The sequence below is a fragment of the Rhineura floridana genome, chromosome 14 (genome assembly GCF_030035675.1).
Source record: "Rhineura floridana isolate rRhiFlo1 chromosome 14, rRhiFlo1.hap2, whole genome shotgun sequence".
NCBI classification, from domain to species: Eukaryota; Metazoa; Chordata; class Lepidosauria; order Squamata; family Rhineuridae; genus Rhineura; species Rhineura floridana.
In genome coordinates this window covers 38,915,722-39,028,715 of record NC_084493.1, presented here as the reverse complement: position 1 = coordinate 39,028,715, position 112,994 = coordinate 38,915,722, and the positions used below count along the sequence as shown (strand labels likewise).

The following is a 112,994-nucleotide window of genomic DNA, read 5'->3' as shown; positions in this document are numbered from 1 at the left end:
TTGTTAGTTTTGAATAAAAGGTCTGCTGAAATGTGTTGAACTGCTCTTTTTTGTGGTGTGGGAACCTATCCTTATACTTTCCATGTTATTCCTGCCTCTGGAACCAAAGTTTCTGTTAAAGAAGTAATGCCCAGGAACACATCTACTTCGTTAACGGAGGTATTACTGTATGTGTGTGTGTTACTGTGTGTGTGTAATTGTTGTGGTTGATTTTTAAATACAGTGTACAAGGAGACAAACCACGGAAATGAGGCCACACAAACTGAAATGGTTTCCAGGCAGCCCTCCCTCCAAGCGGACCCCTTTTTGCTGCTGTCATACAGTAGTGAGCCCCTTTTTCATGCAAGCTACTCGGATGGCATGGAAAAGGGGGGGATGCAGACCCCAGGAGAGTCACCCTTAATTCCTTTCCCTGACCACCCAAAGTCCCCCCCATGGATAATAATAATAATAATAAAATTTTATTTTTAGGCCGCCTATCTGGCTGAGTGAACAGCCACTCTAGGCGACGTACATAATTAATTTTAAAATACAGTTATAAAATACACAGCAGCTTCAGGATGGGAAGAGGAGGGAAGGCCTGATGGAAGGAGGCCGTCCAGAAACTGAAACCTCTTTGAGCAGAAAAGGACATGGTCTCTGGTTTAATTGGTTTAACATTTGGCAGGTTTGGGCTTTTATTAAGAGGTTGGTTCCTGGGAGGTGTCTTTGCTCCCTTCCTTCCTTCCTTTGAGCAGCTCTGTGTTTCTTCAAGCACTGAAGTGAACAGGCTCAGCCTCTTTTATATATAAACTGCTGATAGATTATAAGATGGGAAACATGGACTCTCTGTCGAGCATAGCAGGATGACCTTGGCATTCAAATAGATGAGGCTAAATGGAATAACATTGCCCCTCTGCTTTTTAATCCGGGAGGTAAGAAATGGGATCCTGTGCAAGTTTGCTGAGAATGGATTGATCATTTGCATGCTTATTGAGTTCAGTGGGATTTACTCCTGTGCAATCATGGTTAGGATAGGTAAAACACCATGGGAGGGGAGGGAGAGGAGAGGGTAGGAGGAAGTGAGGGGAGAGGGAGGCTGAAGGGGAGGGGGGATGGAGGAAGGACAGGGGAGGGAAGGGGCAAAAGGGAGGTGATGGGAGGGGGGGCAGGTTTGATAATTTGCATGCTAATTGAGTTCAGTAGGATTTACTCCTGTGCAATTATGCTTAAGATAGGTAAAACTGACCATGGGGGAGGAGGGGATTGGAAGGAGAAGGGGAAGGAGGAGCAAAGCAAGGGGGAGGGGAGGGGAGGGGTAATCTTCAGGTTTCCAACTATGTTTTGGTAGATGTAGATATTTGGGGATAATATCTAAAGATTTCGATTAGCCCTGCCATTGTAACTTCCATAAGGTGCATCAAGGAATACAGGAATGGAAGCACTAGTCCTTATTGTGGCTGGGCAGGAGAGCTGCCATTAAGATTATTGCTCTCCTCAAGTTTCTCGTTCTGTTCCAGGTACTTCCTGTTTCGCTCCCAGAGCAATGGTTTCATAACTGGCACATTTTTCTAAAGAAATTGGTTAGCAAGGGCAGACAGAGCAAAATTATCATCCATCCTTCCAGTATTTAGAAGAGGAGTAGAAATGGAAAGCTGATCCTCTGGTTGCTTCCTCCACTTTCTGTAGCAGAAAGTTATCACCAACACAAGTCAGAAATTTCTTGGCGAGGCCGTGTTTGGCAAAATTTGTCTCACAACAGATATCAGGATAATTGAAATCCCCCATTACTACTACATCATGCCTCCTTCAACTAAAGCACTAGCCTTTTTTACATCTTTCTTGGCCTAGCTTAAAGAAGATCAGCAAACCCTTCCTCCAGGCCACACTCATGGTGTGGAAACAGTGGGGAGAAATCTTGGCACCACAGCTCTCTCCTCTTACCACACTTTTGGACTTGCCTGATTTCAGAGATGAAGATAAATACTCCCAATTGTGGATTGGGAGGTTTGCACAGAATTAGAGATCTTCTAGATCAGTGATTCTCAAACGGTGTGCCCAGGCACACTGGTGCGCCCTAAGAGGTGGCTAGGTGTGCCTCAAATATTAAGAAAGTATAATTTAAAAATGAGAAGAAGCCCATTTGTATAGGGTAAGTAATAGTTTTCTATAGTTTATTTTTATTCATAGTTTAAAATATATTAATATATTTTTAATTTTGTACACAAAGTGCACCAGAAAAATTTTATATATTTTACAGTGCGCCGCAAACCAAAAAAGTTTGAGAACCACTGTTCTAGATAAAGAGCAATAAACTCTCATACTTATCTTTGAAGAAGAAGTCGAGTACTGCATGTTACAACTGGTTGCACATTGCTCAGGTTTGTTCTTTGGTCAGCGAATTCTGGGAGGGGAGAAGTCTTACACTCACAGACAGCATATGAACACTGATGTATATGTTCTGATCAGTGAAGGGTCTTGTGACAACTATAAAGAACTCATTGCTACTACTATGGATGAGACTAATGGTTTGAGAAGGGTGTGGGAAGACAAACTAGGATTAGAAATTAAGGAATAAATATGGATGCTACAAGCCTCTTTTAAAGACAGATTTGGCAAAATCTAGGAAGCAACTAAAAATGATTTTATGGTGGCCCTGTACACCTTTGAAACTTTTCCGAATTAACAACTCCATATTCCCACAGTGCCAGAGGGGTTGTAATGCAGCTATATCCTTCTTACATAGGTGGTGGGAGTGTGGATCTGTTCAGCATTTCTAGGAATTGATTTTTTGGTAAAATAGCTGACAAATTTTATTGCCTGACCCAGCCTTTGCTTTACTATCCAAAGCCTATTTGAATCAGCCAATAACTGAAGAAGAAGTTAAAGATGCCATTAAAAGGTTTAAATGTGGTAAATCATGGAGAGGATGATTATGGGTAAGGCATTTAAGGTGGAACTTCCCAGTCCTTGTGAGATGCAGCCCATTACTTGCCAGCAATTCATCTTCCAGGAAGCATAGCCTGTGGTCCCAGAATCCAAATCTCTCTCGTCAGCACCACCTTCGTAGCCATTCATTCACATGGAGGATTTTTCTTTCCCTTTGAGAGTTCAAAGTGTAAAAAGAGAGAGAAAAACCAGACCCCTTTTGGACTTTTTAATTTTTTTATTTCATATTAAAGGGTGCAAACCCACTACTTGTTTTGATATTAGAGTTCAAGTTTCTTGACCTCAGAGCATGGGTGAGCAGCTTGGAGCATTTATCCCTTGACTCAATACCTTCTTTTGAGATGAGCTGCAGCCACATGTATTTTATCATCCTCTAGACCCTCCGTGGCACAGAGTGGTAAGCGGCGGTAACGCAGCTGAAGTTCTGCTCATGGCCGGAGTTCGATTCCAACGGGAGGAAGTCGAATCTCCGGTAAAAGGGGTCGAGGTCCACTCAGCCTTCCATCCATCCGTGGTCGGTAAAATGAGTACCCAGCATATGCTGGGGCGTAAAGAAAGGCCGGGGAAGGAACTGGCAAAACCACCCCATATATATGGTCTGCCTAGTAAATGTCGCAAGATGTCACCCTAACAGTCGGAAATGACTCGCACTATAAGTGCGGGGACACCTTTACCTTTTTAGAGATTGCAATTCAGCACATTTATTACAGAGATTCTGCCAGATTGCACAGTCACCTGTTTCCTTAAACTTCCCGTCTAGCTTTTCTATATCTGCTATGGTCAAATAAGTGGTCTTTTGGCATACTTGTTTCCAAAAGCTAATTTCTTGGATGCAGTGGCCTCTTGCCACTACTTTCATCTTATCCCCTAGGGATGTGCAAGTTGACATCAGGGATGTCATTCACCGGAGGTATTGCATAATGGCCAGTTTCAAGTTATTAACAGAACTTTAAATGGAAAGCAAGTTTGAATTAAACCTCTGTGATAATACCCCCCTTGAGAGAGAGTGTGCAGCTCCAGCGAAGTCTGAGCGTAGTCAGAAACAGTTGCCACACCAGTGTTAGCCTCCACCAGCCTTTCCCAGAGCTCCTTAGACAAAAAGATAGGAGTCATTTCTATAATACATTTTGAACCTGTGAAACTAAGAGTGTAGTCTTAGTCAAGACGATGCAGTGACCTTCAGGAGCCAATAAACTAAATGAGGGGATGAGATCCAACATTTCCTCCCCTTGTATGGATTTTGTTCTTACGCTCCTTCTGTCCAAAGTGTCATTTAAACAGCTTTTTGTGTCTCCTACTTGGCATAGTGGTTCAAGTGTTGGAGTATGACCTGCAAGACCAGGGTTCAAATCCCCACTAAGCCAGGAAGCCCACTGGCTGATCTTGGTCCTGTCACTGACTCTCAGCCTCACCTACCTCACAGGGTGGTTGTGAGGAAAAAAAGTGGGAGGGGAAAACCATGTGCACCACCGTGGGCTCTTTGGAGGCAATGTAATAAATAAATAAATACATGAAATAACATGCACAAAGTCTGTGATCAGTCTCAAAGTAGCCTGAAAGAAGTTGCACTGTCACTATTGGGAGTATAGATGGATCCCAGCATTTAATTTTACCCATTGAAACTTCTATTTACCCCTGCATATTTGGCCCCTGGGGCTAAAAGGGACTCTTGAATACCAGGGGGCATTTTTAGTGATATATACAACTACACCCCTGCACAAATTTCCTCACCCAACCAGTTCCCTTTCAGTAGCTTGTGTTTTTATTTTTTGCCCTGGTGAGTTTCCTGTAAGAATATCAGTTTGGGATGTTCTAATTTGGGAGCAGCTTCTGAGAGAGATAATTTTAAGCCTATATAAAATCAATGCCATGGTGCTGCGCGTTAGTGTGTTAGCAAGAACATCAAGGCCACCCAACTCCCTTAGTAGAGCAGACGTTTCACTCCAATGAACATAAATGGGTTCCAAAAAACAGCAAGCCCAGCCACGCCATGCCGAATACAGTCTCAGCCCACTCAGGACAGACACCAGTGGTGCTTACCCCTTTTATTCCGATTGGCTCCAATCAGCAGGAAAGGACAAGGAGGCATTTAGAAAACTTTTCTCAGTGGCTAACACACTCCCCTTTCATGCTGAATGGCTCACAGGATGCTGGAGACATAGGGACCCTGCTCCCAGAAAAGTAAAGGGTCTAAGACCCCCTGAGACCCTGGACGACTACACCCCTGGTTGCTTAGGACTGCAGCCAGTGCTGGATTTACACACAACTTACCTAAGTAAGTTACATTTTAGAGCCTCAGATCAGATATGAGGGGCCCTCTAAATACAGTACATAAATAAAGTTTTACATAATAGGTTAAGAATTAAAGGAAACAGGGAAAACAGACTTTAAAAGCAGACATTATTATTCAGATAGGATAAAAACATACAAATGGCTTTGTCCTTTCTGTTAGAATAAATACATTTTGTTTGGTCATGCTTGGGACCTCAGCCTTAATCTGGACCTGACTGCAGCCTGAGCCTCATGGGTCAGTCAGAATAGACAGAGAAAGGCTGGGGGCTGCAAGCTGCTCTGGAGCGAGGGGGATGACCTCCCTGGAATCCAAAAGCCTGGCACCATGTTTCCTCGCAGTGGCATCTTGGCACAGCTCTGCCTCCCTGGAAAGGGGGGGGTCACATTTACCGCATATATTTTTAGCCCCAGCTAAAACTTCCAGGCTAATTTAAACAAAATAAATAATAATTAAAAACACAAAAAAAATGCACATACTGAACAGAAGAGAGACAGTGGGGATGGTAATAACTCCAGCTGCTAAAAACACTACAATGACAGCAGAATTAGGCATTTTAAAATTAAATATTTTTTCAAGTTTCAGTAAATAACAAGATATTTGTCCTCTTACATACCACAAAAGGAGCTAGGGGCCTGTTGGCCCTTTGGATGACAAGGAAGTCAAAGGCTGCAAAAGGAGATTGCAGAGAAAGGACCCCTTTGCCTCTGTCTTCACAGTGGGGGATGTAGGGCAGATCCCTGTGCCTGGACTGACTTTTGCAGGGAGGGGGTCTGAGGAAATGAGGCAAACGGTGATGACGAGGGATGAAGTTATTGATAAATTAAAAACTGACAAATAGCCAGGTCCAGTTGTGAAATTGCTGATCTTCTAACAACTTGTCCATAAGATCAGCCTCCATATCTGAGGACAGGAAAGTGGCCAATGTAACATCAATTTTTTTAAATGGATCCAGAGGGGATCTAAGAAATGTCAGGCGGTTAGCTTAAGATCTCTTCTGGCAAAACTGATGGAAATAATTATTAAAAATAGAATTACCAACCATGTATTTAAGTTTTTCTGGAGAAGAGCCAGCATAGTGTCTGCACAGGGCAGTCCTGCCTGACCTTTTAGAGTTCGCTGAGAGTGCAATAAGCGTATAAATAGAGATGATGTAGTTGAATGACATCATGTACTTTGACTTTCAAGAAGCTTTTGATAAAGACATTAATCAAAGACTTCTGAGGTCGGATCAGCGACTGGTTAAAGAACAGGAAGCCAAGAGTAGGAATAAATGGACAGTTCTCACAAATATACAAATTTAAAAACACATTTTTAAAAAAAGCAATTTAAAATAGTTAACTGCCCAACTTTGCATCAGCTCACTGAGTTATTTAGAAAGTTTTATTAATTATTAAAAAACGTTTATTTGATACAAGTATTAAAACATACAGTACTTAAAAACAAACAATAAATGCACATTTATTCTGTAACATAAGAGCTGCAATGGATCCGATCAAAGGCCTATCTAGTCTGGCATTCTGTTCTTGCACTTTTACTCTAGGCAACATATTAACCTTTATATATGGTTTAACTATTCAAACTGATCATCAACAAATTACCAAGAGTTCTTCATATACACATGTAGTTCATTTAATAAGACAGTGATTATTCCCATCCCGCAGGAGTGCCAATGAGAATCCAGTATACCCAAAAGCCAGACAACATAATAAAATTAAACACATAGCTCTTTTTTCCCCCCATGTGTGCTCAGCATCATGAAACCATTGGATGGATGAATAAGGATGCCATTGGGGAGTTTTGATTTAGCTCTTGGAGACAAATGGTCTAAGGGCCCTTCAACATTCTATCATTCTCTAATTCAGTTCAATGCAAAATATCTTAAATTAATTAAAAATCAGCCAGGCATTTTTTAACTTTTAAACTGCAGAAGATGAAGGTCAGAGTATAGGGCAAGGTCACTAATAGGATTACAGGTACTCTGTGAACATGGCTGATTTTTAATGAATTTCAACAAATTATGAGAACTCTGAGAGAAAAAGTCCAAAAGGTGTTGGGTGTTTTTTCTCTCTCTTTAGACTTTGAACTCTCTATTCTTTCTGACTGTTTTGTTTATTGCCATGAAAATTTAGAGGGTTGTTAAGCAAGCGTTTCTGAGTTCCAGACTATAAGTTTTGTAAGGTTTTGTTTTGAAATTAGCTTATGGGAAGCATCAGAATGGCATGGGGGTATTTTCAATTTAACATTGCGGAATGTGAAAAATCCATGCTGGTTATAGTATACAGCCACTCTCGTGGCTGTATAATATTAATTTGGTAATATTTTTATATAGCATGTATTAACCAAATTGAAATTACACTGTGGAAAAAGGCTTTCACACAAGTTAGAGTTGCTACACAAACATCTCCGTGATGTACAAATTAGAGACGTGGAACACTTAAAAACAGTTACTTTTGAACCAGTGCAGGCAGAACCAGGAATGTAGACCCTCAGTGCAAGGAAAGCACAAGCAAGCAGAGACACAAGGGCCCTGTACACCTAAGAAGCCCCCTGCATGGTGCTGGTTTCTAGATAGCCATCTCAGACTGATTAGATTGTCATGCACTGAGAGGGAATGGAGGAGTATGTAGGTCTAAAGAAGCAGGCCAGTTCTTATGCCCTTCTGCAAAATGATTAGCAACACTTTAAAAGTTGAGAGCTTTTCATACTTTCTTTTCAATTGCAGTACAGCAACGTTGTTTAGTTGTGCATCACCCACACTGCTCCGCAAGTAGGTCTTAATTTGCTGTAGACATGAACGTGTTTGTTCACATCCAGCACTTGATGGAGGTATTGTGATGGCTGTGCCACATGGTCTGTGGAGTTCACTGAAAGTTCTTCAAAGAAGAGTAAGCATTTGGTTTATTGTGTCAATTCTTAATTGCCCTTCTCGTTTATACTTCTCTAGAACTTTTGGAGAAAGTCTGAGTTCTGCTTCATATCCATCCATTGCACTGCTACAATGTCCTGCAAATGGTCTAAGTTTTTCTGGATCAAAAAAGTAACAGCACCTAGGACTGAAAGCACTAACACCATTCAAAACATTGTAATTGTCTATAAATCTTCTCTTAAGTTCACGAATAGTGCAATCAACAACAGAAAGGAACACCTTAATTCTAAAATCATAGCCAGTTTTTGGATAAATACTCTCTGCTGGGTTCAATTCAGTAACATAGTTTGGAATTGTTTTGGGGATACAGCATATTTTCTTTATTTTGCCTTTTGGTTGCATCTTCTCCTGCAAATATCTTTACATCTGCCATAATTTTACTGATATTTTCCTCCTGATCTTGCAATTTATCAATCAGAGAATTAACAAGGACACAAGGTTGAGACACGTCACAATCTGATTTTTGCCAATAATCCGATACCACTTTTAGTTCAAGAAGCACTTCACTAAAAAGATTCAGGCAAAACACAAAGCCTAAATCTATTTGGTTTAGAATGTCACAAACCTCTACACTTCTTTCAGAATTTGATTCTTTACTGATTATATTCAGAAGCAATAAAATTACAGGAAGTGTTACGCTTGATGCAATCTGTCACACCCAAGCAAGTGTCGGACCATATTTTTAATTCAATAATTCTGTTCCGTATGTGTCTTTGCAATTCTGTGAAAAGTGGATGCCCATAAGAACAGGATACAAATACGTGCAGTTGTTGAAGAAGACTAAAGAAGTTTGCAACAACATCTATATTCTTATATGCATCAACAATAATTAAATTCAGCCTGTGGTTGAAACAATGAACATTGTTGCTTGTGGCACCTCTTTCAGGACCAGTGGCTGCACCCCATTCAATTTGCATTGGCACCATCATAGGTTTGTGCTGTGCAGTGCTTCTTATCTATACCACACCCTGCTAAGATGTTCTTTATATAAGCAGTAGTATAGTGCCACATGCAGCAGTGCGGGTCCCTTCATGATAGTCACAATCTCACCTCCTTCTAAGACTATGGAATAATCTGGCCAGGCTGGAATGCTGCTTTCTGCTTCTCTCTCGCTGTCACCACTTGACTGTCCTTTCTCTCTGTCAGAGACATTGCTTGAACTACTGAAAGTGTCTCCACTTATCCAAGCTTTCCTGGACTCTGATGCTTACATTTTTAATTTTTGTTTTGTACACTGCTCAGTTTTATTTCTGATATACTTGCTTTTATCCAGTTTTTAAAGTAATTTCATCGGTTATTTGCATTTTTATTGTTGTTGTACTCTTATTGTAACTTGTTTCTTGAACTGAGTCTGCTGAAAGAGAAAACGATGCATACTAATTTCAGACTTGCTGGGATCACATGTCCCACAAGGTTAAGCATTCACTACTCCAGCTCTTAGTAGCCAGGATTGACAAGAGTCAAATGCACACAATGCAGTGGTTAGGCTCTGTCCTTGTGGAAGGAACAAGATTGCTTGCCCAAAATATTAAATGCCTAGAATTTCCAGAGAGGCTCGTAGTTATTGAGCAGAATGATGTTTCTCAATTAGATGGAAAATAAGGGCACAATATGGCCAAAGTTAAGCATGTCTGACTTTTATTAATTCCTATAGGAGAGTAAAATTCCCTTGGTGAATTCTGACTTTTATACTGTGTTTATGTATATGTTTATGGATATGGATATCGTTTATGTATTTTGCTTTGTAAATTAATTTGAAATTTTTATTGTACCTTGTGTATTCTGTTGTAAACCGCTTTGAGATCTTTTAGATAGTAAGCAGTCTATAAATGGAAATTTATTGACCAGCAATTGGGGGGGGGTGAGCTCCTTGTTTAGGGGGCACTTCCCCCCGTCTCTGCTCCTGGCCTTTGATCTGATCCAGCAGCTGGCCTCTCCTTGTGTTTCGATGTTCTTATGAGCCTGTCCAGGCGAACATTGCGCAAAGAGGCCCAGAGCTGAAAAGGTCTTTGCTGTCAGCAGCTGTAGTGCCATTACTTGGGGCTGCCCATGAAAGAAACAGTTCAGCGGCTGCAACTGGAACAGAATGCCATATGCTGCCTCCTGCCAGGCGTGAGGAGGCAGCAGCACGTTCAGCGGGTGCCAAAGCAAAAGCCATTTATCTGAAGGCATGCAATTAAGCAAGATCCTGCCTAGGGATGCTATCTGCCACCAGCGCCCTTCTGCATAAGAACAAATAGGTCCGTCTCTACACAAAAGATTCAATGGACTCAAATATGGCACCGGAAAGAACCATATTCTGAAACCAGTTGGAATGGAAAGCATTTCAGCCTGCCAGGATGCTCTGTTGCTGACCTTAAGGTGGCACTCTTGAACAAAGGAACTGCAAAAGGAGACTTCAGTGTGAAACTGCTCACTGCTGGACTATCAAGAACTTCAGCTGTACTGCATGTGGATTAAGATAATGGGTTTTTATTCCACTACTGGTATTAATTAAAGTGCCATGCCAGGATATTTGTGCTACCATCATTGCTGCTATATGGATGGTCACTGTAATTATTCTACATACATTTAAGCTTTACGTCAATTGTCCCTGTATCTTGCATTACTTTCTCCTCCTGAATGTACAGCTAATTCTCTGTCTTTCTCCCTCTCCCATGTGTGTGCATATACCTGCCAATTCTTTTGATGAAATGGACCCAAGTCCACAAAAGTGTCTGCCATTAAAGTACCACAACATGCTGTTTTTGCTTTTCTGTTGCGTATTTATAAGGATGCAAGTTGAGAGTGGAGGATAAGGCAATGTGCCCAACATCCCCATGGAACCCCCCAAGGCAGTTGCAAAATCCTGTGTTCTTCCTCCCCTGTTGGCTGCATGGCTTCTCCCCAAAATGATTTCTCTCTATCCCTCTTATGCTGCAGAACCTTCCCAGCAGATGCAGGATTGCCCTGCTTGTTCAAGAAAGTGGTTTTAGCTATTAGTGCTTGCTTAGGAAAGATTAGATTATTATCAACAAGTTCATTAAAGTATGCAAAATACAGTCACCAAATTTGTTTGCAACCAAGTAGGCAATGCCCGAGGCTGTGATGAGCTTATTTGGTTCATGCTGAGTTTGCAACATTATAAGCCATTGCTGGGAATAGCGTTAGCTTCTTTGTGGAACTATTGTGCTGTCTTGAATGAAAATACCGATGTGAATTAGCTTGGAAAGATCTAAAATTATCAGGAGAGGAATATTGATCTGCTAAAGACTTAGATAAATCACCAAGAAATTAATGCTTGTTTTGCTTGATAGATGGGACAGTAGTCTGAGCACCAAAGGGAACACTGATGTCAAAAGAAGCGTAGAAATAAATCAGATTTTTTTTTTTAAATGTAATTATTTTGGTGTGGTGGAGAAAATAGTCTCTGTGGCAATAAATAAATAAGCCCTCCTTTTTCTTCTTAGGCACAACTTATCTGGGTAAGCTTTGCAGAACTGAGTGGCAGCTGGTTAGAGTTCAGCTGTGCCCTGGCACACCACCCATTCCTTTAAGTGGGCACAATCTACCTGGAAGTTCTCCTGCACCAGCCCCATGAAAGTTAATTTGAGCGTGGCCTCTTTGTTTTTCTCTGTTCATGCCTGTTCACTATTGATTGTATTTAACTAAGTCCTACTCAGAATAGAACCATTTAAATTAATTAACCTAAGTTAATCATGCCCATTAACTTAAATGGGTCTACTCTGAGTAGGACTAATGTTGATTAATTGAAAACAAAAAAGGGCTCCTACAGGAAATGGAAGGAAGGCTAGGCTACAACGGAAGAGTACAGTTAGCACAGAATTGCAGGGATGGCGTCAGGAAGGCTAAAGGTGAGAATGAGGTTAGTGAGAGATGCTAAAAGCAACAAAAAAGCTTTCTTCAGGTATGTCCATAGTAAAAGACAGAGAAAAGAAATGGTGGCACAGCTACTCAATGAGGATGGCAAAATGATAACAGATGACAAAGAAAAGACAGAAGTGCTCAATTCCTACTTTGGCTCAGTCTTCTCCCAAAAGAGGGTCTATGAAAAATAGAGAAGCTGGGTGGGTTTGAGAAGGAGAGACACTAACCCTCAGCATTTTCTTAATCCCACACAAAGCCATTTTGACTGATATAAAAACAAGAATATTACGGGGGGTGCTCTCTTACTATTAAGGGGCTATTTTATTATATTTAAAGGTTATAAATAAAGCCTTGCGGGGGAGATTATGGTTGCAATTCTAAACAAATTTATTAGAAAGAGACAGTACAGTCCTATACATTTCTGCTCAGAACTAAATCTCATTGGACTCAGTGGGGCTTAACTCCCAGAAGTAAGTGGGTATACTGTTGCAGCCTAAATCCCAAAAGTACTGAGATGTCTTTTTTAATAATGATGTACAGAACTGGACTTTTTTTTTTAAATAAAAACAGTCCATCATCATCATCATCATTGTTGCTATTTAAATTTACCTGACCATAATCTGACTTGAAATGCACATTTCTGCTGATATCTCCTAAAAAACAGCAGCAACAAAGCAATCTTGGTAAAACACTGCAACACACAGAATCAGCCATGAGCTGAGCTAGACATTATGTTGGACATTGTTTGGGTAGACATACTGCTTTATATCCAGTCAGTGCCTGTCTTGTAACTTCCTGCTGAAATCCCATAACTTTTCATACCACAAATGCTTGGGGGGGGGGTTGTCCTGCTTTTGTTGTGCTATAATCTGCCTAGACAACAAAATGTGGTAGAGCAGGAGCATCATCACAGAACAACTAATAAAGCAGAATAAATCCACCACTCATGCAAGATAATTGTTTTGGGGACATAGTGCTTGCATCCAACAAACATCTCCCCTACTTTAGTTAGTGAGATGGCAGGTAATAATACTGAAGAGGGGGAGAACCTCACTCTTCAAAGAATGCATTTTCCTATTGTATAAAGTGTTTTTATATTTGGGGATTACAATGCATTCTTTTATTTTAATTGTGTTAAACAATCTTGCATGCCAACACAGCAAGGCTGGTTTACCACATCTTGAAGTAAGAGAAGCCATACATGTGACCATCTAAAGAGTGACTCCCCTAAGATAGTTATGCATCTAAAATTGTCTAATTGCACACCTCATCGTCCAGTTTGTAGGAACAGGATTACAAACACTATATCATAGGCTTTGTTGGTGGCCTTATTAAAGGGGTTCTGGGACAGTGGAAGTGGTTTGAACAGCTTGGCCTTGACATGAACTGTGAATGCCATGCAATCCTCTCTTAAGAGAAAACCAGCATGCCATCATGATCTGAGGATAAAACAGGAGTGAGCCAGAAGAGCCTCCATCTGCAAGGTGCTTTTCCTGGGCTTCACTTTCACAAGTCACTTAAACCAGCCTCTGCTTAAGACCAACTGAGAATACAGCACACTTCTTCACATCTGCTCAGCTCAAGGGTGACCATCTCTGAATAGTCTTTCCCCTGCCCATCCCAGCTGTTCTGAGCCCGGGTTTCTGAAGCCACTTTGTCAGACAGTCAACTCAATCTCTCTCTCTTTAATCAGGAACTATTTTATTAAACCAAATAAACAAATGGTATCCAGAATCTCCAAGAAAGCTGACAGCCTCTGGGGAGAGTGAACTGAGGATGGTGATGAGACGGCATGGATGGCAGGTCAGATTGTTGAGAAGGCAGGCTCAGTGGAGGAAACAGTCTCTTTGGAGGAAGCTGGCTTCTCAGAGACAGCGAGAGCGCAAGAGCGCTTTGGAGACTGCTTGGTGGGAGAGAGGCAGCTTCTGCCACAGAGACAGGTGGGAAGAGGAGTGTGGTCCTCTGAGCGACAAGCCTGCTGCCAGCTTCGCTGACGGCTGAAACAAATGGAGGCGAGTTTTGGAGGAAAAAAACTAACTGCAGGAAACTTGTTAGGACTGAGCCATAAAAAAGGTGATATAACCTGACAGGAATCTACTTTATCGCTAAAGACACCTACAAAAAGTATCTGAATTCATCAAATTCTCATTCTAGCTCTGCTCTCACCTTCCTGTCAGACACAGCCATGGAAGTAGCGACAGAGTTAACTGTAATGAGAGAAAGTAGCAGCCAGCAAAACAGAAGCCATTCTCAGTCTGAACACACCTGCCAGAGAGACACAGGAAGGATACCTGGATCCCGTCATCTGATTTATTGGTCACACTGAAGGATGCCAAACATGATGCCCATTTAAGCATTCTAATGATTTTTATTTAGATTTGGATTCTCATTGTGGAATTTTTGCCTGGAGTTGCACAATGGGGAAAAAAGAGGTGAAAGTCTCCTGGAAGGGAGACAATTTATGAATCTGAAGCTGGGAGATGTCTGATATTAATAGGGGGAAATCCTCTGAAAATTAAAACACTAAATGCAATTTTTTTTGCTTTCCCTTTTCCTGTGGCCATATCCCAACTTATTAGAATGTGTGGAGACCATAATTTTCCATGGCATGTGAATTACTGACTATATATAGCACAGCAGAGGACCAATACTTAACACTATGTATTTTAAATACACTTGTTCAAATTTTTTCTTGGACATTTGTTTTTCTTAATAATGTTATTTGTTATTTAGTTTAATTTTTGTAAATTGTATTGCTTTTATTGATGTATTTTTATACTTGTGTTTATTTTTCTTTGTAAGCCGCCTTGAGGGCCTTTGGCCAAAAGGCAGGGTATAAATAATAATAATAATAATAATAATAATAATAATAATAATAATAAAGGAGCACAGAGCGTGGCCCCTCAAGCACCATAACTCTGGCCTAATAAATACATTGTTTAACACAATGACGGGAGGGCATCTCAGTCTCCCTTTATGCAGTTCTAAACTCGGCGGAGGCAGCCCACCAACATGCACAGGGGGAAGCTGTGAACAAGCAGTCTAAGGGCTCCAACTAGGGCTAGTGGGATTGATCATATAAGCAAATATCCATTCAATATCAATCTTATCTCAAATGAACAGACAGCAATAAAATAAGACTGAAACCCTGGAACATTGAGGGGAAAGTCAGGGGCAAGCTGCCTGTTGCCTGCTTTGCTGCCGTTTACATTTGAGAGGTGCCATTCCTCTCCTTTAAGGGGCAAGAAGAGTTTCCGTGCTGTCACTTACTGGTTTACTGCTGCTTCCGTGTTATTCTTTATGCCTTGCTGTTTTGACTGTTAGTTGAGTTGTTGTGATTGATAGTTTTAATTATTGTTGTTGCATTATATTTTACCATGTTGAGCCCTACCCTGTGCTCTGTGAGGGCAATATGGAAATAAGAGCAAGAGTAATGGGGATAGGCTGTGCCAAACCTTGATAAGGCAGAAAGAGCCAACAAAGCCTCACTCTCAGGCCATGCTCACTTCACATCCAATGTGGATTTATTTATGCAGTGTATTTTGCCCCCCATCACAAAGTGCTCCGGGTGGCCTAGAATAAATGTACATAAATTAACCAATGCACATATATGTGCAACAGAAAGCTGATGCAAGTCTCTTCCCAGAGAGATTTATTGTTATTTCTAAAACTGACCTTCATCTGTTAGGACTCCAAGGCAATGCACAGGTTACACATAAACAAGCAATGATAAAAACCATTACTAAAATAGTGAAAAAGCACAACCATATGGAAACAATTACTCAACTAAATTCTAATATTTTGTGATTTTAAAATTGAATGGATGGAAATGGAAGTGGGGGTGAACACCCCGAGCAGAATGATTCCTTTTTGTAAAATACCTTGAAGAATGATGAGTACGTACTACCATGAACTCGCTTTTGGCAACCACTGTATGTATCTGGAAACGCTGGGAGAAGTATCATGGCCCTCCGGTGATTCCTTGGCTGCCATTCTTGGAGCATCCCCATTTATGGACCCCACTAAATATGCTCAATGTGAGTGTGAAGGAAATTGGACTTTGCTCTCCTGACCTGTTAATATGGACTATGGCTTTTTATGGGAATGCATGTTTGTACTTGTGAGGTTGTTTAGGAAGTTACAGGGTTAACCTGCCCAAATCACCTGGTCTGGCTGCTCATGTGACCTGGGCCACCTGTGTGCCTGCCATTGGCTATGTGTGGAAACTCACATCTCAGGCTGGACCATTCATGACTTCCTGTGACCTACTGGGGTGGGCATATGATTGACAAGGAGAGTCTTTATCAAGGGCTCCAATGGCCTGGAGGGGTTTTCTTAGAACAAGGTGGGATCTCATGGTGATCAGGTGCCTGGGAGATGGGCAGAGGTTTCTTGAGCCTGGAAGAAAGGCCTCAAGGAACAAGGGGCTGCTCATGTGCCCACGGAGAGCCTAGTGAGCCTGGGGATGGTTGAGACTAGGGCAAGTGGGCTGTGTTGAGCTAGTTTCAATTCATAATAATAATATTCTGGGGTCTTTGTAATTTGGGGACATTGCATTTATTCCTCTACAACTCCACATTTTTCTTTCTGCCATAGTAAACTCTTCATTTGTTCATAAGCCTGGTGAGATCTCTCCATTTTCATCACCGACGCTTGAAGCCAAGAGGCTTCAGGAAGACCCCAGGGAAATTTGAAGGCTGCGTAATGAGGGGTGGCCTTCTTAAACGATTAAACCCTTTATTTGGTGGCAGCAAGCTCTGCTGGGGAGTGGGAGGGTGCAAAGAGAAGGGTACACTCTCTTGTGGCCGGATCGCCCTTCCCCAGGCAACCAGGGAACCTGAGAGGCTGGGTGTGGCCATCACAAGGAGCAACGGAAATCCAAACGCCTTATACAGCTTAGATAAGGGTGTTTTGTTTTTTTTAAATGATGATATACCTTTGAACAGGGCTCAACTCACAGAGTAACTAGATGTTAAAACAAACTGGTTTCAGCTACTGCAAATACAAACTTTTGCTAAATTCATTCTCAGGAGTAGTGACTAAGGCCCTGACTTTTTAATAAAGTTTTTGCAGACTCTCTGAAAGGTGGTGTTTCTTTTATTTAGAGGCCTTTTATATTGTGTAATGGGTTCTAACATGATTTTAAAAGCATTGTGGGATGCTGATATTGATTTGACAGCAGAAGACAAAACTTGCCACACGCTGGGGAAAAGCCTTCAATTAGAGTTATGTTTCTAGAGTTAAACAATCCATGATGAAAGTAGTGTTAGTGTTACGCTGATATTCTATTCTTGTCCAACTTGTTATAATGAATGCTGATTTTTTCTTATATATGTAGGAGGGGTTATCACGGAGTAGGCAGTTATTTTCACATGTGGTGGCCTTGTCCAGCAGTATACTTTTTCTGGATAACTTTTTCCCCCCAGGAAATCTGTTCAACAGTATGCCAAATAATTCCACCAAATAATTCCAGTCCTACTCTCTAACTTCCCAGAGAACTTAAGCTGGATATCCTGTAAGAATTTGATTGTGTTCCTTCTGGCAGCAGCCAGGATACAAATAACTCAGCACTGGAATCATAGCACTGCTTTTACGTTGGATGGCTGTTGGAGTTAAGTTTGGGAGAAACTTTGCAAGAAAAATTAACCCAACAAAGCAGACTTAATAGACACTTAATCAAGTGTGATATATTTGAAGTCACTTGGTGGCCCTTCTTGACTTAACTTACTTGTCCTGACTGAACTAGTAGACCTCCAAATATCTACTTGTCTTTTTGGTCTCTCCAACACTGGAGACATTCAAAAGGCAGCTGTCAGGTACGCTTTAATTTGGATTCCTGCATTGAGCAGGGGGTTGGAGTCGATGGCTTTATAGGCCCCTTCCAACTCTACTGATCTATTATTCTGTTATCATTTGAATACTGATTTGAAAACATCATCTTACATTTAGTTTTATTAGGTTAGCTGTAGCTGGAAATAGGCACTTGTAGTCACTACCTGGGTAGCTACTTGGGCTTCTAGTGACAAAGATGGATCTGGGAGTTATCCCAAGTTACCCACGTGCGGCTTCAGGGAAACTACAACTGCCTCCAGATCATCTCATCTCCCCAAATCCCAGACACAAGAACTGCCCACCAACAGCATCTTGTTGGGATTCAGTCTCAGTTTGTGGTCTTAATCCAGTTCGTTACTGGATTTAGCATGTTTAAAGATTTGTAGATAAAGAAAATTTAGCACATTTTACTTGTTAAAAGCAAACAGTTGTGGCACAGTTTGCGAGTGATGTTGGACACACACCTTTTTCTTATGTGGACATCATCTCCATTTAGAAAAAGTGTCCCAGGCACAACTCAGAGCAAGGCATGGATCCCCTTGGACATGCAGACCTGGACCGGGCTGCTCATATTTAGCCACGTCGGTAAAGGACGATGACAGGAGAGTCTTTTGGCCCCATGGACAACTTTGCCCTGCCTGCTGGGAGGAAGCCTGAGGCCACAAAAGCCTCGGAGCAGACCAGGCTGGCTCACTACCTGCGGTCCTCTTTTTTCCCTTTGTACATGCCCCAACCTGGAGTATGTAGGCTTCTTCTGACGTTTCTGTTAAAACTCCCCTGCTTTGTGACTCACTTGCATCCCTGACTTAACAAGAGTCTGCCTTAACTCGTTGGAAGAGAGCAAAGCATCTTTCATTGCCTTGCTTACTGCAGCCCACAGAAAGAGGCGGCAGAGAACCCTCTTCTCATAATCCCTGCTCTTTATCATGCACTCTGCTAACAGCCCATTTATCAGAATGAAGGGGGCTCTCCAGAGAGAAGATGTGGGCAAGGCAGGGCAAGCAGGAATGACAGTCTGTCTGGAGAAGATTGACATTAATGAAACTTGGAATAAACAGGAAGATGAAGAGGGTGGAGGAGACAGCTGGGAGCTCAGCTCATTGCAGGGAAAAGGCAGCTCACTGCACTATTCTGGCCTGCTTCCAGTTTGCAAATGCCACCCAGCCCTTCATGGCCAAGAGCAACTGTCATGCCAGGCACCTCAGACAAGAAGGCCTGTGTGCGCCTTGCACCTGGCGCAGGTGTCCGCACATTGCCTGTATACATCACCGTATGTTTGCACATGTGAAAAGGGAACAAAAGAAAAGAAGCGACGTTTGCCCCCATGCCTCCTGTTACCCTCTGCTGCTTGATTACAGTTGCCACTAAACAGGGTGCAAAAGACTCACTATGATGACACCAAAAAGGAGTCAAAAGGGTAAAATCAGAATTCAGTTTAAATGCCTGCTGGAACAAAGAAATCTTCAGTAGGGGCTGGAAGTTCAACTAGTGCTTGTCTGTCTGTTTGTCTGACATCAGCTGGAAGGGAATTCCATAAGATGCCCAGCACCTCTCCCTTGGGCCCAGGGAGGGGCGACGCCATTATTATCATTTATTACATTTGTTAATCACTTTTTACAAAAAAAGTTTCAAAGAGAGTTTTACAAAAACATGCAAAATACAAATTGACTTTCAAAAATATTTAAAATACAATAAAACTGGAAATTAGATAAAACTGTAAAATACAAAAATGCTAAGAGTGTTCATTTACCATCACCACCACCAAGGAAAAATGTCCTACCTCATCTCACTAAAAGATGAACATCAAAATAGCCATAAATCACCCCACATTAAGATAAAAAAGCCTGGGCAAACAGGAACCTAAGAATTGACAATGTTGGTGCCAAGGATGCTTTCTTGGGAAGACCATCCCATAATAGGGGAGCCAGTACTGAAAAGGCCATGGTTGTTTTCTCGCTGGCACCCAAAGACTAAGAATAATAGTAAGAGTCTAGGTAGGATCATGGGGGGAGAGAGGGACCCTTGAGATGTAGGGGCTTCCTCGCAGCATGTGTGCCTTGTTATGTAAATGGGAGATGTGAGCAGGAATAGGGTTGAATCATGAATGGGAGTGGATTATACAGGCACGAGAGTGGCTGTATGCTATAGCCAGCCTGGATTTTTCGCATTCTGCAATGTTAAATTGAAAATACCCCCCATGCCATTCTGATGCTTCCCATAAGCTCGTTGGGTTCCTGCTGGGAGGAAGGGCGGGATATAAATCAAATAATAAATAAATAAATAAATAAATAAATAAATAAATAAAAACTCATCTCAAAACAAAACTTATAATCATGAACTCAGAAACACTTGCTTAACAACCCTCTAAATTTTCATGGCAATACACAAAACAGTCAGAGAGAATCGAGAGTTCAAAGTGTAAAAAGCACGAAAGAGAAACCAGACACCTTTTGGACTTCTTTCTGTCAAGAGTTCTCATAGTTTGTTGAAATTAATTAAAAATCTGCCAAGTTCACAGAGTACCTGTAATCCTATGACTGACTTTGCCCCATACTCAGACCTTCATCTCCTGCAGTTTAAAAGTTAATTAATTAATTTAAGAAATTTAACATTAAAGCCAATTATAAGCCTGGGCATGCTCAGTAAGAACCAACTGTCAGTGTTCTAAAAGCCAGATTCCCAGCTGCTTGGCTTGGCTAATTGGGGCCACACCCACCCCAGACCTTTATTTCACTTGAGTCAGTCATGGCTTCCTGCCAAGCATCCTGGGAAGTGTAGTTTGTGAAGGGTGCTCAGAGGAGACTCCTCTTCCGCTGAGAGCTCCAGTGGCCAGAGGGGTTGAACAGTCAGCCGCCCTGACTGAAGCTCTGTGAGGGGTCTCCTGGCAACTCTCAGCACCCTTCACTAACCACACTTCCCAGGATTCTTTGAGAGAAGCCATGACTGTCCAAAGTGAAATAAAGGCCTGGTGTGGATGTGGCCAGCGACAGCTTTGGTTTAAATCTGGGTGGGAGGCTACATGTGCCTGCTGTAGAATAAAAAGGTGGGAGAAACGCTGAAAAGCAATGATGCTGTTCACAGTGTTTTCCTATTGGAAAGGAAAGGGGCTTCCCCTCTGCCCAGTGCCCACCCACCAACCCAATCTCCTCCCCTCTCCCTCCCCCTTCTTCTCCCTCCCTCCCCTCCCTCTTCCCCCTCCCTCAGGTCAGTTTTACCTATCCTAAACATGACTGCATAGGAGTAAATCCCATTGAACTCAATAAGCATGCAAATGACCAGACCTGCCTTTCCCCTCCTTCTCCTCTCCTCTCCTCTCCCTCCCCTCCCCTCTTATTTATTTATTTTATTTATTATTTGATTTATATCCCGCCCTTCCTCCCAGCAGGAGCCCAGGGCGGCAAACAGAAACACTACAAACACTTTAAAACATCATAAAAACAGACCTTATAATACATTAAAACAAAACGACATTAAAAACATTTTTTTTAAAAAAGCTTTAAAAACATCTTTTAAAAAAAGGTTAAAACATATTTAAAAAACCACATACAAGCAATTCTAACACAGACACAGACTGGGATAGGTCTCAACCTAAAAGGCTTGTTGAAAGAGGAAAGTCTTCAAAAGGCACCGAAAATATAGCAGAGATAGTGCCTGTGTAATATTTAAAGGGAGGGAATTCCACAGGGTAGGTGCCACCACACTAAAGGTCCGCTTCGTTGTGCGGAACAGACCTCCTGATAAGATGGTATCTGCAGGAGGCCCTCACCTGCAGAGCGCAGTGATCGACTGGGTATATAAGGGATAAGACGGTCTTTCAGGTATCCTGGTCCCAAGCTGTATAGGGCTTTGTACACCAAAACCAGCACCTTGAACTTGGCCTGGTAGCTAATGGGCAGCCAGTGCAATTCTTTGAGCAGCAGGGTGACATGTTAGAGATACCCTGCTCCAGTGAGCAGTCTTGCTGCTGCATTTTGCACCAGCTGCAGCTTCTGGACCAACCTCAAGGGTAGCCCCACATAGAGCACATCCAGGATTCATACTTAGTTTTCTGACTCTCATCCAGGCCACCACTGCATCCAGGCACCAGGGCTTGCACAGCCTCTCCTAACTCAGATGCAATGGAGAAATAGAGTTGGGTATCACCAGTGTACTGATGACACCTTCTCCCAAACTCCTAATGACAGCTCCAAACAGCTTCCTATAGATGTTGAGTAGCAGAGGAACAAAATAGTGCCAAGGAACCCCATAGTGCGGATGGGTCCAGGAAGTGGTCAATGCCTCACTATGGGAAGAAGTTATCCCCACTGCCTTGTAAGAGGCATTTGTGTGACTCCCCTTGAAGAGGGCCTCCATGGATCCAGAGGTTTTAGAAACCTACTGCCCAGTCTCTAATATTCCCTTCTTGGGCAAGGTGATTGAGATGGCTGTAGCTGACCATCTATCTGTCTGGCTATCCAGATCCATTCCAGTCTGGCTCCCAGCCCGGTTTTGGCACAGAAACAGTCTTGGTGGTCCTGATTGATGTCTTTTATTGGGAGAGACAGGGTCAATGCAACCATGTTGGTTCTCTTTGCTGTCAGTGGCTTTTGACACCCTTGACCATGGTGTCCTGGAGTGTCTGAAGGCAGGTGGGAGTTGGAGGTACTGTATTATGTTGGCTCTGCTCCTACCTGCAGGGCTGCTACCAGAAAGTAGTACTAGGAGATTGTTACTCAACTCCATTGGTTCTGAGCTGTGGGGTCCCACAAGGGTCCATACTGTCTCCTATGTCTCATTCTGTCTTCATATTTATTTATTACATTTATATACTGCCCCATAGCCAAAGCTCTCCTGTCATATGGGGATTTGGAACACGGTCTTCTCAGTTATGCTGAAGACACACAGCTCTCTCTCCATTCCATCTGAATCAGGAGAAGCTGTGAAGGTGTTGGACAGGTGTCTGGAGGCAGTGATGGGCTGGATGGGAGCCAATTAACTGAGGCCAAATCCTGGTAAAATTGAAGTGCTATGGGTGGGTGGTTCCTGTGTCTGGGAATTCAGTGTACCACCTGTTCTGGGAGGGGTTGTACTCCTTCTGAAGGAAGAAGTTCATAGTCTGGGAGTATTCCTGGATTCCAGCTTGTCACTAGAGTCCCAAGTGGCTTCTGTGACTAGGAGCAGTAAACCCAGCTGAGGCTGATGTGCTAGGTATGGCCATTCCTGAACCAGGATAGACTGGCCTTAGTTGTTTATGCTCTGGTGACTTTCCATATGGAAGGTGTGTATTGTGCTGTATGTGGGGCTGCCCTTGAAGATGGCCCAGAGGCTGCAGCTAGTACAGAATGTGACTGCTAGGCTGGTAAGTCAGGCAGCTCAATGGGACCAAGTGGCACCACTCCTGAAAGCACTGCTGTGGCTGCCAGTGAGCTACCAGACTGAATTGAAGGTGCTAGTAGACTATAACCCCAGGCCAAACAAGAGATGGATTGATCCATAAAGGAAGCCACAGACCTGAACTTACAAGATCTGAACAGGGTGGTTCACGACAGATGCTCTTGGAGATCGCTGATTCATAGGGTCGCCATAAGTCGTAATCGACTTGAAGGCACATAACAACAACAAATGGCTCGGGACCCAAGTACCTCAGCGTGTGCCTTCCCCAGTATCAACCATCTTGGACCCTGTGATCAGCAGGCAAGGCCTTGTTGATGCTGCCGCCACGCGACAGGACTTTTCAGTGGAGGCTCTAATTTGTGGGTTGCCCTCCCCAATGAGGTGCATCTGTCTCCATCACCACAGACTTTCAGGAGGAATTTGAAAACATTCCTATTCACCCAGGCATTTGATGGCTGAAGGGGACTGTTCCTGGGAACCTGAAGACCACCGATGAAAGACTGTTTTTAACCTGTGTTTTAGAATATTTGAAACTGTGTTTTACTGTATTTCAACTGTGGTTTAGAATGTTTTTAATTGTAAATTGTGTTTTTGGAATGTTTTTAACTGTTGTATGTTTTTCCATGTTTTGGTTACATTATTTTGTTTGCTGCCCTGGACTCCTTCAGGGGGAAGGGCAGGACATAAATCCATCAAATAAATAAACAAATAAATAAACAAGTAGCAGGTACCACCTCTTCCCACAAGGAGACATTCACCACTCCCTGGACCACCTGATCAACCCCCCCGCTCAATTTTACCAGCCATGAAGGGCAGGGATTGCGAAGGTATTCGGGCACTATGCCTGGTCAAGCACCCAGTCTGCACCATCTGAAACTGACCACACAAAGTCAGAGATGCCGTAGCATTGGACACCTCAGCTGGAACTATATCATAACAGTAGTATCTAAATCGCTGCTGAGTCAAGCAGCTTGATCCCCAAAAATGATGGGCCAAAGTCATAGCAGGCCTCTGTTGCCTCCAGAGGACTGTCCCCACCAGCGGGTGAGGCCAGACTCCAAACAATTCAGAAAAGCTCAGCTGAACAATTACTTAAGGATGCAATAGAGGCCACGAAGTAGGACTGTGTGTCTCATTAACAACTGCATTGGCTTTCCACTTGTGTCTAAGCCCAGTGCCTGCAGGAAGAGAACATCGCCGCCCAGGGAAGGAGAGCCTGCTGCTGCTGCTGCTGTGGGATCACCACCTCCACCACCCTTCCCTGTGGGACTTCTGCCTGGCAGACCTGCATCTTGCAGGACCAGGCCCCAGGTACCCAGCCAGCTGTGACTGATTTCCACCACCTGTCCCTCTTTGGAGGAATACATAAGCCGGCTGGCTGAGGTGGCCTGGGTTTTTTTGTGTGTGCTGGTTGTGGGTCATCCTTTTTTTCTTTTTTTTCTTTTTTTTTCTTTTTTGGGGGGGTTGTTTTAAGGTTGGGTGCCTGCCTGAGTGGTGGAAGCCTACATCGGGGCATGTGTCAATCACAGGGGAGTGGTGGGGGAAGGGTGGGAGGCCAATATATACCGAGGCTGGGAGGCAGATGCTGGGGGAAAGCTAGGGGCAGGTCACGTCAGGTAAGAGGAACTAAGGAGAGATGCGTAATATCTGTTCCGGGCCTGTCCAGAGCCAACAGACAGCTGGGGGATGCTTGACTCCATACTCTGGCCTTCGACTGCTGCTGTGCAATGCCAGGTCTGTTGCCCAAAAAACATCCCTCATCCATGATATGATATTGGATGAGGGCGCGGACCTGGCATGTATTACAGAAACCTGGCTGGATGAGGCTGCTGCTCCTATCCTCGCGGCCGTGTGTCCAGCTGGGTTCTTGTATGCACAGCAGCCGAGGGTCGGTAGTCGGGGAGGGGGAGTGGCGGTTATTTACCGAAGGTCCCTGGTTCTCACCAGACCTCCTCTCTGTGAGACCAAGGTTGTTGACTGCATGTACTGGAGGTTGGGCCCAAAGGGCAGTCTAGGGATTCTGCTCGTGTACCGTCCACCCCGCTGCACGATGGACTCCCTGGTCGAGGTGCTGGAGGTGGTCTTGGCTGTGTGTGTACAGTCCCCAAACCTGCTGGTATTGGGGGACTTCAATGTACATTCAGAGGCCATCCTTACTGGGGCACCTCGGGACTTCATGGAAACCATGGCTTCCTGGGAGCTGCACCTTATTACAATGGGGCCCACCCTGTCGTGCTGTGCGGAATTCAGCCAGACCCACTGCTCAGCATAAAGTACCAGCCTGAGGCTTGGATGTCAGAAACAAGACAGGTTCAGACGCAAAAAGTATTAAGAGTCTTTATTGCACCTAGTCTGTGCATTACACGGTTTCCAGCTCCTTCCAGACTTCTCTCAATCCAACTCCCACCGAGTTCTACTTCACCCCCACAGTTTGCTTTCGGTTTTCCACAGCATTATATCACTAACAGTGCCCTTGGCAGCCTCATCTGCTGTCTGACCTTGGCACGTCTTCATCGCCAGCCTAACTGGCTTTAACTCCATAATTGCTGGTTTCTCTACTGTCTTTGTGGAAACACTCACTAAACTCCTGAGTGGCCAACAAACCCATGTAGCCAGTCATGTACTCGACCTTGTGTTTGTCTCAGGAGAGGAGGGGAGTGATCTGAAAATTGGGGATACATCAATCACCCCCTTGTCATGGTCAGACCACTACTTGGTGAGGATGGACTTTTCGGTGCCACAAACCCTCCGTGGGGGTGGAGGACCTATTAATATGGTCCGACCCAGGCGTCTGATGGATCCTGATGGATTCCTGAATGCGCTTGGGGACTCTCTGGAGCATGCACACAGCCACTCGGCTGAGACCCTGGTGGAGGGGTGGAATGCCGCAATCGCCGGGGCATTAGACCGGGTGGCTCCGAAATGCCATCTCCCCCTGAATAGAGCTCAGACGGCACCGTGGTTCACCCCACGGTTGCGAATTCTGAGGCGGGAGGTGAGACGGCTAGAGCACCGGTGGCGGAAATCTCGCTCTGACGACGATCGGACACATGTTAGAGCGGCTGAGGCAGCCTATCATGTGGCAATAAGGGCAGCAAAAAAAGATTTTTATGCTGCCTCTATTGTATCTGCAGAGTGCTGTCGCAGGAGACTGTTCCAAGTGGTCTGGAGCCTGGTCAGTCCAGTTGCTCTGGAACCAATGGAACATGCTAAGGCCTCCTGTGACGAGTTTGCTAAACACTTTGCGGAGAAAATCGATTGTATTAAGAGTGCTATTCCGTGCGCTGTGGACACAGTGAGCGAGCCAGAGGTGACCAGTGGTGCTCTGGTGGTGTGGGATCGGTTCCAGCTTCTTCCATCTGATGAAGTGGACAAGGTGCTTTCAACCTTAAAGCCAACCACTTGCTTACTCGATCCTTGCCCATCGTGGCTCATTATGAGCTGCAAAGACAGACTAGGTGAGGGGATCAAGATGGTGGTAAATACATCTCTCGAAGAGGGAGTAATGCCATCAGCTCTCAAGGAGGCAGTAATAAAACCAATCTTAAAGAAGCCCTCCTTGGATCCCCAAGATCTGAACAACTTTCGCCCAGTATCAAATTTGCCATTCTTAGGCAAGGCGGTTGAGCGGGTGGTGGCAAAACAGTTGCAAGCGCACTTGGAGGAAGCAGATTATCTGGATCCATTTCAGTCGGGCTTCAGGCCTGGACATGGGACTGAAACAGCCTTGGTCGCCTTGGTAGATGATATGAGGAGGGCGTGGGATAGGGGCGAATGCACCTTCCTTGTCCTCCTTGATCTCTCAGCGGCTTTCGATACCGTTGACCACGTTATCCTCCTGGACCGCCTGAAGAGGTTAGGCATGGGGGGCACTGTATTGCAGTGGTTCCATTCCTTCCTCTCTGGTAGGTACCAAAGAGTGGCATTGGAGGATGAGGTCTCGGATCCTTGGCCTCTCACTTGTGGGGTGCCACAGGGTTCCATCCTCTCCCCGATGCTGTTCAACATCGATATAAAGCCGCTGGGGGCAATCATCAGGAGATTTGGGCTGCAATGTCATCAGTATGCAGATGACACGCAGCTCTATCTCTCATTTAAATCTTCACCGAGGTTGGCTGTAGAAACCCTGTCCAAGTGCCTGGAGTCAGTGAGTGGCTGGATGGGAAGGAATAAGCTGAAGCTGAACCCTGACAAAACCAAGGTACTGTTTGTGGGAGACAAGGGAAGGCTGGGGGATGTGGACCTGGTGCTCAATGGGGTACGATTGTCCCTGAAAGACCAGGTCCACAGCCTGGGGGTTATTCTTGACTCCCAGCTGTCCATGGAGGCTCAAGTCTCGGCTGTGAGCCGGGCAGCGCTGTATCAACTCCATCTGATACGGAGGCTGCGCCCCTACCTTCCCAACCATCTGCTCCCACCGGTGGTACATGCCCTGGTCACCTCTCGCCTAGACTACTGTAATGCGCTCTACATGGGGTTACCCTTGAAAATGGTCCGGAAGCTGCAACTGGTACAGAATGCGGCGGCTCGTCTGATTAAAGGCAGCCGCCGGCAAGATCACATCACTCCAGTGCTGAAGGAGTTGCACTGGCTACCGGTTGTTTACTGGGCCCAATTCAAGGTGTTGGTTTTGACCTTTAAAACCCTACACGGTTTTAGCCCAGTCTATCTGAAGGAGCGCCTCCAGCATCGTCAGGGATGCCGCTCAACAAGATCAGCCTCAGAAGACCTTCTCTCGATCCCACCGGTTAAAACAGCTAGACTGGTGAGGACTAGAGAGAGGGCTTTTTCAATAGTGGCCCCCACCCTGTGGAACTCTCTCCCAAATGATCTCCGCCATGCCCCTTCTATGATGAGCTTCCGCCGGGCCTTGAAGACCTGGCTCTTCCGGCAGGCTTTTGGGGTGGGTTAGGTTTTTACTATTATGGTTTTAAATTTTAACGTTTTAATGTATTGTTTTTTATCTTGTACGTCGCCCAGAGTGGCTGGACAACCAGCCAGATGGGTGACTAATAAATTTAATAGATAAATAAATAAATAATTTAATAAATAAATAAAAGTGCTGTTGATTATTTCTAAAGTCCTTCACAGTTTGGTACCAGGATACCTGCAGAGCTGCCTTCTCCTGCCCACTCATGAAGGTTATCAACAGAAGCCTTCTTGATGTTTGTGACAAACCCCTGGATTCTAATCTAGACCAACAGCAACATCTAGAGTGTCTGGGACTCCAGTCTGCTGCTGCAAACACCTAAACAGACAAGTATTCTGGGTTTTTATTTCAAACCTATTTTTCCATTTTAATCCATTTTCTTTTAACAATAGCCCTGCTGGTGTGAACTGGTTACTTTTTTTTTTTTTAAGTTCAGCACCATCAAGAATGTGGAACCATCTTCTCAATAATATTCTGATTGGTTATCTGCACCAAAAATAGATCTTCTCTCACAATTGGCTCTATCTGGGGAAAGAGGCTAGCTTTTCCTGATCTCAGATTCCCATACTTTGCTGGACCCCGGCCCTTTTGGAACCATGGTAATTAGGCAACCACAGATGTGCTGCAAGAGACTAACATGCTCTCAAACCAGCCTTTCTGCAAGGAGTGTACACATGCTTCAAAACCCAAATATCTGCTCAAGCAAGTAACACATAGGCCCTTAGGTCAGTGGCAGAACACCAGCTTCACATGCAGAAGTTCAGTCTCTGGCAGCTTTTCCAGGTAGGGCTGGGAACTTCCCTATCTGACACCTTGGAGGGCTGCTGCCAGTTTGTGCAGACAATACTGAGGTAGATAGGCCAATGGTCTGACTTGATGTAAGGCAGCTTTCTGAGTTCGTAATTTAAATTGCTAAGTTAGATTGCAAAAAATGGAAATGGGTTGCCTTCATGTCAATCCCGACTTATGGCAACCCTATGGAGATTTAATGGTGAGTGGTATTCACAGGTCCGCCCCAGCTGGCCAGGGCCCGCTCAGCTTGCCACAGCTGCGCAAGCCAGTCCCTTCCTTGTCTGCAACTGCCAGCTGGGGGGCAACTGGATTCCTTGGGACTATGCTGCTTGCCCACGGCTGCATCCAACCCCTGAGCCACTCACTGTGGGGTGATCTTTAGCTGGCCCTCAACACCCAGGAGACACGAGCGGGGATTTAAACTCACAGACTCTGGACTCCCAGCCAGGCTCTCCTCCCCACTGTGCTAGACCAGCTGTCTTAGTTAGATTGACATATATTATTTGAAAGTATATGATTGATTACTTTTTCTTTCTTTCCCCCATAAATGTTTTTATGCACATTAGCAGTTGGTGTCACAGGTTTTAAGTGTGCTTCTTTGGAATGTTTCACTAAAATCTTCCCCATGTGCTGGGTTAATGAAGGCATTCATTGTGTTCAAGGGGCATTTCACAAGGTTCTGTTAAGTTCTGTGTCCCCTGTGTTTTGGAAAGTAAATATTTACTGTTTTAATATTTTTAAAAGTGGGCTTAAGGGGAGAGGCCCTGATCAGCAGGGCTTGGAAATACCCATAAAGTGAATAGGCTGGGATCAGCCTGCAATGGCAGCCTATGTAGATTATTTTCTGGGGAACCCACCAGTGGGAAAGTCTCCATCCACCAACAAAGCATCAGTGTCCTACCGGGCCTTGAAGGATTAGGGACCACAAAGAAGCTGAACCAAGAAGGGTTAGAAGGCTCTCCTGCCCTGACTGCCTTTCAGGTGGAGGACAACCCCTCCTTGCTTTAAGGGGACTGTTGGCCACATGCCAGATTTGCTTTTCCCATTTTAAGTGTTCTTCTCTTTATTGTTACCTGTTGTGTGCCTTCATGTCGATTACGACTTATGGAGACCCTATGAATCAGCGACCTCCAAGAGCATCTGTCATGAACCGCCCTGTTCAGATCTTGTAAGTTCAGGCCTGTGGCTTCCTTTATGGAATCAATCCATCTCTTGTTTGGCCTTCCTCTTTTTCTACTCCCTTCTGTTTTTCCCAGCATTATTGTCTTTTCTAGTGAATCACATCTCATGATGTGTCCAAAGTATGATAACCTCAGTTTCATCATTGTAGCTTCTAGTGATAGTTCCGGTTTAATTTGTTCTAAAACCCAATTATTTGTCTTTTTCACGGTCCATGATATGTGCAAAGCTTTCCTCCAACACATTTCAAATGAGTGGATTTTTCTCTTATCCGCTGTTTTCACTGTCCAACTTTCACATCCATACATAGAGCTTGGGAATACCATGGTCTGAATGATCCTGACTTTAGTGTTCAGTGATACAACTTTGCATTCAAGGACTTTTTCTAGTTCTGTCACAGCTGCTGTACCCAGACCTAGCCTTCTTCTGATTTCTTGACTATTGTCTCCATTTTGGTTAATGACTGCCAAGATATAATCCTTGACAAGTTGTGTCCTCGTTGTCAACTTTAAAGTTACATAAATCTTGTTGTCATTACTTTAGTCTTCTTGACATTCAGCTGTAGTCCTGCTTTTGTGCTTTCCTCCTTAACTTTCATCAGCATTCATTTCAAATCATTACTGGTTTCTGCTAGTGGTATGGTATTGTCTGCATATCTTAAATTATTGATATTTCTCCCTCCAGTTTTCACACCTCCTTCATCTTGGTCCAATCCTGCTTTCCGTATATGTTCTGCGTACAGATCAAACAAACAGGGTGATAAAATACACCCATCTCACACCCTTTCCTACTGGGAGCCAATCGGTTTCTCCATATTGTCCTTACAGTAGCCTCTTGTGCAGAGTATAGGTTGTGCATCAGGACAATCAGATGCTGTGGCACCCCCATTTCTTTTAAAGCATTCCATAGTTTTTCATGATCTACACAATCAAAGGCTTTGCTGCAATCTATAAAGCTCAGGGTGATTTCGTTCTGAAATTCCTTGGTCTGTTCCATTATCCAACGTTTGTTTGCGATATGACCTCTGGTGCCTCTTCCCTTTCTAAATCTCTCTTCATTTTGCTTTTAGACTTTTTTTAAATCCTCGTCTCTCTCCCAGAGAAGCTAGGAGACTTGTGCTTGTATATATGGGGGTAGAGTGTAAAACAGGAAAAACCAAGAAAGGGAAAAATGAGCTTCCTCCAACTACTTTTTACTTAAATTCAGAGCCCTGCAGAGGCACGGATCTCTTTTTATAGTTAATGACAGTTGCCAGCTATGGAAAGCTTAAGGATGAGCTAGAAATAAAAATGTTAGTTATCTAACTGCCAGAATGGCTGCTTCCCCTGCAAGCCTTCAACTAGAGACAAACATCATGGCCACCCTCCCTGCAAATGCAAGGATTGTGACTTTTGCCAGCTGTTTAGCAGCTAAAATGCAAGCACAGCTTTTCCTGTCGAGTTGCAAAATCTGTACCTGTTCACTTTCTGCCTGCCCAGGGTCTCTGCCAGGGTCAGCAGAACACAAAGCCACAATCTCTTCCAACCATATCAAATTATTATCAACACAAGAAACTGAGGCTGCAGCAGAGTAATCGGGCATGTGGGGATGCAAATGTGCACTTTAGACAGGAGGTGGCGGCACAGTTCAAAAGGAGTGGAACATAATTAAACTGGGAGAGCTTTAGGAATTTTTCTGGAACAATTCTGGGGCAGCAGGAGGCAAGAAGCTGCCATACCCTTCTTGTCAACAAGGGACAGTGTTCTTGCAGGCAACCATGGGAAAACAGGAGCATTCATTCTCTGCCTCTTGGAAGCCCTTGGGGTTAGGTTTCTATTTGGTATGCAAATTGCCAATAGGTCTTTATAATGCAGATCTATAGTTTAAAAAGAAGAGGTAGTCTTAAATAATTCAGACAAAAAAGACAATGAATAAAGTGAGTGTTAGCTCTCCTTAAGAGCCAAAATCTCATACATTATTAAAGGCAATGCTCTTTACCAAAAAAATATTTTCTGCTCAGCCCATATTAGGACTAGCAAGTAAACTGAGAATTGTGAGGAACTTTGCTAAATGCACACACAAATTTCACATTCTGGAACTAGTAATGGAAACAGAATTTATGTTAGGTTTATCACTGGAAATTAGCTGGTGCATGTCAATGCTGAACATTGATTGCTGAAGTGTCCAGAAACCAGAGGGTTCCCACACTTTCCCCCATGGACCACGTGAAAATGGCTGAGACTCTTGGTGGACCACTTAAATCATCCCATTGCCCTGTTGCCGTGACTGCCATGCCCTGCGGTCGATGCTGCATGATATGTCATTCTTTTATTGCTTCTTTATTTCTTACATTGTATTTTTATGGCATTACAATTTGAATTCCATAGAATAGAATATAAAATACAATAAAAATAGTAAAATACAGTATAACTAATAAAACACAAATACAGTTAGAAATCAGTGTGAACCTTTAATGAGCTGTGCCTGTTGTTGGCGGCAGCAGCTGCTGCTGCTCCTCTTCCCAGACACATCATGGTCCATCTGAATGAAGCTCAAGGACCAGTTTGGGAACCCTGGTCTAGAAACAGCATGGGATGCTGGCTTAATCTTCCTCTGCAGTAGAGCCAATGCTAATGGATGAAGCACCAATGGCGCCAAGCCTGTACTGACAAAAACAAGCCCACGAACAGCCAGCAGAGATCTAGGAAGCCTTGTGATGCAAAGTGGTGCAGTGCCACACAAACTAGGAAGACATTTAAAGAGTTCCGTAAGAGATTAGACTTCACCGGTGGGTTGCAACAACCTATCACCATGGAAATAAGTAACGTAAAATTAGGAAGTGGGTTCCCAAATGCATACTTGGACTAAAGTTGGGTCCTTGCTCTGAAGACTGAGGAATATTGCCACAGGATGTACATTGACACACTGCAAATAGCCCTTCAGATTGAATGAAATATTAGTCTTGAGTGAGCATTCAAGCCTTTTGCTAGTCATACACAACATGGGTCCAGATCCCGCCTTTCCCACCAAAATGGGGATGCAGCCGCGACAGGCACTCAATCTAAGCTACACCCCATATTATTCTATGGGAATGGAAATGGCATTGAGGGAGGACAGGACATGGTTTGAAATAATGGACCCGACAGTGAGCACTTGCAATAGTCACCAGCTTGGCCATGGACAAGCAACATCATTGAGAGTGCAGAACACCAAACCCTCCCTTTAGACTCTTCAAGAGGCCCCAGGAAATCCTGGTGGTTTTATTATTAAATAAAAACTTTATTATCCTTGTTGCTGCAGCAAAGGACTTTGAATGAAAAAGTTAAAGCAGGGTGGTTGTTATGAAACCCAGGTCTAAATTCCTACTCAGCCCATGAAGTAGTTGACTTTGGACAATATTTTCTTTCCCTATATAGCCTGCCTTGCCAAAGTTAACTCCAAGGTCCTCGAAGGCATCCCAAATACAGGTACAACAAATTCACAAAACATATTTAAAAAGTGGAGGTGGTGTTGAGAGTTGCAAGAAATATGCTGTGGTGAAATATCACTTAACTGTCTTGATCCCTCATCAAAGAATGCAAGATCCAGTCTGTCATCCCTTTTCTTAGAACAAAATTCTAATTGTGCCAGAACAAGTTGTACAAATGAATCAGAAAGCACAATGCAGTCCAATGTGGATTTTCTAAATATTGAATTTAGTACCCTGACAGGCCAATTCAGTGTACACATTTACTAACAGGTAGGGCCCACTAAGGTAAATGGGACTTCCTCCAGTATAAATGGGCTTAGGTCATCCTGAATACAGACCAGCATCATTCTGGCAAATGTTACAAGTACCACCATTATTCCCACCTGATTTGCACAAGGCATCTCTCCTCTCCCAAGAGCTATATTGCAACTCACGATGAAGCCAGTGAGTGCATTTCAACCAAAATCCTGCCCTGAGCGATACCCAAAGCAGACTGAAGAACAGCATGCAGGAATCAAATGAACTGAGCCGGACACCAAATTTTCCAGCTTGCTTCAGTGAGACTTGCTGTTATGTGAATCACATATTATTTTGCACGGGACATCTCTGATACAACATCATTACTGCTGTCCTAGCCTCATCAAGGACCAGGCTACTTGCAGAAGAGGTCAAGCTCTCTTCTGAGATGGAGAGGAATTGTCTTTGGATGATTGCAAAGAAAGATTGGACAGGCATTTACGTGACATTTGCAATGGAAGCTACTCTGCCTCAAGGAATCTGAGCTCCATTCTCATTTTGAATATAGTTTCCTATCTTGGAAAAAAAAAAGTTGACTGGTATAACAAGTCCTAAACGTGGATGCTTGAATTAGCACTAGCAGAAGAGGCACTTGCAGAGCAAAGCATTAAACGCTCTCCCAAAAACCCAGAGGATCTGTAATCCAGGGTCAGCTACAATTCGTTTTCTTCTCTTTATATTTTAATTATTTTATACTGAAAATCATTTTGAGAGACTGCCATGGGCTAGTTAGCTGGATGTAAATTTTAGAACACTACAATATTTCTGGACAGATGAGAATTGCCATCTGTAGCTATTGAGGTTTCAGGGGAAAAAGTCTATTTTAATTCCAGGAAATCAAGATAATGACACAGGTTCTTCCTGATTTGTGGGGCTATTTTTATATAAAAATGAGTCTAGGTGCTCCGAGCCTTTTCAGATTTACATGAAACCTCATGTGATCCCTCTACTGAAATCTGGACATATGCTGAGCCTGCATGAGGTGCTACTGGCATTTGTCAGAAGAATTACATCTAAAGTCTGTTTACAGCTTTGCTCTAGTCGTCAGACTCCCTTGAGCTTCATGGCTAGACTGAGTTCTCCTTCCTCCCTTGCTTTATAAAAGATTTGTTTTTTTTTGTTTTTGTGTGCGATTCTGCTTGCAGGTGCAGGCACAAAAAAACAAATCAACCTGTCCAGATGTTCTGAAGCATCCGTCACATACATACAATTCAGATTAAGGAGAAAAATTGCATCAGGTACAAGTAGCACTTCAGATGCTGTTTTCTGCTGAGTCGTTAATAAACCTGTCTTGTTTCACTGACAAGGCTCTTGGGCTTAAATTTCAGGAGTCCAGAAACATTTTTACACAGCCTTAGGCTGAACTCATTTGTTTTGCACCATGTTTCATCCAAAATGAAGGTGGCCCAGTTAAATCCATCTCCCTTTTGACTTCTGAAAAGGAAAACACACAAACACACACTTCATCTGGAGAGAGCTAGGATTTCAGGCATTGCTACAGCTACCATGTACGGAGCTGTCGCAATTCATTACTAAAGTAGTTGGACCTCTGGGATCTTGGCCGAGATTCTGTCTCATGCCCAACGACGGACGCTGCGTTTAAACAAAGAAAAATATACACCGTGTGCCACAGAGCTCAAATGTTTGGAATTATGTTCTGGTTTGCCAGCAGCAGCTACATTAATGGGCTCTCAAATCTCACCTTGTTAAGGGCAAGTTGTCAATGGTTTTTCCACACAGGAGGGATGGCGCTGGCATGACAGGGGCCAAGCACACTGATGCAGCCCCTCCACCGTAATCAAAATGGGCCGTGATCCATTGCCCCCCTTGTGCAAGAGAGCATAACAGGGAGGTGTGCCCACGGGCTGTCCTTCCTTGTCTTCCACTCTGCTGACCAAGCGTGCCCAAAGACTCATTGTGCCAGAGCTGGCTGCTGCCTGCATGCCCAGCAGTTATGATAAGTAAATTTATACTTTGAATTTAGAAGTTATGGTAAGTATAATTTAACACACACAGCAGAGCAGCCATGATAGATTAAGATGGAAGACAATATGCCTTGTCTTGTGTCATTTTTGTGCAAGCTGCTTGGGCCTTTGCGCAAAGGTTTTGTTTTCTAGGATACTGGCATCTAAGAGCAGCAGAAAAACAGCCATGGAGCAAAAACAAAAGTGGAAGTATCCCACGTTTGGCAAGCCAGCGCTGGAGTGTGTCAAAGTGCCCTGCCCAGAGAACCGCTGATTCAGGAGGAGTCCTAGTTACTCTTTCCCCCTCCCAAAAACAGATTATGGCAATTCATAGTCTACATCTTATGTACGCCTGTCCACGAGTAAAGAAATTAACACAAAATGAATTGAAAAGCTCAGTGCTCTGGTCCAGTTGTAACTGATATAACAGCTGTAGTCCTTTTTTTAAAATTAGTTCTGGCCTAGCCTACTACCTTGGATTGGTAACTATGAACTTAATATGCTAGGGGACCAACCTCAGGTGGAAAACATGTTATTTACTCTGATGGCTTTGTCAATGCTACTTGACAGTTTGTCAGTGGATGAAAAGTCCCACTTTGCTAACACAAGATGGTTATGGCAAGCCAGTTCAGCACATGGCAGAGTTCTTTGGCTCAGACAGCAAGCTGGGGAGGGGGACAGTGCATGCAGTGGTTTTCACATTAAAAATGATGCATCTCGTAAACATGCCCCTGGGAGAGAGGGCTATGACACCTGCTGCCCGAGACGACACACTTCAAGAACACTACCAGCCTCATTCTTACCATTTCCGTCAGTATAAATTCTGCATAGGCAGAAGAACCCCAGGAGCTGGGATTGCTTTGGCTCAGAAAATCTCACACAGAACTTAACACTGTTCCTATGATGCATTCAAATTTCACTGCAGTTAAGACTGCAAATAAAGACCGTAAAACACTTAAACATGGTCTGCCTTCAGTAATTTGGGGGATGCGGGGGAGATCCCAAGCAGTTTAATCATAGCCTGGAGGTAAAGATAAGTTTTGGAAATGTGACCAAAACACAAACCAGGGAAGCGATTAATGAAACACTCAAAACAGCAAAATAACATCATATTTTCTTGCAAATATTTACTCCAAAATATGTACATCAGAGTCCTAATGGAAGTTCAAAACATGTAAGTTCATTAAAAACAAACCTCCACAAGTCCAAAATCACTTTCCTAAAAGATTCAGAGAGCACATTTTAATTCAGCTTGTTAATATTAAAAAGCAAGGTACTGCTAAATCATGTTATGCATTCCTTAACCTAACTACATATCAAAATGATTTTCATGCCACCCCCCTAACCATTTTGTTTGACATTAAATTTAGACTAAAAACATATCAACACCCGATTTAAATGCTTCTCAAGTCCTTTTTTTTTTGTAACATTTACACATTTCCAGGTAAGTTCTGCAACTCTTCCTGCCCACTTTGGGTTCTTAGGGCCTGCTGCAAATAAAAATACTGAAAATAACCTCAAAGACATAGGTTATAACATGCCCTGTTCCAAACAAGTAGCGTGTCAGGTATCTGCAAAGCTTGCACACTGGGAAACTCACAAATATATTTACTTTTTAAACCATAATTTCACTTTCACTGAAAGTTTAAGGTAAGCTTATTATTACTGAGGGGCCAGATATCTTCCTAGCATGTCTTGATGGGACAGGAAGGTAACAGTAAACACTGGCTCACAGTTCTCCAGACTGACAGTGGATCAAATGCCCTTTGTGCAGCACAGCCACCGAATACTACAAACACTGTGGTCCCTGTAGGGATCTTACTTTGAATCAAATAAATAAAACATTTTCCTCTTGGCTTCAAAGGTCACATCTTTTCCAGCAATGCTGCTACCTTCTACTAGCCTCTTTGATATCCAGTTTGCCATTAATGAGTGTCAGCGATATCACACAATCTCCTCCTCTGTTTTCCTCCTTTCTTTCACAACGGGCATCTCTAAGAGTACACTCAGCAATTGATTCAAAGTGTTGCAAATATCCCGCTTCAGCTTGCTTCATCGCTCTCTTCCACCTGGCTTGCTGACACCTCTATGTGGCTAGGGCTGCTCTCTGTGGAAGCAGCAACATCAGCCTGTTCAGAACCTAGTCCAGCTTTCTTTGCTGAAGGTGGAACCCCACCTTTCTGGAGAATTTCTGTCGCTTCATATTCAAGGACCTCTGATGGTGTCAGAGGTTCCAGATGAACACTGCCTTGTTCACTCATGTCAGAATTTGCTGATTCAGGTTCACTTCTCCTCAGAAACTGTTCAAAACTAACATCTTCATCAGATGCCAATTTTGAGTTGTCAGTATTCATGTCTGCAAACTGATCTTCATCCAAATCATCCACTTTTGTCTGGACAGCAGAGACTGTATCCTCTGAACGTTGGCAAGGGTTAATTTCATTACCTGCAGATTTTGGAGATTTCCCCTCTTCTGTCTGATCACCGTTATGCAAATTGTCAGATTCTGTCCTTTCACAAGAGGTCTCCATTGAACTGGCTTGGAGTCCTGGGCAGGAGGAGTTTTTCACAGTTGGCATAGAAGTACTCTCTTTATCCTCATCTGTCTGATTTTCAAGATGCCCCCTTGATGCTTCTTCTGCAGAGCCTTTTGGACAGACATGGGGTTCTGAAATGGAAGACTTTTCTCCAGTTGATGGACTTTCTTTACACTTGGCAACTACAGGGTCATCACTTTGATGTATAGAACTGTTTGCATCTCCTTCTTCCAAAGGATCTATGGGATCATTTGCACAGGCTGAGAGACCTGAACCGGAGCGGTTTTCTAAAACCAAAGGCAATGTGCTTTCTTCACACTCAGCAGCTGAATTACATTTATTATCCTGATATGCAAGGCTGTCTGCATCCTTGCCTGCAGGGTCTATAGAGTCATTTGAGCACGCTGAAAATCCTGAATGAGAGCTTTCTAGAACCGAAGGCGATGGATTTTCTTTACACTCAGCCGCTAAAAGACCTTCATCACCTTGATTTGCAAGGTCATCCGTGTCCCCTTCTCCCAAAGAGCCTTTTGAGCAGACCTGGAACCCTGGATCAGAAATATTTACTAGACATGGAGATTTCTTTTCCTTGCACTCACCCACTAAAGGAACTTCATCACCTTGATTTGCATTATTTGTCTCTCCCTCTCCCATAGAGCCCTTTGAACAGGTAGGGAGGTCTGAAATGGAGGCAGCTTCTCCAGTTGACACAGATGTATTTTCTTTACAATCAGCAGATAAAACACCTTCATCAGTTTGATTTGCAAGGGCATATGTGTCTCCTTCAGCAGGATCTGTGAGGCCATTTGAGCTGGTTGAGAGTCCTGAACTGGTGTTTTTTTCTAGAATCAATGTACTTTCTTCACACTCAGCAGCAAAAGGACCTTCATCACCTTGATGTGTAAGGCTGTCTTTGTCTGTTTTTTCTGCAAGGTCTATGGGAGCATTTGAGCAGACTGAGAATCCTGAAGGAGAGCTTTCTAGAACTGACGGAGGTACATTTTCTTCACACTCAGCAGCTAAAGGGCCTTCCTCACCTTGATTTGCAAGGTCATCTTTGCCCCCTTCTCCCAAAGAGTCTTTTGAGCAGGCTTGGAACCCTGAATCAGAAATGTTTTCTAGACATGGAGATTTCTTTTCTTCACACGCAGCATCTATAGCAGCTTCATCTCTTTGGTTCTCAAGGCAGCTCTCTGCCTCTCCTCCATCTGCAGTGTCTATGCAGTCATTTGAACAGGACTGAAGCCCTGAACCAAAACTGTTTTCTAGAACTGGTAATTTATTTTCTTCACTCTCACCATTTAAAGCAGCTTCATCACTTTGATTTCCAAGGTGGTCCTGATTTGTTTCTTCTGCAGAATATTTTATTTGTGGGCTGAAAAAAATAAAGCAGTTTAGTACTTTACTGTTATATTTTATTAGTGCTGTTTTAAAAAACAGCAACTCAAAACGTAATAATTTCCCCCTTATCATAGAGTTCAAGCCTTGGGATGATGCCACCCAAATTGAGCCTGTCCATTATCATGCGTTATTAAGACATAGAAAAGAGAGTGAGGGAAGTGATATGGACTCAGAAACTACCATATATATCCATATAAGTGAAGTTGACTCAAAAATATGCTCAGGCTCCAACCTCAAAACAAGTGATGAGGTGAGAGACATCTCAAGAGCAAAGTAAATTCTCCATGTGCTGATACTTAACGTAACCAAAAAGGCACCATCCACATATACGTTTGAGGGAACCCATCACTTGCACAAATGCAAAAAACCAATAGGGGAAAAATATACCAGGGTGGGAAGAACATCCAAATGAAGACAGAGCACACTCAGCAGCCATGCAATTTTTGGGTGGGGTGGGGTGAGGGAAACAGTAAGCCAGGAATGGATTGTCATGAAATAGGACATGACTGGCTGGAACCCTGAACAAGATATACTCCATACTGCAACACTGTGTTGCAGATTTCCACTTGGGAGACTTCGTTTGGAGATCCAGACTGAACTGCACTGAGCTCCCCTTATCCCAACATGTTTATTATTCCAATAAATATATTAGATTAACTTGTGAAAGACAAGTCCTTATATTTACCTTACAGGAGCTGATGTTTCGTTTTGTTCTTCAGGTGTACTGGGCCTTGAAAGTTTCTGAAATATACATAATTTTACTTTTACAGTACAATATAGTGAATTTTAGAAATGAGCATGCTTCCATGGAGTGGGCACCAAGCTAGAGGAAAGCCCTGTACAACAGCTGGGATCCAGGAAGGTCTTGTAACTATGGATCTAGAGTTGTGGTAAAAGTGAAGATGAAGGTAGGGACAAGGATGTGTGCAGTTTACCAGAGATCATGCAGGCCCATAATCTGTGGCACAGGCAGAATCACAGAGAGAACCAGGATTTTTGGGTGTGTGTGTGTGGAGAGCTGCAGCAAAAGAGGAGAGCAGGAGTTGGGCTCACTTAGATGGATGGGTGCTATGCACCTTCATGCAGGTTTGGGAACACAAATTATGCCAGATCTGTTTGCAAAGGATCACTTAAGCCCTGCACATGCGAGGAGCTAAGCGCACCCCAGCCATGAAGGTTCTTAAGGTCACTTAGAGCTATTAGCACCCTACATTTTGCAAACAAAAGCACAGTCCCATTCTCCCTTGCCCACCTGCTAACACCCTGAGTAATAATAATAATAATAATAATAATAAACTTTATTTCTACCCCACCCTTTTTCCAATAGGACTCAGAGCGGCTTACAACTAAAAACAACACCAATTAAAACATACAGAGTATACTATTAAAAAAGAATTAAACTATGAGAAAAATTAAAACCATAAAATATAGGTTAAAAACAGCGGACAATTAAAAATAATAAAATCATATAATGTAATCACCAAACCTATGACACTTAATCCTGGTCGTTCTCTATCCCAAATGCCCGTTGAAATAAAACAGTCTTTACTTGTCGCCGGAAAGACGGCAAGGAGGGAGCTGATCGCCCCTCACTCGGAAGGGAGTTCCACAGCCTAGGGGTGGCCACCGAAAAGGCCCTATCTCGTGTCCACGTCATATGTACTTGCCAAGGTGTGGGGAGCACAAGAAGGGCCTCACCTGAAGATCTCAAATCCCGGACAGGTTCATGTAGGGAGATACGATCTGTCAAATAGTCTGGACCTGAGCCATATAGGACTTTGTAGGTCAAAACCAGCACTTTGAATTGTGACCGGAAACAAATTGGCAGCCAGTGGAGCTGTTGTAACAGGGGAGTTGTATGGTCCCTGTAACCAGCTCCAGTTAGTACTCTGGCTGCAGCTCTTTGTACCAATTTAAGTTTCCGAACATTCTTCCAAGGCAGCCCCACGTAGAGCGCGTTACAGTACTCTAAGCGGGATGTAACCAAGGCATGCATCACCCTAGTCAGATCAGGCAGCTCCAGGAATGGGCGCAGCTGGCGCACCTGTTTTAATTGGGCAAATGCGCTCCTGGATACAGCAGCAATCTGGGCCTCCAAATTCAAAGCTGAGTCCAGGAGTACACCCAAACTGCGAACCTGAGACTTCAGGGGGAGTGCGACCCCATTCAGCACCGGTTGAATCCCTATTCCCTGATCTGCCCTCCAACTGACCAGGAGTACCTCTGTTTTGTCAGGATTTAATCTCAACTTGTTTGCCCTCATCCAGTCCATCACTGATGTCAGGCACTGGTTGAGGACCTGTACGGCTTCCTTGGCTTCAGGTGGAAAAGAGAAATAGAGTTGAGTGTCATCGGCATACTGATGGCACCGAACCCCAAAACCCCTGACAACCTCTCCCAGCGGTTTCATGTAGATGTTAAATAACATGGGGGACAAAACTGAACCCTGAGGGACCCCATAGGCCATTGGGCCAGGGGGTTGAGCAGGAGTCCCCCAGTACCACCTTCTGGGTTTGGTCCTCCAGGAAGGATTGGAGCCACTGTAACACCGTGCCCCCAAGTCCCATCTCGGCAAGGCGGCCCAGAAGGATACCATGATCGATGGTATCGAAAGCCGCTGAGAGGTCCAGTAGAACCAGCAGAGACACACTCCCCCTGTCCAGTTCTCTGCGTAGGTCATCCACCAAGGCGACCAAAGCCGTCTCTGTCCTATAGCCAGGCCTGAAACCAGATTGAAATGGATCCAGATAATCCGTATCATCCAGGAATCTCTGGAGTTGGGTGACCACCACACGCTCTATTATCTTGCTTAAAAATGGAATATTGGAGACTGGCCGGTAGTTACCTAGTAAAGAGGGGTCCAGGGAGGGCTTTTTCAGCAGTGGTCTTATAACTGCCTCCTTTAAGCATGATGGAATTCTGTCTTGTTGTAGAGAGGCATTAACTACTCCCCTGACCCAATCGACCAGTCCCCCTCTGGTACTTCTAATGAGCCAGGAAGGGCAAGGGTCCAGTACACACGTGGTGGCACGTGCCGCTTTCCTATTCTAATACACCTTAGTTTAAAAGAACATGTGGAGATTCTTACAGTGAATTTCTCTTGCCAGGGGTCCCTGGAGGGCATTCTGCAGCTTGGGATGGCGCCTCCCCCCAGCGCGTGATAGGCAGGATCACCCAGGAGGAGGGGCCGTCCCGCTCTCTCCAGAGCCACTGGCAGAGCATGGACTACCCTCAACGCATTCCATCGATGGAGCTGGACTTTTGGCCCAACTGGCCCATCACCTCCACAGGAACACCTGGAAAGTGACAGAGCCTGACGTGCATAGTAACCTTCTTTTCAAAGGAAAGAACCTGGTGGAAAAATATAGGAAAAACCACCAGGAATACATACAAAGGAAAAAGCAAGCCATGAAATCCCTGGGAGGCCCTAACTACCTCCCCCTCATGTACGGTGCTAGCAGAAGCCACTAAGATCCAGCATGACTCAGACCCTCCGCACTGGAATGAAGAGGTGGGGGAATGCCCTCCAGCAATCCCTGGGAAGAGAAATTCACAGTAAGAATTTCCATGTATTCCCCAGTGGTTCCTGGAAGACATTCTGCAGCTTGGGATATAACAAAGCATTACCACCTTCCTGGGTGAGATTCCGGTTGAGGGAAGGTCATGCCTGGACCACCCCCTGCAAAACCCTCCTTCCCAAGGCGGCATCTGCTGAGGCCCAGGAGTCAATTTTGTAATGCTTAGCAAAGGGATGCAGGGATGCCCATGTGGCCGCCCTACAGATCTCAGTGACTGGGAAACCTCCCTTAAAGGCTGCTGAGGTAGAGGTCCCCTGCAAAGAATGGGCCATAAGCCCTTGTGGTGGTATTTTGCCTGAAGTCTGGTAGGCCTGAATAATGGCCTCCTTAAGCTAGTGTGAAATGGACGAGGAAGACACCTTCCGGCCTATCCTCACCCCACCAAAGGAAATGAACAGTGCCTCTGACTTCCTGAAACTAGAGGTCCTATCCAGATAAAACTTGAGTGCCCTGCGCACATCCAGAATGTGCCAAGCCCTTTCTTTACAGGAAGATGGATTGGGGCAAAACGAGGGAAGGAACACCTCCCGAGATCGATGGAACACTGAACTGAATTTTGGAATAAATGATTGATCTGGCTTGAGAACCACCTTGTCCTGATGAAATATGCAATGCTGTGGATCTGAAGACAGGGCACCTATCTCCAATACCCTGTGAGCTGATGTAATAGCTACCAGGAAGATGTTTTAAGCATCAAAAGCTTGATCTCACATGTTGCCAAGGGTTCAAAGGGCAGACCTGCGAGAGCTAATAGTACCCAGTTTAGGTTCCATGTGGGGAACCGATGAATGGCTTGGGGATTCCATAATCCCGCCCCCTTGTGGAACCGCCGACATAAAAGATGAGCCAACAAGGAAGGGTCACCCTTATAGCTCAGAATGCTACCAATAGCCAATGCCTGGCGCTTGAGGGTATTCGTACCAAGCCCCCTCATCACCCTGGCCTGTAAGAATCCCAGCACATCCGCTATCTGTCAAGAAGCTGGGTCCTGCCCCTGGGCTCGACACCATCCTACATACACCTTCCAGGTGGAGTCATAGGTTTTATGGGTTGATGCCTTTTGTGATGCCAGTAGGGCCCTGAAAACCCCAATTCTGCTAACCACTACTGCTCAGCCTCTACACTGTTAGTCAGAAGACCTCTCGGCAAGGGTGGAGGATTGGCCCGTCTCAAGAGGACTGACCAGAATGGAATGCGCCAGATTCTGCACTGACAGGTGTAGCAGCTCCGGAAACCATGCCCTTCTCAGCCAATATGGAGCCACCAGAATCACCTCTGCTTTCAAGTGCTCAATGCGCCTGACCATCTGCAGAATGAGAGGAATGGGGGGGGGGGAGGCGCAGAGGAGACCTGCTAGCCAGTCCATCACCAGGGCATCCACCCCCTGGGATTCTGAGTGGTGAAAATGGGAGCACCACCTGTGGAGCTGAGCATTCTGGGATTCCGAAGACCTGTATGATCTGCTGGAAGACTTGAGGATGAAGACGCCATCCTGTATCTCAAAGAGATGTTCTGCTTGGCCAGTCTGTGGTTACATTCTGGACTCCCGCCACATGTTCTGCCCTCAAGGACAGGGGATGAGCTTCTGCCCAACTCAACCACCGCTGGGCCTCCTTCGCCAGGGCAGCCGATTTCATCCCTTCTTGACAATTGATGAATGCTTTGGTAACAGTGTTGTCGGTTCTCACCAAAATGTGAGTTTTGGAGACCTGTACGTGAATTCCTGAAGTGCCAGTCGCACTGCCTGGAGCTCCAACCAGTTGATACTGTGCATCCTCTCACTGTCCTTCCACACTCCCTGTGTCACATGAGGATCCAGATGTGCCCCCCCATCTTGCCACCGTGCTGGAAGCCATTGCCCAGGCATTAAACGTAGTTGCATCCCTTGTAGCATCTGCTTGAAAAGGTGCTGCCAGAGAGATCTTCCTCAGAACATCCTCCACTCGCTCTGGGATGTCATCCCAGGCTGCCAGTTCATTTGCCCACATCATGTTAGCTCACACAAACACTTGATGCTGCTGCAGCTCTAAGCCTTGAAATCCCAACACAGTACAGCCTCCGCTCTTTTGTCACAGGCATCCTTCAGACCCCCTTCCCTTTCCATGGGAATGGTGGCTGAGGAAGAGAGAGCAACCACTGCAGAGGAAACTGCAGGTGTCTTTAGCTATCCCATAAGCAGTGGTGCAAAGGAGTGATGTTTAATGACCAGCTTGAGTTTGGCTGGGGTGGCCCATTCTGCATTCCACAGAGCCTGGAAAGAATCTGGGAAAGGTGGAATGTCCCTCTTAAGCTGGCCCTCTGGAAAAGCTGTCCTAGAGCCTTTATATGTTGTGGAAGTGCTCGGTTCCTCTTCCTTGGGCTGTTCCTCAGGAAGCTCTAAAACCCATCTAGCCTTTGCTAGGAAAGTCGGAAAGAATTCTGCCTGGAAAAGCCTCCCCTTGAGAGGTGGTGCCTCCACTTCTTCCGCAGAGCTCCCCGTTCTCTACCTGCTGAAGAGGGCGGACAATCAGAGCCTGACAGGAGCCCTAAGGCTGAAGCTGCCTGTTGACTCATCACCCTCTTGTCTCCTTCTTTCTTTCCAGGGTGGTGGGAGGAGTGCGTGCCTTTAGCTTTGCATTTCTCTTTCTTCTTGCACCAACAACAGGGGAGGAGGAGCAGCGGAGGACCTAATGTGCCTCCTTTTCTTGTGCCCTGATATGGACCAACGCTTCCTCTTACAGCACTTGGTACTTAAGGTGGGATCTGCCCCGCCTGTGCCCACAAGCTCCTGATGTCCTTGGCCACAATGCCCCTCACCCATGAAAGGGATTTGGGGGAATCCTCCTGTCCCGGAAGGGGGGAAGGAGGGTCTGCCAACCGGCCTCTACTCATCCCCTCCACATGGTGCTCTGGCGTCTCTCCCGACCTTTGGGAGTGAGGCGAGAGCTGCTGCTGCATCAGATCGCTCTGCTCTTTTCCCAAAAGCGTGGGCATGTCTCTGCTTGTAATTGTGGGTGGGAGAAAAAGCTCAGAACCCAACTGATCCTAAGGTGGGGGTGGGAAGGACCTGATAGCTGCCAAGACCTAGAGCGCCTCTTTGTGCTTCTTGCGGGTGAGCAAAGGCCACATCTTGCTGCTGCCGCTTTGCTTCTCTGCCACCAACAGGAAGGATGCGGAAGCCACGAGGGGAGGAACTGCGGCTGCGTGGGCTGCCTCGCCTTCAGTCGAGAAGATGTGCACCACTGCCTGATGATGCACTCCCTCGCCACAGGCCTAATGCCCCTCTAAGTGTAGCCCTGCCCCACAGGGAGGAAGGGGAAGGGATGGAAGAGAACAGCGAGAGAAAGATGGAAGAGCGGAGAGAAGAGAAAGTTGAGGTTTTGATTAAAATGGAAGAACTAGAAGCAGGCTGGCTCTTAGGGAGCCCAGCCAGACCCTGACTGTCCACTGCAGTAGGCAGGTCAGGTCTGGAGAAAGTGGGACGGCCCCTCCCCCAGGGTGAGGTAATCTAAAGATTGGATCCTGCCTATCACACACAGGGGGGAGGCGCCACCCCAAGCTGCAGAATGCCCTCCAGTCCCCTGGGGAAAGAGAGCGGGGATGGGCTGTGGCAACTCCTACCCCCCACTCTCCAGGGCAGGACCAACCTAGGAGATGACATCCTTTTTCATTCAAACGTCGCCATACCTGCCAAGTAGTACAAACATTAATAGTACAATTAGAGTCTACTGAGGTGGCTAAAAGTCCACTAGGTACATCTTAACCTTGGAACCTGCCATTTTGAAAACCTAAGAGTAGAAACCAGGTTTGAAGAGTGAGTACTTACACACTGGAGGCTATTAAGCCATTGACAATTAAAATTAAAGCTATATGCATATATCTACATACATTCAATGTGTACAAAATATTTAGACCAAAGAAGGGCTTTACCTGGGATGTTTCTTCACTTTCATTGTTCAATAATGCATCATTCGCTAGGCTAAAGAATAAAGCAATATTCATTATTCTTCAAGAGCATATGATCAATATTAAACACAACAGGAAATTAATACTAACACACTTTAAATTTCAAACTATTTTGAAAATCTCCATCATGAGTCACTGGTTTCCTCTTTTTCCAGTGAAACAAGAACTCAAGGAAGATTAGCTGGTTGCTTTACTCCTTCCAGGGAACCTACATCTAGAACAACTCTACTGCAGAGATAGTGAGTACACCACATCTCCTACAAAACCTTGTAAACTCATAATTTTTAGTACACAATTTAACTTTTCAAAGGCTTTAGTTTAAAGAAATTGCTAGTGATTTTATCTTCTTCGTTGACATGGCATTAAAGTGAATTTTAATCAGTTGAAGTATGGAAGTGCACCTTTCACACCTGGGTAGTATTTTATTAATCACAAATTAAATTATTCATGACCCTACTAAGGCATAAGAAGGAGCTGCATACATTTAATTATGAAGGCGAGAGCCAGCACTAACATGGGCTGTCATCCCATCTTTGTGAGTTTAAAAGAACATACATCATTAGCACCCATTCAACAAGTCTCAGAATATTCTTTTCAGGATTGGCTTTAAAAGCATAGCTTTAAAAGCAAATCTAAATCTTTGCACTGTCTTATTGATGACTTTTAAGGGCTACATAATTACATGTCAATTTATGCTATCATGTATAGTTAATATCATAACATGATCATATCATGCACAGCAAATATCTGCACATGATCACACCTATATTGTGAAACACTGCGTAACTTGTTTGTTTCCACCAATTAGCAAGAAAAAAACCATGTGCAAAAATATATATATCAATCACAGGGAAGGGGAAGGAACTTTTAAAATCAATACTGTTACTGCAAGTGACCAGGGAAAAAACCTCCCTTTTGTTGCGTTGTTATATATAAGGTTTTTATATAACAACACAGGCCACAACGTAAGTGCCAAAGACACATGGAGAGAGACATGGTATATAAGTGTTTATATGCTAATGTTGGAAGCCTCTGAGCCAAGACTGGTGAACTGGGGTGCTTGGTCTTATAGGACAGCACTGATAATAGTGGGTATAGCAGAAACCTAGTGGAACGAAGAGAACCTGTAGGACACGGATATCCCTGGATATAAACTCTATAGGAAGGCCAAGGAAGGACGTACTAGAGGTGGTGTTGCTCAGTACGTCAAAGAGGGCTTTGAGTCCAGCAAGCTAGAAATCCCAAAAGGGGCAGACTCCTCCACAGAATTGTTGCAGATGGCATTATCGGGCCCCAAGAGTAACTTAGTATTGGGGATGTTCTATCATCCCCCTGATCAAAACGCTTTGAGATCTTGAGATGAAGAAATATCCAAAAGAGGAAGTGTTGTAGTAATGGGTAGCTTCAACCACCCTGTCACAATAAAGAGGTAAAATTTCTAGATAGTTTAAAAAACTGTGCCCTAGAACAGCTGGTCACTGAACCAACCAGAGGGTTGGTTGCCCTGGATGTAATTTTAAGTGGCACCCAGGACCTCATGCAAGATGCACCTGTTGTTGTACACTTAGGAACAGTGATCACAGTGCTATCAAATTCAATATATATAAGTAATTGGCCGATTGCCAACACAATCCAACACAGTCAGTTTCAACTTCAAAAGTGAAAACTTTCCAAAAATGAGGGGACTGGTGAAAAGCAAGTTGAAAGACAGAGTCAAAAGAGTCAAATCACTTGGCAGTTGTTTAAAACCAGAAGCTCAGAGGGAATGTATACCACAAATCAGGAAAGACACCACCTTAACTAGCAGAATCAAAGATGCCATTAGAAGCAGTAAGGCTTCTTTTAGAAATCTGAAGTCTTGTCCAAATGAAAACAAAAAGGAACACAACCTTTATTTCTAAAAGTATTTATATATCGCTCTCTTGTAAAACATCAGAGCAGCGTACAGCAACACAGAAATGTTTAAAGGCAATAGAAAACAGTCATTAAAATGAATGGCTACTAAAAATACACATTTGCAACAGCTGCATAGGCCTGTCGGCACAAAAAAAGTCTTCAGAAAAGTAAAAGGTGAGGATGCCTGCCAAAATCTCTGCTGGAATAGTGTTCCACAGCATGGGACCAGCACCACTAAATGCCTGGCTTGTGGTTGAGGCCAGCCGACTTCTGTAACACACAGGGGACAACTAGCAGTACTTCTCCAGATGATCTTGGTAATTGGGCTGGGATATAAAGGCTTAAAAAAGGTAAAGGTGTCCCCACACTTATAGTGTGAGTCATTTCTGACTCTTAGGGTGACGTCTTGCGACGTTTACTAGGCAGGCCGTATATATGGGGTGGGATTGCCAGTTCCTTCCCTGGCCTTTCTTTACCCCCCAGCGTATGCCGGGTACTCATTTTACCGACCACGGATGGATGGAAGGCTGAGTGGACCTCGACCCCTTTTACTGGAGATTCGACTTCCTCCTTCTGTTGGAACCGAACTCTGGCCGTGAGCAGAGCTTCGGCTGTGTTACCGTCGCTTACCACTCGGTGCCATGGAGGATCTTAAGGTATCCTGGGCCCAAGTTGTTCAGTGCTTTGTGTATCAACACAGGAACTTTGAACCTGGCCCAGTACTTAGGCAAAATAAATGCAAACAGAAAATAAGTGATGCTGAAAAAGAATGAGGAGTGCATTCCTAAAAACATAAAGACCACCAAATAAATTCTTTAAATACATTAGCAGCAGGAGACTTTCTAGGGAGGTTGTGACAATGGACTCAAAGGTGTGCTAAACAAAGATGAGACTGCAGAGAAGCTGAATGCGTTTGCTGCATCTGTGTTTGCAGCAGAAGATACAGGGAAGATCCCTATGACTGAACTAATTTTAGCAGGAAGGGAGTTTGAGGAAATGAGGTCTGGAAAGTGGCCAATGTAATACCAATTTTTAAAAGAGATCCAGGGTGGTTCCTGGAAATTACAGACTGGTTAGATTAATGCCTGTTCTGGGAAAACTGGTGGAAAATACTGTTAAAGATAAAATAACCCAGCATATATAAGAGCGAGCCTTGCTGAAGCAGAACCAGCCTGGCTTCTGCAAGGGTAAATCCTGTCTTATTAGAATACTTTGACAGTGCCAACAAGCATATAGATAGAGGTGATCCAGTTGGCACTGTTCAAAAAACTTTCAACAAAGTACCTCATCAAAGACTCCTGATTGAGCTTAGTGGGTTAAGAGGAGAGGTCCTCCTGTGGGTCAGGAACTGGTTAAGTAACAGGAAGCAGAGAGTAGGAATAGACGGACAGTCTTCCCATTGGAGGACTGTAGAAAGTGGAGTCCCCCAAGGATCAGTATTCGGACCTGTGCCTTTTAACTTGTTCATAAACAATCTACAGTCAGAGGTGAGCCGTGAAGTAGCCAAGTTTACTGATGATACTAAATTGTTCAGGGTGGGTGAAAACAAAAATGGATTGTGAAAGGCTCCAAAAGGACCTCTCCAAACTGAGTGAATTGGGCAGTAAAATGGCAAAAGCAATTCAATGTGAACAAGTGTGAAGTGGTGAACATTGTGACAAAAAATCTTAATTTCACATATACGCTCATGGGGTCTGAACTGGCGGTGACTGACCAGAAACAAGAACTTGGGGTCGCAGCAGATAGCTTGATGTTGCCCCAGTGTGCGGCAGTTGTGAAAAAGGCAAATAACCTGCTAGGGATCATTAGGAACGCTACTGAAAATAAAACTGCCGATATCATAATGCTGTTATACAAATCTATGGTGTGACCACACTTGGGAGTACTGTGTACAATTCTGGTCACCTCACCTCAAAAAGGATGTTACATAGTTGGAAAAGGTTCAGAAAAGGGCAACCAAATGATCAAGGGGATGGAGCTATTGGAGGTGTTTTAAGATCATGAATGGTGAAGAGAAAGCAGATAGGGAGAAACTCCCTCTCTCATTACACTGGGACCCGTGGACATCCAATTAAGCTGGATGTTGGAAGATTCAAGGCAGACCAAAGGAAGTACTTCTTCACACAGCACATAAACAAACTATGGAATTTTGGAATTTGCTCCCACAAGAGGCATTGATGGCTGTTTGGATGGCTTTAAAACAGGTTTAGACAAATTCATGGAGGAGGCTATCAATGGCTACTAGTCATGATAGATATGTTCTGCTACTACATAGAGACAGTACGCTTCTGAATACCACTTGCTGGAAACCGCAGGAGGGGAGAGCACTATTTGAGCTCAGGTCCTGCTTGCGGGCTTCCCTCAGGGGCATCTGGGTGGCCGCTATAAGAACAGGATGCTGCGCTAGATGGGGCACTGGACTGATCCAGCAGGCTCTTCTTATGTTGGCTTTGTGGAGAACTCCAGCTGTAAAATGCAAGGACATTCAGGAAGGAAGAACAGACTTTTCTCTAGGCTAGCAGCTGGTTGGGAGAAGCAGCATATAGAAAATGTTGCTTTATTTACATTTGGTGTTACTGAAGCTTGAACATTTGTAGTTTTACCTGAAAAGTAGTATGATAAACAGATGACCTATGTTAAAACTTGTCTGATGTAGTCAATAAATATAGGAAACACTGAATGTCTTTAATGTGACCAACTAAAGAAGAATGGAAGGCTTTGCAATTATGGCAAATTTCACATCTCTCACACAGGTTAGATGTGAAATTTACCATAATTACATTCACTTTTTAGTGAACTGTGTTCCCTTTTTAATAGGGTGCAACAAAAGGCATTTGAATTTGTGTGAAGCTGATATAGTTAAATAAATTGGCAATAAGCTCAGGCCAGACAATAGCAAAATACTTCTTCAGACAATGCATAGTGTACTTCTGGAACTCACTGCCACAAGATATGTAGGTGGCTAACAGTTTAGCTTAGATGACTTGAAAAGGAGAATTAGACAAATTACGGAGGCGAGTTTTTTTAACTGACATGCTTTCTGGCAGAATCTCCAGATTCAGAAGCAGTATACCCTGAATGCCTGTTGCTTGAGTGAGTGAGTGAGTGAGCAAGTAAGCGAGTGTAGAACAGCAGGGAAGGCTATCGACTTCCTGACCTGCTTGTAGACTTCCTGGAGATTTGGTTACAGTGGTAAACAGGATGCTGGACTAGATAGGCCACCTCTGGTCTGATCCACCTGCAGTAAGGCTCTTCTCAGAATATGGAGCAATTTATAAGGATGCATCACGACACTACTATCTGTTAGATAAAGCACTGCAATTATGCAGACTTAGTGGGTTTTTAAAAAAACCTTTTTTTCTGTGAATGACACATACACACAAGTTTCAAATATGGGAGGCAGTTTTGAAAAAACATACTGGAACAAAAAAGTCTAAAGCATGTGAAGCAAGTTGTGTAGTTCTTTGGATCATGGCCCTATGTATGTACATTTCTAAAAATCTTAATACAAATATTAAAAAAGGAATTTGCATTTTTGATTAGAAGTACAACGAAACTTGTTTCTATATTGTGCAATACGTATCCATTCTGCTTCTACATTGGAAGGGCATCAACTTGCCCATCCTACTGATAAAACAGTTAATCTTTGACACAACTTACTGAGAAAGATTTTCAGCAGCAAGGTAGTCCAAGGGAACTGCAACAAAAAAGAAGGAAAGTCAGTAGTATTAAAAAACAACAAAGCATCTGACATGTCAGAGGCACAACAGCCACGTACCATTTTCTTTAATAACCTGGCAGGTGTGAGCATGGCTCTCGTTCAAGTGTGTGGCCATCTTATCCAATCCAGAAACATCAGTTAGGAAGTCACAGTTAAGACAAACAAGAGTAACACCCCTAAAGGAGGAAGAAAAAAAGAAATAAAGAAATGTGAGCACAAGGGAGGTAAAAGTTGGCAAAAAGCTGCTGCCTGTGTCAGGTGAAGGCAACTATGCTCAGGGCCAACATCTACGTAAAACTCATCACATACTAGCTTGCACACATGTTCCTTCCAGGAATTTCACATAAGGCAGTACATACGTGGATATTCTGATTGGAAAGTACAGAAGAGGATGTTACACTTCTGTTGCCGAGCTATCCACCCACCCCAGACTGATTTCTCTGAGCCAGCACTTTTGTAACTGCTGACTGGGGGAGGGGGGAATGGATTAAAACCAACAAATCATGATACTAAGCAAAATTGATCAAAATAAATGTCGCAGAACATCAGCTTCACAAGAAAATCAAGAATTTAGGCTTGAATTTTAAAGTTTAGGGTTGTCTCATTTCATGAAGAGAATGTTGAGTTTTGGACCATGGGACTCGCTTTCAAGTAAAAATGCGTAGTATTGTGCTGCATGTGGCCAAAAATATACATCTCAAAAAAAGACAAATGAGAAGATGGTTACCTCAGATCTTCGGAATGAGTCTTATAAATCCAAAATCTTTTACTTTGGCGAGCACTGTGAAAACTACAAGAGAATACAATCGCTTAAATTGACTTCTTGAACAAACATTCCCCCTATCATATAATACAACATGAAAAAATAACATTGCAATTTAAGGTATAAAAACAAGGAGATGTCTTGTCATTCTTGAGCCAAAAGATCCTGCTGCATGATTGGGAGGCTCTGCTAGTGAACCAGGGTGTGCCGTGGATTATGGCTACTGGCTGCACCCCTCTGTAAAGCAGCTGTAAAGAACTAGAGGCTCCTCCAGAGCAGCTTTTGAGGGGGTTGCAGAGGTAGGGAGGAAATCAGCAATCCTCTCCATGTAAAGGAGAGTGTGCAGAACAGGTTTTTTGGATGCAAATCTCTCTTCCTATAACTCAGCCTTTCCCACCCAACCAGTGTGCCTCGAGATGTTCTTGGACCACAATTCCCATCTTTCCTGACCATTGGCAATGCTGGCTGAGGCTGATGGGAGTTGTGGTCCAACAACATCTGGAGGCACACTGCTTTAAAAAGGCTGCTTATAACTTAACACAGTACCGGAAAGCACATTTTTTGCTTTGCCTGTAAAAGCTACATTACTGACACGCAGAGTAAGCCACAGAGGCATTGCTGGGCTCCACGTTACCCCCATTGCTAGTGGAAACAAACAATGGCTGAACAGTGTAACTATTTTTGTTTTTCCTTTTATTGAATATAAACCAGATAACATATCTAAATATAGTGAGTATAAACTGCCCTAGGAGGGGCAAGATATAAATTTAATAAACAACATAACTTTCTTGTATATACAAAACAAGAACCGACAAGTATCTTAACTGTATGCTTTGCCTAGTTGCTCTACTTGTTTCTGCCTTTAAGATTGACAGGAGAGGCCATATGAGACCAATCCTTTGTGACATCCTATCCTATGAAGTCCCTTTTTAAAAACGTGCAGAATATATTTATTCAGAATGGGTTCTCTCATGGACTGAGCACGTCTGCTGCTTAGCACACTTCCCTTTCCCGCAGAGCCTTGTGTGGAAAGGGCTGCTAAGTGGGAACTGCAAGCCAGAGGAGCAGGATCCAACTTCCCAGCCCCCTCTTCCTTGCTTTGCAAGATTCTGGGAGGAACTCCTGCTTGCCTATGACAGCAAGGAAAAACAAGAGCCCAAATCATCCTGATTCCACAGCTGTTGTTACTGCACCAGGTCTGAGCGTGGCTTTATGCTGAGATTCTTCTACTTTGAGCGCCTCTCCGAGCTATAAAGCAGAATATAAGTATTCTTAATGAATGAATGGTAAGATTTGTACACTAGCCTTGAGCAGTGCTTCCAGGTAGGATTACAAAAAGGATTTAAAAAAATAGAGCTAAAATATAACAAACTGAAACATGTAAAAATAACAATACTCTAAAAAAGCCTGGGAAAGTTAAAAGTGTCTCCACCTTCAAGAAGCAGGTTCACATGCAGGAAGCTTTCGTACTTGGCTGCTTGCATGGGGTGGGGCATTCCAGTAAGTGTCCTGCCCTCCCATATGCTCTAGTTTGGGTGGTGGGCATCAGGAACAGGGGCTTCTCCAGCTGTGGCACCAACACTCTGGACAGCCATCCTCAGGAAGGCCTTTGTGGCTCTGTCACTATAGGCCTTTAAAGAGGTCTTTAGGAGAGGCCAAACCAGCTTTTTCCTGCTGATGAGCTGGATGATGCTGATTATTATAGCATTTTACCATGCTGTGTGATACTGCTTCAGTTTTGTTTCTGTTTTTACACTGTAACCTGCTTTGGGTTCTTTAGTGGAAGAAAACAGCCTAGATTTCCCCCCTCAAAATAATACATACACAAAACACTAGTTTACCACTATAAATGATGTAACAGAGGATACCAAAGCAATGCAGGAGCCCCCATCTTCCATTAATGCAGCTGTGGGAAGTGTAACCTTGGCTAACCAACCAGGACAGACCATGGATTGTACTGCTCCTCCTGCCCCCACCTCTTCTTGCTTTGAGTGCAAGTCCCCACTCTGGCCTGAACCAGACTTAACACTCACCAGGCTTTCAAACACCAACAAGCAGGTTTCAAATATCGTTAAGGTAGAAACCCGGCTCAGAAGTAACCCTGGTAAGGGTCAGTGCCAGCACAATGTTTAACCATGGCTCCAGGGGGAAAGATGCTATCACAGCACTTGTCCCCAGTCCCTTAACCACAGGTACAAGGCAGACTGCAAAAGGGTCGCAATGAGGCTGAGAGTTACTGCAAATATAAAAAGGCCAGAAATTTAAAATAACAAACTGCAGATGTAATATAACAACTTGAGACTAAAGATTTCCTACCTCATCATATGATTCACATACGCTTTACTACAGCTAGTGCTGTATCTGCATAAACTGCAGCGGACATAAGCTGGAAAGTGGCTGGCAAAAGTCCTTATGTCAGAATAACACTCAATGCATTTCTGAATATCCGGACATCTAATATAAACCAATGTCAGAATTAGTATATTAAGAAAAAAGTTCTAATTTCAAATCATCAGTTATTACTAGAATAGCTTGCTTAGCTCATATCGCTGGCCTGGATTCAAAGAATCTGGTTTTTGAATCTGGCTCTGGAAGGTCCCCCAATCTTTAGAAGAGGCTTTCTAGAGGACCTGCCAGGGTGGAATTCCATGCAGCAGAAGGGAATGAAGTGGGAAGGGTGGTTGGGAAGACATGAGAAGCTCCAGTGTGCATGCTGCATTCTGCATATACTGGCTCATTCAAGGCTTTTCTGATCCTGGGCAAACATAACTGTTGTAATGTTTAAGAAACTGCAAGAGGTGGGAAAGATTTGTAAGTGTGGTGATGGAGTGCACTGTCAAAGGACTGCTGCACCGGAACCTATCACCTTCTCTATCTCACCCTGTTCCTCCATGCCATGAAAGCTCTCTCTCTCTCTCTCTCTCTCTCACACACACACACACACACACACTTACTTTTATAGCCATTAACTGGCCATGCATTCAGTCACAAGTCTTTTGCTGCCTAAGCAGAGCATGGCCATATCAAGGGCAGGGCAGAAATATCAAAGTCACTGGGAATTTGCAAGGAAATAGTGCCTGATTTGGAGCGCAGCCTTTGTCTTAAGCTGGCTTAGTTAAACCTGTGGTGTATCCCCAAAAGGACCACATTGAGCCATCTGCTGTCACTGAGTGTTTGAGAGTTGACAGCCCATAATTTAAAAAACCTACACACTTTGAGAAAAACAGCACTATTATTACTTGTGCAGCCCTTAAGCGGATCTATTCAAAGAACCTTCTGCTTAAACTGCTGCTGTTGAAAGGTCATCTTTGGGAGAAAAGGGATCCTTGACCTGGGGAGCTCCTCCACATGACACCTGCATCATCAACCCCTTTTAATGATCAGAACAAGACATACCAGCCCCACTGAACAAGGCCTGAGCGGCTGGCAACTCCTGCCAAAATAAATCATGTTACCAACTATACATATTCCACTGATTTGGAGGAATTCAAATTCTACTGCCTTTTTTATTCAGTTCAGTTAGTGTTTAAAGCTACACTCTGGAAAGCTATCAGAAGATTTACCTTAGATTATTTAGTGATGTGTTTGCAATTTTATTGTTTCTTTTGCTGCTGCTGCTGCTGCTGCCATTGCTGCTGCTGCTGTTATTATTGTGGGTGATGCTGCTGGTACCCAGACTCTGCTTTTTCTGTACGCTCAGCGGCTTCAATTTTGGCTTTGCTTTATTTGCATTCAGTTTGTTATGAGTCGCTTTAGCATTTGTCACTTTAGCACTGGGAGACAACTGCAAAGTAGATGCACTTGGGCTAACAGGAGACGCAGACATTGATCCAGGCTGAAGAGATCCAGCAGAAGCTCTGATAGTAACCTAGAAACATGAGACCCAGTAAGCTCTCCCTCTCCCAAATTAATGCCACCATTTATCTTGCTGCACAAACTTGCAAGAACAGCGCACTGACAGCAAAAGGCTGAGCAGTTCTGTGCAATCCTAAGTCTACCGTGTTAGAGGAAATTGCTAGCAGCAAGCTCACCCAGTCTGAGCTACAGCCTGTCCGAAAACACAGAGCAAAGCAGTGCAACACACGAAGACGCGTACAAAGAGCCCTCCACCTTTCTGGGCCCCACCTATGCAACTGAAAGAAAGGCAGGGGGAAATCTGCTATAGGATCAACGAAACCCTCCAATAACTGTGCAAATCAGAAAGGATGTGTCAGTTGATAAGACACTTTTCAGTCATACCCCTAAGGCAGGGCAGACTACTAGAGCAGGATTCAACTTTTGCAAGTCCAGCAAAATAGAAGAGATGCCACCATATGGAAGGCTTCTACTTGCTGCAGATTTAGGATCTGAGCCCCCAAAACAAGGAGATTTTAAAAGGTGCCCAGGGTTGAATTTTTGCAAGTCTAGAGAGCGTGTTGCTTATGTGCTGATTTTCAAATGGGTATGGATGCCTAGAGCCGATTTATGGAACCAAGGTTCTTCCCACACAACTCCAATCCTCATCGTGGCACAGCCTCCATGAGTAAATACAACCCCCATCAGCGAGAAGAAAGCTTCAGAAACAATAAAAATACCTTTCACCCGTTGACATTCCTGAAGTCAGGCAAACTGGCTCTTAGAGGAGGGCCTCATAAGCAGGTCTTTTAGCTGTGGCCACAAGCACTGCCACATCATAAGTCCCCTGGCCCAACCCACCTCCCCAAAACAGCAACAGTTAGGAAGATATATCTTTGGCATGAGCACACAGTACTATTATTTTGCCATTTCCCTGTAACCATTTTTCATAAAAAGTATTACATGATGCTTTCACTTACTTTGGTTCCTGGAGGCAATCCCTCTAACTGAACAGGTTTTTTAAATGTCCGGTGATGCTGAGATTTGTGATCCATTTTTTCTTTGCACGTCAAGAACTGGAGCCTACACTTGGTGCAGCGATGTACCCCCTTTTTCTTTTTAAAAGAAGGAAAATATATTTAATCCAGAACACAGCAATGGACTGAAATTCTCAGATGACAGAGATGTCAAATAAAATTCCACCTCAATAATACTGTACATAATGAATGCAGAATAGAAGCTTAACATTGCAAGAGGTTTTGAACATAATACAATGCAAAAATGATGAGGAGTGGTTGTAAGCAATAAAAGACCAGCTGTATTCAACACCCAAAATGTGCTTGTCTATACTAAGTTACTTACAGAAAATAATCACAAACAATTCACGCTAATTAAACAACAGCATATAGTTTCCAGCATCTCATGCCAAACGTTTGCAGTAAGAGAGAATTAGTTACGGTGCCATCAGTTCCTGCCATTCAACTTCTCTCCCTCCGAGTGCCCTCTGACACCACCTCACCTTGATAACATTTTTAAAATCACTTGCATTAGCCATAATCAACCTTAAATTGACATCTGGATCTTTGTGATAATAGCTGAACATTTCTATAGTAATGATCAACAGATGTCAAGAGTTGCAGCAGAGCCTTGATGGTTCATTGTGGATGAGGCTCCAAGCTCCATTGCAACCATAACTTATATCAGACCAATTTTCTGGGGGCCAATCAATGACCACAGTGACTAGATGTTTCCACACAGATGTCTTGCATTCCTCTTGCCCACTGCTTACACTCCAAAGATGATGAAGCATTACCTGATGCCTCATGAAGTGATGCATATATGGTGCTCCAATTTTAATAACTTTAAGGCAAAATGGGCAGAGCAAGTTTTTTGTGTTTTCATGAACTGCTCGAAAGTGTTTTTCCACATCTGAAAATGCTGATGATCTGTAATTGCACACCTAGACATGAAAAACAGACAAAATGATTTGAAACAACATTCTTTAGAAACAAGCCTTTGACACACACACTCAAGCACAAGAGGAACACTCCAAGGTACCTGGCAGACGTACGGCATCTCTCCAGGCTTGTGATTGTCTTTCATGTGCTGCAAAAGAACTTGCTCGGTTTCAAAGGATAGTTCACATATTTTACACAGAGCTAGAAAAGAGCAGAAACAACAGCTGAACTGTTTTTTAAATTCAAAATCAGGGGGTAGAACAAAGTTGCTGGTACCTTTTAATCCAGGGATAGTTCCCAATTCCTTTGGCACCCTAATTTTTTAATCTAGGTATGACAAAAATATTTGTCTACAGTTTTGCTCCTAAGAAAAAGTAAAAATGCTTGTAAGCTGCAAAAGACAGATATTTCTCACTGTAATGCCTCAACTATGATAGAGTGCACATGCCCCATTACTGTAAAATAGTGCCATGGCTGCCTATACCGATGACTGCTGCACAAAGCAGAGTAACTCAGAACTTACTTGATGACTCATGAGGGGTGTGGCTGCTTTCGATATGGCACTGGAGCTGGAAGGGTGTCGGGAACTGACGGTAACAGTGCTGGCAGGTGGTATGGCTTTCCCAGCTCTCACTATTCTGTTTTTCCAGCTCCAAGTGATGCTTCATGTGGTTCATAAACCTGAGAGCAACACAAAGAACGGTTCAATAAGGCACAATTAAACCAAAAACCATTAATTCATAATGAATGAACCAGACAGGTGCTGAAGACACTGTCATAAACACATACTTAGCACATTATGTTGAGAAAAACTGCAAATTAGTGGGCTCCTCTGTGTAAATTCCTCAAATGTGGGGACGGAAATAAAGGGAAATGGAAAAGCAATAACCTAAAATATGCTGGCATCACTATTTACCATTTCAAGCAGATCAGCACAAGTGGGATTTCAAAGATTATAAATGTAAAATAGGGCAGCTCCTTCATAGAAACACAGCTATTCCCCCTCTCCCTAGGAATTACATTTTTCTCCCTTTCTTATGAAAGGACTTCCAAAGATCAACTCTCCATCTCCGCTGTCATCTTCAGACGGCTCTAAATGTAGCATGAGAAAAACAACAATTTGCAAAAGAATATCGGTGCCAAAAAAGAGAGACAGGGTCTAACATTTAAGGGGAGGGAATTCCAAAGGGTAGGTGCCACAACACTAAAAGGCCCGATTCCTATATTGTGGAGAACAGACCTCCTGATGAGAGGTCTGGCTACCAATTAGTTTCTGGGCTCAATTCAAAGTCCTGGTTTTGACCTATAAAGCTCTGCCTCTCCCCATATGAACCAACCTGGACACTGTGTCGGGCACCTGAGGACCTTCTTTGTGTGCCCCAAGGGAGGTGCAGAGTGGCAACACAAGAGTGGGCCTTCTCAGTGGTGACCCCCCGCTTATGGAATGCTCTCCCCAGAGAGGCACGTCTGGTGCCATCATCATCATCATCACCATCTATTACCTGACCTTCACCCCAAGGGTCCCAGGACTGGTTAAAACAATTTTAAAATGCAACATTAAAAACAATTTAAAAACAACCTAAAATCCCCAAATAGCGTGGGTCTTAAAAGTACATGTCTCAGATATCAATGGCCAGGGTAAAGAGGTGTGTCTTTGGCATTTGCCTAAAACTGTACAGCGAATTGCCAGATGCACCTCAATGGGGAGGGAGTTCCATAACTAAGGGGCTGCCACAAAGAAGGCCCTCTCCTGGGCCCCCACCACCTGAGCTTCTAAGGGCAGCCTGACAGTGAAAAGGGCCCCCTCTGCTGACCCAACACACGAGAGGGTCTGTAGGGAAGGAGGTGGTCTTTCAGATATTTGGGACCTAAGTTGTTCAGGGCTTTAAAAATTAGTGTGAGACCTTAAATCTAGGGGCAGAAGCAAACTGGCAACCAATCCAGCTGTTTTAAAACAGGGGTTATATGAGTTCTAAAAGGACCTCCCCCCCGCTAGTAAGCTGGCTGCTGCATTTGGACCAGTTGAAGTTTCCAAGTTGTCTTCAAGGCAGTCCTATGTACAGCACATTGCAACAATCCAATTAGGTACCAGGCAAAAACATTTGGTCGCCCTGTATGATGACCTTTGTTGGGAGAGGGACAGAGGGAGTGTAACTCTGTTGATTCTCCTTGATCTCTCAGCGGCTTTTGATACCATTGACCATGGTATCCTTCGGGGGAGGCTCGTGGAGTTGGGAGTTGGAGGTACTGCTTGGCTGTGGTTCCGCTCCTACTTGGCGGGTCGTCTCCAGAAGGTAGTGCTTGGGGAACATTGCTCGACTCCATGGGCTCTCCAATGTGGAGTTCCGCAGGGGTCGGTTCTGTCTCCCATGCTTTTTAACATCTACATGAAGCCGTTGGGTGTGGTCATCAGGAGTTTTGGAGTGCGTTGTCATCAGTACGCTGATGACACGCAGCTCTACTTCTCCTTTTCGTCTTCTTCAGGTGAGGCTATCGATGTGCTGCCTGGCCACGACAATGGACTGGATGAGAGCTAATAAACTGAGGCTCAATCCTGACAAGACTGAGATGCTGCTAGTGGATGGTTTCTCTGATCGGATGGTGGATACATACCCTATCCTGGATGGGGTTACACTCCCCCTAAAGGACCGGGTTCGGAGCTTGGGAGTCGTCTTAGACTCTTCCCTCTCACTTGAGGCTCAAGTAGCCACGGTGGCACAGAATGCGTTCTACCAACTTCAGTTGGTAGCCCAGCTACGTCCCTATCTGAGTCAGGAGGACCTTACATCGGTGGTACATGCTCTGGTAACCTCGTGTTTGGATTACTGCAATGCGCTCTACGTTGGGCTGCCTTTGAAGACAGTTCGGAAGCTGCAGCTAGTGCAAAATGCGGCCGCCAGATTGCTGACAAGGACCAAGCAGTCCGAGCACATAACACCTGTTCTGGCACGCTTGCACTGGCTACCAATATGCTTCTGGACCAGATTCAAAGTGTTGGTATTGACCTATAAAGCCTTATACGGCACGGGACCACGCTATCTGTCAGACCGCCTCTCCCGATATGAACCCGCCCGTTCACTACGTTCTGCTACGAAGGCCCTCCTCCGGGTTCCGACTCATAGGGAGGCCCGGAGGGTGATGACAAGATCTAGGGCCTTCTCAGTGGTGGCCCCCGAACTGTGGAACAGTATTCTTGAGGAGGTGTGCCTGGCGCCGACACTACTATCCTTTCGGCGCCAGATTAAAACCTTCCTCTTTCCCAATGCATTTTTAACTTAAGTTATTGATTTCTTTTTGTTGTAACTGACTTTTGATCGTTTATTGTTATATGTTATATGTTTTTATTGTATTATATTGTGTATTTTATTATATTCCTTGTTGTTCACCGCCCAGAGAGCTTTTGCTGGTCGGGCGGTATATAAGTGTAATAAATAATAATAATAATAATAATTCTCCTAGGCAACTGACTCATAATTTTGGAGGTCTTTTATTTATTTATTATATTTCTATACCACCCAATAGCCGAAGCTCTCTGGGTGGTGCACAACATACAAACATCCAATATACAAGTAAAAACATATATCAACAACTTAAAAACAATATACCAAAAGTAGCAGAACATAATTAAGCATATAAACAACTACAACACAAGCCTAAAAATATTAAAATGTATTAAATCAGTTAAAAGTATTAAGATGTTAAGATGTTAAGTAATTAAAATTACTAAAATATTAAGAGCGTAAGTGCAAATGTAGGTGTTACAATAGATGTTAAAATGTTGTTAAAAAGCCTGGGAAAACAAAAAGGTTTTCATCTGGTGCCGGAAGGACAGCAATGTTGGCGCCAGGTGTACTTCATCAGGGAGAGAGTTCCATAGTTCGGGGGCCACCACAGAGAAAGCCCGTTTTCTTGTTGTCACCTTCCAGGCTTCTCTCTGGGTGGGCCCCCGAAGGAGGCCCTTCAATGTTGAACACAGAGTACGGGTAGGTTCATATCGGGAGAGGCGTTCCACCAGGTATTGTGGTCCCAAGCCATGTAAGGCTTTATAAGTCAAAACCAGCACTTTGAATTGAGCCCGGAAGCATATAGGCAGCCAGTGCAAGCGAGCCAGAATCGGAGTTATATGTTCACAGCTCCGAGTCCCTGTTAGCAATCTGGCCGCTGCGTTTTGCACGAGCTGCAGCTTCCGAACTGTCTTCAAAGGCAGCCCCACGTAGAGTGCATTGCAGTAGTCCAATTTTGAGGTTACCAGTGCATGGACAACTGAAGCAAGGTTTTCCCTGTCCAGATAGGGGCGTAGTTGGGCCACCAACCGAAGCTGATAGAAAGCATTCCGTGCCACCGAGGCTACTTGCGCCTCTAGTGACAGGTATGGTTCTAAAAGAACTCCCAAACTACGGACCTGCTCCTTCAAGGGGAGTGCAACCCCGTCCAGAGCAGGTTGAGCCTCTCCCATCTGGTCAGGGGAACCACCCACTAACAGCATCTCAGTCTTATCTGGATTAAGCTTCAATTTATTCGCTCTCATCCAGTCCATTACCGCAGCCAGGCATCGGTTCAGCACCATGACAGCCTCACCTGAAAAGGATGAACAGGAGAAGTAGAGCTGCGTGTCATCAGCATACTGGTGGCAACGCACTCCAAAACTCCTGATGACCGCACCCAGCGGCTTCATATAGATGTTAAAAAGCATGGGGGATAATACTGACCCCTGTGGAACTCCGTATTGGAGGACCCAGGGTGCCGAGCAAGACTCCCCCAGCACTACCTTCTGGAGACGACCCGCTAAATAGGAGCAGAAGCACTGCCATACAGTACCTCCAACTCCCAAATCAGCGAGTCTCCCCAGAAGGATACCATGGTCGATGGTATCAAAAGCCGCTGAGAGATCAAGGAGAATCAACAGGGTTACACTCCCCCTGTCTTTCTCCCAACAGAGGTCATCATACAGGGCGACCAAGGCCGTCTCAGTGCCAAAACCGGGCCTGAACCCCGATTGAAATGGATCTAGATAATCGGTCTCATCCAAGAGTGCCTGGAGCTGGTCCGCGACCACTCTTTCTAGAACCTTGCCCAGGAATGGAACGTTCGCTACCGGCCTGTAATTGTTAAAAATTTCTGGGTCCAAGGAAGATTTTTTCAGAAGTGGTCTCACCACCGCCTCCTTCAGGCAACCAGGGACCACTCCCTCTCGTAATGAGGCATTAATCACCTCCGTGGCCCAGCCGGCGGTTCCAACCCTGCTAGCTTTTATCAGCCAAGAGGGGCAAGGATCTAGTATAGAAGTGGTCGCATGCACCTGTCCAAGCACCTTGTCAACATCCTCAAGCTGTACCAATTGAAACTCATCCAACAAAACAAGACCAGACTGTGCTCCGGATGCCTCATTTAAATCCACTGCTATAACATTGGAGTCCAAGTCCTGACGGATGCAAGAAATTTTGTCCTGGAAGTGCTCTTTTGGAAGGCTCTTGATGCTGTAGCCTCTTTTAGAGGGTGGGCTGTTCCACTACTGTTATATTTATGTGTGTTTTTTAAAAGTTTTTATACTGGTTTTAACTTTTTTGATTGTAAGACGCTTTTGTGAAGAAAAGCAACAAACAAGGAAAATGGGATCTGCAGGAGGCCCTCACTTGCAGACCACAATGACTGACTGGGTATGTATGGGGCAAGACAATCTTTCAAATGTCATACAATAAAACTGTGAACTATGCTCAGGTCACCCTGGGCCCAAAGTGAGGGTTTTATCACAAATATATTTTTCAGGATATAAAAAATACCTTATGTTGCTTTTGAGAAGCTTCATGCAGCTGCCACACTTGAAGGTCGTATGTGTCTTCTGCTCCTGATGCACCTGCTGGATGTTACCCTCATGTTTGCCATAATAGAAGTCATTAACTAACATGATCAGTTTTCCTTTTTCAGTTTCAGCAATTCTGGTTGATGTCCCTGAACAGTCTGTTTTGGTTATTCCCAGAAAGGTATGTGCCATGTCTGGACAGCAATACTAAAAGAGAAGCAAGTTAAAGAACAACTGAACCATTTTCTCTTTTAAAGAAAGTAAACTTAGCTAAGTATAGCCTAGAACCTAACAGAAATACAAATGTATACAACTTCCCCCTAAGACTTGGTATTTTAAGTGGAACTTAGTTTTATGCACAAGTGGGGCAGATGATTTAACATATTTGTAATGAAACAAGTGCCACAGATGTCAAAGAAGTTACTTCTAAGCAAATATAGCTTGAATTGTGACTGTTTGTTAACTTCAGTACAAGGGCACTTAATTCCACATACCTGTAAATTCAATTAGATAAATACTGATGGAATCCTCAATTCCCTAAACAATCATTAAAAAACCACATCTTATACTTACTGTGCATTACGTTACAGTGATACCAGTTTTGACTTCCATGGGATGTACATATGAGGAAGCATGCAAAGAATTTAGACCAGTAGGAGTGCAAAGTTAAGATCCCTTCATAAAATGTGTATGAAAAAGCTGCAATGCTTTCAAGAAAAGGGACTGCTAAATAGAATTCTGCATGTTTATATACAGAATTCCAGGCTTCCTTTCAATTGTATACTAACAGGGTTAATAGTAGTCATTTGAATTTAGTCTGTATTTTCACTAAGAGTTACGATATCATCAATAGCGTATACAGAAGCAAACACAGCAATACTGCAGGTGAACATTCTACCATTCAAAATGCTATTCATAACAGAGATAGAAGAATAAGAAACCATACAAATTCATATGCAAAGACAAGTCACTTTTTAAAAGCAAAAATCACGACTCCCACAGGTATCAGGCTCGCCACTGTGAGAACAGAATGCTGGACTACACTGGACCTCTGACCTGATCCAGTAGCGCTAGTCTTACGTTCTTATTTATTGTTTTGATAACCATGTATCAAATTTGCTTTTGAAATCTTTTTTGAAATGCTTTGGATAATGGTCAAAGCACAACATGACAGCAACTAGGCAGAACCATGAAGTGCTGAAGTATAACAACTCCAGTTGTACCTACATTAAAAAAACCCTCAATGTCACATGTATAATTTCATTTTGTTACCTCCCCCCAAAAGATCTTTACCTTTATGTGATTTTTTAGTGGTTCAAAAAGATTAAAATGAATATTACACTTTGGACATGCTTGTGGAAAAGGTGCTCCATTTTTAACATTGCTTGATGCCGTACCTGTAAGAGGAAAGGTACACATTACCACTTAATATATCCCTTCAGATTTACACGTTTTGAAACTGCTGCTTGAGTAACTATGACAGACACACCAAGTTCACCAACAAAAGCAAATAAAATAAGACATATTTAATGAATAACATTGTAAGTTTTCTTTTAAAAAGCCATCTGTTAGCATGCATATTCCTCAAAGGCAACATGTAAGCGACATACCAACTTGCCTGTGGTGAGTAACAATTTTCCCCAAGCGGCCAACTACTGAAGTTTTGGTAAACTAGAAGAGAGTCTTTGTGCTTGCTCAGCTTGAAATAGTTCAGAATAACTTTCTAAGGAAAATTTTGGGTCTCCCCCAGAATACTCCTGCTGCACACTTAAGGACAGAGGCAGGACTGCCCTCAATTACTGTAAGCATCGTCTAATATTGTTAAAATATTTTAAGAAGCTTGACAGTCTCTCTGAAGACTACTTTGTTACTGGCACTACAGGGAGGGAGGGCAAATATGCTGTCCCATACCTTACAAACGTATTCACTACCCTCGTTAGAGGAAGTTAAGTCTTGGGATGCAAACAAAATTTGCGACTAGCTTCTCAAGTGGGATGCCAATCAAGATGCTGGCCTGGTCCAGTGATGGGGAATTTTGGGTTCCTGGACCAGGGGTCCTTGAAGAAATTGAAGACACAGGCTTGCATCAAAAAGGTAGGCCTTTATTTTTTACAAGCGTGCACAGGGTCAGTCCCCCCAGAGTGCCTGGGGAGGACTGCAATGTGGCACTGTCTGCATGGATCTTTTATACAGTTCTGGGACAAAGGTATTAACATACACCAATCAGAAATCTACGCATCAGTATTACATAGCTGTTACACTGTATACACTAATTTCAAGCACACTTGGATAATATTAGGTACTTCCAATCTCTAGTTACAAGAACACGTGTACAGGTCACCATTCATCATATGCAAGCCTCTTCTTTGTACTTTTGTTCTGTCTACTTGAACAATGTTACTACTATTCTGCTGTCCCCCTTGACTGATGTTTTGGGGCCTATTACTCCCATCCATGACATTATAATATTGAAATTGCTTTGCCATGCATACCCAGCCCATAACTTTACTGCTGCTCCTGATTGGTCAGGCTTGCCCAGTCCATTTTGTTGTTACAGAATATCTTCTACATAGCTACTCCCTTAAGCAATATGACCATTCATCAAATGTTAATCATATAAGGACCTGTGACTGCTCAAGTCAGGGTTGTTGGAAGTTCAAGGCAGAACATACCTGTTGCTTCATTATGATTTTCCTAATTCCTGTAATTCTTAGAATATCTCTTCTAACTTATTGGAAACATTTGAGAATAGGAATGCATATGAATTCCCCATAAAGCTAACTATAACCTTCCATCTTTATCATTGGAACAAGCCTAGCTGGCACATCTAGCACTTGTTAAATCTTTACTACATGCTTACTTGCTCATAAACAATATACTCATTAATCAAAAGTTAAGCAAACAGGCCTGTGTGCGATTAATTTCAGGAGTTTAGAAGTTCAGACTGAACTTCACTTGCCCCTCTGAAGATGGTGAACACTGAATCTTAAGGGTCTCACAGACATGTGGGCCTGTTGCTTTATTCCATGTGATTGTCTTATAGTGTTAAGCATATACCTTCTAACATCTATGTTTATGTAGATATATAAAAATTCTCAATAACTTGAAGTTCTTCCTGTGGTATCCTCATTTTAAGAAAATAAAATTTATCTCATGGTATAGTCAACCTCAACAGTGCACCATTATGGAAGGCATTTACCAGCTGAGGCTTTGAGACTATGCCCCTCTGTCTTTATTGCCAGGGTCAAGTGGAGGACATTATGAAGCAATAAGATGCACCGGATGTTGGGTCATATTATTGTTAATGTTTTGGTCTCAGAAGCAGAGTGCATCAATGACTTGCTGGTGGATGCATTTCATTATGTCAGTTATCAAGTGGCCATATTTACTGTTATCCTTTAAAATTAGAAAGTGAGATCTGTATTTGTAAGTCCTACTAGATGTCTGGCTAAATTGTAGTTTTAGGGCTTGCGCTAGTATAGGGACCATTTTTATTGGAATTTTGTTTTTTCTTTTGTTTGAACTTTATTGCATATAGCCAGAGACCTTTGCAAAATACAGAGAGAATTTTTTTTAAATAAATAAAACATCCAAGTACAAATAAAACAACAGCAGGACAAGTTATACCCAATTTAAAACTGATTGTACTCCATAGTCCTTAATATGGCTAGCCCGCAGCTTCTTGGCTGCCAGGGCAAAATTGGCGACTGGGATTGTTACTTGTTTAAAATTGTCTGCTAAAAGTCAACCAGCTCCTGGTCTGTCCGAGTATAGCTGAATATAATATACCAAGAATTTCCTTCTGGGATCCTCATACAAGGGACAATACAACAGGTAATGAATTATGTCTTCTATCTGGTCACATCCATAAATGCATTTCCGTTCATTAGTTGGGATTCCCAGGTATCTCCCCTCCAGATATGCAGAGGGCATCACTTGAAACCTAAGTTCCGTGAATGCCCTACGAAGTTGTGCATAGGTCAAAACCTGCAAATAATTGGATCTTGCATGATTGACCTTAAGTTGGGGGTACCAGATAGAAAAGGGCACGGCAACAATTGTTGCCCTATCTTGGCTTGCATCATGGTCAAATATCCAATTCCTTAATGCGAGTGGGCTAAGGCTTAAAAAAATTTCCATGGAGAGGTTATAAATCTCTAGCTTTGCTTGACACTGGTGGGCCCATCCCCCATTCCTAAGCTGCTCAAACCAACCGAGCTTGGTGAGGGACTGATCATCCATCCTGTTTAATCTGCACCAATATCTAAGGTAGGATAAATTAATTCTTGCTGAAATTGAGGGTAAACCAAGCTCTGCTCTAAGGTGGGCTGATGGAGCCCCAGGGGGAAGCCCCAGTATCTGCCTCATAAACTTATTTTGCAAAACTTCTCTCTCATGTTTGGCCAATTCCCCCCAAAGTTCTGCACCATAGAGCATTTGGGCTATGATTTTGGCAACAAAAACCTTGAGCACAGGATTAATTAGCTGACCCCCTCTGGTATAAAAAAACTTTCGTATTTGGCCAGTTACAGAATTGTAACTACTACTTAGTATTTTGGATTTTGCAGTTTTATTTTATTAATCACTGAATGTGTTATGTATTGATGTTTTAATCCCATCGAGTATGATACACGATTGTTTTTGTGCATGTTTTGATATGCTGTATTATGACATATGGTTAGAGCATTAAGCTTACTCTCTTGCTTATTTACTTGGAAGAGAAGTCTTTTCTCCTTGCAGGCTGTCCCTGTGTCAAGCTGTCTAATATATATATGCCCAGGTATGATAATGTTTTTGGACTTACACGTACGGCTGACCTGCTGCATCGAAGACACTTATGTTGAATGCAGTGACACTTCCATGGGATTTCTAAAAAGGTGCTATTTTAGAGAGAATAATTGCCTTCTACCTCCTACTGAAATCAGTTGCTATGTTCCAATAATATTTAATTTATAAGTATTTTTACACCTTTCAAGAACATTCCCAGGGTGGTTTACAAAATAACTCAATTAATATATAAGTAAAAAACGTAATAAGATAAAAGGCAAAAAATCATTTTAAAAAAGCACAAAACCTGTCAATAGGATTAGAATGGTAACTAAAAAGCTTGGGAAGGTAAGTGGGTGTCAAGCAAGTTCTTCTCGTGAGAGGGATCCACTGGGATGCCACTACAAAGAACACCTTCTCTATGTAAGACACCCACCTTTGCCAGGGGGGCCCAGAGAGTGATACCTGCTTGTCAGTGGCTTACTAGGCATATTGCGTCCTGGGTCTCTACACCTACAACCACCACATGCTCCTCATTGTCCTAGAAAGCTAATCTTATACTTTAAAACAGCCAATCTTTGAAAAAAAATATTGTGGCTTTCAGTCTGAGACAGGGAAAGTTGCTGCACCCAATGAACTGTACAGCACTCTTTTTTTCCTATAAGAACCCTCTGCCTTGTTTTAAAAACATTCGTTACAGTTCTCCATGAAAATGATGCAATGATGGGAGAAGAAGACTCTTCCCTACCTTTCTGAAGCAATGATGGGTCATTTGGAGGTTTAACTGAAGGCGATATCGGTGAATCACCTCCAGATCCTGTCTCATTAGCCTTGGCCTTTTTTGGAGTAATACTGCTGGCTTCAGAAGTGGAAGGACGCTTGGACAAGCCTACGAATGGTTTGAAAATTAAATAAGTATTAATTTTCTTAACATATTATTGCTGCTTATCTCTCTGATACCTCAAAGTCCAAGTCACTCTTACTGATTCCTAAAACCAACTCAAACAAGCTTTGACTGTAGAAGCTCTCTTCTACAGTACTCAGATCCCAGCTGCTTCAAGCTGTCAATAGATTCCTCTGCAGTGTCAGCCCTGAAAACAGAGACCTTTAATGTTAGAATTTGGATGGGTCACTGCCTCTGTGGAGTCCTCCAACCTGGGCCAACTTACCTCAGTGCAAATCAGCATCCAAGAAATGTTATAAATTCTCTTTTTTTTATTAATTTTTATTCAAATTTTCAAAAACAAAAAACAACAACACAAAACAAAAACAATTATACAAAAAAAATAAAATGTTGACTTCCGATTTGTCGCAGATCAACCATAGGTCTACAATATATAACAATCCTGTCTCTAAAATTATATTACAAAATCACTTTCCTCCAGTAGTTATCTTAATTAATCATCAAATCTCATAAACATTACTTTATTCTTTCCACAAAAAGTCCAAAAGAGATTTCAATTCCTTGAGAGATATATCTTTCAATTTTTCTCCAAATAAACATGTCGCTTAATCCATCTTGATTCAAATCTGTTAGGTCCAGTAATTTCAATAGCCATTCCTCCATTATCTATATTAATTCCATCTTCCATCTTCCATAATCCTGTTAAATCCAGTAATTTCAGTAGCCATTCTTCCATTATCAGTATCCCATAATAATCTTGTTGTCATAGCCATAATCCAAATAAACATATCGATTAATCCATCTCGTCGAATCTATTAGGTCCAATAATTTCCATAACCATTCTTCCATTATCAATATTAACTCCATCTTCCATCTTCAATAGTCCTGTTAAATCCAGTGGTTTCAGTATCCACTCACCCATTATCAGTATCTCATGATGATCTTGCTGTCATAGCCATAGTCATATAATAAGAGTCTGATGGGAATTTCCTTTATCACAAATATTTCCTTGCCATCAGTTCTGAATATGTTGCTGAAATATTGTTGTAAAGTCACTTCTCTGCTCTTCTTTTTTACAAAATGCACTGGCTCATCTCTTAAGAGTTTTTCCATTATCACATATTTGTAATTAATTCCATAGATTTTTTCTATGTCAAGCTCCATCACATCATTCCAGTCAAGAAAATTATCCAAGACGTTGATAACTTTATCACTAATATCTTCATTAGTTTCTTCAGAGACAACGTTGAATTCCAAACAGTAAACTTTATTTCTAACATCCGTAAACTCCAGATCTTTTTCCAATTCCTCATTTGTTCCAGTCTCCATGGCTTGTATCTTCCCTTTAATTTTTCTTTTCTCATCTCTAATCCCATCAAAATCCTCTTTCACAGAATCCCCTATTTTTTTAAACTCCTGCATCATTTTGCTAAGTTCAATTTTCATCTCCTGTCTGCCCTGTCTCAGGGTTTGTTTCATTATCTCAATCTCACTCATTATTTTCTGAAACATAATTTCTTCCATGGTCTCAGTCACTTTCCTGGTTGTCATTCTTAAAACCACAAAAAAAAAATTTATTTCAGCCACAATTGGGTTAATGTTTCAGGCTTGCAGACATCAATACAGCCTGTCTTATCTCTTATATATTCAGGAAAACAAAACAAGTTTAGTTCCCAGCTTCAAACAGTTAGTGGCGTTGTGAGTAAGCAGATTCCTCAAAATGAAATAGACCAAAAAAAAAGAAAAGAAAAGAAAAATAGTTCCAGACATGATACTCCAAAGTTCATAAATCAAATTTGTTTATTTTTTTTCCCCTCCTCGAAATAAAAATCCCTCTTCCGTTAGTATCTTTAGAATGCACTTTCAGGCCCGCTTTTTGCAATAAAAACAAAGATAAGCTTTTTTCGATTTCTTTCCTCCTTAGTTTCGTGAGTGAAAGAGAAATTTTTTAACTCACCCAGTTCTTTATAGCTGATTCATTGACAAATCTCTTTTTGGTGCAACAATTTAAACCAAGTTAAAAAAAAATGGAAAGAAGGATGCTTGCCTGTTAGTTCGTTTTTCTTTGAAGAAAAGATAAACGTGTCGCTTAATCAGCAAGAGCTTTGATGGAAGTCCGTCCGGCATTCGCTGGCTGAACTTTCTCTCATAAATTAATGAAATCCAGTCCTCCCAACAAAAACAGGCTTTGTGGTTAATCTCACGTTTCTCCCTGGCCGGGAGAAAATCTAAACCAGTCAAAAAAAAAAACATTCTGACTGATTAAAGCTGAAAAAACTTCATCTAAGACAAGAGCTTGTCTCAGAGGCAGCACAGGCGAATCACCCTTCCCGGAAGTCAAGAAAAGTTATAAATTCTCAAGAAAAAAATCCACAACCCAGAAAACCACATTTTGCAAGGCCACTGCAAACAGCATTATCAAGCTGCACCAACTGTGCAAAATGTTATTTGTTTGAATTAATTAAATTTGATTGCTTTATTAGCTTTGGGCATACATGCCTTTCAGCATTAATAGAAATTCCAAGAGTTTATTCAAGAAAGAAACACTTAACTTGGTATACCATTTACATTATTGAGCAGGCACTAACAGCTGATTTAAGAGATCCCAATGGATGCAAGGGAGCAAGAAAGAGAGGAAACAAGGCTTCGAGAACATTGGGCCAAAGCTGTTTAGGAATTTAAGAATCAAAACCAGCATCTTGAAATACCCAGTTCATATGCTGGTTCACTGACATGTGTCCTCATCCACCACCCCATTGCAAGACAACCTCCTACTTTCAACCCTAGCTGAAGCTTCTGAAAAGTGAAAGGCTGTCCAATGCAGATGGTATTATCAATTGTGGAGACTACCAACAGGTGAAACCCAGCTGCTGTGTCTGAACTTTAAAAAGAGAGCTGCACTTTTCTCAACAACTAAAGGTTGCTGAAACAGCCACTATAACAACCTACTAACAAATAATTCAGGAGCCCCCTGTGCTTTCAACAAGACCAAGAAGGGCTGAAGTCAGTGAATCATGCCTGTAACAAAAATTAGTTCAGCCTCCATTGGCATGCCCACATCTAGTTCTCAGCCAAGTCTACATTTCAAAACATCACTGAGATTGCAGAAGCCAGGATTGATAAAAAATATGTTTGTCTACATCTCATTAGCATACTGATGGCATTTAAATCATGCTCAACTAGCGATTTCATTCTTGTCGAGATGGGGACAGGATGGAGCTCACAGAGATCCATGGGAGCAGGTGAACATCCACTTTTCACCATTCTTTGAGATCTACTTGGCAAAATGGCTACTCACCATGATGGCTACATGACTTCCAGTGTCAGAGGCAATATGCCTCTGAACATCACTTGCTGGGAATCATGAAGCGGAGAGTGCTCTTGAACCTATATCCTGTTTGATGGCTTCCCCAAGGCATTTGCTTGGCCACTGTGAGAATCAAATATAGGACTAGATAGGCTTTTGAACTTATTCAGAAGGGTTCCTTTTATGTTAAAAATAAGCTAAAAAAGACACAACTGAAGTTATCAAAGATTAAGAGAGGTGAGTTTGCCATCTTGACCTCAAGAGGAAGGCTACAACCACAAGAATTGTCACATCACATTATGTCAAAATATTCGATGCCATAACACACAGAGATTTCCTTTGGGGCTCTTATCTACTGCCATGTGCTGCAAAAGGAGTAATTCCTTATGGATTTAATAGCACTTTCTGTTGTGTTACAAATTGCACTAAGTTTCATCATTAAGCCAAACACCACTTCTGCCTGTCACTGTTTAACTGGTCTTGAAAATGCTACTTTTGTAAATGGATTCAGGTTAGTCTGCAGGGTACTAAATTATCCAAAATAAATAACCATTGCCTTCTGTACCAATACTAACTTATTACAACAGAACCACAGCATTGCATAAAACAGAATTTGGTAGAGATAATTTCTGTTCACAGCTGTGATGATTTTGAGAATGCTCATAATTATGGGAGATTTTGCTTTTAAATAATTTATATACATTTTATGTGATGACTGTATATTGTTCATTCTTGTTGTACACCACTCTGTGTTCTATTTTGAGGGAGGATGGTATAAGTATGCCGTTCAGGAAACACAGCTAATATTAACACACCACTTTGCCATTTTCTTTTAGATAAAGTAATCAGAAGAGTCTAAATTTCATCTTCCTACAGCCTGAAGTGCACAATGACCCGAAGTGAAAATGCAGAGGCAGTTGGAGCACCTGTAGCATATTATTGAAAATTAACACAAATTAACTGCTCTGCTTTCAATAAAGCATTGGCCAAGTTTAACAAGTCAAACCAAGATTATAAATTTGCAAAAAGACTAACATTTGTAATTTCTTTCCAAAGCAGATTCTCAGACTAAAGCCCTTTTATTTGTTCTGGCTGTAGAACAAAGACCCTGGTTCACCCTGATGTCATAAATGTGAGCCTGGGCCCTAGCACTAGTGTTGGGGGACTTCAATATCCACACTAAGACTGCCTCAAATGGGCCAGCTTGGGTCTTCATGGCCTCCATGACAACTATGTGGCTGTCTCAATACATTAATGGCCCAACACATGTGGCTGGGCATACCCTCAACCTGGTCTTTGCTTCTGAGTGCCCTTGCCATCACTATGGAGGACTTCGGTCGCCTCAGTACTCCAGTGACCTTGCATGCCATGAAACAGGAGGGTCGGCAGCTACAGCACAGGTGGCGTAAATGTTGGTCTGGACCTGACCAAATCAGGCACAGGATAGCCCTACATACAATGCATCTACAGTACTCTAATTGTGAGGTTATAAATGCAATAGGCCACCATGACAAGACTATCCCTGTTAAGGAACAGGTTGGCGTATAAACCAAAATTGGTAAAGGGTGCTCTGAACCACTGAGGTCACCTTGGCCTCTAGTGACAGCTTTGTATCTAGGAGCACCCCCAACTATGCACCTGCTCCTTCAGAGGGAGTGCAGTTGTAGTGCCTGGATCCAGACCACATCCAACCCATGCACAGCTTCTCAGATGTTCCAGAGAAACAGAGCAGGATATCATTAGCACAGTGGTGACATCTTGCCCCATATCTCCTAATGATTGCCCTCAAATAGCACTGGGGACAACACTGTGCTTTGTGGCACACTGCACATCAACTGCCAAGGGGCTGAGGCACAGTCACCCAATACTATTATCTGGAGCCAACCCCATAAGTAAGAGTGAAACCACCATAAAATGGTGCTCTCAACGCACTAAGACAGTCCAGGAAGATTTCCTGGTCAATTATTCAAAAGCCACTAAGAGACAGAGAAAACTCAGCAGGGTTGCACCCCCTCATCCGTCTTCGAAGAACGTTATGCATCAGGGTGACCAGTGCCGATTCTGTCCCCAAACTGGATCTGAACCCAGACTGGAATGGATCAAGAGAAATCAATTTCATCCAAGAGTCTCTGCAACATTGCTGACCAGTTACCAGGCAGTTATTAGTATAAACCTCTGGGTTCAGGGTGGGTTTTTCCAGGAGCGGCCATAGCACACCTCCTTCAAGGTTCTTCCTTAGCAAATGGAATTCAAAAGTTCAGCTGTAGTCCTGCTTTTGTGCTTTCCTCTTTAACTCTCATTAGCATTTGTTTCAAATAATTGTTTTCTGCTAGTAGTATGGTATCGTGTGTATATCTTAAATTATTGATGTTTCTCCCTCCAGTTTTCTCACCTCCTTCGTCTTGGTCCAATCCCGCTTTCCATACGATATGTTCTGCATATAGATTAAACAAGTAGGGTGATAAAATACACCCGTCTCACACCCCTTCTGACTGGGAACAATCAGTTTCTCCATCTTCTGTCCTTATAGTAGCCTCTTGCCGACAGTATAGGTTGCGCATCAGGATAATCAGATGCTGTGGCACCCCCACTTCTTTTAAATCTTCCTTTTATTTCATCTTGGTCAGTCAATCTGTTCCCCTGTTGATTATTCAACATCCTTACTCTTGGTTTAAATTTCCCTTTAATTTCTCTAATCTTTTGGAATAGGGCTCTGTTCTACCCTTTTTGTTGTCCTATTACAACAGCCTTTGTAATTGTTCTCTTTGTTCCTACGTACTAGTCACTGTATTATTGCATTTAGGGTTCTAACAGTGTTTCTATCTCCTTTCGCTTTTGCTTTCCTTCTCTCTTTAACCTTTTAAAGAGTTTCCTCAGTCAGCCATTGAGATCTTTCTCTTTTTAACTACAGGCATTGTCTTTTTGCATTCTTCTCTAATAATGTCTCTGACTTCACTCCATAGTTCTTCTGGTTCTCGTTTAAAGACTCAAATCTGTTCCTGATTTGATCTTTATATTTTTCTGGGATGTTATTTAAATTGTATTTTGGCATTCTGATTGTTTTGTTGTTCTTCTTTAGCTTTACTCTGATTTTCGATATTACCAGTTCATGATCTGTAGCAGTGTCTATTGACCATTTGGTGATGTCCACGTGTACAGTCATCTTTTCGGTTGCTCAAAAAAATGTGTTCGCAAGAAACAAATTATTGGCTTCACAGAATTCAGTAAGTCTTTTCTCCTATCTCCTAAGTCCCATTTTCCCACAATTCCTAGTTGTTCCCTGTTCCCTACTTTTGCATTCCAGTCCCCCTTGATTATCAGAATATCTTGTTTTGATCTGTGATCAATTTTCTCCTGTACTTCTGCGTAAAATCTCTCAAATTCCTCTTCTTCTGCATTGGAGCGCAGACTTGGATGATGGTTATGTTAATAGGTTTCCCATTTAATCTCACTAATATAACTTGCTCAGACCTTGCGTTATAGCTCCTAATAGCTTTTGCTACATCACTATTAAAGCAACCCCGTTTCTTCTTAATTTCTCATTTCCTGCATAAAATATTTTGTAGTTCCCTGATTGAAAATGTCCCATTCCAGCCCATTTTAATTCACTCACACCAAGTATTGTAATGTTGATACGCTCCATTTCTTGCTCGACAATTTCTAACTTTCTCTGGTTCATGCTTCTCACATTCCATGTTTCTATTGTGTGCGTGGTACAACTCCGGACTCTCCTTTCGCATCTGTGAGCATCAGCCTCTGGGCTTCCTTTCGGCTTTGACCCAGCTGCATCATTAGTCACAGCACTACTCGTCCGTTATTCTTAGCTCGGTGAGTGCCTTCTGACTTGGGGGTCTCATCTCCCAGCACTATCTCGTGTTGCATTTTGGATACTCTGTTCATAGGGTTTTCGTGGTAAGAGCTATTCAGAGGTGGTTTACCATTGCCTTCCTCTGAGTTTGGATGCATCTTAGTCTGGTGTCTCAGCTCTGACCATTTTGCCTTGGGTGCCCCTGCTAGGAGCCTAGCTTCTTAGTCTATTCTCCTGACGGCATTGCTCTCAGCTTCTTCGACACTCTCAAACCCCTTCACCACGTTAAGGTATGCATCCTAGAGGGAGCAGTAAGAACTAGGCCAGAATAATCAAGAAACCTAGAATGACATCTCGCTTCTCAGTGGCAAACTGGTGAACAGAGAAGTAAATATAACAAAGTTGGTCTGCAGACACTAGAAGAAGGAAATTCAACCAAGAATTCAGAACAAGTCTAAAATAAAGATGCCTTATGTTCAAAAGCCTTTCACACAAGTTATAGCAGGAGTCAAGCAACTCTATTATCAAAGTGCTTCCCCAAAGAGAATGCAGACAGTTGCCAGAGTAAAGTTTTGATGTCTGTTTATATATTAGTTATGTTTGTGGAGGCTCAAGCCATCATCCTTACTTGGAGGATCATTAGCACAATGTCTAATAACCCTTGATTTATCATTATGATCCTAGTGCAACAAATGCGTACACAATTAAAAAAAGAAGTTTTTCCTAAAAACAGGATAATGCACTTTACTGGTTGTTTTGATGATGCTTCACTTTTTTCTTTTTGATTATATATGTGTGTAATTGAAAGGATGAATAAACTCTGAAAATGTATTTAGTCATACCTGTTGTATTCACTGCTGATCCGCTCTGGCATTGTGTTACTCCGGAATTCTGCATTAAACCAAAGGCCACAGCTGAAGTATTATTCGGTATAACCTGTGAAGAATTCCAAGTAGTTAACTTTTTGGATTAGCTTTTAAAAACACCACTTAATCTTCTTGTTCCGAAAGCCCAAGTTCAGAGTTTCCAATGATCCCAATGCTACCTTCATAAGCATATGTTCAGATTTTTTTAAAAAATATTCCAAAGTAATTAGGGATATAATTTTTACTGTGTTTGATCAGTAAATTCAACTAAAGCCTTATTCCAACTAAATATGCACCTTTTTCTCCTTTTGGGAGAAAGGAAGGGATATACATTTAATTAGTAAATATTCACTAATAGGCAAAAAAACCCTTGCCGTTTAAAAAACTTTAAAAAGTAGGGAAATTGGGCAGCTATAGTGAATGCACCAGGGAAGCAGGAGATCTGACTTCCTCTTTGAGATATTGTACTGCCCTACAATTTTGTAAAACTGCACACACAATTTGGGTTGGTCTTTCACAGTCCAATCCACTTCCTGTGTAGCTTGGAAGAATTTAGTAATGTGTGCCTCCAAGCATCTGAATGTCTCTGCTTTTTAATCCGGGGGGTAAGAAATGGGATCCTGTGTAAGTTTGCTGAGAATGGACTGAACATTTACATGCTTACTGAGTTCAGTGGCATTTACTCCCCTGCAATCATGCTTAGGATAGGTGAAACTGACTATGGGAGAGGAGAAGAAAAGGAAGGGAGGAAGGGCTGGAGTGGGCACGGTGCTTGAAAGAGTGGTGGCGTTCTTCATGTTATTTAACATCTAGATGAAGCCACTGGGAAGTGTCATGAGGAGTTCTGGAGCAGTGTCACCAATATGTAGATGGCACCCAGATTGAAATGGATCCAGATAGTTATCTCCTCTAAGCATACCTGAACTTGGACCGCCATCACTTTTTCAAGCACTTTGCCCAAAAGGGGGATATTTATTTATTTATTTATTAAATGTATATACCGCCCCATAGCCGAAGCTCTCTGGGCGGTGTACAACAGACAAACAACCAATATACAATTAAAACCATATGTTAAACAACTTTAAAATAGATTCATTATAGCATAAATCGAACAAATTAAACACAGATAATAAATATTAAAATTAAATTAGTTAAAATATTAGGATGTGAAGATGTTAAGGTGTTAAAAATTACAATATTAGATATTAAAGTATTAAAATATTGAATATCAAAATATTAAAATGCCTGGGAGAAGAGGAAGGTTTTTACCTGGCGCCAAAAAGATAATAATGCTGGCGCCAGGCGTACCTCATCAGGAAGAGTATTCCACAGTTCGGGGGCCACCACTGAGAAGGCCCTTTTTCTCGTTGTCACCTTCCGGGCTTCTCTCTGAGTAGGCACCCAGAGGAGGGCCTTTGATGTTGAGCGCAGTGTACGGGTAGGTTCGTATCGGGAGAGGCGTTCCAACAAGTATTGTGGTCCCAAGCCGTTTAGGGCTTTATAAGTTAAAACCAGCACTTTGAATCGAGCTCGGAAACGCTAGCTGGAGATGCCAGGGATTGAACCCAGGCCTCTCTACATGCAATGCATGTATAGTAGGGCCCCGCTTTATGGCGCTTCGCTAATGCAGCAGTCTCAATTAGACTAAAGCCCCACTCATACGGCGCTTGTTCCACTTTTATGGTGGTTTTTGGGCATCACGCACCATTCTATTCAATGGGTTCCGCTTTACAGCAGTTTTTGCTTTATGACGGGGGTCCGGAATGTAACCCGCTGTATGAGTGGGGCCCTACTGTACTCTGCCATTGAGCTATGGCCCTACTCCCCCATGTAGGCTGTGGGCATGCAGTGAGTTGTGTGTGTTACCACCATCACCTGTGTCCCTCACCTTTCACATTCATATTTCATATTTGGCACTGGATAGTTATTTAATGATTCTGGGTCCAGGGAGTTCGTCTTAAGGAGGGGATGCATCACTGTCTCCTTCAAGGCGGATGGTACCTCCCCCTCCAATGAAGCAATAATCACTTCCTGGACCCACTAGTCAATCCCTTATGGCTAGCTTTAAGAAGTCAAGATGGGCAAGCGTTAAGGGGGCAGGTGATCAGCTACACTTCTTCAAGCATCTTGTCTGCATCCTCAACTCTCTACAATTGAAACTGATCCAGCACAGATGGAACAGACAGATTACATTCCCTTGGAAGGAGCAGGTTTGTAGCTTGGGGGTACTCCTCAATCCAACCTTGTCACTAGAGGCTCAAGTGGCCTCAGTTGCTAGGAGTGCCCATTTCCATCTTCAGCTGGTTTGCCAGCTATGACCCATTTGGACAGAAATGACTTGGCCACAGTACTCCATGCTCTGGTAACTTCCAGATTGGATTATTGCAATGTGCTCTACATGAGGCGACCCTTGAAGATGACTCAGAAAATCCAAAATGGTCCAAAATGCAGAAGCCAGATAACTGGGGTTCCCTCTAGAACTCATATAACCCGTTCTAAAACAGCTGCATTGGTTGCTAGTTTGTTTCCAGGCATAATTCCAGGTGCTTACATTAGCACATAAAACCCTAAACAACCTAGGTCCCAAGTATATGAAAGACTGCCTCCTTCCCTACAGACCGTCTCGGGGCCCACTTGGTAGTTTCACACCCTCAGAGGTTAGAGGGGTGGTGGCCCAGGAGACAGCCTTTTTTCATGGTGGCTCCTCATCTTTGGAATTCCCTCTGCACTTTCGTTATAGTTTCTCCTGTATATTGAAGATGCACATCTTTACCTTGGCCTTTGACACCTGAGATGCACGTTTTCAGGGCCCATCCTATTGTAGTGACTGCAATTTGTTTTAACTGTTTTTAATATTGACTTTTAATGGGATCTGCTGGTGAAAGGCGGGTAATTAATACACTTAATAACAGTAGTAGTAGTAGTAGTAATATTATACAAATTGTGGCAGAATTTACAGGGCATACTATATTTTCGGTGTGCCCTACTTCTGTGAGTAACGATGTTTAAGATTACATCTTAAATCATGGGTGGGCAATGGAAAGTTGGACTTATCCTTCTGGTCAGCAGAGAGTGGAGCAGATGGGAATGGGTTAACTCCTCCTGGAGGCAGAGTCAACACTTGAGAAAAAAGATCAGTTGGTGGCCAGCCAGAAGGGGAAGAGAACCTTCTCCCCCTCTTCAGTTTGTGACACAGCTATGAAAATCAAGAGCTGAGGACTTCCGGGAAGGGTGACTTCGCTTGTGCTTGCTTTTTGAGATGAGCTCTCGTCTCAGAAGAAGCTTTTTCAGTTTTAAAATCAGTCAGAACGTTCTTTTTGACTGGTAAAGATTTTCTCCCGGGCAGGGAGAAACGTAGAGATTAACCACAAAAGCCTGTTTTTGTTGGGAGGACTGGATTTCATTAATTTATGAGAGAAGGTTCAGCCAGCAAATGCCGGACGGACTTCCAACAAGCTCTAACTGATTAAGCGACACGTTTATCTTTTCTTCAAAGAAAAACGGACTTTAACAGGCAAGCATCCTTCTTCCTATTTTTTTTTCACTTGGTTTAAATCGTTGCAGCAAAAAGAGATTTGTCAATGAATCAGCTATAAAGAATTTCTGGGTGAGTTATAACTCTTCTCTTTTATTCACGAAATTAAGGAGGAAAGAAATTGAAAAAGCTTATCTTTGTTTTTATTGCAAAAAGCTGGCCTGGAAGTGCATTCTAAAGATACAAACGGAAGAGGGATTTCTATTTCGAGGAGGGGAAAAAATTTTTTTTTTGATTTATGAACTTTGGAGTATTATATGTCCGGGACTATTTTCTTTTTGGTCTATTTCATTTTGACGAATCTACTTGTTCACGACGCCACTAACTGTTTTGAAGCTGGGAACTAAATTTGTTTTGTATTCCTGAACATATAAGAGATAAGGCAGGCTGTACTGTCTACACTGTGATGTCATCAAGCCTGGAATATTAACCCAATTGTGGCTGAAATAATTTTTGTTTTTGTGGTTTTAAGAATGGCAATCAGGAAAGTGGCTGAGACCATGGAAGAAATTATGTTTCAGAAAATAATGGATGAGATTGAGATAACGAAACAAACCCTGAGACAGGGTAGACAGGAGATGAAAATTGAATTAGGCAAAATGACGCAGGAGCTTAAAGAAATAGGGGATCTTGTGAGAGAGGAGATTGATGAGATTAGAGATGAGAAAAGAAAAATTAAAGGGAAGATACAAGCCCTGGAGATTGGAACAAATGTGGAATTGGAAAAAGATCTGGAGTTTATGGATATTAGAAACAAAGTTTACTGTTTGGAATTCAACGTCTCTGAAAAAATTAATGAAGATATTAGAGATAAAGTTATCAATGTCTTGGATAATTTTCTGGACTGGAATGATGTGATGGAGCTTGACATAGAAAAAATCTATGGAATTAACTACAGATATGTGACAATGGAAAAATTCTCAAGAGATGAGCCAGTGCATTTTGTAAAAAAGAACAGAAATATGACTTTACAACAATATTTCAGCAACATATTCAGAACTGATGGCAAGGAAATATTTGTGATAAAGGAAATTCCCATCAGACTCTTATTATATGACTATGGCTATGACAGCAAGATTAATATGGGATACTGATAATGGAAGAATGGATACTGAAATTACTGGACTGAACAGGACTATTGAAGATGGAAGATGGAATTAATATTGATAATGGAAGAATGGCTATTGAAATTATTGGACCTAACAGATTTGAACGAGATGGATTAATCGACATGTTTATTTGGAGAAAAATTGAAAGATATATCTCTCAAGGAATTGAAACCTCTCTTTGACTTTTTGTGGAAAGAATAAAGTAATGTTTATGAGATTTGATGATTAATTAAGATAACTACTGGAGGAAAGTGATTTTATAATATAATTTAAGAGACAGGATTGTTATATATTGTAGACCTATAACTGATCTGCGACAAATCGGAAGTCAAGATTTTATTTTATTGTTTAATTATTTTTGTTTTGTTTTGTTTTTTGTCTTTGAAAATTTGAATAAAAATTAATGATAAAAAAAAAGAAAATCAAGAGCTGAGCAGGCAGCCACTTCAATCTACAGAAACTTGAACAGTGCAATTTGAACAGTAGATAGAGCAAGCAGCATTAGCACATCACCTGACAGTGAAAGGAGGGGACACAGAAGGCCTTTACTACACTATCCAGAAAGCTGTGCGACCAAGAATTGCTTTGCCCAGAGAGGTAACCTCTCCACCTCACAGGTTAGGTTCTGCTGCAGGGTGGGGCTGTCTGCTCCACTCTGCTGGCCAGAAGGACATTGCATGGTAAGTCCAACCTTCCTTTCTCGGTCAGCGGAGGAGTGGAGCAGACAGTAATGGGATGTACCTCAGCAGTGACACCCCCCCCAATTGGGGGGGAGCTGACCTAGGCCACTACCCTCTGGAGAACTCTCCTGCCAAAAACAGCTTTGGTGGAGGCAAACTTATCCACCTTGTCGTGCTTAACGAAGGTGGAATGGTGAGCCCGGGTGGCGGCATTGTAGATTTCTTACAGTGGAGCATCCCTGTGGAGCACCGACGTGGTGGTGGTCCCCCAACTGAGTGTGCAATGATCCCCCATGGGGGAACCCTATCTTTCGTCTGGTATGTCTTAATCACACAGTCCCTCACCCAGCAACTAATGGTGGACCTGGAAACCTTTAACCCCTGCACGCCTTGTTTAAAAGACATGAACAGGGACTCAGATTCCCTAAATGGTTCCATTTGACCCAGATAGGTCACCTGACATCTAGCTCGTGCCACCGCTTTTCCCTGCAATGGAGTGGGTTGGGGCAGAAACTGGGTAGCATGATGTCCTGTCCCCTATGGAAAAGGGAATTGATCTTGGGTAGGAAACTGGGGTCAGGGCAGAGAACCACATTGTCTGGATAGAAGAAGCAAAGCTCCTCCAGGATGGAGAGAGCACCCAGTTCCCCCGCCCTCCTAGCTGAGGTGATGGCCACAAGGAAGACTATCTTGAGGGTGAGGTCTCTGAGTAGTATGGAATGTGCCGACTCGAACGGAGGGTGCAAGAAAGCTCTTAGGACTAACATGAGATCCCAGGAAGGGAACTTGTGCTGCACTGGGAGTGACAGGAGGGGCACCTCCCCCTGGAGGAAGACTTTGACTCAAGGATTAATAGGAATGGAGAGACAATCCCCCGCCGTCAGGAGGACACTGGCTAGGGCTGCCACTTGTCTCTTGAGTGTATTAGCGGCCAACCCCTGGTCAAGCCCATGTTGCAAGAAGAGGATGGTGTATACATGGTACTCCACAGCGGACAACTGCTAGCATCTGCACTGCTTGTTAAATACCTTCTAGGTGAAATGGAAAATTCTCTGGGTGGATGGCTTGCAAGAGGCCTGAATGGTGGAGACAACCTTCTCAGATACATAATAATAATAATAATAAAATTTTATTTCTAGGCCGCCTATCTGGCCGAATTAACGGCCACTCTAGGCGGCGTACATAGACTAAAATATAACATAAAGTAAAATATAACATATAATACTAAACAAAACCCCAGTAGTCTATAGACATCCCGAGCAGCAGGTTCACGCACACATACACACACACGGTCTCTGGCCCCTTCAGCAGTTGCTGCTTTTGTAGCTGGAGAGAGACAGGGCCCCACCCTTCCAGGCCAGGTGGAAATCAGCCAGAAATGCAGGGAGCAGGTCTTGCAGAAATTCACACAGGTAGATCGTCTCTGACCCCTTCAGCAGTTGCTGATTTTGTAGCTGGAGAGAGACAGGGCCCCACCCTTCCAGGCCAGGTGGAAATCAGCCAGAAATGCAGGGAGCAGGTCTTGCAGAAATTCACACAGGTAGATCGTCTCTGACCCCTTCAGCAGTTGCTGATTTTGTAGCTGGAGAGAGACAGGGCCCCGCCCTTCCAGGCCAGGTGGAAATCAGCCAGAAATGCAGGGAGCAGGTCTTGCAGAAACTCACACAGGTAGATGCATCCCTCAGCCACTGCTGCTGAGTCTCCAGGTGTGAAGCTGGAGCCAATCTGGGTCCGGATGAAGGATGGGACCTTGTGAGAGAAGATCTGGTCTGAAGGGGAGCCACCACAGAGGGCTGGAGCCAAGATCCACTAGGTTGGAGAGCAAACAAAGGACCGTGCAAAGCAGCCTGGGAAGTAGAGGTAGAGGTGGAAAAACACAGAGTCCCCAAGGCCATGGGGCTGTGACAGGGCATCTTTCTCCTGAGCAAGTGGATCCCAGCCTTGAGCCATGAATTGGTCCAGTTGGGTGTTTGCTAAGGAGACGAACAGGACTATGCATGGGAGCCCCACTTCCAAGTGATCACCAGGAATACATCCCTGTAAAGGGCCCACTCTCCCTGGTGTACTTGTTCCCAACTCAGCCCATCAGCTTGTGTGTTCAGGATCCCTGTGAATGTATGGCCAAAATGGACGTCAGGTGTCTCTGTGCTCACTGGAACAGCAGACTGGTCTCCTCCTGAAGGGGCTGTGATTTCGTGCTTCCTTGTCTACAGACATGCTTTGGCCATTATATTGTTGGTGCGCACCAGCACATTCATCTGGGACAGGAGGTGTAGGATTCCTGAAATGCCAGCCAGATTGCCCTGAGGTCCAACTAGTTGACTGACCACCACCACTCCTGAGCTGACCATTTCCTCTGTGCAATGCTGGAATGACATGTTGCTCCCCAGCCATACAGACTTGCATCCAGTGACCACTGAAACATCTGGGGCTCTGACAGGAAGGCCTTTCTCCAGATAGGGCCAGTGACCCCACCACTGTACGGACTCTTGCAGGGGCCTGGGGGTGGGGATGGGCCAGTTGTGGCACAAAGCAATCTGATCCTGGTATGGAAGCAGCAGCTACTGGAGGGTTCATGAGTGGAAGCGTACCATGTTACTGAGTCTATGGCTTCTATCATGGACTCCTGTAACTGAGCGAGTTCCATCAAGGGAACCTGAGTGCCCAATAGGCACATGTGCAGCTGACATAAAAATCTGTCTCTGTGTTGAGTGGATAGGAAGAGCTTACTCTGAACTGTATCGATTACCACAGTTGCTGGAGGTGCTGAGTAGGAATCAGTTGTCCCTTGTCCCTATTGGTTATAAAGCCGTGATTATCCAGGCACTGGATGGTTGTCTCAAGATCCCATTGTGCGGCTGTCACCAAGGAGGCCCTTACCAACAGGTCTTCCAGGTAAGGTTATACATGAACTCCCTGAGTGTAGAGATGTGCCACAACCGCCACCATGAGCCTAATGAACACACGCAAGGCTGACGAAAGACTGAAGGGCATGGCCCTGTATTGGTACTGGTGATGGCCATGTGCAAAGCAGAGAAAATGCCTGTACTGTTGAAGAATGGGGACATGTAGGTACACTTCGGTGAGATCTATAGATCCCAGGAAGTCCCCCCATTGAATGGCTTCCACAATGAACCTGAGTGTTTCCATCTTGAACTTCTTTGCTCGGAGGAAGCAGTTCAGGAACTATATATCCAGGATAGCACAGTAATCATCATTGCGTTTGGGAACTATAAAGAATACAGAAAATATGATGTTCTGGTACAGGTTCTGTGGCCCCTATCCCGAGGAGATGAGAGAAAGTGTTCAGGGTTCTCTATAGTTTATCTGGCTCACACAAGGGGGGGGCTGCCTGCTGTTCAGGATCACTTGTCAGAGTTGGAGGCCACCCAGGCATGGGCAAAAAACTGAAACTTACCCCTACCTGGGCCCTCCTGGCATCATCCTTGGCACTGAGCCTAAAACCATGCCAATGTTTGGCAAGTGCTGGTGAGAGGGATTCCATGATGAATTCCAGGATCCATGGAACTGGCAAGTAGTTCTGTATGGAGCTTCTTGGAAAGAAAGGAATGAGGCGTCTTCTTGTAGGACTTGTCATCCTTCCTAAGGATGGAAGGGAGAGCCTTCTTTTTATCCTTGATCTCCACTAGGTGGCGCTCCAGGGACTTGTCAAAGAGTTGGCCACCCGAGTAAGGTAGGGCAGAAAGGCTGGCTTCGGAATGTGGACCACCGCCCACCGTTTCAGCCAGATGTTGCATCTTACTACCAGACCGTATCTGAGCGCTCATGCAGAGTACTGAAGGCTGTCCAAGGAGGAGTCCTTTAGAAATTCGGCTGTCTTCACCAATTTGTGCAGTCCCTCCCTGACATGCGTAGCATCTGGTGGCTCCTCAGTCAGAAGTTACTTAGCCTGCTTGACCGCCACCCAGGTCAGGGAGGAATTGGCTGCCAAAGCCCTCATGGACAATGTGGAGACTTCACGTGCACACTTGAAGACTGCCTTGCTGTGCCTGTCACTTTGATCTGACAAGAGTGTCCACTCCCTTCTTGACGATGGCAGTCTAGGTCCTGAGGGCAGACATGGGCTCGTCAATCGCTGGGACCTGGAAAGTTGCCATGGTTGCGGCAGAAAGGCCACAGAGCTTTTTTGGAAAGGCATGAGATTTGGCTGGATGATCCCACTCCTCCTTAACAATGTCCTTGAAGAACTTTGGAAAGGTAATAACACCTTTTGATCTCCAGATCTGGGAAAGACATCCGAGGCTCCCTGTTCCTCTTCCTTGAGCTTCCACTCTGGGGGAGCTTCTTTAGGAAGGTCCAGCTGAAAGCAAGCCATGGCTTTGGAGACCAAGATATGGTAAGAGTCAGGAGAATACAGCCTCTTATGCACGGGAGTGGCAAGGGGGAATCCTCCCAAAAGCTCCCCCTCTGAGGCAGTGGATGATGGGGAGCCCCATTGCACATGAGTGCTTTTGTTTGCCACCCTGGACTCCTACTGGGAGGAAGGGTGGGATATAAATTTAATAAATAAATAAATAATAAATAAAATAATTTCTGCAAGCATTTCCACCTTCTCCAAGCCTGTCCTGAGCAGCACCGATTTCTTGCAAATATAGGGTGGCCTGAACTTCACCTCAGAGCTAATTCTCCATGCAGCTGAACAACGATTGCTAAGTCTGCCGGAAAGAAATCCTCATTGTCCTGGCTTCACTGTTTCCTGTCTTAACAGCTCAAGGAAGCCGTAAGAATGCCCCCAGGCAGTGACTACACTGACATGCAAATCTCCGTATCCTACCAGTTCTGTGAGCTTTACTGGTCCCACTCATATACCTATAAAATGCCAGGAGACGGCTTCTAAAGCAAGTTCACCTCTTTGGAAGGAGACAAACATTTCACAGCCGTCATTTGCTCTGCAATTCCTGGAAAGGGGGGGGAGTGAGCCCTGGACTCTTGAAGAAACAATTTTGTTCTCAAATGATGCATGCATGTCATAGAAGGTATCATATTATAGGCTCTCCCTCCTGTGCAAGAGAAGGGGGGGGGAGAATACCTCTCAAGATGGAGCTTGCCATCTGCCATTTTTATGAGATCTTGTAATGATGTTTGCTTTTAAATCTGCTGTCTAACATCTTCAGTCAATGAAATGGTGAATTAATTAAGCACTGCAACTCTAGTATCTATATAAGACAAGGATAGGAAAGCAGTGACCCTCCAGATGTTGCTGGACTACAATTCACATCAGCCCCCATCAGCATGGCTAAAGGAAAGGGACGATGATGCGAGTTGTAGTCAACAACATCTGGAGGAATACACGTTCCTAACCATGATATGAGCCACACAAAAATTATGACTACTATTATAAGTGTGTTGAATAATTTTGTTAAAAAGTCTTGAAGACTTCAACATTTGTTCAGTCTGTTTTCCAGAATCACTCTTACTGAACATGCTAAGTTTCAGGGAAAGCGTTCTGTCAGCAAAACCATATAACCTTTAGAGCCTTTAATGCGTACCACATATTAACACTGCTCCGTAATTGTCAACTAACTACACAAATAAAAAAGCCCTTTGAATGACACAGAAGGGTCAGTTCTTACCCGATTCAATGGTACTGGTTGTGCAGTTACTGTAGCCACTGGTCTGGATGCAGACTGAGCCATTACAGGTATGCTGAGGTTCCTTGACAGGGACTGTGTTGTGGCAGATCTACTGGTGGGCTGAGATATTCCAGTACTTGCCTTGGCTGCCTCCTGCAGTGATGAACACCCAGAAAGAGGTCTCTGCAAGACTTGAGAGGTTCCTGAAACGTTGCTGATTCTGGGCTGCGGCTGAACAGCTAGAGTGCTAGTTATAGGTCTCGTTGCAGAGTGAAACCCTGGAGAAACAGCCACAGCACCTGTCACATAGAATTATGAAATAAATTACATCTCACCACATTCAAACTGTAAGGAGTTCAATTTTTTAAAGTCATCAAACTGATAGCATCAGAATACCTCTTTTTGGTGCACCATTCTGCATTCCAATCCGTGGTGAACTGGGGTTGACTCTGTTCAATATATCTGTTAAAAAGTGACAGCGTTTCAAGTTCATAAATCACTTCAACTAAAAACAAAGGAGATGCAAAATATACTTGTGTGAACACATGGAAGATAATCAAAGCGAATGAAGATATTTTGCCATTATGAAGTTACAGCAATTCTAAAACGAGTTCCCAAACGTTTGGAAATCTTTACACAAGTGAAGCCAGTTGCTGAATTCCTTCCAAATACTCCCCCTCCTGAATGAAGCAGGACAACCATAACTATGTCTTCTTCAGTAAGCCTATTTAATAAAATATCTTCACCTTTCAATTCTTACTGTACTTGTAAGGAAGTTGGTACCATGGAACTCAAGTGAAATTTACTTCTGAGTATGATCAAGCTACCACCGACCCACCACACAGATTCCCTCCCTCCTCAAATCTCTCTTCTTCTCCTAATTTAGTGGTGGTTATACCAATTTCCTAAAATATATACCAAGAACAAAAGCCCTAATAATGAATGAATAAATAAATAAAAAGTCAGGGGTTATGAGCCTGATTTGGTTATGGTATTTCCCAACATCTTTCCAAAACTTAAAAATGCTACAATTTCATGGGGTTTTTGCGAGGGGGGGGGAGGGTGCAGTGGAAAAAAAGAGCTGAGTGAAGTCAACACCAAATGGAACAAGGTTTATATCCCAAAGACAAAACAAAAATCTTTACCACAAAAAAACCCCTCTTAATAAAAATTAAAAAATCGAGACCATCAACATTTTAAAAAAAATCCTGGCAGTGAACACCACACAATCAAAAGTAAAATAATAACACAAACACAGAATACATCAATAGATCGATGTAGAACATCAACATAGCTGAAGCACCCATCCGAGAAAGCCTGTATGAACAGTTAAGCTTTAAGCAAGCCCTTAAATGCCAATACTGTAGATGCCCATCTGATGTTCATAGGAAGCACATTCTCCGAGGCTACTTGATCCCAAGTTCTTCAGGGTTTTATAAGCTAATACTGACTTTAAACTTGGCCTGGCAGCTCTTTCAGCACAGGTGTCATGTGCATCCTCCTCAACAGCATTGCTGCTGCATTTTGTACTAGTTGTAACTTCCAGACCAAGCTTTGGGGGCGCTCCACATAGATCCAATCCAATCTGGAAGTTACCAATGCCTGGATTACTGCAGCTAAACTGTTCCAATTCTGCCATAGCTGCTGCACCAGCTGAAAATGGCAGAAGGGCTCCTCGCCACTGAAGCAACTTGGGCCTCCAGTGGCAGAGATGGATCCAGAAGGACCCCCGAGCTACATAACGGCTCCTTCAGAGGGAATGCAACCCCAGCCAGAGCAGGCAACAGACCTATTTCCTGGACTCGGGAACCTCTCACCCACAGAACCTCCCTCTTACCAGGATTCAAGCTCAGTTTATTTACTCAAAAGGGCTAGCTCATGGTAAAAACTTAAGAGGAGTATGGGAAGCTGCCACTGAGCTTGTTCATTGACAATCCTTTCCTGAACAGCTATAATCACAGAAAACACAGCAGCTGCCTGCAGACTTCCTGATTTGTACAAATAGCACATCTAGGTGAAATCACCAGGTCACACAAGTTCAAGGTACTTACCCAAGCACAGCCAGCTAGTGCACTCCTCGTGCAAACAAGGCCCAGATGCTTCTGACATTGACCTACCTTTGCACATCGCATTAAACCACAGTTAAAAGCAAACTATGGTCTAATATGAACATGCAGCATCCTGGTACAGAACCACAAAGAAAACAAGCCAGGCTTGCTGGAACATCCAAATCTGGCCTCATACTTTATTTCTCTCTAAACAAGCCTTGAGTAGTAAGCCAAGAACAAATCTTAGTTACTGGTTATGGTTTGTTTGGAGAGAAATAAACTACAAGCCTGGGTTTGGACTATGGCTTATTTCATTGGCAGTGTGGTGGCAGGAGGAAGAGGAGCACCACAGAAACTTTATTTAATTCACATTAAATCATAATTTGTTTTAAGCTATGGTTTAATGTGATGTACAGAACAAAGCAATGCCTGATGCAATAGCTGCTAGCAAAGTCCAAGAGCATTTGAGTACAATTGGCTTTGTCTGTTTGTGCTAGGGATGGGCGCTTACAACTGCTCAGTGGTTTAGTTAATTCATTTGCAAGGAAATGACACACACAATGAAGTAGTTAAGATTCCTGTTAAGATTCTCCAACTTGCTAAAAAATTAAAACTTGCATGAACAAGTCATTATTTGAAATGGGGAATCTCAGGAGCCGGGCTTGTGCTTGCCAGGCTAGCATTGATCAGGCTAGTTGTGTAAGCCTTTATTTCAAGTGTCAAATTAAAGGTGCAGCCCTACATTTAGTTAAAAGTCAATTCTGATGAAATCAGAAATGTGGACAAAATCAGGTTGCAATTGTTCACTGTGAGTTACATAGAATAAAACCTTGCTGTTCAGAAATCACTTTTATCTTTGGGCAGCCCGGATGGCAGAAAACATTCAACCAGGATGGAAACATTCAGTTTCAGGCATATCACAAGGAGCAATATAAACTACGGTCTTCCAAAAATGCCGTCTTACAAGTATTGGATGGTTTGGGGCTCAAGATCTCCCCGACAAAGATGGGCTCGTCGTCGTCATCGTCATCATCCACAACAATTGGCTTCACTTTCTGTTGCCATGGCTCAAGCTCTTCCTCTTCACATTCCATAAAGAGTTCTGCCATCGTGGCACTAAATAACAAAGAAGAGTTTTGACGTGTAAACTACAGTTTTGATGATTAAGCAGTATAAAAATCCTGTTAAGTAAAACAAAATAAATTAATAAACTAAAGACAATCATAAATTTCAGAAAGCAAATGTTCTGACAATATTGCACACACAAAATTGCACTTGAGACTCTGTTGTGTAGTAGGAAGATGGCAACATACTATTCAAGAGAGAGAGAGAGAGAGAGAGAGAGGCCATTTCAACAAATTCACAAAGAAGATGGCAGGGGGTCTGGCAAGGTAAAGTAGGAGAATCTTGTCATTTGCCCTATAAAAGAACACATGAAGCTCAGGTCATTGGCCTTGAATTCTCTCTTTGGATTTGGAGCAGCCCTCCACAGTCTAAAGCAGAGGTCCCTGCCAGCCCAAGCATCTTGGATCATTTTAACGGGGGATACGGGGGTTGATTCTGGGACTCGCATGTGCCCCACCATTGCCTCTTCTTTAACAGGTTATAAGAAAGCAGTGCTTATTCACACCATTATTTAAAACCCAACATTAATGGCTGTTTTCAGATTTTGGAGTTGCTTTCTACATTTTTCATGCTTCTTCAAATCTCCACCTGCTCTAAAATTATTCCTTCTTTAATTCCAAATCCGATTCCCACATATTTAACAAATTACTACTAACTTTACATCATGCGACTTAAACTTGTCCTGACCAGGGAAAGAAAGCAAGGACCCCCAGCCACCAAGAGATGCCTAAGGAAACACCACCTCATGCTAACCTCCTCTTACTAATAATTATTTCCCCCCGGGCTTCATGTGAGTTGTTGCTTTGCTGTTTGCCCTTTTGCTGCACTTCTCCTTTCGCTACCATCACAGGTAAACTGGCAGGGCAATCTTAGGCATATTTACTCAGAAGAAAATCCCACTGTGTTCAATGTGTCTTACTCCCAGGTAAACGTGCAAAGGACTACAACCTAAGGCTTCGAAAATGAAATACTCAATGTTTAATCCTTGGAGTCCAAAACAGCTGCCACTCATCATGTGTGGCAAAATGGCTACTGACCTGTGGTAAATTGGTGCTTTACTTCTACCACCTATTTTTTAAACAATTTTTAAAAATAAAATTGTTTTACACGTGTAACAGGTCAAAAGGGTCCACCTCTGCCCTTAACAATCACAGATTTGTCCTTGAGTCCTAATCACTTTTCCGACTTTGAAATATACAGATTTGTTTTTGAATTCATGCAAGATCCATTTCTTTTAACAGCAACAATTCTCAACTATCTCAAGAACTTGTAAGGCTTCTTTCGAGAGGCACCTTTTCAAGATATATTGATTTTACTTCAAAGCAGTCAACATGTGAAAGATGATTCAGTTGTTACAATGTGGACTCGTATTTTAAACCAAAATGAGTTTGTGGTTCTAAATACAGTTATTCCAAAAATGTTTTCAATTTTTGGTTTAACATGGCTCTGAGAATTAACTTTTCATGTGGTTAAAATTGTGAAATCAAAATATAAGTTGCAGGTATTGGAAGAAAATTTGGAGGCAGAGTTGAGATGTAGTTTAATTGATTTTATGTCTCATTTCCCTGCACAACTTAATGAAAAAAATTGTCAGATTTCTCATTAATTCTATCAATAAATAATTCAAAACATTATTGTGTATTTTTCTACCCTCAGAAATTTTCATGTGGCAAAAGTGTTAACGCATTCGCTACAGTTTTGGCAAGTATGAAAAAACAGTTGGACACCACTGGTCTAAGAGCTGCTACACAAATTACTATTTCCTCTTGCAGGGTTATTTTTTGTTTCAAGTTTTTATATAATACCTTGTAACAACAACAAAGAGTGCCCAGGGCAATCCGCAGATAACAGAAGAGTCTTCATTCTATGTCCCCCCACACACACACACAAAAGCAGACTCCTGCTGGCCTGACTGGATTAATAAAAAAATGCTGCAAGTGACAAACGTGGGATATAGCAAAGTATATGGGAGAAGTTCTTCCCCAAAGCCACAGAAGCCTTTAAGGATCCAAACCTGTTCTTTCAATTGTACCCTGAACCAACGCAGGTACTCTAGGAACAGATTAATATGTTCACATCCACCCTCACTTGTCAACAGACAAGAAAGCTGCATTGTCATACCAGCTGAACCTTCCAAACTGTTTTCCATTGCAGCCCCACACAAAGTGAATTACAGAAGCCAAGTCCGGAAGTCTCTCTTCCAGCACCAGGCACAGCTGAAAAAAGGTACATCCACCATTTTAGAATCCAGCAGTGATACCAGGCCCAGGATATCACTTGGTGCTTGTAGGGAAAAGCAACCAGGGAGCTACCACTTTTTCATATGTCCACAAGTTAGCACTAACCCGTTCTCTAAAACAATGCCAAGAAACCTCTGACCCACAGGCCTAACTGGTCCACCAGGCCATTTTGAGTGAACCACACCCACTTTTCCTGCACCTGAAAACATAGTAAGATCAGGCACAGGAAAGTTCAAGCCATGGCTGCAAAGGAAGTATTGAGTGCCACCCTGATTTTTCCTTTGTAGTAAAAATTGAGCACTTTTGAAAATTTGTCACCATTTTTTGTCACAATCCAGGAAAAGGTACCAAAGTCCAGCCACAGGTGAAAAGGGAGTGAAAAGGGGAAATTGGAAGTGTCCTTAAGAGTGCACTCTTGAGTTTTCTTTTGCAGTGTAGATTGATCTTCACCTGCCTGTCAAAGTGGCCAGATCCAATCCCGTCCCCCCCACTCTAAAGCAAAGTGACTGCTTTGGCCCAAATGGAAGATTTGGCTTAAGGCAATAACAACTTTTCAAATGAAAGCTTCCCATTCCCCTACATATGTCCATATAGTTTATGAATATTTTAACTGTATGACTTTTAATGGAATGGTAGTGTTTAATGAAGGTGATGAGCCTCTCCCATCACTCCCAGCCAACATGGTCAATAGGCAGTGATGGCAGGAGGCGGGGAAGGCTGAAATACACTCTCTCTTGAATTCCAATGCATGCTAAGAAGTCTAACCTGTTATCTTAATTCCTCAAGATGGTGTAAAAATTGTGTTCCTTAATTTAAAACATTTCTATACCCCCCTGCATTAAAATTTCAGGCCAGTTCACAACAATATTATTCTCAATAAAATCAATACACGGAAATACAGTAACTTGATCAATATCCACAGCAAGCCAGATAATTACTATGTAGCCTAGTATTAATGACTGGCAAAATGCTGAGTGAACAAATGAGCCTACGCAAGCGCTGAAAGATCAGGGTTGGTGTTTGCCTTGTTGCAGAAAGGAGATGATTCCATAAGCTGGGTGCCATTACAAAAGAGGCCCTCCCACTGGTTGCCACAAGATTGATTTCAGGAGGCTGTGATACAAACACAGGTCCTCATCTGAGGATCTTAGCAAATGGGCAGGTCCAAATGGGAGGACGCTTTATCTCAGGTAATCCAGTCCTAAGTTATTTAGGGCTTCGTAAATCAACAATACAATCTTAAACCTGCCCTGGTAGCAAATTGGCAGCCAGTGCAGTTCTTTTAAGAGTACTGCCACATGTTTGAAGTAGGTAGCTCCATTCAGCAGCCTTGCTGCTGCATTCAACACAAGCTGCAGCTTCCAAGCCAGCCTTAAAGACAGCCCTACATAGAATGCATTACAGTAATCCACTCTTGTAATCCATCACATGGGTAACTGTGGCAGGCTATCCCTGTTCAGGAACATCTGAAGATGCTCCTAGCCACAGCAGCCTCCAAAGACAATGAGGAATTGCATCCAGCCACCAGTCCAGGACTTGCATAGTAACACCTGACTCAGATTTAAAAGAGTGAAAGAGCTGCTGTCACCTGCACATTGATGGCACCACACCAGACAAACTCCCAACACCTTCACATAGATATTTAACAGCACTGGGGTGAGGATGTTACCCTGTGACATCTCACAGTGCACCTGCCAGGGGCCTGAGGTGCAGCCACCCAATGCCAACCTTAGAGTGGCCCTGTGGGTAGGAGTGGAACCTCTGCAACACAGTGCCCCATACTCACAGCCCAAAGAGCCAGTCCATTATGATACCATGGTCAATGGTATCAAAAACCATCAAGAGACTTTATCAAATGCAACACAACTGCATGCCTATTCCAAAAAGATCAGTGCAACCAACTCAGTCTTGAAACCAGGGATACTTAACTGGAATAGGTCACGGTAACCTGTTTCTCTAAAATCACCTAAAGCGGGACAGCCTCACCCCAGGCACCTTCCCAAGGAAAGATATTTGTGACAGGGCGGTAGTTATCATAAATCTTTGTGTCTCCAGGGCATTTTTTTCCTCCAGGACTGGTTGAGCAATTTCCTCTTTCCACAAGTTACAGATAAATGAGAGCAGGTCTATCATCAGAAATAATGACTGGTGCTGAGCGAAGGCATAATATTTATTTGTTTATTTATTATTTAATTTGTATCTTGCCCTTCCTCCCAGCAGGAGCCCAGGGCCGCAAAGCACTAAAAACACTTTAAAACATCATAAAAACATCTTAAAATACACTAAAACAAAACAGCGTTAAAAACATTAAAAAAAACAACTTTAAAAAAGGGTTAAAAACATTATTAAAAAACATATTAAGCAATTCTAACACAGACGCAGACTGGGATAGGTCTCAACCTAAAAGGCTTGTTGAAAGAGGAAAGTCTTCAAAAGGCGCCGAAAAGATAGCACAGATGGCACCTGCCTAATATTCAAAGGGAGGGAATTCCACAGGGTAGGTGCTGCCACACTAAAGGTCCATTTCCTATATTGTGCAGAACGAACCTCCTGATAAGATGGAATCTGCAGGAGGCCCTCATCTGCAGAGCACAGTGATCAACTGGGCATATAAGGGGTAAGCCAGTCTTTCAGGTATCCTGGTCCCGACCTGTAATAATGTAATAATAATGAAACTCTGGAACATAGGAAGCGGTATATAGAGAGTCAGATCACCGGTCCATCTAGTATCATCTACACGGAGTAGCAGCTGTCGTCCAAGGTTTCAAACACAGGACTTCTCTAACTCTGGCAGGAGATTCCAGATTGAACCTGGTGAACATAAATCTTGTGCTCTACCACTGAGCTATGGCCCCTGGAAACACACTTAGGTGGATAGGGCGGTCGTATGTAACCAAAGAGAAGAAAGGATAAACAGAAAGCTAGTGGAGTCTAAACTCTTCAGCAGAAACTGAGGAAAATCAGAACATTTTATTTATTATTTCAATTTATGTTCCACCTTTCTGCATATAGTACCCAAGGAGAGACCGACAGTATATTTCAAAATACTATAAAACAATTTTAAAGTCAGTAACAATTTCTGAGTCAAAAGTTGCTGAACTGAGGCTTGAGAGAAAGGCCGAGAACATCTGAAAACATTCCTACAGTCAGAAAAGAAAATCCCTAAATGAAACTGAAGAGGATGAAAAAACCCCTCTGATTTTCTCAGTTAAAGCAATGGTGCGAGCATCTTTCAAGGTAATGGCTGATGTGATGGGATCAATGCTCAGAAAATAACTGCATTGTTTAGAAGCAAACAAAAACAGGTGGCTCTATTGGTCTACTGTAACAAAATACTATATTTGTTAGAACTATGTTCACAATGCAGTATAAAACCCCAAGAGTTACTCTTCTTCTTCCTAGATTTTTTTAATGGGAAAAATGTTTAACACAAATCACTGCATCAAGCTCTTCTCTGCAGTTTGCTGAAAATTGCAATGGGGGATTCCTTAACAGTGTGTTTTATAGTACGGTCTCAGGTTACACAGGAACAAAGCAATAGGAAAGTTCCTTTTAAAAATGTAAGATGCAGTAGTTAGCTTTGTCAGTCTTTGGCTAATACTGATTAGAACATGCAAGTCCCATAAGACTAAATATAGAGGCATAGGAAAATGCAGCCATCATTCCAACAGCAATGGCTAACTTCCTTCTTAAATCACTAAATTTTGACTTTGCATCTGGTGTACTTCTAAATCGCCATTTTTTACAATATAAGAAGCACAATGGTGTTATTACTTTAAGTGCTCTGCCTAAAAAGGGATCAGAGAATTAGTAAAGAAAGCTGTCTTCAGTGATCTAACTTTGGAAGGGCTAATAGGCTACACTGCTTTTAAATTCAGGCTTGCTGACTGAGAGCATTTATTTTAGAATAAATAACTTTAACACTCAGTCACCCAATTAAAGGAATCTAAGGCTGTAATCCCAATCTCCAAATTGTTGCCCTTCAATGTTTTGGACTGCAACTCCCATCAGTCTTTGCAAGCATGGCCAATGGTCATGGATTATGGGAATTCTAGTCCAGTAACATCTGAAGGGCCACAAGTTTCCCAGCCCTAAATAAAAGTACTACTGAAGGAAAACAGCATACTTTCAAAGCAATCCAACTCTAGGGAAGCCGGTGGAAGTTGTGCAGGAGCAAGAGAAGCTGACATAAAGTTTCACCACATCCCACTGTTATTCAGGCGCCTCTTGAATGCCGACTCAGCTGGGAGCTGCACGCAGAGACCAGAAAGTAAACGCCTGCTCTCGCAAATACCCCTACCAGGGTGTACGCCCTATCCATTGACTTCTACTGCAATTATTTTATTAGAGTGACCTTTCTCCCAGTGTAACTTTCGCCCAGACTGGCACCTGCAGGAGCGCTCCAAACATGAGTTGGATGTGGCCTGTCCCTTCATCCCAGCCCCTCCCAACATGCCCCTTTTATGGGCCTTAATCCGATCCCGGCTCAGCCAGGCTGAGGGACTTACACCGCCGTAGCCCGACCGAGCCGGGACTTAGCTGCAGATCTGCCGCATCAAACTCCCCTCAGACCGGCGTAAATGGGAGTTGGATTGTGCCCTTTGTCTTCAAATGATACAGTTGGTACTAGTTTAGAACAAACATTCCCCCTTCCTTTTTTCACAGAAGGGAATGCTTCTTCTAAAATGATTTATATAATTATTGTCCAATAAATGGGGGTTTCCTTTTGCATTTACAAATAAATACAGTGTATTGGTCTTTTGTTTTGTATTTTATAATTTTTAAAGTTTTATTATGCGTCAATTATTTTACTTACTGTACACTGCCTTGATATTTTCGTATAAGTAAGCAGTTTATATTCTTATAAACATTTTAATAAATAAATAAAATAAATATTTGATCAGAAGATTTTTGATTACTTTAACAGATTAATCGACTAAAATATTACAGCCCCAATTTAAATAACTATTAAATACTGGGGAGTGTTGCAGAAAATGGCAGGTTTTACATAAATTTATTTTCAGCATTTAAATTCAACTTTTACTGAAATCCATTTCTATTATGAACCTGAAATATACATATATATGTATATGTGTGTGTATATATATATATATGTGTGTGTGTGTGTGTGTGTGTGTATCCAATACGTAGGAAAGACCACAATTGACCTACGCACACGCTTCAGGAACCACAAGTCAGCAATTTTGACAAAAAAAGTGGAGCAACCAGTTGCAAAGCATTTTAACATTTTATATATATAAAATTTTAAAATGTAATCCTTTATTACATTATGGCTCTCAATATTCACCTACAGAACTTCTTGACAAAACCAAATTCTAAACATATAAAAATTGAAAACAAAAATCAAATTAACAAACAAAACCACTGTAACATGTACAAGTCATTTTCAATTTTTTTATTGTATCTACTGGGGCTAAGGGCAAATACAAAGTATTTTTATCCTCGCCAAACTTCAGCATAGACTGGGGAAACGACATACCCGTGTGCCTTATTTCTGTAGGAAATAAAGTTAAACCACATTGCTAAAAATTGGTCTTGAGGGGTCTGTCCTCGGGATACTTTTAATTTATAAGGTTTTTCCCAAAAAGGGCTATTTGCCAGACTTTTGAATACCAGAAATCTAAATTTTGAAATTTAAATGTCTTCCAAAATATTGCTATTGCTCCACGGGCTGTTGTTAATAAATGTGCGACTCATTATTTTTTATATTTCTATCCAAACCACTAAACAAATTCAAGATAGTTAAATACAGAGGGGGGGAATCATTTATTTAGTGACTAATGAAATTTCTTTCAGTATTTCCCCCCCCCAATCCCTGCACCTTTACCCAGCCCTACCACATGTGGTTTTGGGTTCCCATCACCTGGCGTTCACGCCAACACCTGTAGGATGTGTCTGGTTGCATAAAAGCAAGCTGCCACATATGCCAACCATGTACAATCTTTACTGACAGCTCCCTTGTATGTGATGGATGTGATTTATAGGGGAGTTTTACCCACACCCAAATCCAGTCTTCATCTTCTGTTTCAACTCCCCAGTTTTGTTCCCACCAAACTTTTGACTCTTATTTATTTATTTATTTATTTCATTTTTAAACCGCCCATAGCGATAATAATAATAGTTTATATAACCTGGAAACTAATCTGAAAATATACTAACAAAAAATTACTGAGACTGCTGATGGCACTTCAATTCTGCAAATGAACTCAAACTGACCACACATTGGCAAAAAAACAGAACAATGAAAACTACCACCACCTCAGACTCTTGAGACATTCAAGCTATTGACTGGGAATGTTGTTTTGCTGCTAACACTGAGAGCAGTTTCACAGAAAACTGGCACAGTTCAGAAGTAACCATCTCCATCCCATAACCATGATTTATTCAACTGTGAACAAGCTCTGTCCCCACACACTCTGCAGGCATGCTGTAATAGAAAAACAGTTCTGGGGTGAAGGGCGCACAGGTGAACTGGGAAACTAACACCAAACTATAATGCTGGCTTTGTAAACTAGATCTCCTACTCTGGCGTGTGGTGAGAAATTAAGGCTCCCATTTCTTAGTTCACATTAACAAACTCTGGAAGGCACTTTCCCACACCCGGGTATGAAAGGAGCATGAAAGGGAATAGGGTAGCGCGGGGGCAAAGGCTCGTTCTCGGTCCAACGAACCACATTGACGGGCTGGAGATGGCTGCATCCGGCCCAGGCCACGCTCTCTTGTCCACTCCCCCCGCCGGGCTCCCGCGCAAGGGGACTCGGGCCCCTTCGTCTTTCAGCGGGCCACAGGCCTCGGGGCTGCTTTGGTCGCGGCCGCCCCTCCCTCCGTCCCCGACCGGCCCTTGCCTCGCTCGGCGGCGGACTGGCGGGGCGGCTGGGGCTGCGCCTCTCGGGGCCGAGAGAAGAGCGCACAAAGCCGGGCGCTTGGGAGCAGGAGGGAGGGCGTGCGGCGGGGGCTTTCCTGGCGCGCTGGCCCTCCCGTGCGCGGGGAGCTCGCTTTGTGCGAAGGGACCAGCCCAGACGCAGGTTGCAGCGGGGCCGAGCGCTGCATCAAAGGGCCGCCCGCCTTCGCGTTCCCCTCCAGCCTTCTCCCCAGCCATGGAAAGGGGGCTTCCCGCCAGGCCCGGCCCAGCCAGCCCGGGATGCCCACCAGGCCCCAGGCCCATGCAGGCCTCGCACGACAGCCGCCCCGCTGGCAGGCAGGCAGAGGCGCCTGCGGGCTGGTCGGCCTGGGCAACGGGGTCACAGCCAGGCCGGGCGGCCCTCGCAGCCAAGATGGCGGCGGCGGCGGCGGCGGCGGCGGCGGTCTCGTAGGCAACAACCGCTCCTCAGGGACTGGCTGCTCGCGGCGGCAGAGGCAGGGCACGGCAGGCCGCAGAAGGAGGGAAGGAACTTACCGTGCTGCGCCGGAGGGCACGGAGCGCTGCAGGGCGACCCAGCCGCCGCTACCAGACGACGAGGAGGAGGAGGAGGAAGAGGAGCGGAGCGGGCTGAGGGGAGGCGGCGCGCGGGATGCCGGGAGAGCCAGCCACAGCGAGCGGCGGCGATGGAAGGACCGGCGGGAGGAAGGGGGCGGCGGCGGCACCAGCGACGGCGCCGCCTCCAGTTCCTCCTCCTCCTCCTCCTCCGCGGCTGCCCAGGGGATGTAGGAGGGGCCCGGCCCGGCCCACCTCCCCTCAGGAGGGCGGCCTGCGCCGGGTACTGCTTGCTGGGGAAGGGAAGGGAGAGAGTTTGAGGAAGGCGCGTCCCACGCTGGGGATCGTTAGGAAAGGGGCTAGGAATAACAGATATCGCCAGGCCCTTGCATGAATCGATAGTGCAGCCACGTTTGGAATGCTGCGTATGGCTCTGGTCGCCTCACCTCAGGAAGGATATTGTAAGGCGGGAAAAGGTTCGGGGAAGGGCAACCAAAACGATCCAAATGAACCAAAATGAGGAAAGGTTGCCGCATTTGCGGTTTTTTACTTTAGCTAAAAGGTGACATGACAGAAGTCATGAATGGCATGGAGAAAGTCGCTGGCGGATTTTCTCTCTGGCCCAACACTAGAACTCGTGGGCAGCTGAATGTTGGGAGACAAAAGATAGTTCTCCTAGAACTATTCTGGGCTCCACCTGGGAGAAACGTCAGGATATAAATCTAATAAATAAAAATAGTAGTTAAACTGTGGGATTCACTCTCGCAAGACGCCGTCATGGACACCAACCTGGATTGAAAAGAGGATTAGACAAATTCATGGAGCACAAGGCGATCCATGGCTACTAGCCATTGTGGCTGTGCTCTGTCTCCACAGTCAGGAGTGGTATGCTTCTGAATACCAGTTGCCGAAAGCCGCAGGAAGGGAGGGTGCTTGTGGGCTTCCACTAGTGCATCTGGTTGACCAGGCTTTTGTTATGATGCTTGTTTCCCTCCACCTATGGTGGAGGCCATACCGGGAGATTTGGGGGAACCAAGAGGGCATTGGGGATTCTCAAGAGAAGCCATCCTCGTGTGTCCATGAAAGCCTCTTGCTTTGCAGACGATCCATTTGAACCCATTTTGAATTCATCCTTTTCCAGGCTTTTCATGCAGCCAACCCACCTTGTCATACCACACGTGGTAGTTAACCTGCGAAACTGGCCACCACATGAACATCAGAAGAGCCTGCTGGATCAGGTTAACAGCCCGTCTAGTCCAGCATCCTGTTCTCAGAGTGCCCAACCAAATGCCCATGGGAAGCCCACAAGCAGGACCTGAGCGCAGGAGCACTCTGCCCTCCTGTGGTTTCCAGCAAGTGGTATTTGGAAGCATCCTGCCTCCGACTCTGGAGGCAGAGCATAGTCATCACGGCTAGTAGCCATTGATAGACTTATCCATGTATTCGTCTAAAACTTCCATTTTCTTCACCCCATGTATAATTATTTAGTTATGTCATTCCTTAGTTTTTTCCTAAGCTACACTAGAAGCTAAAATGATGAAACAGGTTATCATACTTTGGACACATCACGGGTGGGTCTGGTATTCCTGGGGAGCTCTCAAAGGCTAAGACAATTCAACACATTAAGCTTCATTAATGTAAGTTAACACAATGAGGGGGAAGGTCACAACATTTACCTTCCTCTGATCTGGCCCTCACATCCTCTCCATCAGTGGGAGGAAGGGGAATTGGCTGGTGCTATGTCATGGAATCTCGCCCCCAAGGGCCAAGATTCGCATGCTTCAGACCCAATTCCCACCCTTAGGACAATTGATCTGGAACCCAATCACCAAATTCCCCTTGCCAAGGCTGTGCAAACCAACACCAACCCTGCAAGGCAGAAGATAGGCTGCCACCACCCCTTCACTGGTCCAGCTCTGAGCTAGGGGAACTCAGAGCCCAGAAATAGGTAAACCAAAGTTCAGTGAGACAAGAGCCAAACTTACACTCCTTGTCCAGAAACCTCTGGTAAAACTAAAATATACTTCTGCTTAACTCCTTGGTAGTTTTTGTGGTCAAATGGTCAAGGTGCTGGATTCAGAATCTCTACCCCCCATGCCCCACCTAGAAATGTGGCCACCCCACTTAACAAGGAAGGCTGGTTACAGGGCTGATCCAACTAGATTGGAAAAAAGAATAGGAAAAAAATTAGAAGGGGGCAGTACTCTCACCTTTGGCACTTCCCATGAGAAGACCCCAAGAGCTGTTGGGTTTTTATACCCCCTGACCCAGCCAGGAGCTGATGCAAAAGGCGGCAAGATTGACTGCAGCCTCTCTCTGGACTCAGCTCAGGCAGGGGTCTCAGTCCTTGCAGCACTTACCAGGGACCTCAGTGGTCTCAAGAAATAGCAACTCAAGGGAGCAAGCAAGACATGCAAGTACTCATTCCCAGGGCAATGCAGATCTACTCCAGTCTCTCAGTGCTGCAGCCGTTCCCCTGTGTGATATTGAGTATCATATTTTGTGGTGTTCTGTCAAATAAACTGTCTAGGCTATTCATGCAGCAATTTGTTGAAAAAGGAACTGGGAAATGGACACCAAATTCAGCATTATAAAAAAAACACAAGACGATACCTGAAAGGTCATCACTTATTTTTCAATTATTGTTGTTATGTGCCTTCAAGTTGATTACGACTTATGGCAACCCTATGAGTCAGTGACCTCCAAGAGCATCTGTCATGAACCACCCTGTTCAGATCTTGTAACTTCAGGTCTGTGGCTTCCTTGATGGAATCAATCCATCTCTTGTTTGGCCTTCCTCTTTTTCTACTCCCTTCTGTTTTTCCCAGCATTATTGTCTTTTCTAGTGAATCATGTCTTCTCATGATGTGTCCAAAGTATGATAACCTCAGTTTCATCATTTTAGCTTCTAGTGACAGTTCTGGTTTAATTTGTTCTAACACCCAATTATTGGTCTTTTTCGCAGTCCATGGTATGCCCAAAGCTCTCCTCCAACACCACATTTCAAATGAGTTCCTTTTTCTCTTACCCGCTTTTTTCACTGTCCAACTTTCATATCTATACATAGAAATTGGGAATACCATGGTCTGAATGATCCTGACTTTGGTGTTCAGTGATACATCTTTGCATTTGAGTACCTTTTTTTAGTTCTCTCATAGCTGTCCTCCCTAGTCCTAACTTCTTCTGATTTCTTGACTATTGTCTCCATTTTGGTTAATGACTGTGCCGAGGTATTGATAATCCTTGACAAGTTCAATGTCCTCGTTGTCAACTTTAAAGTTACATAAATCTTCTGTTATTACTTTACTCTTCTTGACGTTCAGCTGCAGTCCTGCTTTTGTGCTTTCCTCTTTAACTTTCATCATCATTTGTTTCAAATCATTACTGGTTTCTGCTAGTAGTATGGTATCATCTGCATATCTTAAATTATTTATATTTCTCCCTCCAATTGTCACACCTCCTTCATCTTGGCCCAGTCCCGCTTTCCGTATGATATGTTCTGCGTACAGATTAAACAAATAGGGTGATAAAATACACCCGTCTCACACCCATTCTATCCTTACAGTAGCTCCTGTCCAGAGTATAGGTTGCGCATCAGGACAATGAGATACCGTGGCACCCCCATTTCTTTTAAAGCATTCCATAGTTTTTCATGATCTACACCAGCCTTTCCCAACCAGTGTGCCTCCAGATGTTGTTGGACCACAACTCCCATCAGCCTCAGCCAGCATTGCCAATGGTCAGGAAAGATGGGAGTTGTGGTCCAACAACATCTGGAGGCACACTGGTTGGGAAAGGCTGATCTACACAGTCAAAGGCTTTGCTGTAGTCTATAAAGCACAGGGTGATTTTCTTCTAAAATTCCTTGCTCCGTTATCCATTATGCAACGTATGTTTGCGATATGATCTCTGGTGCCTCTTCCCTTTCTAAATCCATCTTGGATGTCAGGCATTTCTCGCTCCATATATGGTAAGAGCCTTTGTTGTAGAATCTTGAGCATTACTTTACTTGCATGGGATATTAAAGCAATAGTTCAATAATTACTGCATTCCCTGGGATCCCCTTTCTTTGGAATTGGGATATATATGGAACGCTTCCAGTCTGTGGGCCATTGTTTAGTTGTCCATATTTCTTGTCAATTTTTTATCAAAATTTGGACAGGTTCAGTCTCAGTAGCTTGTAGCAACTCTATTGGTATGCCATGTGTTCCTGGTGATTTGTTTCTTCCAAGAATTTAAGAGCAGCTTTCACCTCACATTCTAAAATTTCTGGTTCTTCATCATATGGTTCCTCCGTGAATGAATCTGTCATCCTGGCATCTCTTTTGTAGAGTTCTTCAGTGTATTGCTTCCATCTTCCTTTTATGTCATCTCGGTCAGGCTGTGTGTTTTCCTGTTGATTATTCAGCATCCCTATTTCCCTTTCATTTCTCTAATCTTTTGGAACAGGGCTCTTGTTCTTCCCATTTTGTTGTCCTTTTCTATTTCTATACAATAACTATTGTAATAGTTTTCTTTGTCCCTATGTACTAGTTGTTGTATAGTTGCATTTAGGGTTCTGACCATGTTTCTATCTCCTTTTGCTTTTGCTTTCTTTCTCTCTTTAACCATTTTAAGAGTTTCTTCAGTTATCCATTGAGGTCTTTCTCTCTTTTTAACTAGAGGTATTGTCTTTTTGCATTCTTCCCTGATAATGTCTCTGACTTCACTCCATAGTTCTGGTTCTCTGTCAACTAAGCTTAAAGCCTCAAATCTGTTCCTGATTCTTTAGTTTTACTCTGATTTTTGATACAACCAGTTCATGATCTTTACCGTGGTCTGCTCCTAGACTTGTTTTCACAGAAAGTATGGAACTTCTCCCTCTTCTACTACCAATTATATAATCAATTTGATTCGTATATTGACCATTTGGTGATGTCCATGTGTACAGTTGTCTTTTTGGTTGCTCAAAAAATGTGTTCGCATGAAACAAATTATTGGCTTCACAGAATTCGATAAGTTTTTCTCCTACTTCATTTCTGTTTCCTAAGCCCCATTTCCCTACAATTCCTAGTTCTCCTCTGTTCCCTACTTTTGCATTCCAGTCCCCCATGATTGTCAGCACATCTTGTGTTGGTGTGTGATCAATTTCCTCCTGTACTTCTAAAATCTCTCCAATTCCTCTTCTGTGTTTGCGGTTGGAGCATAGACTTGGATGATGGTTATGTTAATAGGTTTTGTAGTTGCCTGATTGAAAATGTCCCATTCCCGTCTATTTTAATTCACTCACACCAAGTATTGTAATGTTGATACGCTCCATTTCTTCCTTGACAATTTCTAACTTTCCCTGGTTCATGCTTCTCACATTCCATGTTCCTACTGTGTGCGTCGTACAACTCCGGACTCTCCTTTCGCATCTGTGAGCATCAGCCTCTGGGCTTCCTTTCAGCTTTGACCCAGCTGCATCATTAGTCACAGCGCTACTCGTCCTTTATTCTTCCCCAGTAGCTTGGTGAGTGCCTTCTGACTTGGGGGTCTCATCTTTCAGCACTATCTCGTGTTGCATTTTGGATACTCTGTTCATAGGGTTTTGGTGGTAAGAGGTATTCAGAGGTGGTTTACCAATGCCTTCCTCTGAATTTGGATGCATCTTAGTCTGGTATCTCAGTTTTGACCGTTCCACCTTGGGTGCCCCCGCTAGGAGTCTAGCCTCTTGGTCTAGACTCCTGACGGCATTGCTCAAGCTTCTTCAACACTCTCAAACCCCCTCACCACGTTAAGGTGTGCATCCTAAAGTGGGGGGGGGACTTAATCTGAACATATTTGATGAGTGCTCTGCAGCACTGAAATTACACCTAATTCCAAGGAAGCTGTCTTGGTTTTAAACCAGTGTCTAGCGTCAGTGGTGGACTGGATGAGGGTGAACAAATTGAAGCTTAATCCAGACAAGACAGAGGTGCTCCTGGTCAGTCGTAAGGCAAATCAGGGAATAGGGATACAGCCTGTGCTGGATGGGGTTACACTCCCCCTGAAGACACAGGTTCGCAGTTTGGGTGTGCTCCTGGACTCAGCATTAAATTTGGAGTCCCAGGTTTCTGTGGTGGCCAGGAGTGCTTTTGCACAATTAAGATTAGTGTGCCAACTGCGCCCGTTCCTTGAGCTGTCTGATCTGGCCATGGTGACACATGCCTTAGTTACATCCCATTTAGATTACTGTAACGTGCTCTACGTGGGGCTGCCTCTGAAGACTGTTCAGAAACTTCAGTTGGTACAACGTGCTGCAGCCAGAATGTTAACTGGGGCTGGTTACAGGGACCGTACTACCCCCCTGTTAAAAAAGCTCCACTGGTTGCCAGTCTGTTTCCGGACACAATTCAAAGTGCTGGTGATGACCTATAAAGCCCTATACGGCTTAGGTCCAGGCTATTTATCAGACCATATCTCCCTGTATGAGCCTGCCCGGGCCCTGAGGTCCTCAGGAGAGGCCCTTCTCTCAATACCCACATCTTCTCAAGTACGACTATTGGGGACGCGTGAGAGGGCCTTCTCGGTGGCTGCCCCTAGGCTTTGGAATTCCCTTCCTAGGGAGGTAAGAATGACCCCCTCTTTGCAGTTCTTCCGCCAACAAGCAAAGACCTTCCTATTCCAACAAGCCTTTGGAATTGAAGGCTAAGGATCGGGTGTGAAGGGTGCTGCATTGCTAATGTCTATTATATCATTTTTAAACTAGTCTGAACTCTTTTAGCTATATGTGTGTATGGTTTTAATATTGGAAATAGTTTAATCTTATTTTAATGTAGACTTTCTATGTTTTTAATTATATGTATTTTTTATCTGGAAGCTGCCATGAGTTCCAGTTTTGGAAAAATGGCGGGGTATAAATAAAGAAGAAGAAGAAGAATATTTTTTGAAGTATAATTTTTTTAAACAGTGTACATTATAAAATAAAATTACATATTAAAACACATACCACATTTATATCTCTTGGTAGGCTTGCCTAAACAAAAAAGGTTTTATCAGGCACTGGAAACAATTAAGCGAGGGTGCCTGCCAAATATCAACGGGCAGAGAGTTCCATAGTGTAGGTGCTGCCACACTGAAGGATTGATTCCTTGCAAGTGTGGAACAAACATTATGTGGCAGCAGTGAATGTTGCTGCCGGAGGGTCCATTCAGTGCTCACGGTTCCCTCTCTCCCTACGGGGGTGGGGACTGCATTGGCTGAGAGTCCTTGGGATGCTTACTTGTGTGGGTTTTTGATGTATATTGCAGCGGAGTGCAGAAGTAACTCTGTTAAGACTGGTAGTTGAAAGAATAAAAAAGTATGGTTTATTACTACAAAGAAATAAAATCCTACATGCTGTTGCAGGCATTGTAGCACCATGAAGTTGCACTCGCAGGCACTGTCTCTAACTGACTAGACAGGAAGAGAGGAGGAAGCCTGTGAAACCAAACAGACAAACACTTCAAAGAGGGAATCAGTGAGGGAAGAATAGGCTACTCTTGGGTTTTTCAGACTGAGATACTTGTGATCATCCAGGCAATGTGCTTAAATGCTTGTGAGTGTTCTGGAGGCAGGCTTGTGAGTATCTTATGATGGGCATCAGGTTGGCCACTATGAGAAATGGGACACTGGACTAAATGGGCCTGGTTTGGTTTGGCCCAACGACCTTTTCTTCATAGTTGCCTGAAAGTTCCCCTTTATGAGCAGTAACTGTGCACAACAGGAAGCTCCATGCCATATATCCTCTCGTCTGAGATGTGGTCTTCCTTTGCAGGCACCCGGGTGCCAGTGGGTGGCCAGGTTGGGCACTGGCCAAAGACTCCTGCGACTGAGAGGGGCCATTGCTGTTGTGGCTGGGTGGGTGTAGCTTCCGCTCTGCACTAGCATCGGGTCATGGAACATGCACCTGTGACCCGATGCTGCTGCAGATAACAGAGCGGGAGCCAACCTGGCAATTTGTGCCACTGCCGCCGCAGGCTGACCACACCACTTTGTGCGTTACACTACCACTGCCAGGGGCTTAACTAGGCCTGGCTGCATCAGCGCGCTGTGTATGCATGCTTAACATTGCCCAACATGACAGTGTCACCATGCCCCCTCTGCCAGCTCTGGTGATGGTAGGCGTGCGTGCACAGCGTGCTAATGTGCTGATGCAGCTGGGCCCATTTAAGCCCTGGTGGTGCTTTGCTGCTGCCTTTGAGGGCCTGCTGCAGGCTGGTGGTGGCCCTGTTCCTTTGGTGTTTCTGTAGTTATTTATTATATTTATGACCCACTTTTCCTCTATGGACCTGGAGGTGGTGTACATGGTTCTTTCCCTCATTTATCCTCACAACAACCCTGTGAGGTAGCTTAGGCTGGGAAACCATGACTCGCCAAAGATCACCCAGTGAGCTTTATGCCAGAGTGAGAATTTGAACCCTGGTCTCCCCGTCCAAGTCCAAGAAGCTAGCTTCTACCCTTGCTGTCTGGTGGGGATGGTGCTGCCACGGGGTGCTGAGTTCCACCATACCTTTGACTGTGCTGTGGCAAGCCCAGCAGGTGGCCGAGGGGGGGGATGAGGCTGGAGAAGCTGCTGTGGCTGCCTGCCCCCCCACCTGCACAAGGGATACTGAAGGGAGGTGGGGCTGGAAGAACAGAAGCAGGTGAGGGGTTGTTTCTGCTTTCTAAGCCACAGAGAAAGCCGTGTGGTTCAAGGTTTGTAGAAGAGACGGGGAATGCATTTTTCTCTCTTTGACCCTGTGATGAATTGGAGCCCTTAGGGCTAAGAGCTGGGCCCCAGCATGGCTTGAAGTCTTGTCCTCTGGTATAAGAGCGGGTTGTGAATGTTCTGAGGTTTGGGGGAGCCTACTGCGGAGGCCATTTCAAAATAGTTTCCTTTCCTTTCCTCTCCCATCGGAAGGGAATGTTCCTCTTATATGAATGGGAATTCCTTGTGTGGGGTTCATGAGTGCTCTAAAGGTCCACTATTGATGGGAGTGCGGTCATATTCTGGAGGGAGGGTAGCATGAATGTGTCCCTCCTCTGTGCCATCTGTGTCCCTCCCACAATGCTATCCTGTTTTGTCATTCCGCCAGTGGACCAATTGCACCACCAGCATATCAGTCATAGCAGTGAAGTATCTTGCATGCTGCTGGTGTGGTGGGGACGCCCCTACATCCCACAGCCCTGGGGGGCTACTCTTTGGCTCTTCAGATGCTTCTAGATCCCAGCTCCCAACCTTGCTGTTAGCCACACCAGCTGAGCAGCATTGACTTCCACAATGTCTGGAGAGCCATGGGCTGCCTTGTTCCTGATGTAGCTCCTCTGCTGGGATACACACTCAGTATAGGATTGCTCCATTACCTTTTCTGATTTAAGAGACACTACATAGTCACAAACACTGATCCGTTCAGAAAAACAAAAGGTTTGGGAATGTAGAATTTCTACATCGCTAAGGAAAATTCAAAACACACACACCTGGTAGGTATAATAATCACCCTATTTTTATATTTGGAATAATTAATATGGGGAACAATTAATCATTGTGTGTAACTGGGTGGCATAATGGTGTTAAGGAGTATATAATCCAAATGTCTTGATTCTAAGTGTGCATGGGGTACAGATCTAACCATTGCATCAAATTAAACCAGAAGTGTGTACAGCAGCACATCCAGGTGATAAGATCAGCAGCATCCTTCCCTGGTGTAAATAGCACTGGAACCATTTTTTCTGGTGCTACAGATTTAACTTCCTGCTTAGTAAAACATCCATGAAAGGAACAGGATTTATACCAGCCTTCCTCAACCTGGTGCCCTCCAAATGTTTTAGACAGCAGTTTCCATCAGCTCCAGCTGGTACATTAGTGCTCCCATCACCCTCAGCATCATACAGCTGTGCTGGGTAAGACTGATTGGAGTTATAGTCCATAACACCAGGCTGGGGAAGGTTGGTATAAATCCCATTTTACTGTTAAACTAAGAGGAAGGTAAATATGCAGCACTGAAAAATTGATTTCAGCACCATTGCACCAGAGGTGTATGTAGCTGCTCTTGTCACAAAGACATGCTTTATTGCGCAAGCTAAAATGTGCAGGACTTGCAGCCTGCTTTTTAGTAGCCCCAGCGGTCACACTTTACTGTGAATGAGCAAGTGTGATTTTCTGCCTACGCTCCAAGCTTAGCGAATTATAACTTGCAGTTGCATAACCATGTTTAAACCAGCCAGGCTGGGAGCAGCATAATCGCTAGCAGTTGTTTGGTTTTGTACTAATCAAGCAGCCCCAAAAATCCAGGTCTTGTGTTCCTGAGGGGTTCAAAAGGGAAAGTCACTTCTTGGATATGACTTGTTCTTTTG

General features: G+C 43.5%; 1 protein-coding gene across 1 annotated transcript; it reads right to left on the bottom strand.

Annotated features, from left to right (window-relative positions):
- Window positions 1-36,931: 36,931 nt before the first annotated feature.
- ZNF280D (zinc finger protein 280D) lies at window positions 36,932-102,952 on the bottom strand. The gene is made up of 20 exons (XM_061594771.1): window positions 102,663-102,952; window positions 92,845-92,996; window positions 90,229-90,294; window positions 89,833-90,131; window positions 78,891-78,984; window positions 70,778-70,918; window positions 66,556-66,659; window positions 65,243-65,469; window positions 59,986-60,143; window positions 59,563-59,663; window positions 59,318-59,464; window positions 58,485-58,619; window positions 57,234-57,538; window positions 55,987-56,124; window positions 53,635-53,697; window positions 52,965-53,083; window positions 52,847-52,883; window positions 47,255-47,303; window positions 40,453-40,508; window positions 36,932-39,741 (listed from the first exon to the last, which is right to left on the bottom strand). Exons 2-20 carry the CDS (start codon window positions 92,987-92,989, stop codon window positions 37,872-37,874), a joined length of 4,254 nt encoding a protein of 1,417 aa, XP_061450755.1. The 5' UTR covers window positions 92,990-92,996; window positions 102,663-102,952; the 3' UTR covers window positions 36,932-37,871.
- Between the last annotated feature and the right edge of the window lie 10,042 nt (window positions 102,953-112,994).

Coding starts and splice junctions, on each gene's coding strand:
- ZNF280D (XM_061594771.1), bottom strand. CDS start 92,989: ATGGCAGAACTCTTTATGGAATGTGAAGAGGAAGAGCTTGAGCCATGG. Junction 65,470..66,555: donor CACTAAAAAATCACATAAAG/GTAAAGATCTTT, acceptor CTTCTCTTTTAG/TATTGCTGTCCAGACATGGC. Junction 40,509..47,254: donor AAAGTGAAGAAACATCCCAG/GTAAAGCCCTTC, acceptor TGTATATTTCAG/AAACTTTCAAGGCCCAGTAC.